Source organism: Rhinoderma darwinii, chromosome 1 (genome assembly GCF_050947455.1).
Source record: "Rhinoderma darwinii isolate aRhiDar2 chromosome 1, aRhiDar2.hap1, whole genome shotgun sequence".
Classification (NCBI taxonomy): Eukaryota; Metazoa; Chordata; class Amphibia; order Anura; family Rhinodermatidae; genus Rhinoderma; species Rhinoderma darwinii.
Window position 1 is genome coordinate 667,170,430 of NC_134687.1, and position 117,784 is coordinate 667,288,213.

At 45.6% G+C, this 117,784-nt stretch overlaps 1 protein-coding gene across 1 annotated transcript; it reads right to left on the bottom strand.

The window, feature by feature from the left end:
* Positions 1-34,233: 34,233 nt before the first annotated feature.
* Positions 34,234-94,841, bottom strand: LOC142664852 (uncharacterized). The gene is made up of 11 exons (XM_075844249.1): positions 94,610-94,841; positions 67,298-67,452; positions 65,975-66,154; positions 65,769-65,892; positions 60,592-60,689; positions 60,426-60,504; positions 60,211-60,308; positions 60,006-60,126; positions 57,684-57,754; positions 57,478-57,598; positions 34,234-35,994 (listed from the first exon to the last, which is right to left on the bottom strand). The coding sequence occupies exons 2-11, from the start codon at positions 67,418-67,420 to the stop codon at positions 34,430-34,432; spliced, it is 2,580 nt and encodes an 859-aa protein (XP_075700364.1). The 5' UTR covers positions 67,421-67,452; positions 94,610-94,841; the 3' UTR covers positions 34,234-34,429.
* Positions 94,842-117,784: the final 22,943 nt, after the last annotated feature.

The window sequence follows — 117,784 nt, forward strand, 5'->3', positions numbered from 1 at the left end:
TCTGATATCACATAATAACAGCATGGACATGCTGGGAGTTGTAGTCCTCTCTCCTTATATCTCCTGTAATGTCCTCTGATATCACATAATAACAGCCTGGACATGCTGGGAGTTGTAGTTCTCTCCTCTTATATCTTCTCCTGTAATGTCCTCTGATATCCCATAATAACAGCTTTGACATGTTGGGAGTTGTAGTTCTCTCCTCTTATACCTCCTCCTGTAATGTCCTCGTATATCCCATAATAACAGTCTGGACATGCTGGGAGTTGTAGTTCTCTCTTATATCTCCTCCTGTAATGTCCTCAGATATCCCATAATAACAGTCTGGACATGCTGGGAGTTGTAGTTCTCTCCTCTTATACCTCCTTCTGTAATGTCCTCTGATATCACATAATAACAGCCTGGACATGCTGGGAGTTGTAGTTCTCTCCTTTTATATCTCCTCCCTGTAATGTCCTTTGATATCACATAATAACAGCCTGGACATGCTGGGAGTTGTAGTTCTCTCCTCTTATATCTCCTCCTGTAATGTCCTCTGATATCCCATAGTAACAACCTGGACATGCTGGGAGTTGTAGTCCTCTCCTCTTATATCTCCTCCCTGTAATGTCCTCTGATATCACATAATAACAGTCTGGACATGCTGGGAGTTGTAGTCCTCTCCTCTTATATCTCCTCCTGTAATGTCATCTGATATCATATAATAACAGTCTGGACATGCTGGGAGTTGTAGTCCTCTCCTCTTATACCTCCTCTTGTAATGTCCTCTGATATCACATAATAACAGTCTGGACATGCTGGGAGTTGTAGTTCTCTCCTCTTATATTCTCCTCCTGTAATGTCCTCTGATATCACATAATAACAGTCTGGACATGCTTGGAGTTGTAGTTCTCTCCTCTTATATCTCCTCCTGTAATGTCCTCTGATATCACATAATAACAGTCGGCACATGTTGGGAGTTGTAGTTCTCTCCTCTTATATCTCCTCCTGTAATGTCCTCTGATATCCCATAATAACAGCCTGGACATGCTGGGAGTTGTAGTTCTCTCCTCTTATATCTCCTCCTGTAATGTCCTCTGATATCACATAATAACAGTCTGGACATGCTGGGAGTTGTAGTCCTCTCCTCTTATATCTCCTCCTGTAATGTCATCTGATATATAATAACAGTCTGGACATGCTAGGAGTTGTAGTCCTCTCCTCTTATACCTCCTCTTGTAATGTCCTCTGATATCACATAATAACAGTCTGGACATGCTGGGAGTTGTAGTTCTCTCCTCTTATATCTCCTCCTGTAATGTCCTCTGATATCACATAATAACAGTCTGGACATGCTTGGAGTTGTAGTTCTCTCCTCTTATATCTCCTCCTGTAATGTCCTCTGATATCACATAATAACAGTCGGCACATGTTGGGAGTTGTAGTTCTCTCCTCTTATATCCCTCCTGTAATGTCCTCTGATATCCCATAATAACAGCCTGGACATGCTGGGAGTTGTAGTTCTCTCCTCTTATATCTCCTCCTGTAATGTCCTCTGATATCACATAATAATAGTCTGGACATGCTGGGAGATGTAGTCCTCTCCTCTTATACCTCCTCCTGTAATGTCCTCTGATATCACATAATAACAGTCGGCACATGTTGGAGTTGTAGTCCTCTCCTCTTATATCTCCTCCTGTAATGTCCTCTGATATCACATAATAACACCCTGGACATGCTGGGAGTTGTAGTTCTCTCCTCTTATATCTCCTCCTGTAATGTCCTCTGATATCACATAATAACAGTCTGGACATGCTGGGAGTTGTAGTTCTCTCCTCTTATACCTCCCCCTGTAATGTCCTCTAATAGCACATAATAACAGTCTGGACATGCTGGGAGTTGTAGTCCTCTCCTCTTATACCTCCTCCTGTAATGTCCTCTGATATCACATAATAACAGTCTGGACATGCTGGGAGTTGTAGTCCTCTCATCTTATATCTCCTCCTGTAATGTCCTCTGATATCACATAATAACAGCCTGGACATGCTGGGAGTTGTAGTCCTCTCCTCTCATATCTCCTCCTGTAATGTCCTCTGATATCACATAATAACAGTCTGGACATGCTGGGAGTTGTAGTCCTCTCCTCTCATATCTCCTCCTGTAATGTCCTCTGATATCACATAATAACAGTCTGGACATGCTGGGAGTTGTAGTTCTCTCCTCTTATACCTCCCCCTGTAATGTCCTCTAATAGCACATAATAACAGTCTGGACATGCTGGGAGTTGTAGTCCTCTCCTCTTATACCTCCTCCTGTAATGTCCTCTGATATCACATAATAACAGTCTGGACATGCTGGGAGTTGTAGTCCTCTCATCTTATATCTCCTCCTGTAATGTCCTCTGATATCACATAATAACAGTCTGGACATGCTGGGAGTTGTAGTCCTCTCCTCTCATATCTCCTCCTGTAATGTCCTCTGATATCACATAATAACAGTCTGGACATGCTGGGAGTTGTAGTCCTCTCCTCTCATATCTCCTCCTGTAATGTCCTCTGATATCACATAATAACAGTCTGGACATGCTGGGAGTTGTAGTCCTCTCCTCTCATATCTCCTCCTGTAATGTCCTCTGATATCACATAATAACAGTCTGGACATGCTGGGAGTTGTAGTTCTCTCCTCTTATATCTCCTCCAGTATTGTCCTCCTATATCACATAATAAAAGTCTGGACATGCTGGGAGTTGTAGTTCTCTCCTCTTATATCTCCTGTAATGTCCTCTGATATCACATAATAACAGTCTGGACCGCTGGGAGTTGTAGTTCTCTCCTCTTATATCTCCTCCTGTAATGTCCTCTGATATCACATAATAATAGTCTGGACATGCTGGTAGTTGTAGTTCTCTCCTCTTATTTCTCCTCCTGTAATGTCCTCTGATATCACATAATAACAGCCTCGACATGCTGGGAGTTGTAGTTCTCGCCTTTTATACCTCCTCCTGTAATGTCCTCTGATATCACATAATAACAGTCTGGACATGCTGGGAGTTGTAGTCCTCTCCTCTTATATCTCCTCCTGTAATGTCCTCTGATATCACATAATAACAGTCTGGACATGCTGGGAGTTGTAGTTCTCTCCTCTTATACCTCCTCCTGTAATGTCCTCTGATATCACATAATAACAGTCTGGACATGCTGGGAGTTGTAGTCCTCTCCTCTTATATATCCTGTAATGTCCTCTGATATCACATAATAACAGGCTGGACATGCTGAGAGTTGTAGTTCTCTCCTCTTATGTCTCCTCCCTGTAATGTCCTCTTATATCACATAATAACCGCATGGACATGCTGGGAGTTGTAGTTCTCTCCTCTTATACCTCCTCCTGTAATGTCCTTTGATATCACATAACAACAGTCTGGACATGCTTAGAGTTGTAGTTCTCTCCTCTTATATCTCCTCCTGTAATGTCCTCTGATATCACATAATAACAATCTGGGATATGCTGGGAGTTGTAGTCCTCTTCTCTTATATCTCCTCCTGTAATGTCCTCTGATATCACATAATAACAGTCTGGACATGCTGGGAGTTGTAGTTCTCTCCTCTTATACCTCCTCCTGTAATGTCCTCTGATATCACATAATAACAGCCTGGACATGCTGGTAGTTGTAGTTCTCTCCTCTTATGTCTCCTCCCTGTAATGTCCTCTTATATCACATAATAACAGCATGGACATGCTGGGAGTTGTAGTTCTCTCCTCTTATACCTCCTCCTGTAATGTCCTTTGATATCACATAATAACAGTCTGGACATGCTGGGAGTTGTAGTCTCCTCTTAAATATCCTCCTGTAATGTCCTCTGATATCACATAATAACAGTCCGGACATGCTGGGAGTTTTAGTCCTCTCCTCTTATATCTCCTCCTGTAATGTCCTCTGATATCACATAATAACAGTCTGGACATGCTGGGAGTTGTAGTTCTCTCCTCTTATATCTCCTCCTGTAATGTCCTCTGATATCACATAATAACAGCCTGGTCATGCTGGGAGTTGTAGTCCTCTCCTCTTATATCTCCTCCTGTAATGTCCTCTGATATCACATAATATCAGCCTGGACATGCTGGGAGTTGTAGTCCTCTCCTCTTATACCTCCTGTAATGTCCTTTGAAATCACATAATAACAGTCTGGACATGCTGGGGAGTTGTAGTTCTCTCCTCTTATATCTCCTCCTGTAATGTCCTCTGATATCCCATAATAACAGTCTGGACATGCTGGGAGTTGTAGTTCTCTCCTCTTATACCTCCTCCTGTAATGTCCTCTGATATCACATAATAACAGCCTCGACATGCTGGGAGTTGTAGTCCTCTCCTCTTATATCTCCTTCTGTAATGTCATCTGATATCACATAATAACAGTCTGGACATGCTGGGAATTGTAGTCCTCTCCTCTTATACCTCCTCCTGTAATGTCCTCTGATATCACATAATAACAGCCTCGACATGCTGGGAGTTGTAGTCCTCTCCTCTTATATCTCCTCCTGTAATGTCATCTGATATCACATAATAACAGTCTGGACATGCTGGGAGTTGTAGTCCTCTCCTCTTATACCTCCTCTTGTAATGTCCTCTGATATCACATAATAACAGTCTGGACATGCTGGGAGTTGTAGTCTTCTCCTTTTAAATCTCCTGTAATGTCCTCTGATATCACATAATAACAGTCTGGACATGCTAGGAGTTGTAGTCCTCTCCTCTTATATCTCCTCCAGTAATGTCCTCTGATATCACATAATAACAGTCTGGACATGCTGGGAGTTGTAGTTCTCTCCTCTTATATCTCCTCCTGTAATGTCCTCTGATATCACATAAAAACAGTCTGGACATGCTGGGAGTTGTAGTCCTCTCCTCTTATATCTCCTCCTGTAATGTCCTCTGATATCACATAATAACAGCATGGACATGCTGGGAGTTGTAGTCCTCTCTCCTTATATCTCCTGTAATGTCCTCTGATATCACATAATAACAGCCTGGACATGCTGGGAGTTGTAGTTCTCTCCTCTTATATCTTCTCCTGTAATGTCCTCTGATATCCCATAATAACAGCTTTGACATGTTGGGAGTTGTAGTTCTCTCCTCTTATACCTCCTCCTGTAATGTCCTCGTATATCCCATAATAACAGTCTGGACATGCTGGGAGTTGTAGTTCTCTCTTATATCTCCTCCTGTAATGTCCTCAGATATCCCATAATAACAGTCTGGACATGCTGGGAGTTGTAGTTCTCTCCTCTTATACCTCCTTCTGTAATGTCCTCTGATATCACATAATAACAGCCTGGACATGCTGGGAGTTGTAGTTCTCTCCTTTTATATTCCTCGCTGTAATGTCCTTTGATATCACATAATAACAGCCTGGACATGCTGGGAGTTGTAGTTCTCTCCTCTTATATCTCCTCCTGTAATGTCCTCTGATATCCCATAGTAACAACCTGGACATGCTGGGAGTTGTAGTCCTCTCCTCTTATATCTCCTCCCTGTAATGTCCTCTGATATCACATAATAACAGTCTGGACATGCTGGGAGTTGTAGTCCTCTCCTCTTATATCTCCTCCTGTAATGTCATCTGATATCATATAATAACAGTCTGGACATGCTGGGAGTTGTAGTCCTCTCCTCTTATACCTCCTCTTGTAATGTCCTCTGATATCACATAATAACAGTCTGGACATGCTGGGAGTTGTAGTTCTCTCCTCTTATATCTCCTCCTGTAATGTCCTCTGATATCACATAATAACAGTCTGGACATGCTTGGAGTTGTAGTTCTCTCCTCTTATATCTCCTCCTGTAATGTCCTCTGATATCACATAATAACAGTCGGCACATGTTGGGAGTTGTAGTTCTCTCCTCTTATATCTCCTCCTGTAATGTCCTCTGATATCCCATAATAACAGCCTGGACATGCTGGGAGTTGTAGTTCTCTCCTCTTATATCTCCTCCTGTAATGTCCTCTGATATCACATAATAACAGTCTGGACATGCTGGGAGTTGTAGTCCTCTCCTCTTATATCTCCTCCTGTAATGTCATCTGATATATAATAACAGTCTGGACATGCTAGGAGTTGTAGTCCTCTCCTCTTATACCTCCTCTTGTAATGTCCTCTGATATCACATAATAACAGTCTGGACATGCTGGGAGTTGTAGTTCTCTCCTCTTATATCTCCTCCTGTAATGTCCTCTGATATCACATAATAACAGTCTGGACATGCTTGGAGTTGTAGTTCTCTCCTCTTATATCTCCTCCTGTAATGTCCTCTGATATCACATAATAACAGTCGGCACATGTTGGGAGTTGTAGTTCTCTCCTCTTATATCTCCTCCTGTAATGTCCTCTGATATCCCATAATAACAGCCTGGACATGCTGGGAGTTGTAGTTCTCTCCTCTTATATCTCCTCCTGTAATGTCCTCTGATATCACATAATAATAGTCTGGACATGCTGGGAGATGTAGTCCTCTCCTCTTATACCTCCTCCTGTAATGTCCTCTGATATCACATAATAACAGTCGGCACATGTTGGGAGTTGTAGTCCTCTCCTCTTATATCTCCTCCTGTAATGTCCTCTGATATCACATAATAACACCCTGGACATGCTGGGAGTTGTAGTTCTCTCCTCTTATATCTCCTCCTGTAATGTCCTCTGATATCACATAATAACAGTCTGGACATGCTGGGAGTTGTAGTTCTCTCCTCTTATACCTCCCCCTGTAATGTCCTCTAATAGCACATAATAAACAGTCTGGACATGCTGGGAGTTGTAGTCCTCTCCTCTTATACCTCCTCCTGTAATGTCCTCTGATATCACATAATAACAGTCTGGACATGCTGGGAGTTGTAGTCCTCTCATCTTATATCTCCTCCTGTAATGTCCTCTGATATCACATAATAACAGCCTGGACATGCTGGGAGTTGTAGTCCTCTCCTCTCATATCTCCTCCTGTAATGTCCTCTGATATCACATAATAACAGTCTGGACATGCTGGGAGTTGTAGTCCTCTCCTCTCATATCTCCTCCTGTAATGTCCTCTGATATCACATAATAACAGTCTGGACATGCTGGGAGTTGTAGTCCTCTCCTCTCATATCTCTCCTGTAATGTCCTCTGATATCACATAATAACAGTCTGGACATGCTGGGAGTTGTAGTCCTCTCCTCTCATATCTCCTCCTGTAATGTCCTCTGATATCACATAATAACAGTCTGGACATGCTGGGAGTTGTAGTTCTCTCCTCTTATATCTCCTCCAGTATTGTCCTCCTATATCACATAATAAAAGTCTGGACATGCTGGGAGTTGTAGTTCTCTCCTCTTATATCTCCTGTAATGTCCTCTGATATTCCATAATAACAGTCTGGACATGCTGGGAGTTGTAGTCCTCTCTTCTTATATCTCCTCCTGTAATGTCCTCTGATATCACATAATAACAGTCTGGACATGCTGGGAGTTGTAGTTCTCTCCTCTTATATCTCCTCCTGTAATGTCCTCTGATATCACATAATAATAGTCTGGACATGCTGGTAGTTGTAGTTCTCTCCTCTTATTTCTCCTCCTGTAATGTCCTCTGATATCACATAATAACAGCCTCGACATGCTGGGAGTTGTAGTTCTCGCCTTTTATACCTCCTCCTGTAATGTCCTCTGATATCACATAATAACAGTCTGGACATGCTGGGAGTTGTAGTCCTCTCCTCTTATATCTCCTCCTGTAATGTCCTCTGATATCACATAATAACAGTCTGGACATGCTGGGAGTTGTAGTTCTCTCCTCTTATACCTCCTCCTGTAATGTCCTCTGATATCACATAATAACAGTCTGGACATGCTGGGAGTTGTAGGTCCTCTCCTCTTATATATCCTGTAATGTCCTCTGATATCACATAATAACAGGCTGGACATGCTGAGAGTTGTAGTTCTCTCCTCTTATGTCTCCTCCCTGTAATGTCCTCTTATATCACATAATAACCGCATGGACATGCTGGGAGTTGTAGTTCTCTCCTCTTATACCTCCTCCTGTAATGTCCTTTGATATCACATAACAACAGTCTGGACATGCTTAGAGTTGTAGTTCTCTCCTCTTATATCTCCTCCTGTAATGTCCTCTGATATTCACATAATAACAATCTGGATATGCTGGGAGTTGTAGTCCTCTTCTCTTATATCTCCTCCTGTAATGTCCTCTGATATCACATAATAACAGTCTGGACATGCTGGGAGTTGTAGTCCTCTCCTCTTATGTCTCCTCCCTGTAATGTCCTCTTATATCACATAATAACAGCATGGACATGCTGGGAGTTGTAGTTCTCTCCTCTTATACCTCCTCCTGTAATGTCCTTTGATATCACATAATAACAGTCTGGATATGCTGGGAGTTGTAGTCCTCTCCTCTTATATCTCCTCCTGTAATGTCCTCTGATATCACATAATAACAGTCTGGACATGCTGGGAGTTGTAGTCCTCTCCTCTTATATATCCTGTAATGTCCTCTGATATCACATAATAACAGGCTGGACATGCTGAGAGTTGTAGTTCTCTCCTCTTATGTCTCCTCCCTGTAATGTCCTCTTATATCACATAATAACAGCATGGACATGCTGGGAGTTGTAGTTCTCTCCTCTTATACCTCCTCCTGTAATGTCCTTTGATATCACATAACAACAGTCTGGACATGCTTAGAGTTGTAGTTCTCTCCTCTTATATCTTCCTGTAATGTCCTCTGATATCACATAATAACAGTCTGGACATGCTGGGAGTTGTAGTTCTCTCCTCTTATACCTCCTCCTGTAATGTCCTCTAAAATACCATAATAACAGTCTTGACATGCTGGGAGTTGTAGTTCTCTCCTCTTATACCTCCTCCTGTAATGTCCTCTGATATCACATAATAACAGTCTGGACATGCTGGGAGTTGTAGTTCTCTCCTCTTATACCTCCTACCGTAATGTCCTCTGATATACCATAATAACAGTCTGGACATGCTGGGAGTTGTAGTCCTCTCCTCTTATATCTCCTCCTGTAATGTCCTCTGATATCACATAATAACAGTCTTGACATGCTGGGAGTTGTAGTCTCCTCTTAAATATCCTCCTGTAAATGTCCTCTGATATCACATAATAACAGTCCGGACATGCTGGGAGTTGTAGTTCTCTCCTCTTATACCTCCTCCTGTAATGTCCTCTGATATCACATAATAACAGCCTGGTCATGCTGGGAGTTGTAGTCCTCTACTCTTATATCTCCTCCTGTTATCTCCTCCTGTAATGTCCTCTGATATCACATAATAACAGTCTGGACATGCTGGGAGTTGTAGTTCTCTCCTCTTATATCTCCTCCTGTAATGTCCTCTGATATCACATAATAACAGTCTGGACATGCTGGGAGTTGTATTTCTCTCCTCTTATATCACCTCCTGTAATGTCCTCTGATATCACACAATAACAGTCTGGACATGCTGGGAGTTGTAGTTCTCTCATATCTCCTCCTGTAATGTCCTCTGATATCACATAATAACAGTCTGGACATGCTGGGAGTTGTAGTACTCTCCTCTTATATCTCCTCTTGTAATATCCTCTGATATCCCATAATAACAGCCTGGACATGCTGGGAGTTGTAGTTCTCTCCTCTTATATCTCCTCCTGTAATGTCCTCTGATATCACATAATAACAGTCTGGACATGCTGGGAGTTGTAGTTCTCTCCTCTTATACCTCCTCGTGTAATGTCCTCTGATATCACATAATAACAGCCTCGACATGCTGGGAGTTGTAGTCCTCTCCTCTTATATCTCATCCTGTAATGTCATCTGATATCACATAATAACAGTCTGGACATGCTGGGAATTGTAGTTCTCTCCTCTTATACCTCCTCCTGTAATGTCCTCTGATATCACATAATAACAGCCTGGACATGCTGGGAGTTGTAGTTCTCTCCTCTTATACCTCCTCCTGTAATGTCCTCTGATATCACATAATAACAGCCTCGACATGCTGGGAGTTGTAGTCCTCTCCTCTTATATCTCCTCCTGTAATGTCATCTGATATCACATAATAACAGTCTGGACATGCTGGGAGTTGTAGTCCTCTCCTCTTATATCTCCTCCTGTAATGTCCTCTGATATCACATAATAACAGTCTGGACATGCTGGGAGTTGTAGTCTTTTCCTCTTAAATCTCCTGTAATGTCCTCTGATATCACATAATAACAGTCTGGACATGCTGGGAGTTGTAGTCTTTTCCTCTTAAATCTCCTGTAATGTCCTCTGATATCACATAATAACAGCCTGGACATGCTGGGAGTTGTAGTTCTCTCCTCTTATATCTTCTCCTGTAATGTCCTCTGATATCCCATAATAACAGCTTTGACATGTTGGGAGTTGTAGTTCTCTCCTCTTATATCTCCTCCTGTAATGTCCTCTGATATCCATAATAACAGTCTGGACATGCTGGGAGTTGTAGTTCTCTCCTCTTATATCTCCTCCTGTAATGTCCTCTGATATCCATAATAACAGTCTGGACATGCTGGGAGTTGTAGTTCTCTCCTCTTATACCTCCTCCTGTAATGTCCTCGTATATCCCATAATAACAGTCTGGACATGCTGGGAGTTGTAGTCCTCTCCTCTTATACCTCCTCCTGTAATGTCCTCGTATATCCCATAATAACAGCCTGGACATGCTGGGAGTTGTAGTTCTCTCTTATATCTCCTCCTGTAATGTCCTCTGAAATCACATAATAACAGCCTGGACATGCTGGGAGTTGTAGTTCTCTCCTCTTATACCTCCTTCTGTAATGTCCTCTGATATCCCATAATAACAGTCTGGACATGCTGGGAGTTGTAGTTCTCTCCTCTTATACCTCCTTCTGTAATGTCCTCTGATATCACATAATAACAGTCTTCACATGCTGGGAGTTGTAGTTCTCTCCTCTTATATCTCCTCCTGTAATGTCCTCTGATATCACATAATAACAGTCTGGACATGCTGGGAGTTGTAGTTCTCTCCTCTTATACCTCCCCCTGTAATGTCCTCTAATAGCACATAATAACAGTCTGGACATGCTGGGAGTTGTAGTCCTCTCCTCTTATACCTCCTCCTGTAATGTCCTCTGATATCACATAATAACAGTCTGGACATGCTGGGAGTTGTAGTCCTCTCATCTTATATCTCCTCCTGTAATGTCCTCTGATATCACATAATAACAGCCTGGACATGCTGGGAGTTGTAGTCCTCTCCTCTCATATCTCCTCCTGTAATGTCCTCTGATATCACATAATAACAGTCTGGACATGCTGGGAGTTGTAGTCCTCTCCTCTCATATCTCCTCCTGTAATGTCCTCTGATATCACATAATAACAGTCTGGACATGCTGGGAGTTGTAGTCCTCTCCTCTTATATCTCCTCCTGTAATGTCCTCTGATATCACATAATAACAGTCTGGACATGCTGGGAGTTGTAGTCTTCTCTTAAATATCCTCCTGTAATGTCCTCTGATATCACATAATAACAGCCTGGACATGCTGGGAGTTGTAGTTCTCTACTCTTATATCTCCTCCTGTAATGTCCTCTGATATCACATAATATCAGCCTGGACATGCTGGGAGTTGTAGTCCTCTCATCTTATACCTCCTGTAATGTCCTCTGATATTACATAATAACAGCCTGGACATGCTGGGAGTTGTAGTTCTCTCCTCTTATATCTCCTCCTGTAATGTCCTCTGATATCCCATAATAACCGTCTGGACATGCTGGGAGTTGTAGTCCTCTCCTCTTATATCTCCTCCTGTAATGTCCTCTGATATCACATAATAACAGCCTCGACATGCTGGGAGTTGTAGTCCTCTCCTCTTATACCTCCTCTTGTAATGTCCTCTGATATCACATAATAACAGTCTGGACATGCTGGGAGTTGTAGTCTTCTCCTCTTAAATCTCCTGTAATGTCCTCTGATATCACATAATAACAGTCTGGACATGCTGGGAGTTGTAGTTCTCTCCTCTTATATCTCCTCCAGTATTGTCCTCCTATATCACATAATAAAAGTCTGGACATGCTGGGAGTTGTAGTTCTCTCCTCTTATATCTCCTGTAATGTCCTCTGATATCACATAATAACAGTCTGGACATGCTGGGAGTTGTAGTTCTCTCCTCTTATATCTCCTCCTGTAATGTCCTCTGATATCACATAATAATAGTCTGGACATGCTGGTAGTTGTAGTTCTCGCCTTTTATACCTCCTCCTGTAATGTCCTCTGATATCACATAATAACAGTCTGGACATACTGGGAGTTGTAGTCCTCTCCTCTTATATCTCCTCCTGTAATGTCCTCTGATATCACATAATAACAGTCTGGACATGCTGGGAGTTGTAGTCTTCTCTTCTTATATCTCCTCCTGTAATGTCCTCTGATATCACATAATAGCAGTCTGGACATGCTGGGAGTTGTAGTTCTCTCCTCTTATTTCTCCTCCTGTAATGTCCTCTGATGTCACATAATAACAGTCTGGACATGCTGGGAGTTGTAGTCCTCTCCTCTTATATCTCCTCCTGTAATGTCCTCTGATATCACATAATAACAGTCTGGACATGCTGGGAGTTGTAGTTCTCTCCTCTTATATCTCCTCCTGTAATGTCCTCTGTTATCCCATAATAACAGTCTGGACATGCTGGGAGTTGTAGTCCTCTCCTCTTATATCTCCTCCTGTAATGTCCTCTGATATCACATAATAACAGTCTGGACATGCTGGGAGTTGTAGTCCTCTCCTCTTATATATCCTGTAATGTCCTCTGATATCACATAATAACAGGCTGGACATGCTGAGAGTTGTAGTTCTCTCCTCTTATGTCTCCTCCCTGTAATGTCCTCTTATATCACATAATAACAGCATGGACATGCTGGGAGTTGTAGTTCTCTCCTCTTATACCTCCTCCTGTAATGTCCTTTGATATCACATAACAACAGTCTGGACATGCTTAGAGTTGTAGTTCTCTCCTCTTATATCTCCTCCTGTAATGTCCTCTGATATCACATAATAACAGTCTGGACATGCTGGGAGTTGCAGTTCTCTCCTCATATCTCCTCCTGTAATGTCCTCTGATATCACATAATAACAGTCTGGATATGCTGGGAGTTGTAGTTCTCTCCTCTTATATCTCCTCCTGTAATGTCCTCTGATATCACATAATAACAGCCTGGACATGCTGGGAGTTGTAGTTCTCTCCTCTTATATCTTCCTGTAATGTCCTCTGATATCACATAATAACAGTCTGGACATGCTGGGAGTTGTAGTCCTCTCCTCTTATATCTCCTCCTGTAATGTCCTCTGATATACCATAATAACAGTCTTGACATGCTGGGAGTTGTAGTTCTCTCCTCTTATACCTCCTCCTGTAATGTCCTCTGATATCACATAATAACAGTCTGGACATGCTGGGAGTTGTAGTTCTCTCCTCTTATACCTCCTCCTGTAATGTCCTCTGATATCCCATAATAACAGTCTGGACATGCTGGGAGTTGTAGTCCTCTCCTCTTATATCTCCTCCTGTAATGTCCTCTTATATCACATAATAACAGTCTTGACATGCTGGGAGTTGTAGTCTCCTCTTAAATATCCTCCTGTAATGCCCTCTGATATCACATAATAACAGTCCGGACATGCTGGGAGTTGTAGTTCTCTCCTCTTATACCTCCTCCTGTAATGTCCTCTGATATCACATAATAACAGCCTGGTCATGCTGGGAGTTGTAGTCCTCTACTCTTATATCTCCTCCTGTTATCTCCACCTGTAATGTCCTCTTATATCACATAATATCAGCCTGGACATGCTGGGAGTTGTAGTCCTCTCCTCTTATACCTCCTGTAATGTCCTTTGAAATCACATAATAACAGTCTGGACATGCTGGGAGTTGTAGTTCTCTCCTATTATATCTCCTCCTGTAATGTCCTCTGATATCACATAATAACAGTCTGGACATGCTGGGAGTTGTAGTTCTCTCCTCTTATATCACCTCCTGTGATGTCCTCTGATATCACACAATAACAGTCTGGACATGCTGGGAGTTGTAGTTCTCTCATATCTCCTCCTGTAATATCCTCTGATATCACATAATAACAGTCTGGACATGCTGGGAGTTGTAGTACTCTCCTCTTATATCTCCTCTTGTAATATCCTGATATCCCATAATAACAGCCTGGACATGCTGGGAGTTGTAGTTCTCTCCTCTTATATCTCCTCCTGTAATGTCCTCTGATATCGCATAATAACAGTCGGCACATGTTGGGAGTTGTAGTTCTCTCCTCTTATACCTCCTCGTGTAATGTCCTCTGATATCACATAATAACAGCCTCGACATGCTGGGAGTTGTAGTCCTCTCCTCTTATATCTCATCCTGTAATGTCATCTGATATCACATAATAACAGTCTGGACATGCTGGGAATTGTAGTTCTCTCCTCTTATACCTCCTCCTGTAATGTCCTCTGATATCACATAATAACAGCCTGGACATGCTGGGAGTTGTAGTTCTCTCCTCTTATACCTCCTCCTGTAATGTCCTCTGATATCACATAATAACAGCCTCGACATGCTGGGAGTTGTAGTCCTCTCCTCTTATATCTCCTCCTGTAATGTCATCTGATATCACATAATAACAGTCTGGACATGCTGGGAGTTGTAGTCCTCTCCTCTTATACCTCCTCTTGTAATGTCCTCTGATATCACATAATAACAGTCTGGACATGCTGGGAGTTGTAGTCTTTTCCTCTTAAATCTCCTGTAATGTCCTCTGATATCACATAATAACAGCCTGGACATGCTGGGAGTTGTAGTTCTCTCCTCTTATATCTTCTCCTGTAATGTCCTCTGATATCCCATAATAACAGCTTTGACATGTTGGGAGTTGTAGTTCTCTCCTCTTATATCTCCTCCTGTAATGTCCTCTGATATCCATAATAACAGTCTGGACATGCAGGGAGTTGTAGTCCTCTCCTCTTATACCTCCTCCTGTAATGTCCTCGTATATCCCATAATAACAGCCTGGACATGCTGGGAGTTGTATTTCTCTCTTATATCTCCTCCTGTAATGTCCTCTGAAATCACATAATAACAGCCTGGACATGCTGGGAGTTGTAGTTCTCTCCTCTTATACCTCCTTCTGTAATGTCCTCTGATATCACATAATAACAGTCTGGACATGCTGGGAGTTGTAGTCCTCTCCTCTTATATCTCCTCCTGTAATGTCCTCTGATATCACATAATAACAGTCTGGACATGCTGGGAGTTGTAGTTCTCTCCTCTTATACCTCCCCCTGTAATGTCCTCTAATAGCACATAATAACAGTCTGGACATGCTGGGAGTTGTAGTCCTCTCCTCTTATACCTCCTCCTGTAATGTCCTCTGATATCACATAATAACAGTCTGGACATGCTGGGAGTTGTAGTCCTCTCATCTTATATCTCCTCCTGTAATGTCCTCTGATATCACATAATAACAGCCTGGACATGCTGGGAGTTGTAGTCCTCTCCTCTCATATCTCCTCCTGTAATGTCCTCTGATATCACATAATAACAGTCTGGACATGCTGGGAGTTGTAGTCCTCTCCTCTCATATCTCCTCCTGTAATGTCCTCTGATATCACATAATAACAGTCTGGACATGCTGGGAGTTGTAGTCCTCTCCTCTTATATCTCCTCCTGTAATGTCCTCTGATATCACATAATAACAGTCTGGACATGCTGGGAGTTGTAGTCTTCTCTTAAATATCCTCCTGTAATGTCCTCTGATATCACATAATAACAGTCCGGACATGCTGGGAGTTGTAGTTCTCTCCTCTTATACCTCCTCCTGTAATGTCCTCTGATATAACATAATAACAGCCTGGACATGCTGGGAGTTGTAGTTCTCTACTCTTATATCTCCTCCTGTAATGTCCTCTGATATCACATAATATCAGCCTGGACATGCTGGGAGTTGTAGTCCTCTCATCTTATACCTCCTGTAATGTCCTCTGATATTACATAATAACAGTCTGGACATGCTGGGAGTTGTAGTTCTCTCCTCTTATATCTCCTCCTGTAATGTCCTCTGATATCCCATAATAACCGTCTGGACATGCTGGGAGTTGTAGTCCTCTCCTCTTATATCTCCTCCTGTAATGTCCTCTGATATCACATAATAACAGCCTCGACATGCTGGGAGTTGTAGTCCTCTCCTCTTATATCTCCTCCTGTAATGTCCTCTGATATCACATAATAACAGTCTGGACATGCTGGGAGTTGTAGTTCTCTCCTCTTATATCTCCTCCTTAATGTCCTCTGATATCACATAATAACAGCCTGGACATGCTGGGAGTTGTAGTCCTCTCTCCTTATATCTCCTGTAATGTCCTCTGATATCACATAATAACAGCCTGGACATGCTGGGAGTTGTAGTTCTCTCCTCTTATATCTTCTCCTGTAATGTCCTCTGATATCCCATAATAACAGCCTGGACATGTTGGGAGTTGTAGTTCTCTCATCTTATATCTCCTCCTGTAATGTCCTCTGATATCACATAATAACAGCCTGGACATGCTGGGAGTTGTAGTTCTCTCCTCTTATACCTCCTCCTGTAATGTCCTCTGATATCCATAATAACAGTCTGGACATGCTGGGAGTTATAGTTCCCTCCTCTTATACCTCCTCCTGTAATGTCCTCGTATATATCCCATAATAACAGTCTGGACATGCTGGGAGTTGTAGTTCTCTCTTATATCTCCTCCTGTAATGTCCTCTGAAATCACATAATAACAGCCTGGACATGCTGGGAGTTGTAGTTCTCTCCTCTTATACCTCCTTCTGTAATGTCCTCTGATATCACATAATAACAGCCTGGACATGCTGGGAGTTGTAGTTCTCGCCTCTTATATCTCCTCCTGTAATGTCCTCTGATATCACATAACAGTCTGGACATGCTGGGAGTTGTAGTCCTCTCCTCTTATATCTCCTCCCTGTAATGTCCTTTGATATCACATAATAACAGTCTGGACATGCTGGGAGTTGTAGTCCTCTCCTCATATATCTCCTCCTGTAATGTCATCTGATATCATATAATAACAGTCTGGACATGCTGGGAGTTGTAGTCCTCTCCTCTTATACCTCCTCTTGTAATGTCCTCTGATATCACATAATAACAGTCTGGACATGCTGGGAGTTGTAGTCTTCTCCTCTTATATCTCCTCCTGTAATGTCCTCTGATATCACATAATAACAGTCTGGACATGCTGGGAGTTGTAGTTCTCTCCTCTTATATCTCCTCCTGTAATGTCCTCTGATATCACATAATAACAGTCTGGACATGCTTGGAGTTGTAGTTCTCTCCTCTTATATCTCCTCCTGTAATGTCCTCTGATATCGCATAATAACAGTCGGCACATGTTGGGAGTTGTAGTTCTCTCCTCTTATATCTCCTCCTGTAATGTCCTCTGATATCCCATAATAACAGCCTGGACATGCTGGGAGTTGTAGTTCTCTCCTCTTATATCTCCTCCTGTAATGTCCTCTGATATCACATAATAACAGTCTGGACATGCTGGAAGTTGTAGTTCTCTCCTCTTATATCTCCTCCTGCAATGTCCTCTGATATCCCATAATAACAGTCTGGACATGCTGGGAGTTGTAGTTCTCCTCTTATATCTCCTGTAATGTCCTCTGATATCACATAATAACAATATGGACATGATGGGTGTTGTAGTACTCTACTCTTATATCTCCTCCTGTAATGTCCTCTGATATCCCATAATAACAGCCTGGACATGCTGAGAGTTGTAGTTCTCTCCTCTTATATCTCCCCTTGTAATGTCATCTGATATCACATAATAACAGTCTGGACATGCTGGGAGTTGTAGTTCTCTCCTCTTATATCTCCTCCTGTAATGTCCTCTGATATCACATAATAACTGTCTGGACATGCTGGGAGTTGTAGTTCTCTCCTCTTATACCTCATCCCTGTAATGTCCTCTAATATCACATAATAACAGCCTGGACATGTAGGGAGTTGTAGTTCTCTCCTCTTATATCTCCTCCTGTAATGTCCTCTGATATCACATAATAACAGTCTGGACATGCTGGGAGTTGTAGTTCTCTCCTCTTATATCTCCTCCAGTATTGTCCTCCTATATCACATAATAAAAGTCTGGACATGCTGGGAGTTGTAGTTCTCTCCTCTTATATCTCCTGTAATGTCCTCTGATATCACATAATAACAGTCTGGACATGCTGGGAGTTGTAGTTCTCTCCTCTTATATCTCCTCCTGTAATGTCCTCTGATATCACATAATAACAGTCTGGACATGCTGGTAGTTGTAGTTCTCTCCTCTTATTTCTCCTCCTGTAATGTCCTCTGATATCACATAATAACAGCCTGGACATGCTGGGAGTTGTAGTTCTCGCCTTTTATACCTCCTCCTGTAATGTCCTCTGATATCACATAATAACAGTCTGGACATGCTGGGAGTTGTAGTCCTCTCCTCTTATATATCCTGTAATGTCCTCTGATATCACATAATAACAGGCTGGACATGCTGGGAGTTGTAGTTCTCTCCTCTTATGTCTCCTCCCTGTAATGTCCTCTTATATCACATAATAACAGCATGGACATGCTGGGAGTTGTAGTTCTCTCCTCTTATACCTCCTCCTGTAATGTCCTTTGATATCACATAACAACAGTCTGGACATGCTTAGAGTTGTAGTTCTCTCCTCTTATATCTCCTCCTGTAATGTTCTCTGATATCACATAATAACAGTCTGGACATGCTGGGAGTTGTAGTTCTCTCCTCTTATATCTCCTCCTGTAATGTCCTCTGATATCACATAATAACAGTCTGGACATGCTGGGACTTGTAGTTCTCTCCTCTTATATCTTCCTGTAATGTCCTCTGATATCCCATAATAACAGTCTGGACATGCTGGGAGTTGTAGTCCTCTCATTTTATACCTCCTCCTGTAATGTCCTCTGATATCACATAATAACAGTCTGGACATGCTGCGAGTTGTAGTTCTCTCCTCTTATATCTCCTCCTGTAATGTCCTCTGATATCACATAATAACAGTCTGGACATGCTGGGAGTTGTAGTTCTCTCCTCTTATACCTCCTCCTGTAATGTCCTGATATCACATAATAACAGCCTGGACATGCTGGGAGTTGTAGTTCTCTCCTCTTATATCTCCTCCTGTAATGTCCTCTGATATACCATAATAACAGTCTTGACATGCTGGGAGTTTTAGTTCTCTCCTCTTATATCTCCCTGTATTGTCCTCTGATATCACATAATAACAGTCTGGACATGCTGGGAGTTGTAGTCCTCTCCTCTTATATCTCCTCCTGTAATGTCCTCTGATATCACATAATAACAGTCTGGACATGCTGGGAGTTGTAGTTCTCTCCTCTTATATCTCCTCCTGTAATGTCCTCTGATATCACATAATAACAGTCTGGACATGCTGGGAGTTGTAGTCTCCTCTTAAATATCCTCCTGTAATGTCCTCTGATATCACATAATAACAGTCCGGACATGCTGGGAGTTTTAGTCCTCTCCTCTTATATCTCCTCCTGTAATGTCCTCTGATATCACATAATAACAGTCTGGACATGCTGGGAGTTGTAGTTCTCTCCTCTTATATCTCCTCCTGTAATGTCCTCTGATATCACATAATAACAGCCTGGTCATGCTGGGAGTTGTAGTCCTCTCCTCTTATATCTCCTCCTGTAATGTCCTCTGATATCACATAATATCAGCCTGGACATGCTGGGAGTTGTAGTCCTCTCCTCTTATACCTCCTGTAATGTCCTTTGAAATCACATAATAACAGTCTGGACATGCTGGGAGTTGTAGTTCTCTCCTCTTATATCTCCTCCTGTAATGTCCTCTGATATCCCATAATAACAGTCTGGACATGCTGGGAGTTGTAGTTCTCTCCTCTTATACCTCCTCCTGTAATGTCCTCTGATATCACATAATAACAGCCTCGACATGCTGGGAGTTGTAGTCCTCTCCTCTTATATCTCCTTCTGTAATGTCATCTGATATCACATAATAACAGTCTGGACATGCTGGGAATTGTAGTCCTCTCCTCTTATACCTCCTCCTGTAATGTCCTCTGATATCACATAATAACAGCCTCGACATGCTGGGAGTTGTAGTCCTCTCCTCTTATATCTCCTCCTGTAATGTCATCTGATATCACATAATAACAGTCTGGACATGCTGGGAGTTGTAGTCCTCTCCTCTTATACCTCCTCTTGTAATGTCCTCTGATATCACATAATAACAGTCTGGACATGCTGGGAGTTGTAGTCTTCTCCTTTTAAATCTCCTGTAATGTCCTCTGATATCACATAATAACAGTCTGGACATGCTAGGAGTTGTAGTCCTCTCCTCTTATATCTCCTCCTGTAATGTCCTCTGATATCACATAATAACAGTCTGGACATGCTGGGAGTTGTAGTTCTCTCCTCTTATATCTCCTCCTGTAATGTCCTCTGATATCACATAAAAACAGTCTGGACATGCTGGGAGTTGTAGTCCTCTCCTCTTATATCTCCTCCTGTAATGTCCTCTGATATCACATAATAACAGCATGGACATGCTGGGAGTTGTAGTCCTCTCTCCTTATATCTCCTGTAATGTCCTCTGATATCACATAATAACAGCCTGGACATGCTGGGAGTTGTAGTTCTCTCCTCTTATATCTTCTCCTGTAATGTCCTCTGATATCCCATAATAACAGCTTTGACATGTTGGGAGTTGTAGTTCTCTCCTCTTATACCTCCTCCTGTAATGTCCTCGTATATCCCATAATAACAGTCTGGACATGCTGGGAGTTGTAGTTCTCTCTTATATCTCCTCCTGTAATGTCCTCAGATATCCCATAATAACAGTCTGGACATGCTGGGAGTTGTAGTTCTCTCCTCTTATACCTCCTTCTGTAATGTCCTCTGATATCACATAATAACAGCCTGGACATGCTGGGAGTTGTAGTTCTCTCCTTTTATATCTCCTCCCTGTAATGTCCTTTGATATCACATAATAACAGCCTGGACATGCTGGGAGTTGTAGTTCTCTCCTCTTATATCTCCTCCTGTAATGTCCTCTGATATCCCATAGTAACAACCTGGACATGCTGGGAGTTGTAGTCCTCTCCTCTTATATCTCCTCCCTGTAATGTCCTCTGATATCACATAATAACAGTCTGGACATGCTGGGAGTTGTAGTCCTCTCCTCTTATATCTCCTCCTGTAATGTCATCTGATATCATATAATAACAGTCTGGACATGCTGGGAGTTGTAGTCCTCTCCTCTTATACCTCCTCTTGTAATGTCCTCTGATATCACATAATAACAGTCTGGACATGCTGGGAGTTGTAGTTCTCTCCTCTTATATCTCCTCCTGTAATGTCCTCTGATATCACATAATAACAGTCTGGACATGCTTGGAGTTGTAGTTCTCTCCTCTTATATCTCCTCCTGTAATGTCCTCTGATATCACATAATAACAGTCGGCACATGTTGGGAGTTGTAGTTCTCTCCTCTTATATCTCCTCCTGTAATGTCCTCTGATATCCCATAATAACAGCCTGGACATGCTGGGAGTTGTAGTTCTCTCCTCTTATATCTCCTCCTGTAATGTCCTCTGATATCACATAATAACAGTCTGGACATGCTGGGAGTTGTAGTCCTCTCCTCTTATATCTCCTCCTGTAATGTCATCTGATATATAATAACAGTCTGGACATGCTAGGAGTTGTAGTCCTCTCCTCTTATACCTCCTCTTGTAATGTCCTCTGATATCACATAATAACAGTCTGGACATGCTGGGAGTTGTAGTTCTCTCCTCTTATATCTCCTCCTGTAATGTCCTCTGATATCACATAATAACAGTCTGGACATGCTTGGAGTTGTAGTTCTCTCCTCTTATATCTCCTCCTGTAATGTCCTCTGATATCACATAATAACAGTCGGCACATGTTGGGAGTTGTAGTTCTCTCCTCTTATATCTCCTCCTGTAATGTCCTCTGATATCCCATAATAACAGCCTGGACATGCTGGGAGTTGTAGTTCTCTCCTCTTATATCTCCTCCTGTAATGTCCTCTGATATCACATAATAATAGTCTGGACATGCTGGGAGATGTAGTCCTCTCCTCTTATACCTCCTCCTGTAATGTCCTCTGATATCACATAATAACAGTCGGCACATGTTGGGAGTTGTAGTCCTCTCCTCTTATATCTCCTCCTGTAATGTCCTCTGATATCACATAATAACACCCTGGACATGCTGGGAGTTGTAGTCCTCTCCTCTTATATATCCTCCTGTAATGTCCTCTGATATCACATAATAACACCCTGGACATGCTGGGAGTTGTAGTCCTCTCCTCTTATATCTCCTCCTGTAATGTCCTCTGATATCACATAATAACAGTCTGGACATGCTGGGAGTTGTAGTTCTCTCCTCTTATATCTCCTCCTGTAATGTCCTCTGATATCACATAACATTCTGGACATGCTGGGAGTTGTAGTTCTCTCCTCTTATACCTCCTCCCTGTAATGTCCTCTGATATCACATAATAACAGTCTGGACATGCTGGGAGTTGTAGTTCTCTCCTCTTATATCTCCTCCTGTAACGTCCTCTGATATCACATAATAACAGTCTGGACATGCTGGGAGTTGTAGTCCTCTCCTCTTATATCTCCTCCTGTAATGTCCTCTGATATCACATAATAACAGCCTGGACATTCTGGGAGTTGTATTCCTCTCCTCTTATATTTCCTTCCTGTAGATAATGACACTCCCTCCACCAGGACGCTCCCTCCACCATGACGCTCCCTCCACCATGACGCTCCCTCCATCATGACGCTCCCTCCACTATGACGCTCCCCCCACCATGACGCTCCTCCCATCATGACGCTCCCTCTACCATGACGCTCCAACCTCCATGACGATCTCTTAACCTTGACGCTCCATCCTACATGACGCTCCCTCCACCATGACGCACAATCCACCATGATTTCCCACCATGCTCCCCCCACCATGACGCTCCCCCCACCATGACGCTCCCCCCACCATGAAACACCCTCCACAAAGACACTCCCTCCACCATGATGCTCCGTCCTCCATGACGCTCCCTCCACCATGATTCCCCACCATGCTCCCCCCACCATGACGCTCCCCCAAGCTGCTCCCTCCACCATGACGCCCCCTACACCATAACGCTCCATCCACAATGACGCCCCCTCCACCATGACGCCCCCTCCACCATGACGCTCCCTCCACCATGGCGCTCCCTCCACCATTTTCCATCAATGATCTCCAGGCGTCCAGACCATGAGGTATCAATGCAGACCCAAACCATAAGGTTCCCTCCACCATGACACTCCCCCCCACCATGAACATCCCTCCACCATGACGCTCCAGCCACGATGATGCTCCCCCTACCATGACGCTCCCTCCACCATGACATTGCCTCCACAATTCTCCCTCCACCATGACACTGCCTCCACCATTCTCCCTCCACCATGAGGCTCCCCCCACCATGACACTGCCTCCACTATTCTCCTTCCACCATGACGCTCCATCCACCATGATGCCCCCTCCACAATGACGCTCCATCCACCATGACCCTCCCTCCACCATGACGCTCCATCCACCATGCTCCCTCCACCATGGGGCTCCCCCACCACGACCCTCTGTCCATCATGAAGCTACCCTCCACCATGACGCTCCCTCCACCATGACGCTCCCTCCACCATGATGCCCCCACCATGATTCCCCCCATCAATCCTGAGTAGATTACTTGTGTGCTTTATAGCATTGTCTTGCAGCATCACCCAATGTCTCTTCAGCCTGAGGTCATGGACTGCCCCTCTAATATGTTTAGTTACAAGTAAGAAACCATTTTCCATCAATGATCTCCAGGCGTCCAGACCATGAGGTATCAAAGCAGCCCCAAACAATAAGGTTCCCTCCACCATGACACTCCCCCCCACCATGAACATCCCTCCACCATGACGCTCCAGCCACCATGATGCTCCCCCCCACCATGACGCTCCCTCCACCATGACACTGTCTCCACCATTCTTCCTCCACCATGACACTGCCTCCACAATTCTCCCTCCACCATGACACTGCCTCCACCATGAGGCTCCCCCCACCATGACACTGCCTTCACCATTCCCCTTCCACCATGACGCTCCATCCACCATAATGCTCCCTCCACAATGACGCTCCATCCACTATGACGCTACCTCCACCATGCCCCCTCTACCATGACCCTCCCTCCACCATGACGCTCCCTCCACCATGACCCTCCTTCCACCATGACGCTCCCTCCACCATGCTCCCTCCACCATGAGGCTCCCCCACCATGACCCTCTGTCCATCATGAAGCTACTTTCCACCATGACGCTCCCTCCACCATGACGCTCCCTCCACCATGACGCTCCCTCCAGCATGACGCCCCCCACCATGATTCCCCCCATCATTCCTGAGTAGATTACTTGTGTGCTTTAAAGCATTGTCTTGTAGAATCCGCTCTTATATGTTTAGTTACAAGTAAGAAACCATTTTTCATCAATAATCTTCAAGCGTCCAGACCCTGACGCATCAAAGCAACCCCAAACCATGACGCTCCCCCCATCATGACCCTCTCCCCACTATGCCGCTGCCTCCCCCATGCCGCTCCCTCCACCATGACGTCCCTCCACCATGACGCTCCCTCCACCATGCTCCCTCCACCATGACGTCCATCCACCATGATGCTACCTCCACCATGCTCCCTTCATCATGACGCTCCATCCACCATGACGCTCTCGCCACCATTGTCGAGTAGTTTACTTGTGTGCATTGTTTTGTAGCATCACCCAATGTCTCTTCAGCCTGAGGTCATGGACTGCCCCTCTTATATGTTTAGTTAAGTGTAAGAAAACATTTTTCATCAATGATCTCCAGCCATCCAGACCCTGAGGTATCAAAGCAGCCCCAAACCATGACGTTCCCTCCACCATGACGCTCCATCCACCATGACGCTCCCCCCATGACGTTCCCTCCACCATGATGCTTTATCTACCATGACGTGCCCCACCATGACGCTCCCTTCACTCACACTCCCTCCCCTCCACCCTGACACTCTCTCTTCCATTGTCCTGTGGCATCACCCAATGTCTCTTCAGCCTAAGGTCATGGACTGCCCCTCTTATATCTTTAGTTACAAGTAAGAAACCATTTTTCATAAATGATCTCCAGACATCCAGATCCAGAGGCATCAAAGCAGCCCAAAACTTTGACGCTCCCTCCACCATGACGCTCCCTCCACTATGATGCTCCCTCTACCATTTTGCTGTCTCAACCATGTCTCTGTCTCCACCATGACAGTCCCTCCACCATTGTCCTGTGGCATCACCCAATGTCTCTTCAGCCTGAGGTCATGGACTGCCCCTCTTATCTGTTTAGTTACAAGTAAGAGACCATTTTTCATCAATGATTGGAAGGGTTTTCCCAGTGGAGAATATTTCTGCGATCTGCAATACGGACGAAGGTCTTCCCAGGAGGAATATCTCTAATTTGCAAAGGATTGCTGGGAATAACACTGGAAGGGTCTATCTTATATCGAGGGATCTCTTCAGAGTCTTTGTAATGACAGGGTAGGGAGACAGACAGGTGAGCCCTAATCTACCCGCCACTCAGTCCCTGCCTACTTGCAACGACCCGTCCTAAGCGACGGGGTACAACTGGGCGACGGTCCCTACGCTCAGTAAGTGCAAGACAGACAAACAGGCAAGGGTACACAAAAGCTAGGGAAAAGGGGCAGCTGCCCATGGAGACACAGTGAGCAACAAGAGTAGTGAACGAGCTGAGTCAAACCAGGAGAGAACGAGGTACAAAACTCTGAGCAGGAGAGTGGTCAGAAAGCCAAGGTCAATAACAAGCAGAGGATGAGTAGTACAAGCAGCAGCAGCAAGCCAGGAAACAAGCATAGAAGAATCACAGGCAAAGGAGGAACAGGAAAGGCAGGTATAAATAGACAGTGGGCGGGAGCTAGCTCCGTCTGGCCAGACTGTGATAGGCTCTCCCACTCCTAAGCCTGCCATCCTGAGTGGTGGAAGATGGAGTCAGTCTCACAGACATAGGAGCAGGTGCAGACTGATTGCCCACGGGCGTCGACACAGAAGCTGTGTCTGGCAAATCCTTTACAGTAGGATAGGACGAACCTGTGGCAAGCAGCGGTGGAGAGACTTGGAGGTTGTGATGGTGCATTACGTGTGGATTATTGTGAGCCCTCAGCAGAGAGGAATGATTCTGTAATCAGGTACCACAGGTCGTGTCTCCAGCCTATTGACAATCAGATGAGTCAGAGGTGCAGCCCACAAGACATAAAGTGTTCTCATTGTCCAGTCTCCACAGGGGATCATCAGGAGACACCACAGTTATATTCAGCTCAGGTGCAGACCAGCAAACCAAACAGATCCAATTATCCCCCCCCCCCCCCTGTGTCTTCATCTTGGCTGTGGCAATACACATAGTAGTACAAAGGACCACAACTCACAGACAGTAGAACTACAAACTAAAGTCATTATAATGATGGTGACTAGAAACTGCCAAGATGTTCCTCCCCCCTTGAGGGGTATATAAGGGCTTGTCCTGGGGAGGATGGGAGTTATGGATTTAGACCTTCAGGAGAGTTGAAGCTGAGGCCGGCACTCTGAGGATGTTCCTGTGATTACCTTATTTTGGTTACTGTGCGCTGTTCCTACAGTGAAGGCTACTTTTTCTGTCAGCATTGGATGCAATAAATTGTGTTGGAGCTTCCCTGTCATCACTGGCTCTGTTGATCATGTATTAACTTAAAGAAACCACATGACAGAGCCCAATTGGAGGACCTCTGTGGAACTCCAGTTGAGAACCATGTAAACAAAGCCAAGGCAGGCTCAGCAAAATAGGATTGACTGCAATCGGCAGGACAAAGAAGACAATTTGTTCCACATGGAGGATTCTGACTTGAAGACTCAGCGGATAAGTCCTGAAGAATATAGGATCGAGCAGGGACCACCAAGGCAACAATCAGGGGTCCCTCTAGAAGAACCATGGGAAATTGAAGACGATCTACTAGATCCTGTTGAATGAAGTTTGCAGCGGATCCGGTGTCCAGGTAGGCAGAGACATTATGCGTTTTTTTCATGACAAAATGGTAATAGGAATGGACAGTTTGGGAGAAGATTTGGCAACCGGCATTGTTCCACCTACGATTTTCTCTCCAACCAACCCTAGGCGCTTGAGTTTCCTGGCTTCTGAGGACATTGACGCACAAAATGGCCTCCCAGGCCTCAATACAAAGTCCAGACGTTCATCTACACTGTTTTTCCTGAACGGACAATTTGAGTCGGTCCACTTGCAGGAGCTCTTCAGGTGGAAAAACAGTAGAGGGTAGCAGGGGTCACTGAAACATTGGTGCCAGTTTAGGGTACTTTCTGTCTCAATGATCTTACTGGACCCGTTCCTGGATTCTCATGTCAATCCGGGTTGCTAACAAAATGAGGGCATCCAGGGTGGATGGAAGATCACAGACAGCAAGCTCATCTTTTATTTGCGACGACAGTCCTTGCCAAAAGGTCGCAATTAAGGCATCATTGTTCCAGGCCAGTTCTGCTGCCAGGATGCGGAACTGGATTGCATATTCTCCAACCGTGGCCCCACCTTGATGGAGGGTAAGAAGGGATGCAGCTGGGGAAAATGACCTACCAGGTTCCTTGAAAACAGCGCGGAATGTCTGTAGGAACAATTGCAAGTTGGAAATTTCAGGACCCTCACATTCCCAAATAGGCGGCTTTTACTTTGAAACTCCACCCCAATTAGTACAATTAACATCACCTCAATCAAGTCTATATATACACACACATTATTTTTAAGGAAATACCTTTTTAACTGCCTGACGAAGACGCCAGTCCGGCGTTGAAACGCGTTGCAGCTCTCCCCTATCCACCTTCCAATCCTTTTTATGTTCATTTTTACAAGCTGTCACTGATGTGATGTGAAAAATCAAATAAAAATATTTTTTACAAAAAAACGGGTCTGGAGTGAACAATAATTCTGCTACACGGAAGCGCCCAAAGAAAGGAGTCTTTTTGCCACATTTTGCACTACTATTGAAAAGACCACGCAGAGGAGACTCCAGGTTTGGAGATATCCACCGTGGGTCGACTTCTGAGGCTGGCACAGTGTACCGGAAAGTCTTCCAGATGAGCAACTAAGTCAAGTTGTGCTGATGATCCTGCACAACGGAACCAGGTGAGTTGAAAATCAATTCACGATACAAAGCTATTTCAAAATTCAATACAGTATCACCCGAGAGGAGCGCCTTCTTCTTTTTTTATATACCCTTTTCCAAGCTATTCCCAAATAGGATTAGCCCATGCCAGGACCTTGCCACTCAGGAGAGAGATGATAAAAGCTATCTTGGGTTCATCAGAGGGAATCAACCATGCGTGCAGCCTGAAGTGGATCTGGCATTGATTAATAAATCCTATGCAAGTCTTCCCGTCATAGCGAGGTGGTAGCGGCAGGGAGATTCTGGAGTCAGCTTTGATAGAAGCAGCAGGAGCGATTGCAGCAGGAGCATCCAATCTAAGCGAGATGGAGTTCACTACCTGTATGAGCTGATCCTGCCGTGACCGAAGGTCTCACATGTCCGCTTGGAATGCCGTCGTGGTCTTGGGCTGACCAGCAGGGTCCATGTCCTGAGCGTACTGTCCTGGCTCTGGGGTATGTGGACCCACTAGACTGCTCTGTAGCGGAGAAGCAGCTGACCAAACAATAGTGAATAACAGTCTCTCGGACAAGAGTACCTGGGAGGACATTCATGCAGATGCTCGGAGTACCAGACATGTGGCACAGGTAATCCTTGGCATGGCAGATGGCACCAGACGTGGCAGATGATACACACACGACTCCAACAATAGGCTTAGGAACAGGAACGAAACACAGCAACAGGATACTGAATATGGCAAGCAGGAAACGGGAACACTAGGAGCAGGATACAACTAAGGGACCATTTGCAAAGATGAACACAGGAAGACTAACAATGCGCAGGCAAGGCGAGGAAGGGCAGAGCCCATTTTTAAAGTCCAGGGTGTTACTGGGTTGATTGGGAAACTTTAGACAGCTGAGCGCCCTGGCCCTTTAAGGCTGGAAGTGAGCGCGCGTGCGCACCCAACAGGACACAGGAGAGCACTGCAGCCGTGTCAGCGTCTCTGAGGAGGGAGACGCCAACATAAAGATAGAGTCCTGCGGCAGTGGCTGCCGGTAAGTGGGATCTCCTGGGAAAATTTTTGTTCGTCCTATTGACAGGAAGAAAATTCTCATCTGGGGTCATAATTCCAAGCTGGTAGGACTTTATCTCTAGCCACTTATGGTGGCCTACATTGCCCAAAGATGTTTTGGACTATGTCTCGTGTATCCTCTGCCTAAAGCAAACCACTCATTCCAAGCCTGCGGGTCTACTCCAACCTCTGCCGGTTCCCGATAGTCCCTGGCAGCATATTGCCATGGATTGTATTACAGATCTTCCATCCCCCACTGTCTGGGTCATGGTGGATCATTTTTTCAAGATGGCACATTTCGTTTCTTTTGGGAGTTGTCTTCAGATCTGGCAGCAAACCCAGTCTGCGATCGTGCAGTCGGTGAATTGCATGAAAAAGTATGCCGATAAGAAGAGAAGACTTCCTCCCTGGTGTTAAGGTCTGATTAGCTTCTAAAAATATTCACCTGAAAATTCCCTCCTACAAATTTTCTCCTAGATTTCTTGGTCCCTTTGAAGTCCTGCAACGGATAAATCCTGTGTCATACAAGCTACATCTACCTCCTACTGTCAAAGTTCCCAATTCCTTCCATGTGTCCCTCCTGAGGTCCTCAACTGGTACAGTAAGTCTCCTGGTCCTTCTACTGCTCCCAGAGGTTCTGCTGATGTGTTTGAAGTCAAAGAGATCCTGGATTTCAAGTAGGTTGTAGGGAGGACCTTTTATTTGGTGGACTGTAGGGGTTTTGGTCCTGAAGAGGGGCCCTGGGAACTAGAGAAGAATATTGATGCTCCCGCTCTCATCAGAAGTTTTCTTCTACGTTCGGAACCTAAGGAGTCGAGGCAAATGAGCATTCCCCATTACCGGCGGCATTACCCTTACTGGCAGCCGCGACCGCAGGACTGTGTATCTCAGCCAGCGTCTTCTTCCCCAGGGATGCCGGTGCACTCTACTCTCTGTCTCCTCCAAACTGTGAATATTTTTAAAGGGCCAGCGCCTGCACCAGTAAAATGTCCCCTGCCTTTTCCTGGACACCCTGTACTATTTAACCCCTTAATGACCAACCTATTTTAGACCTTAATGACCGAGGCATTTTTTAAGTTTTTCCATCGTTCCATTCAAAGAGCTATAACTCTTTTATTTTTGCGTCTACATAGCTGTATAAGGTCTTGTGTTTTGCGAGACAAGTTGTAATTTTTTGTAGAACCATTTTGGGGTACATAGAATTTATTGATTAACTTTTATAAACTTTTTTGGGGGGGAATAGAAAAAAAACTGCAATTTCGCCACACTTTTTTGCGTCCTAAATTTACGCCGTTTACCGTGTGGTATAAATAATACAATAACTTTATTCAGTGAGTTGTTGTTACATAGTTACATAGTTAGTACGGCTGAAAAAAGACATGTCCATCAAGTTCAACCAAGGGACGGGAAAAGGGATGGAAAAAATTTCTACACATAGCAGCTAATATTTTTTTGTTCTAGGAAATTATCTAACCCTTTTTTAAAGCCATCTACTGTCCCTGCTGTGACAGCTCCTGCGGTGTCTCCTGTCCCTGCTGTGACGGCTCCTGCGGTAGGCTATTCCATAGATTCACAGTTCTCACAGTAAAGAAGCCTTGTCGCCTCTGCAGCTTGAACCTTTTTTTCTCCAGACGGAGGGAGTGCCCCCTTGTTTTTTGAGGGGGTTTTACAAGGAACAGGATTTCACCATATTTTTTGTATGTGCCATTAATATATTTATATAAGTTAATCATGTCCCCCCTTAGTCGTCTTTTCTCAAGGCTAAATAGGTTTAATTCTTTCAATCTTTCCTCATAACTTAAATTCTCCAAGCCCCAAGCCCCAAGCCCCTGTGATTGCAACGATACCAAATTTGTATCGTTTTTGTATGTTTTACTACTTTTACACAGTGGAAACACCTTTTTTTCAAAATGATTTGTTTTTGTGTCTCCATATTTGAAGAGCCGTAACGTTTTTATTTTTTTGCCGATGCAATTGTAGGAGAGCTTTTTTTTTGCGGGACCACTTGTAGTTTTTATCGGTAGCATTTTGGAGTAGATGCGACTTTTTGATCACTTTTTATCAAATTTTTTTTAAGGCTGGATTAAAAGAAAACTGTTTATTTTATTTTTTACGACGTTCACCGTACGGGTTAAATGATGTAATAAGTTTATAGTTGGGGCCGTTACGGACGCGGCGATACCAAATATCGTAACTTTTTTACTTTATTTTGTTTGTTAATAATAGAGCAGTTTGTAAGGGGGAAAAGTGTGGTTTTTTTTTCACTTTTTCTTAAACTTTTTTTTTACTTTTTTACTAGTCCCACTAGGGGACTTCACTATGCGATTATACGATCGCATTTATAATACACTGCAATACTTCTGTATTGCAGTGTATTATGCCTGTCCGTGTAAAATGGACAGGCATCTGCTAGGTCATGCCAGAGGCATGACCTAGCAGGCATTCACTACAGGCAGATCTGAGGCACATCAGAGACACAGACACTCAGTTATCTTATCACCGGGTGTCGGTGGGATGAGAGGCAGCTCCCTCTCTCTGTCCAAAACCACTCAGATGCGGCGCTCGCTATTGAGCGCCTCATCTGAGGGGTTAAACAGGTGAGATCGATACTAAATATCGATCTCACACGTTCAAGCAGGGACGCCCCCAGCCCTCAAACACCTCTGGCTGCTGAGAGCAGGTGGATTTGACAGCACCCTGCTGTTTATATATTCCGATGCAGTGACGTAAAAAGTCTATTGCATCGGAATAAAGCCCATTAGTGACCGACGTAAAAACACTATGGGCAGTCCCTAATGGGTTAAGGAACTCTGCCCATTAGTCCAGTGCCTGAGTAATGTTGTTGCTAACCTTGAGTTAGTCTGCAAAGGTTCCATAGTCTGTTCACGTATCCAGCATCCGTGACGACGTCCGTGTCAAGTCCAGTGTCCGTTATGACTATAGGATCCGTGTCTGCATCAAGTCCAGTTTCCGTGACGACTTCAGTATTCGTGACAAGTGCAATAATCCAGCATAAGGCAGCTTCTGATAATCCGGCACAAACCAGGTAATCTCAAGTGCGGACACTTTATTGTTTCAGCTGTAATTTCAGAAGGCACCCGCTGGCCCCCAATACTTGGTGCTGTATGGCTGCCTCCCGAAGAACAAAGTTTCAGCTCGAGAAAAGCTAGAGTCGAAATAAAGAGGACCATTGAAAAGAAGTGCCGTCTTACTCGCTTTCTATATTTTGGAGACTAAGGCCAGATTCACACGAGCATGTTCGGTCCGTATGTCAGCAGTACTTCCCAGACTGAACACACTTCAGGGAGCCGGGCTGCTAGCATCAGAGTTATGTATAACGCGAGGAGTCCCTGCCTTTTTGCTAGTAGACAGTAAGGTCTCATTCACATGTGTATTTTGGTCAGTATCAAGTCTCCATATTTGTAAGCCAAAACTGGTCGTAAAACGGACAGAAAAATGGAGAATGGAAAGATTTGCACGTCTTCCGTCTTTTCGAGCTACTCCTTGGCTTACAAATACTGATGTCAAATATTGACCAAAATACACAGGTGTGTATGAAGCCTTACAATAAACGCCTGCTGCAGGTTGTTTATGCCAAAGAGGCATTACCAGGTATTCGAGCCACAGAAAGAAACGGCAGATCTGGAAATTTTTTTGTATAACAGATTATCGTGAATTCAATTTTTTGTTGTTTTTTTTCTTCAACTCCATCACATTTATTTTTATATACTGTATGAATGAAGATTAAATATTGACAGGTCAATATAATAAAAGTTTAGATAGGACGTCCTTCACTGGGTCATTCTAGATTAATACAATAATAAGTAAAGGTTCATGCTGACAATTTGGCTTCACTGCTTTGGAAGGTTCTTCTTTATATCCACAAGACTTTTCCTCCAATAATCCTGGACACAGTTCACAAGTAAATTAGAATTTGGGTGTTTGGCAGATCCAGACTAGTCTCACCCAAAAAACAAAGACTATTAGTGACTGTTTAAAGGGAGTCTGTCACCAGGTTAATGCTGCCCTATCATAAAGTAATGCCGGAGACCCGGATTCCAGCGCTGGGTCACTTACTTTACAGTAATCAGTCGTTTTCATAAAATCTGAGTTATACTCCTGCAGTGCGTAATCACGAGCTGCAGCTCACCAACCGCCATACATAGGGAAGACGCTGCCAATCAGCAGCGGAGGGCGAATGAGCCGCAGATCATGAATGCAGCAGAATAATTGAGATTTTATGAAAAATACTAATTACTGCTAAATATTTCACCCAGCGCTGGAATCAGGGTCTCCGGTACCACTTTATGTTGCCCTCGGAAAGGGCAGCATTAACTTGGTGACCGTCTCTCTTCAATGTTTGATAATAACCTGATGTGTTCAAAATATTTTTTTGCTGTTATTCCATTTTGCACATTTCAAACAAGAATATAGTTCAGACTCTATGTAAAATCTTTGATGAGTTTTAACAATAGATTTTATTGTAAAACATTTTCCACATATAGAACATGATTACGGCTTCTCCCCGTGTGACTTCTCTGATGAACCCGAAGTTTGACATTAGTAATAAAACATTTCCCACATACTGAACTTGAATATGGTTCCTCTCCTGTGTGAATTCTTTCATGTGTAACAAGGCGTGATTTATCAGTAAAACATTTCCCACATTCTGAACATGAATACGACTTCTCCCATGGGTGACTTCTATCGTATGTGTAACAAGATGTGCTTCATCTATAAAACATTTCCCACATTCTGAACATGAATATGGCCTCTTCCCTGTTTGACTTTTCTCGTATGTATAACAAGACTTGCGTTTAATGTAAAACATTTTCCACATTCTGAACATAAATATGACATCTCTCCTGTGTGAATAGGACAATAACCTGGAGACAGTCTCTCTTTAATGTCAGTTAATAACCAGACGTGTTAAAACAAATCTATTTTTTTTTTGCTCTTATACAATTTCCAACATTTCAAACAAGAATATGGTTTTCTTCTATGTGAAATCTTTGAGGTGTTTTAGCATTAGATTTTATTGTAAAACATTTTCAACATATGGAACATTAAAATGGCTTCTCCCCTGTGTGACTTCTCTGATGAGTCTTAAGGTTGGCGTTAGTAATAAAGCATTTCCCACATTCTGAACAGGCGTATGGCTTCTCCCCTGTGTGACATCTCTCATGTATAACAAGATAAGATTTCAGTGTAAAATATTTCCCACACTCTAAACATGGATATGGCTTCTCTCCTGTGTGACTTCTCTTGTGTTTAATAAGATCTGATATATTTGTAAAGCATTTCCCACATTCTGAACAGGAATATGGTTTCTCTCCTGTGTGACTTCTCTTATGTATAACCAGATCTGATTTATTTGTAAAACATTTCTCACAATCTGAACATGCATACGGCTTCTCTCCTGTGTGACTGCGTTTATGTGTAACAAGATTTGATAGATCTGCAAAACATTTCCCACATACTGTACATGAATACGGCTTCTCCCCTGTGTGACTTCTCTCATGTGTAACAAGACTACATTTTTTTGTAAAACATTTCCCACATTCTGAACATGAATATGGTTTCTCTCCGGTGTGAATCTTCTCATGTGTAACAAGATGTGATTTATCTGTAAAACATTTCCCACATAGTAAACATGAAAATGGCTTCTTCCCTGTGTGAATCTTCTCATGCTTAACAAGATTTGATTTATTTGGAAAACATTTTTCACATACTGGACATGAATATGGTTTCTCCCCTGTGTGAGTTCTCTGATGAACCCGAAGTTTGTCTTTAGTAATAAAACATTTCCCACATTCTGAACATGAATGTGGCTTCTCTCCTGTGTGACTTCGCTCGTGTGTAACAAGACTTGAGTTTGATGTAAAACATTTCCCACATAGTGAACATGGATATGGCTTCTCCCCTGTGTGACTTCTCTCATGTTTAACAAGATCGGATTTATTTGTAAAACATTTCACACATAGTGAACATGGAAACGGCTTCTCTCCCGTGTGACTTCTTTGATGTGTCACAAGATTTGATTTTGATATATAACATTTCCCACATTCTGAACAGGGAAACGGCTTCTCCCCTGTGTGACTTCTCTGATGTCTAATAAGATCTGATTTCATCATAAAACCTTTCCCACAATCCAAACATAAATACGGCTTCTCCCCTGTGTGACTTTTCTCATGTGTAAGAAGATGTGACCTACGAGTAAAACATTTTCCACATTCTGAACAGGAGTATGGTCTCTCTCCTGTGTGATTTTTCTCATGTTGATTAAGACCTGATTTATTGGTAAAACATTTCCCACATACTGAACAGGGGTATGGCTTGTGAATTCTGTGTGTAAAAAGACCTGAGCTTTTTGTAAACTGTTTTCCATAATCACTACCTGGAAACCCTTTACCCCCTTTCGGACCTGTACTTGTGGTAACAATTTGTGTTTGGTCAGCAGAAGGTTCCGCATGATTAGGGGGATTATATGATAGATCTGTGCTGTGAAGTCCTGGATGTACATTAAGGGTAAGGATGTTTTCTCCTGAAGACTGCTGCATGAGATCTTCATCTTCTACGTTATAATTTAGCGATAACATGAAGTTTCCCCCGGAGTCCTTACTGGGCTTTCCTGTAAGGATTAAAAATATGAGTAATTCCAGCTTTATAAATCTTTGTATAACACTTTACACAGTAATAATGACCAGGATTCTGGTCTACACTCAGAGACCACATGTATTATATAAGCCTAGACTCGATAAAATTATAAAATCTGAACAGCACAACCTTGTCTGGCAATCACACCTGTCCCTTGCCCACAGATTTGGCCCTCCACTACCCATTGGGCATTACTTTAATACAACATTTTCATATTATTATGGAAAATCTCATGATCATCGCAGTCTACCTTATACAAGACAATGTGCCATGGGACAAAGCTCACATCTCAGGATGAATTCATGGACATGACAATGGAGGTCTGTATAACCTAATGGCTGCCCCATCACCAAATCTCAATTTTATAAAAGTATCTTAAGACTACAGTGAATAGAGTAAGGTTATCAATCAGAATCTGCAGTGAATAGAGTAAGGTTATCAATCAGAATCTGCAGTGAAAAGAGTAATGTTATCAATCAAAATCTGCAGTGAATAGAGAAAGGTTATCCATCAGAATCTGCAGTGAATAGATTAATGTTATCAATCAGAATCTGTAGTAAAGATTTCCAATACTTCGTGACATTCATTCCACTAAGAATTCAGGCTGTTCTAAGGGAGAGAGGATCCTACCAAGTAGTAAGAAGTTGGACGTAACGCAGTGACCTCTGAGTGCAAGTGTAATGATGGGGGTAGGGAAACAGACAAGTGAGCCCTAATCTACCCGCCACTCAGTCCCTGCCTACTTGCAACGACCCGCCCTAGGCGACGGGATACAACTGGGCGGCAGTCCCTACGCTCCATAAGTGCATGACGGACAAACAGACAAGGGTACACAGAAGCTAAGGAAAATGGGGCAGTTGCCCACGGCAACACCGTAAGCAACAAGAGTGGTGAACGAGCCGAGTCAAACCAGGAGTGTACGAGGTACCAAACACAGAGCAGGAGAGTAGTGTACAAGCCGAGTCAAACCAGGAGTGTACGAGGTACCAAACGCAGAGCAGGAGAGTAGTCAGTAAGCCAGGGTCAGTATGAAGCAGGGACAAATAGTTCAAGAAGCTGCAGCAGGGCCAGGAAACCAAACGAGAAGAATCACAAGCAAGGAGGAACAGGAAAGGCAGGTATAAATAGACAGAGGGCGGGAGCTAGCTCCGTCTGGCCAGGCTGTGATAGGCTCTCCCACTCCTAAGCCTGCCATCCTGAGTGGTGGAAGATGGAGTCAGTCTCACAGACATAGAAGCAGGTGCAGACTGATTACCTATGGGCGTTGACACAGAAGCTGTGCCTGGCAGATCCTTTACAGCAAGTGATCATCACCGAAACCCTTTTACACAATAATTAAATGTGAAATAGCGGCTTCCTAATAATCATGGAGCGGGAGATTAGATGACCCCCTTCAGTGTAATAATAATAATAATAATAATCTTTATTTATATAGCGCCAACATATTACGCAGCACTTTACAATTTAGAGGGAACATGAAACAAACAATATCAGACATTACATAGTGACAAAGTTAATTTACAATTCAAACCTGGGGAGTGAGGACCCTGCTCGCAAGAGCTTACAATCTATGAGGACATAAGGGAGACACAGAGTGTAATAGTGTTTGTTCTGTACAATGGTCCGGCCATTTTTATACACATGCGGTGGTAACATAAAGCTGCATGAGCCGGTCACCAGCCAGTATCCGTGTATGACGGACATGAAGAGAAGGAGTGTGAGGGAATCTTATTCTGATGACTAATCTAAATGGAGGGCCATGGAAAGGAGTCAGATTAGGGAATGTTATAGGCCTGTCTAAAAAGATGTGTTTTCAGGGCACGTTTAAAACTGTGGATATTGGGAATTAATCTGATTGTCTGGGGTAGCGCATTCCAGAGGACGGGTGCAGCACGAGAAAAATCCTGGAGACGGGAGTGGGAGGTTCGGATTATGGAGGATTTTAATCTAAGGTCGTTGGCAGAACGTAGAGCCCGAGTAGGGTGGTAGACAGAGATGAGGGAGGAGATGTAAGGAGGTGCAGCACTGTGGAGAGCTTTGTGGGTGAGAGTAATAAGTTTGAACTTTATTCGGAAGGGGATGGGCAACCAGTGCAGTGACTGGCACAGAGTAGAGGCGTTGGTGTAGCGGTTGGTCATAAAGATGAGCCTGGCTGCTGCATTGAGGATAGATTGGAGAGGGGAGAGTTTAGTGAGGGGAAGACCGACTAGTAATGAGTTACAGTAGTCAAGACGAGAGTGAATCAGAGCAACAATGAGAGTTTTGGCAGTTTCCTCCGTAAGAAAAGAGCGGATTCTGGAGATGTTTTTGAGGTGAAAATGACAGGAGCGTGAAAGTGATTGTATGTGAGGAGTAAAGGAAAGATCTGAGTCAAAAATAACCCAGAGACAGCGGGCGTGCTGCTTAGGAGTTATGATAGTGATAGAGACAGCGGGCGTGCTGCTTAGGAGTGATGACAGTGATAGACAGCGGGCGAGCTGCCTAGGAGTGATGGTAGTGATAGAGACAGCGGGCGTGTGGCTTAGGAGTTATGATAGTGATAGAGACAGCGGGCATGCTGCTTAGGAGTGATGGTAGTGATAGAGGCAGCGGGCGTGCTGCCTAGGAGTGATGGTAGTGATAGAGACAGCGGGCGTGTGGCTTAGGAGTGATGGTAGTGATAGAGGCAGCGGGCGTGCTGCTTAGGAGTGATGACAGTGATAGACAGCGGGCGAGCTGCCTAGGAGTGATGGTAGTTATAGAGACAGCGGGCGTGTGGCTTAGGAGTGATGGTAGTGATAGAGACAGCGGGCGTGCTGCTTAGGAGTGATGATAGAGACAGCGGGCGTGCTGCTTAGGAGTTATGATAGTGATAGAGACAGCGGGCGTGCTGCTTAGGAGTGATGATAGTGCCACACACAGAGATGGAGACATCAGGTTTAGGGAGGTTAGTAGATGGTGGGAACACAAGGGGCTCAGTTTTAGAAAGATTCAGTTTCAGATAGAGAGAGGACATGATGTTAGAGACAGCGGACAGACAATCACTGGTGTTCTGTATTAGAGCAGGGGTGATGTCACGGGAAGAGGTATATAATTGGGTGTCATCAGCGTAGAGATGGTACTGGAAGCCAAATCTGCTGATGGTTTGTCCAATAGGAGCTGTGTAGAGAGAAAAGAGGAGCGGACCTAGGACTGATCCCTGAGGAACCCCGATATCAAGGGGAAGAGGAGAAGAAGTGGAACCAGCAAATGACACACTGAATGAGCGGTCAGAGAGATAGGAGGAAAACCAAGAGAGAGCCGCGTCCTGGAGGCCAATAGAGTGGAGCATGTTAAGTAGGAGTTTGTGGTCTACAGTGTCAAAGGCTGCAGAGAGATCCAAAAGAATCAGGAGAGAGGATTTACCGTCCGATTTAGCTGCCAAGAGATCATTTGAGACTTTAGTAAATCATTTACTAAATAAATTTAGTAAATTTAGTGTATCAAGTATTCCCTTTGGGAGCAGTATTAGTAATTCTGGATTCTATTACTAGAGATATTCTCTGGCATGGTAAAAACCCCACATCAGTCTTGATGCATTGAGAGCTCATCCAAGGTTCGGTGGGCAGTCAGATTATAGAAACTACTCTATTGCCTCCCAGCTTCAACAGCTGATTGAGTCAGATATTTCCATCCTTATATACTCATATCTCATCTAGAATCCCAATTTCGGTGCTTACTATAATTTTTCAGCTTTATAGTCTATGGGCAGTCCGGAAGAGGTTAAAGAAACTTCAAAAGCTTCGAAAGACTCATAACCTTTTCCGCTCCATGACATAATAGTACGTCACGGCGAGTGGGTCATTTCTGTGAACTGACTAACCGTTATATAATGCAAGAATCCCCGACCAGAGCATTCATCATCGACACATTGGCCGGGGATTCTGCTGCTAGAGGGAGTCCCTGTCCATATATGGACAGTGACGTTACGGGCTATGAGATGATGGAGTCCCCAGCCAATGCTCAGGCCGGGAAAACCGCTATTAGAGGGAGCCCCTAGTATACCTATCTATAGGGGGCGTGAGGCGCTATCTACATCTGAGCCGTAATTTATCACAGTTTCAAAAAATTTCAAAAGCCTTTGTTTTGTTTTTTGTTAGGGACCGAACTGGTCCCTAACGAAAAAAAAACAAAGGCTTTTGAAATTTTGAGAGCTGCTTCAGATGTGAACTACATCGGAAGCAGCTCTCATTGGCCGATAAATTAGAAATTTCCCCATAAATCACACCATTTTAAAAACGACACCCCTCAAAGTATACAAAACAGTATTTAGAAAGTTTCTTCTCCTTTTAGGCATTTCACAGGAATTCAAGCCAAGTAGAGGTGAAATTTACAAATTAAATTTTTCTTGTAGAAATTCCATTTTAATCCATTTTTCTCTGTAACCCCATTTTGGAAACTACACCCTTCAAAGAATTCATCTGTGGGTGTTAACCATTTTGACCCCACCGTTTTTTCAGAGAACGTATTCTAATTGGGCAGTGAAATAAAAAAATGAATTTTTTTTCAAATTTTTGTTTTTGCTCAACATTTCTTTTTTTCACATGGAATAAAAAAAACCATTTTGTTGCACAATTTCTCTTGAGTGCGGCAACACCCCATTTGTGGTGATAACCTGCTGTTTGGGCCCATGGGAGGGCTCAGAAGAGAAGGAGCACTGTGTGTTCTCTATGTCATTCCCATACGTTGTTGTTCTTCCAACCTCCGGGACACGCAACGTTGAGCAGTGCTGACATCTCGGCCGAGGCGCGCAGCGATCTGCTGAAGTGATAAACCAAGGACTCGGCTCAAGATTCGGTCCCTCGCAGTTTGTGACAAGTGGCGATAACTGAAATGTCAACGAACAGGAGGCATCGCACAATCCTTCCACACCCCTCGATTTGATTATTGAGGTTTCTTGTGCCTAAAAAACCTCACTTTTAATCCGGCTTTTATGCCCCCCACATGCCACAGATTGGAGCTTGTTGGACTTCACGGCTTGTCCTTCTTGTTGTTGCAATTCATTGTTGTGGAGGGTATATGCCAATTCAGTGACCGATATATTGTGCCCAGAATGTGCCACTGGAGACATACACCCCATATGTTATCTGCTGCCTGGCAGGGCTCAGAAGGAAATGACCACCATTTGGTCTACTGGAGCTTTTCTGGTGCCAAGTCATGTATGCAGAAGCACCTGAGGTACAGTTGAAGCCCCCGAAGTGACCCCATTTTAAAGACTACACCCCTGGGCGTGGCCGGATGAGCATGGAGTAAGACGTGTTTGCCTTAGCTCCGTTACACCAGGCATCAAAGCGGCTCTAATTTACACTTTCCAGGACGATATTTTAGTCCAGGAGTAGTGCAAGCTTTGCAGGATCAAAGTTTATAATGAGGAAGGCAAAGAAGAAAGAGAGCTCAGCGAGACTCACTGAGTTCTTCCCGTCCACGAGGTCACAAGATGGCGCCGGCACCAGACGAGACACAGAGTCAGGAGACAGATTTACTCCGTTGCCTGCATCTTCACTGACCAGTGCACCTGGCTGCAATCAATCTCCCCACATGTCCTCCTCCACGCTTGGCAGAGAGACTTTCAGTAGCAATGTGAGTAACTGTGTGAGGATTCTTCATATGTCTCCCACGCTGCAGTTAGATAACGGGACGCCATGTGCTTCACAGTCCCTGCTTCTCGGCCGTTTCAGCCTGTTACAGAAGACATGCTCAAAGGTATGTTGGAAAGCCTGAGATCTTCTTTGCAGAAGGACATACAGTCAGCTTTTTTGAATATTCAAGCTGAATTTAATGCATTGGGGGAACGTACGTCCCACATGGAGACAAAAATGGCAGAATTTTCTGGCGCCCATAATGAGTTGGTAGACCTTAACTCCTCCCTGGAAGAAGAAGTGGGGCTCATGCGGTTAAAAATCGCGGATATGGAAGATCGTTCTAGGCGCAACAACGTTAGGTTCAGAGGTATTCCTGAATCTATTAAACCTGAACAGTTGGGGGAGTTTCTCACTGACTTCTTCGTTGTTTTACTGCCTGATTCACCTGCACCGGATCTACTTCTTGATAGAGTTCACCGTATTCCCAAACCTAAAGAGCTTTCTGCCGCCATTCCCAGAGATGTGATAGCTCGGCTGCACTTTTTTCACTTTAAAGAAAAGATGATGCAAGCTGCCAGAAATCCAGTGGATTTACCTGAAAGATTTCAAGAGGTGTCAGTTTTCACTGACCTATCTGCAGTAACTTTGGCTAAAAGAAAGGAATTTCAAGAAGTTGCAAAGATCCTGAGAATGGACAATGTCCACTATAAATGGGGATTTCCGGTAAAACTGGTGATCGCGAAAGATGGAAGGAAAGTGATTGCAAATTCGCCAGGAAAAGTGATGCAATTACTTAAAGAATGGCAGTTACTCCCGTCTGCTTCTTCAAGTTCTTCTCCGAGACAGAAATCGACACCTCGGCTGGAAGAAGAGTGGGTAACTAAATCTTCACATTGACTGAACTGTGATGGCTCTGCTGCAAAGATATGATGGCATAGGGTCTGCTTGGCAGGCCTTGGAAGTTATGTCATGTTCCTGGACTACTTCTGTTGTTTATTTCTGAAGATGGAGCTACATGTGTATGCCTTGGTACGGTTCATGCTGAAACACTGCAAGTGATGTGTTTCTTTTTCCCCCCTTTGCATCCTGTAGATGGATGTGAAGTTTCACTGGTTTGTAACTTGTTCACTGACTGTTTGTCAGCTGTAATTTCTGTTCTGTTTTTTCGTCTATATCAGGCATATCTACATTGCTATGTATTTCATATTGTCATGGCTTTTCATTTGTCAGTGGGATGTCTAACTGTTGGGAAGTTAGCGGGCAGTAACTGTGACCTAAGATGGTGATACAATTAGTTTCCATTAATGTGAAGGGTCTTAACAGTCCCTTTAAAAGATCTATGCTGTGGAGAGAAGCCCATAGGTCTCATGCGGATATTATCTGTGTTCAAGAAGCGCATTTAAATCAGGCGGATATTTTTTCGATTACATCACAAGCAATTTCCACATATCTTTGTCTTTCCTGCCCTGAATAAGAAGAGTGGAGTGGCTATTGCAATTAAAAAAAATCGGTGGCCTTCACCCGACGATCGTCTCATATAGATCCGTATGGGCGCTATGTTATTCTGATCTGCGATATTAATAATGTTACTTATACTTTGGTGTCCATTTATGCTCCGAACCAGAAGCAGACCAAATTTTTCCAGTCCATTTTTAAAATCATTACCAAACATAAACTGGGCTCAGTATTAATTCTAGGGGATTTTAACTAAGTGATGTGGTCCTCGTTGGATACTACGGGTCCTGGTGGGGCCGATAGACCCTCTGAGCTATTTAACCTTACTCATAAGGAGGCCTTAGTGGATGTATGGAGGTTGCAACACCCATCAGAACGAGATTATACTTTCTTCTCCCATCCACACAAGACTTACTCTCGTATAGATTTGATCCTTACTGATGCTGTGTTGTTCCAACGTGTTTTGTCATCTGGTATTGGAAATATAGATTGGTCCGATCACGCTCCAATATGTATTTCTATAGCGAAACAATATAATTCTACGCCAACATCCTTGTGGCGTCTAAATAATTATTTCTTACAGTCCACTAAACATGGAGATAGCCTGGAAAAGTTATTACATACCTTTTATTCGGAGAATAACACTGGGGATGTCACTCATAATACATTGTGGTGTGCGCATAAAGCGTATATGAGAGGTCACTTTATTAAGATTGCATCCAGGGATAAGAGACAGAGGGCTGAGATGCGTTTTCATTTATCCTCTACCATTACTCAACTCAGTGGGGATAATAGACGGGTTTATTGTCCTTTGAGGGCAGATATGATTAAGAACTTGCAGCATCAGTTACATCAACTGGATTTATACAAATATGAACTAACCTTGAGGAAGGTTAGAGCGAGATACTATGGCTATAATAATAAAGCTAGTGCGTTGTTAGCATCACACCTTAAACAGCGTTCCTCCAAATCCAGAATCCCTTTTTTGTATAACACTAAAAATGAGAGAGTTTTTAATCCCTAAAATATAGCTAATGTGATGGCGGACTATTATGCTGATTTATACAATCCTAAAAATAATCTGGGTACTCCGCAACCTATGCTCCCTGATATATCCTCCTTCTTGGAACATGTATATCTGCCCTCAGCTTCATCTATGCAGTTAGAGGATTTGTCTGCCCCTATTTCTGAGTCTGAGATATTGCAAGCCATTAAGGCCTTGAAGCCGAACAAAGCTCCGGGGCCAGACGGTTTCACGACTGACTATTATAAGAAATTCAGTTCTATTCTTGTGCCTTTTCTGTCAGAGGTATTCAACTTGGTCCAGGGTGGAGGGACCTTTCCTAAAGAAATGCTGGAAGCCACGGTAGTTATTCTGCCAAAAGGGGAGAAATCCCCAGATAGACCAGGTAATTTTAGACCCATATCACTCTTAAATACAGATCTTAAACTGTACTCAAAAATTATTGCGGAGCGCCTGGCTAAAGTATTGCCTGACCTCATACACCAAGATCAAGTGGGGTTCGTTAAAGGCAGGCTGTCCTCGGATGGCACTAGGAGACTCGTGAACTTATTGTGTTCAATTGAGGGGGATCGGACGCCTTCTCTGCTTCTTTCCCTTGATGCAGAGAAGGCTTTCGACAGGGTTCATTGGGGTTATTTGGGTGAAATCTTAACTAAATTCGGTATTACTGGGATGGCTCATCATAGTATTATGGCCCTATACACTTTTCCATCAGCAATGGTATATACGTCTGGATTCTCATCTATGCGTTTTGGGATTACAAATGGAACTAGGCAGGGGTGTCCCCTATCCCCACTTATCTTTACTTTAGTCATGGAACCCCTAGCAGCCTTAATTCGTTCCTGTCCAGAGATCAGTGGTATTAGAGTTGGGAACACGGAACACAAGATTGGTTTATTCGCGGACGATGTGATTATTGCGATGTCTAATCCCACGGTCTCAGTATCTGCAGTTGCTAAGATTTTGGAACAGTTTAGTCAGGTTTCCTATTACAAGCTGAATGTGAGTAAGTCTGTAATACTAGGTATGAATCTATCACATGATCTTAAGACGTCTTTGCAAAACGCATATTCCTTTGTATGGGCAGTTGACTCTATTCCATACTTGGGTATACAGCTGACTTATCCTACTTCCCTTTTCAATAAATATAATTACCTTCCACTATTACAACAGGTTGAGACAGAATTAGCTACTTATTTAAAATACGAGGCATCCTGGGTTGGCAGGATCTCGACTATTAAAATGATGGTGTTACCTAAAATATTATATGTGTTTCGTAACTTGCCGATCTACCTGTCCAGAACCTATCTTAAAAAACTTCAGAGTATAGTTAACAGGTATGTCTGGAAAAATTCTCGACCTCGAATTTCAGCCGAAGTTTTATATAGACCTATTTATAAAGGAGGTTTGGGCCTTCCGCAGATGTCTCACTACTATTATGCTGCCATCTTAGATCAGGTTCGGTTCTGGCATATCAAACATCCTACAAAACATTGGATGTGTATGGAAAAAGGGCTGCGGGCTAATATTCCAGTTGATGCCCAATTGTGGTTACTTTCTACAGGGGGTAAATTGCCTAGGTCGCAATTCTTAACGCTAGATGAACACAAAATTTTGTGGGAAGGATCCTATTTTCCCGTTGAGATATCCTGATATTCCTCTTTGCCTTATTCCCTTTCTAATTCCTAATTTAGTGATCCATAACTGGATGGATGCGGGTATTGAAACTATTTCTGATCTCATGGAAAATAATCACTTGAAGACGTTAGCTGATATATGTCACAAGTTTGCATTATCCAAGAATGATTTTTTTAAATACTTGAGGGTGAGACATCTGCTGAACTCCTTTCCTGCTTATACTGATGTTCCTAGATCTGTTGAGGAAGTAGCATTCAAAAATCTGAATAGAACATCGAAGGGTATCTCTAGAATTTATGCGGTGTTATGTGGGTTAGTATCTAAATCAAAAATGGTCTGTCTATCTCGGTGGGAAAGGGATTTGGACTTATCTATTACTTTAGAAGATTGGGAATCTACTTTTCAGCTGGCCGCTTCTCTTTCAAAATGTGCTACACACCTAGAGGCTTCCCGAAAAATCTTGTATAGATGGTACTATACCCCGAATCGTCTATCTCTAATATAGCCTTCGTCATCTGATCAATGCTGGAGATGTTCAATGTCTAGAGGTACTATTCTTCATATTTTTTGGGAATGTCAGCATATTAAAATCTTTTGGTCGCGTATTGCACAAATTTTAGAATCTGTTTTAGGAGCTCCGGTTACACTATCTCCAGTCCTTGCCTTGTTACATGTGGGAATAGTTGACTACGCTTATCACGATAGACTTATACTTTTTCATATGCTGGTATCAGCCAAAATATTAATAGCCAAATATTGGAAGTCTACTAACATTCCCCACATCTCGGAGCTCATGCATTATGTGAATAATAATTGTATGATGGAGTGCTCGTTGGTTTCCATTCAAGGTGTGTACAGAAGGGCTTCCTATTGGGATAAATGGAAAAATTCTAATTGTCATAGCATTGTGTTGTAATAATAATGGCTAACAATACTGTATGTGTCTATGTAGACCGAGTTCTTGTTTTTCTTCTTATGTTCTTCTTTTGTTTCCTTGAAGTTCGTTGTTTCTCTTCTCTGAAAAACTTGTGAACCAACAATTGGATATAAATGTGTAATATGTCTCGAATCCTGTGGATTCATATGTTGTAAAGAGTATTGGTTCAATAAAAACTTTTATTATTATAAAGACTACACCCCTTAAGGCATTCATCTAGAGGTGTAGTGAGCATTTTGAGCCCACAGGTATGGTGTAAAGGGTACCACACAGCAGATGGTGCAGAGTGAGGTTTGAAATTTTCTATATATACATATGCCAAGTTAGTGTCCGATATATTGTGCCCAGCATGTGCCACCGAAGACATACATACACCCCACCCATAAACTGTAATGTATGCCTGTAATACCCTACATGTGGCTGTTATCTGCTGCCTGGGCACACGACAGGGCTCAGAATGGAATGAGGGTAAATTAAAAATCAAGGAAAGTATCAAAAATTAAAACATTTTAAAACCGGGCACTGGCTTTTCGGGTCACGTGGCACATTAGTAAATTGTGGGAATTTCTCTTCCACCACTTTCTTTAAGCATTGTTGACCTAAGGGCTTAACGTGGGATGAGGGCAATGTCTTTTTTAGAAAACACCACACACTGTTCTTCGGCTTGTGATTAGCCTTTCTAGGCGATCCTTACATTCTTACCATAGACATCATTTAATCAAACGATTTAGCATATATTTAACCCCTTAAGGACGCAGCCTAGTTTGGGCCTTAAGGCTCAGAGCCCATTTTTCAAATCTGACATATTTCACTTTATGTGGTAATAACGTCGGAATGCTTAAATCTATCCAAGCGATTCTGAGATTGTTTTCTCGTGACACATTGGGCTTTATGTTAGTGGTGAAATTTGGACCATATATTCAGTGTTTATTGGTGAAAAATTGCAAAATGCAGAGAAAATTTATAAAAATTAGCATTTTTCTGAATTTAAATGCATCTGCTTGTAAAACAGACTGTTATACCACCCAGAATAGTTACTAGTTCACATTTCCCATATGTCTACTTTAGATTGCCATCGTTTTTTGAACATTCTTTTGTTTTTCTTGGACGTTACAAACCTTAGAACATAAACAGCAATTTCTCATATTTCTAATAAAATTTCAAAAGCCTTTTTTTTAAGGTACCTCTTGAGTTCTGAAGTGGCTTTGAGGGGCCTATGTATTAGAAACCCTGATAAAACACCCCATTTTAAAAACTAGACCCCTCAAAGTATTCAAAACAGCATTTAGAAAGTTTATTTAACCCTTTAGGCATTTCAAAGGAATTAAAGCAAAGTGGAGGTGACATTTTCAAATTTCATTTTTCTTGCTGAATTTCAATTGTATTAATTTTTTTCTGTAACACAGAAGGTTTTACCAGAGAAACACGACTAAATATGTATTGTCCAGGTTCTGCAGTTTTTAGAAATGTACCACATGTGTCTCTAGTGGCTCGTGGAATAAAACACAAGCCCTAGAAGCAATGAAGCACCTAGTGGATTTTGAGGTCTCTTTTTTTTTAGAATATATTTTAGGCAGCATGCCAGGTTTAAAGAGGTGTTGAGGTGCCAAAACAGTAGGAATCTCCCAATAGTGACCCTATTTCGGAAACTGCACCCCTCAAGGAATTCATTTATGGTTGCTGTTATCATTTTTACCCCACAGTATTTACAGGGCACCTATTTGAATTGGGCTGTGAAATGTAAAAAAATGACATTTTTTCCAATAAAATGTCATTTTTCATCAAAATTTCTTATTTTCACAGGGAACAAAATACCCCATTTTGTTTCCCAATTTCTCCTGAATGTAGCAATACCCTATTTGTGGCGATAAACTGCTGTTTGGGCCTATGGGAGGTCTCAGAAGGGAAGGAGCGCTGTGTGTTCTTTGGAGTGCAGATTTTGCTGGATTGGTTTTTGGGTGCCATGTCACATTTGCAGAGCCCCAGAGGTATCAAAGCAATGGAAGCCCAGCAGAAGTGACCCCATTTTGAAAACTACACCCCTCAAGGAATTCATTTATGGGTAATGTGACCGTTTAGACCCCATAGTTTCTTCACATAACTTATTTGAATTGGGCTGGGAATTAAAATATTTTTTTTTTTTCCAATAATATGTAGTTTTAGCTCAAAATGTCTTGTTTTCACAAGAAATAAAGTACTCCATTTTGTTGCCCAATTTGTCCTGAGTGCAGCAATACCCCATTTGTGGTGATAAACTGCCGTTTGGGCCCATGGGAGGGCTCAGAAGGAAAGGAGCGCTATTTGTTCTTTGGAGTGTCTGTGTTTTGTGTTTACTTCCTGAGCCTATCCCACTTCTCGGTCTTCTTCCGGTCAGGTGTGGAGGGGGGGGGGGCGTATACCTGGCCTCCTCCCGCTTTCTTTGCGTGGGAATTTTTCTCCTTTGTTCTTTGGCGTTGTGAATGGAAGTGTATGATGCTGACGAATCAGCATCATCCACTTCTCTTCGCACAGACACACAGCGTGTCCTCGCTCATCCGACGCGATGAAGTTACTGTGGGAGGAAGTGAGTGACGTCACAGCATGATCTCGCGAGGACACGCTGTGTGTCTGAACTGCCAGAAGCTGGGTGGTAACGAAGAGAAGTGGATGATGCTGATTTGTCAGCATCATACACTTCTATTCACAACGCCCAGCTAGTAAAACAAGTAAAAACGCCCTGATGTAACACACAATACACGCCCACTTGGACATAACATTAAACACGCCCAGTGGTACTTAAGAAAGGCTCATTTGCATAAATATAAAAATGGTCATAACTTGGCCAAAAATGCTCGTTTTTGAAAAAACCAAAACGTTACTGTTCTCTACATTGCAGCGCCGATCTGCTGCAATAGGAGATAGGGGTTTGAAAATCTGGTGACAGAGCCTCTTTAATATAACCCATGGCTTGTCTCTCCGGAGCAGAAAGATTATAAATCCGCCCCTTGGGCAGCTTGGCATTAGAGAGAAGTATAATGGGACAGGTATACGGCCTCTGAGGAGGGTGAGATTCACAACCAATTTCAGAAAAGACATCCTCAATCTTGAATACAGTCCGGCTTGTTTTTGAAAGAAAAAAAAAACGTTACGGTTATCTACATTGCAGCGCCGATCTGCTGCAATAGGAGATAGGGGTTTGAAAATCTGGTGACAGAGCCTCTTTAAAGACATTCTCAGTAAGGGTCATATTCGTCCGTCTACTTCTCCGGTGGGTGCAGGCTATTTCTTTGTTGAAAAGAAAGATGGCGGCTTAAGACGCTGTATCGACTACCGTGAATTATATAAGATTACCGTTAAGAATAAGTACCGTCCCCGACTCACCCCGGACCTGTTTAATCAGATCTCAGGAGCCAAGTGGTTCTCTAAACTGGATTTACGCGGGGCCTACAATTTGATTTGAGTCCACAGAGGGGATGAGTGAAGACAGCGTTTAATACTCCAGACTTATGAGAATTTAGTCTTGCCTTTTGGTTTAAGTAATGCTCCAGCGGTTTTTCAGAACCTGGTTAATGATATTTTCAGAAATTTTATCAGACAATTTGTATCTCATGTTTAACATTTAAGGTCCGTCCTTCAGGTACGGAGGGAAAATTGTCTTTACACGAAACGTGAAAAATGTCTTGTTCTGTCTCCTCATGATTTTCGGATGGACTCCGCTAAGGTTCAAGCAATTCGGGATGGGTCCAAACCATTTCACTATAAGGCCCTGTTCACACGGAGTTTTTTGACACGTTTTTTGACGCGGAAAACGCGTCGGAAAACGCACCAAAAACGACCCAAAATGAGTCCCATTGATTTCAATGGGAGACGGAGGCGTTTTTTTACCGCGAGTAAAAAAACCGCCTCGCGGCAAAAAGAAGGGACATGACCCTTCTTGATGCGGTTTCCGCATCCAAAACCGCATTGAAATCAATGGGGACACGTCAAAAAACACCTCGAACTAGTGAGGTGTTTTCTGACGAGTATATTGCCGTGTTTTGGAGGAGTTTCTTGCAGGAGTCGTCTCCTGCTGCTAGTCCAGCCCAGAAAGGGGCTGTCATTTCCTGTCTGCTCGTGGAGGCTGAAGAACATCGTGGACAGAACTCAGGGATACAGAAAACCGAAGTCCTGCATCCAAATCGAATACAAGTAAGTGCAATTGCTCCTATTGCTATACATGTATGGAGCTGTGCATTTTTTATTTTTTTTTTAATTATTTTTTTTTTATTTATTTTTTTCAAATTTTTTTTTTCAATTTTTTAATTTTGTTATGCAGTTGTTCATGTATGTCATCTCTTTTTTTTTTTTTTTTTTTTTAACATTTCAGGAACAGAAATGACGACAGCAGAGGTGTACCACCGAATGGACATTGATGTTGGGAAATTGATTCAAGAAGTAAGTACCGTATACTTTTTTTTTTTTTAATGTGGGCCTGTTCACATCAGCGTGGTTTCCGCTGAGAGGTTCCGTCGGTGCTTTCAGTCAGGGGAACCCCTCAACGGAAAGGCAAGTGTGAAGTGGTGACAGATCCGTTGCTAATGGTTTCTGTTTGTCCCCGTTGTGCAAAGGGTTCTGTCGTTTCGACGGAACCAATACCGCAGTGTAGGGAATCCCATTAGCAACGGATCCATCAGCATTGAAGTCAATGATGATGCAAACAGAAAACAATGTTTTTTTTAATGTGGGCCTGTTCACATCAGCGTGGTTTCTGCTGTGGGGTTCCGTCGGTGCTTTCAGTCAGGGGAACCCCTCAACGGAAATGCAAGTGTGAAGTAAGTTCCGTTTGCATCACCATTCATTTCAATGGTGACAAATCCGTTGACAGAAGGATGTCAGGCTGGGTTCACAAGACCATGTTACGTCCGTAATGTACGGAACGTATTTCGGCCGGAAGACCCGGACCGAAGACAGTGCAGGGAGCCGGGCTCCTAGCATCATAGTGATGTACGATGCTAGGAGTCCCTGCCTCGCTGCAGGACAACTGTCCCGTACTGTAATCATGATTACAGTACGGGACAGTAGTTCCACGCAGAGGCAGGGACTCCTAGCATCGTACATAACTCCCGGCTCCCTGCACTGGCTTCGGTCCGGGACTTCCAGCCGAAATACGTTCCGTACATTATGGACGTAACATGGTTGTGTGAACCCAGCCTCAGGCTGGGTTCACACGACCTATTTTCAGACGTAAACGAGGCGTATTATGCCTCGTTTTACGTCTGAAAATGGGGCTACAATACGTCGGCAAACATCTGCCCATTCATTTCAATGGGTTTGCCGACGTATTGTGCAGATGACCTGTCATTTACTCGTCGTCGTTTGACAGCTGTCAAACGACGACGCGTAAATTGACTGCCTCGGCAAAGAAGTGCAGGGCACTTCTTTGCCACGTAATTTGAGCCGTTCTTCATTGAAATCAATGAAGGACAGCTCAAGGTTTACGAGCGTCTCAGACGCCTCGTAAATTACGAGGAGGAGCATTTACGTGTGACACGAGGCAGCTGTTAAGGGTATGTTCACACGGCCAAATTTCAGACGTATACGAGGCGTATTATGCCTCGTTTTACGTCTGAAAATAGGGCTAGAATACGTCGGCAAACATCTGCCCATTCATTTGAATGGGTTTGCCGACGTACTGTGCAGACGACCTGTTATTTACGCATCGTCGTTTGACAGCTGTCAAACGACGACGCGTAAAAATACAGCCTCGTCAAAAGAAGTGCAGGACACTTCTTTGGACGTTTTTGGAGCTGTTTTCTCATAGACTCCAATGAAAACAGCTCCAAAAACGGACATAAAAAACGCCGGGAAAACGGCGCGAAAAATGCGAGTTGGTAAAAAAACGTCTGAAAAGCAGGGTCTGTTTTCCCTTGAAAACCGCTCTGGATTTTCAGACGTTTTTGTTGACTACGTGTGAACATACCCTAACAGTCTGTCTTTTCACACGTAACTGCCTCTCAGCGTGTGAACATACCCCCATGCATGTGAAAACCTCTGCAAAAACAGCCTGGAAAACCGCCTCAAAAACCACGTCAAAAACCACTTCAAAAACCACATCAAACATGAAAACCTCCAGGGTCAGTTTTTACAGGAGGAATTTTCCTCCTGCAAAAAACTCAGTGTGAACAAGCCCGTGCACAGGTTCTTGGGTTTTGCTAATTATTATCGAAAATGGATTTCTCCATTGCCAAACCTTTGACAGATCTTACCATAGTGGCTTCTGATCTTGTAAATTGGAAACCTGGTGCGGTCTCCGCCTCTGAAACCTTAAAACAGTGTTTTCTAAAAGCGCCTGCACTTGTACAACCTGATCTTTCTATACCCTTTATTGTTGAAGTTGATGCCTCAGAAATACACTACCGTTCAAAAGTTTGGGGTCACCCAGACAATTTTGTGTTTTCCATGAAAACTCACACTTATATTTATCAAATGTATTCCAAACTGATCAGAAAATATAGTCCAGACATTGACAAGGTTAGAAATAATGATTTTTATGTGAAATAATGATTTTCTCCTTCAGACTTTGCTTTGGTCGCTCCATTTGCAGCAATTCCAGCATTGCAGACCTTTGGCATTCGAGCTGTTAATTTGCTGAGGTCATCGGGAGACATTTCCCCCCCCCCCCATGCTTCCAGAAGCCCCTCCCACAAGTTGGATTGGCTTGATGGGCACTTCTTGCGTACCATACGGTCAAGCTCCTCCCACAACAGCTCTATGGGCTGAGATCTGGTGACTGCGCTGGCCACTCCATTACAGATAGAATACCGGCTGCCGGCTTCTTCCCTAAATAGTTCTTGCATCATTTGGAGGTGCTTTGGGTCATTGTCCTGTTGTAGGATGAAATTGGCTCCAATCAAGCGCTGTCCACAGGGTATGGCATGGCGTTGCGGAGTGATAGCCTTCCTTATTCACAATCCCTTTTACCTTGTACAAATCTCCCACTTTACCCCAGACCATCACATGACCTCCACCATGCTTGACAGATGGCGTCAGGAACTCTTCCAGCATCTTTTCAGTTGTTCTGCGTCTCACAAATGTTCTTCTGTGTGATCCAAACACCTCAAACTTCCATTCGTCCGTCCATAACACTTTTTTCCAATCTTCCTCTGTCCAATGTCTGAGCTTTTGCCCATAGTAATCTTTTCCTTTTATTAGCCAGTCTCAGATATGGCTTTTTCTTTTGCCACTCTGCCTTGAAGGCCGGCATCCCGGAGTCGCCTCTTCACTGTAGACGTTGACACTGGCATTTTGCGGGTACTATTTAATGAAGCTGCCAGTTGAGGACCTGTGAGGCGTTTATTTCTCAAACTAGAGACTCTGATGTACTTGTCTTGTTGCTCAATTGTGCAGCGGGGCCTCCCACTTCTCTTTCTACTCTGGTTAGAGCCTGTGTGTGCTGTCCTCTGAAGGGAGTCGTACACACCGTTGTAGGAAATCTTCAGTTTCTTGGCAATTTCTCGCATGGAATAGCCTTTATTTCTAAGAACAAGAATAGACTGTCGAGTTTCACATGAAAGCTCTCTTTTTCTAGCCATTTGGAGAGTTTAATCGAACCCACAAATGTAATGCTCCAGATTCTCAACTAGCTCAAAGGAAGGTCAGTTTTATAGCTCCTCTAAACAGCAAAACTGTTTACAGTGGTGCGAACATAATTGCACAAGGGTTTTCAAGTGTTTTCTAATCATCCATTAGCCTTCTAACACAGTTATCAAACACAATGTACCATTAGAACACTGGAGTGATGGTTGCTGGAAATGGGCCTCTATACACCTATGTAGATATTGCAGTAAAAACCAGACATTTGCAGTTAGAATAGTCGTTTAGCACATTAACAATGTAAAGAGTGTATTTCTGATTAATTTAATGTTATCTTCATTGAAAAAAACTGTGCTTTTCTTTAAAAAATAAGGAAATTTCTAAGTGACCCTAAACTTTTGAACGGTAGTGTAGGTGGGGGGCCCGGTTATTTCAAGGGTCTTCTGTATTTACTAATCTGCGTCCTTGTGCTTTTTTTCCCTCGCGAGTTTTCTTCCACTGAGAAGAACTATGATGTAGGTAATCGCGAGCTTCTTGCTATTAAGTGGGCGTTTGAAGAGTGGCGCCACTTTCTAGAGGGGGCCAGACATCAAATTATTGTACTGACTGACCATAAAAACCTGACTTTTTTAGAATCATCTAGGAGACTCATCCCCAGACCGGCTCGGTGGGCCTTGTTCTTTACCAGATTTGACTTTATTGTAAACCACAGACCCGGGTCTAAAAATGTCAGGGCCGACGCCTTATCTCGAAGTTTCTGTTCCTCTCAGGTCCTCGACATTCATCCTGAACCTATTTTATCTGAGGGGATAGTGGTTTCTGCAATATGACCCGACCTTGTAACGGAGATTAAAGAATGTCAACAGCTCGCTCCGCAAACCATTCCTGCTGGGAGATTGTTTGTCCGTCCTCAGTTCAGATTTTGTTTGCTCAATGAGTTACAGGATTCTGTTTTGAGTGGTCATCCAGGGATAATTGGGACTAAAAGATTAGTCTCGCGGCTCTACTGGTGCCCGTCCTTGTCTCGTGATGCGAGTTCCTACGTCTCGGCTTGCGAGGTCTGCGCTCACGCTAAGACTCCTCAAGTTCATCCTATTGGTGAACTGTTGCCACGGTCTGTTCCGCAGAAACCTTGGTCTCATCTGTCCATGGATTTTATCACCGATTTGCCTCCCTCTGAAGGGAAAACGGTCATTTGGGTATTGGACGGTTCAGTAAAATGTGTCATTTAATTCCTTTGCCTCAACTCCCTGATTCAGAAACTCTGTCTAAACTATTTATTGATCAGGTGGTTCGTCTGCATGGTATTCCGGAAAATATTGTCTCGGATAGAGGTGGACAATTTGTGGCTGACTTCAGGGGAGCTTTGTGTAAGGTGCTTGGGGTACAGTTACCGTTCCCTTCTGCATTTCACCGAGACTAATGGACAAAACGAGCGCTTTAATGAAGCCTTGGACCAATATCTTAGCTGTTATATTGCTGATAATCCGGCTGAATGGGTCTCGTTTCTTCTATTAGCGGAATATGCCATAAATAAATCGCCACCAATGTGTCTCTTGATACCTCGCCGTTTTTCTGTAATTATGGTCTTTCACTCTCGTTTTGGTTGATTTTCCGCCTCTTCTAGTGAAAACCCAGAGGTATAAGTTGAACTAAATAAACTGTGCACGGTTGGGACTCAGGTTCAATTGAACCTGAAGAACTCCCAAGTTACTCATAAGAAAAACGCTGAAAAAAACGTACGGTGGGTCCCGTGTTTGGTGTGGGGCAAAGGGTGCGGCTTTCTACTAAAAATCTCAGACTGAAAGTGCCATCTCACGAGTTTGCTCCTAGGCTTATTGGTCCATATGAAATTGTTGAAGTTATTAATCCAGTGTCTTTCCGCCTGGCTCTTCCTCCGTCTTTTAAGATTCACCATGTTTTTCACAAATCTCTCCTTGAAATTTGTTTTCCACCATCTAATCCACTCAAGAAACCTCCTCCTCCAGTTCAGGTAGAAGGAGATTTGGAGTTTGAGGTTCAGAGGATTGTGCATTCTAGAAGGGTGAGTGGTACTCTCCAGTACTTGGTGCACTGGAAGGGGTATAGGCCAGAGGAACGAAATTGGCTTCCGGCCTATTCTTTACATGCTAGTCGTCTTGTTAAAAGTTTTCATTTAAAGTGCATTTTGAAACCTAGGCCGAAGTTTAAGAGTCCGGTGGCCCCTCATAGAAAGAGGGCTAGTGTTAGGAAGAGTCTGTCTTTAAGATGACCATGACTACTGATCTAGCTTCTGGGCGGTACGGTTTACTTCCTGAGCCTCTCCCACTTCTTGGTCTTCTTCCTGTCAGGTGTAGGGTGGGGTATTTATACCTTGCCTCCTCCCGCTTTCTTTGCTTGTGAATTTTTTCCTTTCTTAGGTGTTGTGATCAAGCTGTCACTTAACCTGTGCCCCAGACTCCTGGGAAACTGGCCTCGGCTTGTCTCACGTAACCCCTTGTTTACCGATTTGGATGATCTGCTCCCGGCTGGTTTTGACCTCTGCTGTACCTGATTTCCACTCGCTCTATTTTGGACTCTGTTACCCTCTGGCTGTCTGGTTACCTGTTCAGGTATCGCCTGCAGTACCCCCCCCCCCCCCCTTATCCAACACTGAACTCTGTTAGAGCAACCTGGGTTCTGTGCAGCCAAAACCATCCTGCCTTGCGATGGGCTCTGGCGAATACCTCGGAGTAGCCTTAGAGTCTGTCGATCAGAGTTGTGACGAATTTGGGATTGCAGTTTTATTTCCACTCTTATTCCCGACAGTCTCCAGCAGCCTTATGGGAATGGCACAACCAGTGATTCCATAACAGATAGCCGTCAGATAGCGTTTCTGTTAGTTTCTCTTTTCTGTACTTATTTTTTTAATGTTACAATAAAAAACCTCTAAATCCACAAACTGTCTTTCATGCAGATGACCCCAAAAGAAAAAAAAAGTACACAGAATGCAGGTTATAGTGTGTAGTGTAGTCAGCAGATACAGCACTTATACTTATTAATCCCCAGCATGGCTCCCCTCTCATTCCTAGTGCCCAGCATTGCTCCCCTCAGGCTTACACACTACACTAGTATATACCCCATCATTCTTATACACTACACTAGTTTGTTCTCTCTCTCTCTACCACAGATTTCAGCCGATCGCTTTGTGATCTGCTTATTGTCACAGGACCCTTCTAACAAGTAGAGATTGTCTAACCTCTGAAGTCACTTTATACATCCATTATCACTTACCTGTGGTAACATCTCCTGGAATTTCCTCCTTCACGTCACTCATACACGGTTCATCGCCCCTCATCCACTCTTCATCTGCTTCATCTACAACTTCAACCTTAATACCAATCAGATTGTCCCCCTAAACAGACAAGAAAAATATATAGAATGGTCTATGGTACAATTATTTTATAGTCATATTTTGGTGAGACTTTAGCGGCATCTACCTGATGATTATCGGGAACATTGTAATATTCCTCTGGACAGTCCTGGAGATACAGAGGACGGGGACATCTCTCTGTAGGAGACACACAGGGAGAGAATACATTACTACTGTATATCAGTCTATAGATCAGACACTTCTGTCATAGGTTTATTTATCAGGACCTACATAACAATGATGTGTCCTCACCGACTTTCTGATTAAACACCGAGCTAATGTGTCAGACCCACAGTGAAATACCAGGAGGGATACAGAGACTCCACTTTCATTACTCGTGGGAATAGTGACACACACACACACACACTGTAAATAGTGCCACACACACAGCCTGTAAATAGTGCCACACACACACACACACACACACACACACACACAGCCTGTAAATAGTGCCACACACACACACACACACACACTGTAAATAGTGACACACACACACACACACACACACACACTGTAAATAGTGCCACACACACAGCCTGTAAATAGTGCCACACACACACAGCCTGTAAATATTGCCCCACACACAGCCTGTAAACAGTGCCATACACACGCAGCCTGTATATAGTGCCACACACACAGCCTGTAAATAGTTCCACACACACAGCCTGTAAACAGTGCCACACACCCGCAGCCTGTAAATAGTGCCACACACACACACACACACACACACACACACACACCCTGTAAATAGTGCCACACACAGCCTGTAAATAGTGCCACACACACACAGCCTGTAAATAGTGCCACACACACAGCCTGTAAATATTGCCACACACACAGCCTGTAAATAGTGCCACACACACGCAGCCTGTATATAGTGTGACACACACGCAGCCTGTAAATAGTGCCACACACACGCAGCCTGTATATAGTGCCACACACACGCAGCCTGTATATAGTTCCACACACACAGCCTGTAAACAGTGCCACACACACAGCCTGTAAACAGTGCCACACACACAGCCTGTAAACAGTGCCACACACACAGCCTGTAAACAGTGCCACACACCCGCAGCCTGTAAACAGTGCCACACACCCGCAGCCTGTACACCGTGCCACACACCCGCAGCCTGTACACCGTGCCACACACCCGCAGCCTGTAAACAGTGCCACACACCCGCAGCCTGTAAACAGTGCCACACACCCGCAGCCTGTAAACAGTGCCACACACCCGCAGCCTGTAAACAGTGCCACACACCCGCAGCCTGTAAACAGTGCCACACAACCGCAGCCTGTAAACAGTGGCACACACCCGCAGCCTGTAAACAGTGGCACACACCCGCAGCCTGTAAACAGTGCCACACAACCGCAGCCTGTAAACAGCCTATAAACAATGCCACACACCCGCAGCCTGTAAACAATGCCACACACCCGCAGCCCGTAAACAATACCAGATCGGAGTCTGCTTATAGAGGGAATTTACAATAAATTATAATGTGGTGAAAAAAATAATAATCTGGAACAGAAGAATTGGGTCTCAAAAGTGTACTCTTCTGGGGAGGTTTTACTGTATTTTTAATCTGTTTATAAATGTTCCTTACTGACACAAAAATGTTAGTTTACAGTAATGTAGTTTTATAAAACTCACAGCGGTCTGTTAAGACATAACTAAGGTATAACAGGCATTACTACATACATGGCCCTGTTAAGCCATCAGTGGTCAGTAAAAACCATCAGCATTGGGACCCCCATCGGTCTAACACATAAGTGTTTAATTGCTCGGTGTCTCGCTGCTGGAACACCGACCAATCATGTGAATGGGGGTCCAGAGTCCCCTAAATGTATGGAGTAGTGGTCAGGCGTATGTTCTGCTGCTCCATTAATCCTCGATGGGACTGCCAGAGGTAGCGGAGTATAGCGCTCGGCTGACAGAATTCATCGACCATCCTGGAGAGAATGTGCATTCACAACTCCTGCACCACGTATAACACAACTTTACCTGATGGGTTATTTAATGTAGCACGAAGGTTGAATCTGTCCAGTAAAGAAAACCCAGTTTTATACACCCTATTAGGGAATTATGAGTTATTAGAGGGGGGTCCTCTGCTCAGGATCACAGTAGAGAATGATTACATAGAGCGTCCCTCTCTCTCTCTGGAGGACCTATCCAGTCCTGAATTACAGAGACAACTTATTGATTTGAATGGACACTTGTGTAATACATCTTTTCTCCTGTGGTAGAACTGCTGCGAAACTGAACACTTGCAGCCAGGATTCACCAGATTTCAGCTGATCACTTTGTGATCGGCTTATTGTCACAGGACCCTTCTAACAAGTAGAGATTGTCTAACCTCTGAAGTCACTTTATACATCCATTATCACTTACCCGTGGTAACATCTCCTGGAATTTCCTCCTTCACGTCACTCATACACGGTTCATCGCCCCTCATCCACTCTTCACCTGCTTCATCTACAACTTCAACCTTAATATCAATCAGATTTTCCCCCTAAACAGAAAACATAATAAGTAAATTGGTTTTTGGTACAATTATTTTATGGTCATATTTTGGTGAGACTTTAGCGCCATCTACCGGATGATTATCGGGAACATTGTAATATTCCTCTGGACAGTCCTGGGAATACAGAGGATGGGGACATCTCTCTGGTGGATTTCTCCTACTGGATCCATCTGTAGGAAACACACAGTGATGGAATGGATTGTTTACATGTGATGATCAGATGATGGATGTAGTATCTGGGTGACCCTCACAACCTGTTAACCAATAAATATCTTCCCCCTCCTTACACGGCTGATCAGCCCTTAAATCCGTCTCTTCTTCTACTTCATCTTTAACTTCAACCTTATTATCAATCAGATTTTCCCCCTAAACAGACAAGAAAAAAATATACAAATTGGTTTTTGGTACAATTATTTTATGGTCATATTTTGGTGAGACTTTAGCGCCATCTACCGGATGATTATCGGGAACATTGTAATATTCCTCTGGACAGTCCTGGGAATACAGAGGACGGGGACATCTCTCTGGCGGATTTCTCCTACTGGATTCATCTGTAGGAAACACACAGGGAGAGAATACATTACTACTGTATATCCGTGTATAGATCAGACACGTCTCTCATAGGTTTATTTATCAGGACCTACATAACAATGATGTCTCCTCACCGACTTTCTGATAAAACACCGAGCTAATGTGTCAGACCCACAGTGAAACACTAGGAGGGATACAGAGACTCCACTTTCATTACTCGGGTGAATCCATTTTCAGCAGGTGGAGGAGACTCACACATTTATGTATTTATAAGGGTCGTCTGGTGTGGAAAACCTATTGACAAATACCTTATAAGGGAATTCTACACAATGCGACAACCCACGGTCGAGATTCTCGTCTTTTATCAGATCGACAAAGTACCCGTAGTAAGGAGAACTACTCCAAGTTTGCTCTACATTCACCAGGGATGGGAGATCACTGAGGTGTTGGAGAAAGCTCTATATTTGTAAACCCCTACGTGTCCTTTCCCTGGGAAGACAATTCCTCTCTTCGGAGGTGCCGGTTACGGTGAATGGGAGAAAAAAAACAACTATATAGGATTACATTTATCAGTGATTGGTTTTCCGGGAGCCCATGACATCAACATAAGAGAGAGAACCTGTCTCCATTCTGGACAAGGAACAGGAACCTCTGAGGTCACTTTATAGATGGGACACCCCCAGCCTCCTCTGAAGCAAGACTTGTACTTCAATACTACTGGGCTTTAGATATTAGCTCTTTGGCTCGAACGCTGTAAAATGTGTAAATGTGTGATGTCACCTTCTTTCTGCTACCTAGTAGAAATCACCTGACAATCCCTTTCTACTCAAGACCTGCCGCTCAAATTCCAAGATGTGAGGTGAAGAGACCTCTAACAGGGTCTGGGATAGCTTCACTGTAACCTCCAAGACTAAGAAGATGTGTCCACCACGGTTGGAAAATCCTCGGGATTCAGGAAAAAGAATCGTGCCATTTTTTGTTTGACCTGGTGTCCTAAAGGCGAGATATCTGGTTGAAGACCTTTGGTTATCGGATCAGGTAATCTGCATTTACATTATCCGATCCCATCGGATGGACCCCCAGACCGGGACAAGATGTGAGGCTCCGCAAGTCTCAGAAGCTGGTCTTCCCTGGTCTGTTCTTAGTTGGAGATTGCGCGTTTTGAGCCTTGGAAACAAGGTCTTGTATATATAGAGGTCAGAGAGGACCCGTCTTTTATAAAGGGTTAAGAAATACTGCTCAGTGAGAACTTCTTACGTATGATCAATTATGAAGTATTTCGCCCAGACTAACGAGAAGTCAGAGAGAGAGCTTGGTAAAATACAGATTAATATCTTCAGCTATAGCAAAAGTTACAAAAAGTCCTAGATCTCTATAAACTTTCCATAAAGGTACGCGAGCACCCCAAATATCTGCGGGATCGGACTGATTTTCAGGCAGGATCTGTTGACACAAGGATGACTAGACCTGCAATCCACACATGCTTTCTCTACAGACACCTGGTACTGAGGACACTACTCACAATCCTCCGATACAAACAAAGAGCAAAAAATACACAGTTTCCAGTCCTGAGACCGTTAACAAAACTGCCAATAATCCATACAACATACAGAGGGGAATTTATTAAGACTACCGTTTCATACACAATTGTGACGCAACAACCGTGGCCGAGCATCGTCCAATCCGCGCCCGTTGCCCATAAAAAACAAACATTCACTTCTCCGCTCCTCTTCCCTCAGACTCCGTTACCATTGTAGCGCTGGTCGTACAAGGTCCTGGTGCAGGGCAGCGTCAGGACCTGATAAGGTCATCAGTGCAACGGCGCTGCCTAGTGTCATTACGTTATATGAACAGCACTGGAGCGATGAGGGAGCCGAAAGGTAGAAGAGGAGCTGAGAAGTATCATTTTTACTCAAATTTTACAATGGAGGGGCGCGGGGGAAGGTAGGTGCTCAACAGCGGCCTCTGCTTTGCTGCGCCCTGTAGAGTGAAATCAACATCAGCTAGGAGATGGCGTAGATTTTCACCGTACCCATAATGGAGGCGTAAATAGGCCAAAAGTCGAAATGTAAAATTTTATTGGCCCTGGTGAGACTTTTCTACACCAGAAAACTGGCGTAGAAACGTTAATACATTGTACGGAATTGCTGTATAATGTCCTTCATGCTGCTTCCAGTAAGTGCTCTCTCTCACCCCAGTGCTGGGAGTCACAGCTACACTGCTCATTACTGCTGTATGATGTCCTCCATGCTGCTTGCAGTAACTGCTCTCTCACCCCAGTGCTGGAAGTCACAGCTACACTGCTCATCACTGCTGTATAATGTCCTCCATGCGGCTTGCAGTAACTGCTCTCTCACCCCAGTGCTGGAAGTCACAGCTACACTGCTCATTACTGCTGTATAATGTCCTCCATGTTGCTTCCAGTAAGTGCTCTCTCTCACCCCAGTGCTGGGAGTCACAACTACACTGCTCATGACTGCTGTATAATGTCCTCCATGCTGCTTCCAGTAAGTGCTCTCTCGCTCACCCCAGTGCTGGGAGTCACAGCTACACTGCTCATCCCTGCTGTATAATGTCAAACATGCTACTTCCAGTAACTGCTCTCTCTCACCCCAGTGCTGGAAGTCACAGCTACACTGCTAATCACTGCTGTATAATGTCCTCCATGCTGCTGCCAGTAAGTGTTCTCTCTCACCCCAGTACTGGGAGTGACAGCTACACTGCTCATCTCTGCTGTATAATGTCCTCCATGCTGCTTCCAGTAAGAGTTCTCTCTCACCCCAGTGCTGGTTGTCACAGCTACACTGCTCATCACTGCTGTATAATGTTGTAAAGGATCTGCCAGACACAGCTTCTGTGTCGACGCCCGTGGTTAGTCAGTCTGCACCTGCTCCTAAGTCTGATCGAGTGACCCCTCCTTCTACCAATCAGGATGGGAGGCTGAGGAGTGGGAGAGCCTATCACAGCCTGGCCAGACGGAGCTAGCTCCCGCCCTCTGTCTATTTATACCTTCACTTCCTGCTCCTCCTTTGCCTGTGATTCTCCTGTTTCCTGGCTCTGCTGCTGCTGCTTGAACTATTTGTCCCTGCTTCATATTGACCCTGGCTTACCGACTACTCTCCTGCTCTGCGTTTGGTACCTCGTACACTCCTGCTTTGACTCGGCTCGTTCACTTCTCTTGTTGCTCACGGTGTTGCCGTGGGCAACTGCCACATTTCCCTTAGCTTCTGTGTACCCATGTCTGTTTGTCTGTCGTGCACTTATTGAGCGTAGGGACCGTCGCCCAGTTGTACGCCGTCGCCTAGGACGGGCCATTGCAAGTAGGCAGGGACTGAGTGGCGGGTAGATTAGGGCTCACCTGTCGGTCTCCCTTCCCCGTCATTACAAATGTCCTCCATGCTGCTTCCAGTAAGTGTTCTCTCTCCCCCCAGTGCTGGGAGTCACAGCTACACTGCTCATCACTGCTGTATAATGTCCTCCATGCTGCTTCCAGTAAGTGCTCTCTCTCACCCCAGTGCTGGGAGTCGCAGCTACACTGCTCATAACTAAAGTATAATGTCCTCCATGCTGCTTCCAGTAAGTGCTCTCTCTCACCCCAGTGCTCGGAGTCACAGCTACACTGCTCATGACTGCTGTATAATGTCCTCCATGCTGCTTCCAGTAAGTGCTCTCATACCCCAGTGCTGGGAGTCACAGCTACACTGCTCATCACTGCTGTATAATGTCCTCCATGCTGCTTCCAGTAAGTGTTCTCTCTCATCCCAGTGCTGGGAGTTACAGCTACACTGCTGTATAATGTCATCCATGCTCCTTCCAGTAAGTGCACTCTCTCACCTCAGTGTTGGGAGACACAGCTACACTGCTCATCATTGCTGTATAATGTCTTCCATGCTGCTTCCAGTAACTGCTATCTCACCCCAGTGCTGGAAGACACAGCTACACTGCTCTTCACTGCTGTATAATGTCCTTCGTGCTGCTTCCAGTAAGTGTTCTCACCCCAGTGCTGGGAGTCATAGCTACACTGCTCATCACTGCTGTATAATGTCCTCCATGCTGCTTCCAGTAAGTGCTCTCTCACCCCAGTGCTGGGAGTCACAGCTACACTGCTCAGTACTGCTGTATAATGTCCTCCATGCTGCTTCCAGTAAGTGTTCTCTCTCATCCCAGGGCTGGGAGTCACAGCTACACTGCTCATCACTGCTGTATAATGTCCTTCATGCTACTTCCAGTAAGTGATCTCTCTCACCCAAGTGATGGGAGTAACAGCTACTCTGCTCAGTACTGCTGTATAATGTCCTCTATGCTGCTTCCAGTAAGTGCTCTCTCACCCCAGTGCTGGGAGTAACAGCTACACTGCTCATCACTGCTGTATAATGTCCTCCATGCTGTTTCCAGTAAGTGTTCTCTCTCACCCCAGTGCTAGGAGTCACCCCAGTGCTGGGAGTCACAGCTACACTGCTCATCACTGCTGTATAATGTCCTTCATGCTACTTCCAGTAAGTGATCTCTCTCACCCGTGATGGGAGTAACAGCTACTCTGCTCAGTACTGCTGTATAATGTCCTCTATGCTGCTTCCAGTAAGTGCTCTCTCACCCCAGTGCTGGGAGTCACAGCTACACTGCTCATCACTGCTGTAGAATGTCCTCCATGCTGCTTCCACTAAGTGTTCTCTCTCACCCCCCTGCTGAGAGTCACAGCTACACTGCTCATCACTGCTGTATAATGTCCTTCATGCTGCTTCCAGTAAGTATTCTCTCTCACCCCAGTGCTGGGAGTCACAGCTACACTGCTCATCACTGCTGTATAATGCCTTCCATGCGGTTTTGCTTCTGAGGGTCTGCTATTGAGAGATACAGGAGCAGGATCTCCCTTTCCATGTATGTGCTGTGTAAGGGAGAGATCATAGCAGCAAGTGAGCGCCCCCTCTTGAGATCAAGGACAAATGACAATTAGATATAGAGCCTGCAGAGGAGAAAACTGATAAATGAATTACAGAAGTCATACAACGGCCAGAAATAGTGTTATTACTCATGTACACACACATAGTAGATTATTCTGAGATGTCACCTGAAATGACAGATATTATATATTGTTTTACCTTGCGATGTGAGGGGCCGGTGGTCCTCCATCATGACCTCCTTGTACAGAGCCTTGTGTTCTTCTACATACTCCCACTCCTCCATGGAGAAATAGACAGCGACGTCCTGACTCCTTATAGGAACCTGACACACACAATGATAGTCATTACCCAGACTCCTCCAGTGCTGATACTGTATAATTTCCCAGCATTCCCAGCAGTGTCACCTCTCCAGTCAGCAGCTCAGTCATCTTGTGGAGAAGTTCTAGGATCTTCTGCATATTGTTCTTCTCATGTATCCGGGAGTGAGGAGGGGGCTCTGTGATGGGGCTCCGGCTCCGCCCTCCTGACTCATGACTGCTGGGGGCCACACAGTCACCCCATGTTTTCTTCACTATTGTGTATTCCTGTGTATGGGGAAAAAAGAAAGTAAGAAAGAGAGAACCTTAAAAAGGAAAATGGGACGTGATAAAGGTTTCCATATGTTACAGGAGGAAAGAAACTACAACACAAGAACACGAGGGAACAATCTGACATTAATGTGGGGGGAAGACCAGAAACTTGCCCGGTGTAATCCTAGATCTATCCTAAGAGAAATTTAAGAAGGAAATAATATAAATGTCAACTAGATGGACCATGTGATTCTCCTCCTGCCGTCATCTTCTATGTGTCTATATAGAGGTCAGACTAGTGGTAGAAATCCTCATCTCCAGGACAGACTCCGGCCATGTGATTCTCCTCCTGCCGTCATCTTCTATGTTTCTATATAGAGGTCTGACTAGTGGTAGAAATCCTCATCTCCAGGACAGACTCCGGCCATGTGATTCTCCTCCTGCCGCCATCTTCTGTGTTTCTATATAGATGTCAGACTAGTGGTAGAAATCCTCATCTCCAGGACAGACTCCGGCCATGTGATTCTCCTGGTTCCTGCCGTCATCTTCTATGTTTCTATATAGAGGTCAGCCTAGTGGTAGAAATCCTCATCTCCAGGACAGACTCCAGTCATGTGATTCTCCTCCTGCCGCCATCTTCTGTGTTTCTATATAGATGTCAGACTAGTGGTAGAAATCCTCATCTCAGGACAGACTCCGGCCATGTGATTCTCCTGGTCCCTGCGGTCCTTCTCCTCCTGGTCCCTGCGGTCCTTCTCCTCCTGGTCCCTGCGGTCCTTCTCCTCCTGGTCCCTGCGGTCCTTCTCCTCCTGGTCCCTGCGGTCCTTCTCCTCCTGGTCCCTGCGGTCCTTCTCCTCCTGGTCCCTGTGGGCCTTCTCCTCCTGGTCCCTGTGCTCCTTCTCCTCCTGGTCCCTGTGCTCCTTCTCCTCCTGGTCCCTGTGCTCCTTCTCCTCCTGGTTACAACGTGACTACTTACTATTCTCATTACCCTACATTACTATTACCATGACACATAACGGACCATATTGCTGGCTGATCTTCACTTCTTCCCGTCACTTGGAAGGTCTCGTAGATGGTATACAGGACACTGGCTTCTTCCTCTTATGTGTGACTTGTTACATAATACAATAAAGAACATAGAAATATAGAAACGCTTACCTCTCCGCTCAGCAGGTAGATGATCTCCAGGGTGAAGTTTAATATTCTTGTGGTCACCTCATTGCTGTCCTTGTCCATCATTGGTGGGTCATTCAGGAGAAGGAACGTTCTGGATGAGAACATGGATCCACTGGAGGTTGTAGTACTGCAGGCGTCTTTATGAGAAGAGGAGAGAATCATTCAGGGGACGACATCATGTGTGAAATACAGAACCTCACTTATTGAGAGAAACCGGTTCTCCGAGCCTCCACCACATGGAAGGGGCATGACCAGTACAGACAATTATCTACAGAATATATCATAAATGTCTGATTGATGATAGGTACGGGTCCCAAAGGGGTGACCGGTACCTATGTGGACGAGGGGGGGGGGACCCGTACCTATGTGGACGAGGGGGACCCGTACCTATGTGGACGAGGGGGACCCGTACCTATGTGGACGAGGGGGGGGACCCGTACCTATGTGGACGAGGGGGGGGGGGGACCCGTACCTATGTGGACGAGGGGGGGGGGGACCCGTGCGTAGGTGGACGCGGGGGCTGCTGGTGAATGATCCAGACAGAGAATGAAAAAAGAGGTGGTCACACATGTATGACTTGTTCTATTCACTTCTAGGTGTGTAATGTAAACAGACGAGCGTGGCCATCTCACCAGGCGGGTCAGGGACTTCTCTTCTCTACATAGGGGTGGTTCCCATAGGAGGGACCTGCATCTATCAGACATTTATGGAATATCCTGTTAATATGTTATAAAATGTGATGAAAATACCGCTCTACAACTGTGGTGAAAAAAAAAAGGTCCTCTCCCTGATCTAGTAAGTGACATTGGACGTCAAAATTTATGCCAATAACAAATTTAATCAGTGAAATTAGGCACAAACCAGTGTCATTAGTGAATTTTTTATTATGATTTTTTTTTCTCCCTCAAAATAGAAGGGGAAAAAGAAGAGAGAAAGCGACTACTTTGTGGCGTCGGCTGACGCAGCTGGTCCACCTGACGGCCTGCTACAGGGAAGGAGGGTTGGTTTAAGTTGGCCTTTGGGCAGAATGCCTTTTCTCCTATGTTTTGTGTGGAACGTGCTCATCGCATCTCATCTCGGGCCCCTTCACCTGGTGCACCTCCACGCACTTTCACAGCTAAGATGCTCAACTATAAAGGATAGAGACACACTATTGGAATTCACAGGGAAACAAGGCCATCAGAGGCATGCCAAGCACGATGTGCGAGTCTTTCCCGACTATTCTCTAAGAGCAAAAGCAACGACAGAAATTTAAGAGGCCAAAAAATGTTTGAGGGTTAAACAAATTCCATACTCTATAGTCTACCCTGCGAAACACAGGATGGTGCACAACGGCTCAAAAATATTCCTGGGAAAAATGTCAACCTGGATAGAACGTGTAACCCCTCTGTGACTGATGTGTCTTGTATGATCTTATATCGTATATATAGTGGAGAACTATCATCACATCTCACTCATGTCCTCCGCTCTGTACTGGATGAGAGGACACGTCTCTGAAAAGCCGGAAGATGTCATCACCTGGATGGAACGTTTGACCCCTCTGTGACTGATGTGTCTTGTATCTTCTTATACTGTATATATAGTGGAGAACTATCATCACATCTCACTCATGTCTTCCGCTCTGTACTGGATGAGAGGACATTACTCGGACAAGCCAGAAGATGTCATCACCTGGATGGAACATCTGACCCCTCTGTGACTGATGTGTCTTGTATCTTCTTATACCGTGTATATATAGTGGAGAACTATCGTCACATCTCCAGACAGATGGTCCAGACAGTGGCCGCAGCTCAGGTACAGATGGAGAAGGGCGCAGCAGGTAACGCCAAATGTGGCGGATGACACAGGAGTGGCAGGTTGCGCCACACGTGGCGAGTTCCTCCGGACGTGGCAGATGACACAGGACGTGTCACGACTCCGACTCTAATAGGCACAGGAACAGCACGGGATACAGGAACAGGTAACAAGGCACGGGTAACAACTGGTACGGGAAACACTAAGGGACCATTAGCAAGACAGACTGGGAAAACTAACAACACTCAGGCAAGGATGAGAAGGGCTGGGGCCTTCTTATAAACCAGGAAATCATGGCAGTTGATGAGGATTTCCTGATGTGCGTGCGCTGGCCCTTTAAGGACGGGTACGAGCGTGCGTGCGCGCGCACTCTGCGGGACACAGCAGACCGGAGCGGAAGTGAGCGCTGGCGTCTCCTAGGAAGGAGATGGGGACCAGCGCTCACGGATCCTGGGATGCGGGCGTCGGGAGGTGAGTAAACCCGAGGCCCGTGGCCATGGACGCTACAGTATCCCCCCTCTTACGCCCCCTCTCCTCGGTGCCGGAGCGAGAGAGGAAGTTTTTAATAAGAGCAGGAGCACTGAGGTTCTTTACTGGCTCCCAGGACCTCTCCTCAGGACCGAACCTTCTCAAGTCCACCAAATAGAAAGTCCTTCCTCCTACCCTATTGCAGTCCAGGATCTCCCTCACCTCGAACACATCAGAAGAACCGCTGAGAGCAACTGTGGAACCAGAAGTCTTGCTGTAGCGGTTCAGGACCACGGGTTGGGGATTCTGAGGGTAGGAGACAGCCACAGCTTATAGGAGACAGGGTTTATCTATTGCAAAATCTCGAAAGGTCCGAGAAACCTGGGAGCAAACTTGTATGAGGGTACCTTCAAACGAATGTTCCGAGAGGACAGCCACACTTTAGTCCCCGGAAGATACTGAGGCGGCTCTCTTCTCTTTGTATCCGCTCTTCGCTTCATGCGATCGACTGCAAGCAAAATAGAAGACCGGGTCTGTTGCCAGATTTGCAGGAAGTCCCCATATGCAGAGTCAGCAGCGGGTACCTGAGATAAAGTCGACACATGAAGAGGGACTCTGGGATGTTGACTGTACACAATGTGAAAAGGAGTGGAGATGGTGGACTCACTTGTATGAGAACTCGGCCCATGGTAGAAGCTGTACCGTTATCGTGCTGTGAATAGATGAAGTGGCGGAGATAATTCTCCATGATCTGGTTGATCCTCTCGACTTGCCCATTAAACTGGGGGTGATAGGCTGAGGAAAAGTCCAATCTCACGTCCAGGAGATTACAGAGGGCTCTCCAGAACTTTGAAGTAAACTGAACCCCCCTGGTAAGACACAATGTGTAGAGGCAAGCTATGCAAGCGGAAGATGTGCTGAATGAAGAGATTCGCCAGTCGGGGAGCAGAAGGTAGGCCGGTCAGTGGGATAAAATGTGCCATCTTAGTGAACCACTCCCCCACCACCCAGATGGTGTTGCATCCTGCTGAGAGGGGAAGGTCTGTGACAAAGTCCATCGCAATGTGCTGTCAAAGGGCATTGGGTACAGGCAGAGGTTGAAGTAGGCCGGCGGGCTTGGAGTGAGTAACTTTGTTAGAGGCACACACCGTGTAATAAGAGACAAAGTCCAGAACATCTTTAGGTAGCGTGGACCACCAGAAGTGACGAGCAATAAGGTCTCGGGTTTTACGGACACCAGCGTGCCCAGCCAGTTTAGTACTGTGTCCCCAGCGAAGAATTCTTCTCCTGTCTGCCAACCGAACAAACGTTCTCCCCGGAGGGATGTCTCTAATCTGCAGAGGATTAGCAGTGACAATGCAGGACGGGTCTACGATGGTCTGAAGGGACTCCACCGTGTCTTCCGTCTCAAATGATCTGGACAGGGCATCGGCCCTCACATTCTTGTCCGCGCGACATTAGTGGAGCAGAAACTGGAAACGGGTGAAGAACAGCGACCACCTGGCTTGACGAGGATTCAGTTATTGTGCAGACTGAAGGTAGGTGAGGTTCTTGTGGTCGGTGTAGATCCAGATTGGGTGAGCTGCGCCTTCTAGAAGATGTCTCCACTCCTCCAGAGCCAATTTGATGGCCAGCAGCTCCCGATCTCCAATGGAGTAATTGCGCTCAGCAGAGGAAAAAAGTCTTGAGTAGTCGCCACATACTACTGCCTTTCCTTTGGAGCTCCTCTGGAACAAAAGCGCACCTGCAGCAGCAGAGGAAGCGTCCACTTCCAGTGAGAACTGCCGAGATACGTCAGGATGATGGAGGATCGAAGCTGAAGTGAAGGTCCTCTTGAAGCTAAAGAATGCGGACTCTGCCTCTGGAGTCTACACCTTGGCGTTCACACCCTTTTTGGTAAGGGTAGAGATGGGAGCCATCAGAGATTAGAAGTTAGGAATAGAAATTGGCGAATCCCAGGAACCGCTGTATGGCCCTTAAACCTTGAGGACGTGGCCACTGCAGGACAGCTTTCACTTTCTCAGGATCCATCTTGAGGCCTTGATCCAAGATGATGTAGCCCAGGAAGGGCAGAGAACTCTTCTCAAAGACGCACTTCTCCAGCTTTGCGTATAAATGATTCTCCCTTAATCGTAGAAGAACCTGACGGACATGCCTCCGATGAGTCGTTGGATCTGGGGAGAAAATCAAAATATCAATCGAGATAAACAACACAGACAGAGTAGTTCTCGGAAAATATCATTAACGAACTCCTGAAACACTGCGGGAGCATTACACAGTCTGAAGGGCATCACTAGGTATTCGTAGTGCCCGTCCCAGGTGTTAAATGCCGTCTTCCATTCATCACCACGGCGAATCCGGACTAGATTATAAGCACCCCGCAGGTCTAGGTTAGAAAAAATGAAACAGCTCGGATATAAGTGACAACGGGTATTTGTTCTTGACAGTGATCTGGTGGAGACCCCGGTACTCAATGCAGGGTCGAAGGCATCCGTCCTTTTTAACGAAGAGGAATCCACCCCCGGCTGGGTAGGAAGACTTTCATATGAAACCCCTCTCCAGATTCTCCTTTTAATCGGCAGACATGGATAGAGACCGTGGCAAGGAGAGAGGATATACTCGGCCACAGTGGAGAGAAGCATTAGGAACCAGTTTAATGGGGCAGTCATAAATCCGATGTGGAGGCAGAATCTCAGCCTCCCTTTTGCTGAAAACATCTGCAAACTGACCAAACTGGGGGGGGGGGGGGGGGCAGTCCCGCCAATGACTGACAGGATGGCTCTGCAACAGACGACCAAGGCAGAATTCCAGTCCAGGATTGGGGCATGCAGTCGAAGCCAAGGCGGGCCCAGCAGAACAGGATTGATGGCCTTGGGCAAAACAAGGAAAGAAATCAGTTCAAAACGAAGGACTCCAACCTGGAGCTTCAGCGGCTTGGTTTTAGAAACGATGGGATCAGGCAGAGGCAGGCCATTAACTGAGGCAACAGCCAAAGACGTCTCTAGGGGAACTTTGGGCAACTGAATATGATCCACAAGCTCTTTCTGGATGAAGTTAGCAGCAGAACCAGAGTCAAGATAGGCAGAAACTTGATGCGTCCTCTCGCCGGATACTAGGGTCACAGGAATAGTCAGATTGGAACAGAAGGGCTTATTAGGTACCGTTCCACCTAGGGTTGTCTCTCCAACAAATCCTAGGCAATGGGGTCTCTATGGCCTCCTAGGCCGCAATACAAACGAAGTCCAGAAACGCGTCTGCGTTGTTTCTCCTGGATAGACAATTTAAAATAGTTACTCCACCTCGGATCCACTGGTGGGACGACTGCGGAGTATTGCTGGAAAGTAGAATCCAGCCTAGGAAGTTCTCTCTCCCAGAGAACCTCTTGGGAACGCTCCCGGATCCTCATGTCAACCCGGGAGGCGAGTAGGATAAGATCAGCTAGGTTAAATGGCAGATCGCGAACGGCCAGCACATCCTTAAAGCAACAGTGTCACGAAAAAAAAAAACTTTTTTACATCAGTTTGATGTTAGTGTTGTATTAAAAAACTTTTATATTTATTTGTGTGTTTGTGTTTTACTTTTTTTTATTTTTGAACTTTTTCTTCCCTACGGGGGCTGCCATTTTTTTTTTCCATTTCTGTATGTGTCGATTAACGACACATACAGACATGGAATACGGCAGCCACAGTCCCATAGGGAATGCGAACGGGGCCCGTTCCATCCACTATGCTGTACGCCGTCTGTGTGGGAACGGCGCATGCGCTGCTCCCACACAGTCCAAGTTGAACTGTGCGCCGTACGGCGCCATTTTCCTGTAGACCGGAAGTCGCGGCCGGACAGAAAATTACTACCTCCGGTCGCGGCTTCCGGACTTGTGCACTTGGAGTGTCGGTAGCAGACGGAGCGGACGGAGCGGCGGAGACTCGAGCAGGTAAGTTATTTCTATGTATGTTCGTGTTTTACTGTGTGTTTACTAGTGTATGTAAACCTGCCACACTGTGTGTTAGCTCAAAAAATGGCGACACACAGTGTAGGAGGTTAGACCGTTCAATCCCCTCGTTTCTCCCGGCACTAGCCAGGATAAAGGAGGGGGGGATTCTGAGAGCTCACTAGAGCGAGTGAGTTTCCCCAAATTTTGCAGCATAAAGCAATGTGGTTGCTTTACCACATGCAATGCTGCAATTTTGGGAATTGCTCCATCTAGTGACCAGCACAGGGAAATGTTATAAATTAGAATCTAATTTATAATATTTCCTGACTCGTGAAAAAAATGAAAAAATTAGAACAATGTCTAATCACCTATACACTAATTGTTTAACTAAAAAAAACAAAACACTTTTTTTTCTAGCGTCACATTCCCTTTAATCCCTGAAGAAAGTCCCTGCCAAATGTGGCCACCAAAGCCTAATTGTTACAGATCAATTCAGTAGCCAGGATAGGGAACAGAATGGCATACTCGCCCAAGGAGAGGTCTCCCTGGTGTAGGGTCAGCAAGGATGCAGCAGCCGAAGAAACTCTCCCGGGTTCCTCAAAGATCGAGGGGAAGGTCTGTGAAAAGCACTGCAAGTCCCAGGTCTCTGATGTTCCCACAGAGGATTAGCCCATGCCAGGGCTTTCCCAGTAAGGAGAGAGAAGATGAAAGCGATCCTGACGTCATCCGAAGAGAAGGACCTGGCATGTAGTCTGAAGTGGATCAGGCACGGATTCAAAAATCCCCTGAAGGACCTCGGGTCTCCGTCATAGCGTGGAGGTAGCAGCAGGAAGCACAGGGGATCCGTACCGGTACACAGAAAGTGTAGCAGGAGGAACAGCAGGAACGGGTGCGTAGACGACTGTGGTTGGAGCAAGCAGCCGATGGGCTATGGCGTTCACCGACAGGAGGAGCTGATCTTGTCTTGACTGGAGATCCTCCATCTCTGTCAGCATGGCTTGTGTCATCAAGGTCTCAGGTTGACCAGTGGGGTCAATGGCCTGAGCGTTTTATGACTTAGAGGGTTAGTGGACCCACTAGGCCGTACCGCCGTAGCGGGGAGGCAGCAGGCCAAACAGAAGGAACCCCAGAATACAAAGTCCCTCACAAGTGTAACTGGATAGTCCAGTCAGTGGCCGCAGCTCAGGTACAGATGAGAAGGGCGCAGGGGGATGACACCGGTGTGGCAGGTTGCGCCAGACGTGGCGAGTTCCTCCGGACGTGGCAGATGACACCACACAGTATAATGTCCCTCTCTCCTCACATATAACACGTGTCACGTCACCGGCAGCCTCTCTCCTCACATATAAGACGTCACCAGCAGCCTCTCTCCTCACATATAACACGTCACCGGCAGCCTCTCTCCTCACATATAACACGTCACCAGCAACCTCTCTCCTCACATATAACACGTCACCGGCAGCCTCTCTCCTCACATATAACACGTCACCAGCAACCTCTCTCCTCACATATAACATATTACCGGCGGCCTCTCTCCTCACATATAACATGTCACCGGCAGCCTCTCTCCTCACATATAACACGTCACCGGCAGCCTCTCTCCTCACATGTAACACGTGTCATGTCACCGGCAGCCTCTCTCCTCACATATAACACGTCACCGGCAGCCTCTCTCCTCCCATATAACACGTCACCGGCAGCCTCTCTCCTCCCATATAACACGTCACCGGCAGCCTCTCTCCTCACATATAACACGTCACTGGCAGCCTCTCTCCTCACATGTAACACGTCACCGGCAGCCTCTCTCCTCACATATAACACGTCACCGGCAGCCTCTCTCCTCACATATAACATGTCACCGGCAGCCTCTCTCCTCACATATAACATGTCACCGGCAGCCTCTCTCCTCACATATAACATGTCACCGGCAGCCTCTCTCCTCACATATAAGACGTCACCAGCAGCCTCTCTCCTCACATATAACACGTCACCGGCAGCCTCTCTCCTCACATATAACACGTCACCGGCAGCCTCTCTCCTCACAAATAACACGTCACCAGCAACCTCTCTCCTCACATACAACATATTACCGGCGGCCTCTCTCCTCACATATAACATGTCACCGGCAGCCTCTCTCCTCACATATAACATGTCACCGGCAGCCTCTCTCCTCACATATAACACGTCACCGGCAGCCTCTCTCCTCCCATATAACACGTCACCGGCAGCCTCTCTCCTCACATATAACACGTCACCGGCAGCCTCTCTCCTCACATGTAACACGTCACCGGCAGCCTCTCTCCTCACATGTAACACGTCACCGGCAGCCTCTCTCCTCACATGTAACACGTGTCAAGTCACCGGCAGCCTCTCTCCTCACATATAACACGTCACCGGCAGCCTCTCTCCTCACATATAACACGTCACCGGCAGCCCCTCTCCTCACATATAAACACGTCACCGGCAGCCTCTCTCCTCACATATAACACGTCACCGGCAGCCTCTCTCCTCACATATAACACGTCACCGGCAGCCTCTCTCCTCACATATAACACGTCACCGGCAGCCTCTCTCCTCACATATAACACGTCACCGGCAGCCTCTCTCCTCACATATAACACGTCACCGGCAGCCTCTCTCCTCACATATAACACGTCACCGGCAGCCTCTCTCCTCACATATAACATGTCACCGGCAGCCTCTCTCCTCACATATAACACGTCACCGGCAGCCTCTCTCCTCACATATAACATGTCACCGGCAGCCACTCACCTCACATATAACCTGTCACCGGCAGCCTCTCTCCTCACATATAACACGTGTCATGTCACCGGCAGCCTCTCACCTCACATATAACATGTCACCGGCAGCCTCTCTCCTCACATATAACACGTCACCGGCAGCCTCTCTCCTCACATATAATATGTCACCGGCAGCCTCTCTCCTCACATATAACATGCCACCGGCAGCCTCTCTCCTCACATATAACACGTATCACGTCACCGGCAGCCTCTCTCCTCACATATAACATGTCACCGGCAGCCTCTCTCCTCACATATAACATGTCACCGGCAGCCTCTCTCCTGACATATAACACGTGTCATGTCACCGGCAGCCTCTCTCCTCACATATAACATGTCACCGGCGGCCTCTCTCCTCACATATAACACGTGTCACGTCACCGGCAGCCTCTCTCCTCACATTTAACACGTCACCGGCAGCCTCTCTCCTCACATTTAACACGTCACCGGCAGCCTTTCTCCTCACATATAACATGTCACCGGCAGCCTCTCTCCTCACATATAACACGTCACCGGCAGCCTCTCTCCTCACATACAACACGTCACCGGCAGCCTCTCTCCTCACATATAACATGTCACCGGCAGCCTCTCACCTCACATATAACATGTCACCGGCAGCCTCTCTCCTCACATATAACACGTCACCGGCAGCCTCTCTCCTCACATATAACACGTCACCGGCAGCCTCTCTCCTCACATATAACACGTCACCGGCAGCCTCTCTCCTCACATATAACATGCCACCGGCAGCCTCTCTCCTCACATATAACACGTATCACGTCACCGGCAGCCTCTCTCCTCACATATAACACGTCACCGGCAGCCTCTCACCTCACATATAACATGTCACCGGCAGCCTCTCCCCTCACATATAACACGTCACCGGCAGCCTCTCTCCTCACATATAACACGTCACCGGCAGCCTCTCTCCTCACATATAACGCGTCACCGGCAGCCTCTCTCCTCACATATAACGCGTCACCGGCAGCCTCTCTCCTCACATATAACGCGTCACCGGCAGCCTCTCTCCTCACATATAACGCGTCACCGGCAGCCTCTCTCCTCACATATAACACGTCACCGGCAGCCTCTCTCCTCACATATAACATGTCACCGGCAGCCTCTCTCCTCACATATAACACGTCACCGGCAGCCTCTCTCCTCACATATAACCCGTGTCATGTCACCGGCAGCCTCTCTCCTCACATATAACATGCCACCGCCAGCCTCTCTCCTCACATATAACATGCCACCGCCAGCCTCTCTCCTCACATATAACACGTGTCACGTCACCGGCAGCCTCTCTCCTCACATATAACACGTCACCGGCAGCCTCTCTCCACACATATAACCCGTGTCATGTCACCGGCAGCCTCTCTCCTCACATATAACATGTCACCGGCAGCCTCTCTCCTCACATATAACACGTCACCGGCAGCCTCTCTCCTCACATATAACACGTCACCGGCAGCCTCTCTCCTCACATATAACATGTCACCGGCAGCCTCTCTCCTCACATATAACACGTCACCGGCAGCCTCTCTCCTCACATATAACACGTGTCACGTCACCGGCAGCCTCTCTCCTCACATATAACACGTCACCGGCAGCCTCTCTCCTCACATATAACACGTCACCGGCAGCCTCTCTCCTCACATATAACACGTCACCGGCAGCCTCTCTCCTCACATATAACGCGTGTCACCGGAAGCCTCTCTCCTCACATATAACGCGTGTCACCGGCAGCCTCTCTCCTCACAGATAACACGTCACCGGCAGCCTCTCTCCTCACATATAACACGTCACCGGCAGCCTCTCTCCTCACATATAACATGTCACCGGCAGCCTCTCTTCACATATAACACGTGTCATGTCACCGGCAGCCTCTCTCCTCACATATAACACGTCACCGGCAGCCTCTCTCCTCAGATATAACATGTCACCGGCAGCCTCTCTCCTCACATATAACCCGTGTCACGTCACCGGCAGCCTCTCTCCTCACATTTAACACGTCACCGGCAGCCTCTCTCCTCACATATAACATGTCACCGGCAGCCTCTCTCCTCACATATAACACGTCACCGGCAGCCTCTCTCCTCACATATAACACGTGTCACGTCACCGGCAGCCTCTCTCCTCACATTTAACACGTCACCGGCAGCCTCTCTCCTCACATATAACACGTCACCGGCAGCCTCTCTCCTCACATATAACATGTCACCGGCAGCCTCTCTCCTCACATATAACACGTCACCGGCGGCCTCTCTCCTCACATATAACACGTGTCATGTCACCGGCAGTCTCTCACCTCACATATAACATGTCACCGGCAGCCTCTCTCCTCACATATAACACGTCACCGGCAGCCTCTCTCCTCACATATAACACGTCACCGGCAGCCTCTCTCCTCACATATAACACGTCACCGGCAGCCTCTCTCCTCACATATAACACGTCACCGGCAGCCTCTCTCCTCACATATAACACGTCACCGGCAGCCTCTCTCCTCACAAATAACATGTCACCGGCAGCCTCTCTTCACATATAACACGTGTCATGTCACCGGCAGCCTCTCTCCTCACATATAACACGTCACCGGCAGCCTCTCTCCTCACATATAACATGTCACCGGCAGCCTCTCTCCTCACATATAACATGTCACCGGCAGCCTCTCTCCTCACATATAACACGTCACCGGCAGCCTCTCTCCACACATATAACCCGTGTCATGTCACCGGCAGCCTCTCTCCTCACATATAACATGTCACCGGCAGCCTCTCTTCACATATAACACGTGTCATGTCACCGGCAGCCTCTCTCCTCACATATAACACGTCACCGGCAGCCTCTCTCCTCACATATAACATGTCACCGGCAGCCTCTCTCCTCACATATAACCCGTGTCACGTCACCGGCAGCCTCTCTCCTCACATTTAACACGTCACCGGCAGCCTCTCTCCTCACATATAACATGTCACCGGCAGCCTCTCTCCTCACATATAACATGTCACCGGCAGCCTCTCTCCTCACATATAACACGTCACCGGCAGCCTCTCTCCTCACATATAACACGTCACCGGCAGCCTCTCTCCTCACATATAACACGTGTCACGTCACCGGCAGCCTCTCTCCTCACATATAACATGTCACCGGCAGCCTCTCTCCTCACATATAACACGTCACCGGCAGCCTCTCTCCTCACATATAACACGTGTCACGTCACCGGCAGCCTCTCTCCTCACATATAACACGTCACCGGCAGCCTCTCTCCTCACATATAACATGTCACCGGCAGCCTCTCTCCTCAAATATAACATGTCACTGGCAGCCTCTCTCCTCACATATAACACGTCACCGGCGGCCTCTCTCCTCACATATAACACGTGTCATGTCACCGGCAGTCTCTCACCTCACATATAACATGTCACCGGCAGCCTCTCTCCTCACATATAACACGTCACCGGCAGCCTCTCTCCTCACATTTAACACGTCACCGGCAGCCTCTCTCCTCACATATAACACGTCACCGGCAGCCTCTCTCCTCACATATAACATGTCACCGGCAGCCTCTCTCCTCAAATATAACATGTCACTGGCAGCCTCTCTCCTCACATATAACACGTCACCGGCGGCCTCTCTCCTCACATATAACACGTGTCATGTCACCGGCAGTCTCTCACCTCACATATAACATGTCACCGGCAGCCTCTCTCCTCACATATAACACGTCACCGGCAGCCTCTCTCCTCACATACAACACGTCACCGGCAGCCTCTCTCCTCACATATAACACGTCACCGGCAGCCTCTCTCCTCACATATAACACGTCACCGGCAGCCTCTCTCCTCACATATAACACGTCACCGGCAGCCTCTCTCCTCACATATAACACGTCACCGGCAGCCTCTCTCCTCACATATAACACGTGTCATGTCACCGGCAGTCTCTCACCTCACATATAACATGTCACCGGCAGCCTCTCTCCTCACATATAACACGTCACCGGCAGCCTCTCTCCTCACATATAACACGTCACCGGCAGCCTCTCTCCTCACATATAACACGTCACCGGCAGCCTCTCTCCTCACATATAACACGTCACCGGCAGCCTCTCTCCTCACATATAACACGTCACCGGCAGCCTCTCTCCTCACAAATAACATGTCACCGGCAGCCTCTCTTCACATATAACACGTGTCATGTCACCGGCAGCCTCTCTCCTCACATATAACACGTCACCGGCAGCCTCTCTCCTCACATATAACATGTCACCGGCAGCCTCTCTCCTCACATATAACATGTCACCGGCAGCCTCTCTCCTCACATATAACACGTCACCGGCAGCCTCTCTCCACACATATAACCCGTGTCATGTCACCGGCAGCCTCTCTCCTCACATATAACATGTCACCGGCAGCCTCTCTTCACATATAACACGTGTCATGTCACCGGCAGCCTCTCTCCTCACATATAACACGTCACCGGCAGCCTCTCTCCTCACATATAACATGTCACCGGCAGCCTCTCTCCTCACATATAACCCGTGTCACGTCACCGGCAGCCTCTCTCCTCACATTTAACACGTCACCGGCAGCCTCTCTCCTCACATATAACATGTCACCGGCAGCCTCTCTCCTCACATATAACATGTCACCGGCAGCCTCTCTCCTCACATATAACACGTCACCGGCAGCCTCTCTCCTCACATATAACACGTCACCGGCAGCCTCTCTCCTCACATATAACACGTGTCACGTCACCGGCAGCCTCTCTCCTCACATATAACATGTCACCGGCAGCCTCTCTCCTCACATATAACACGTCACCGGCAGCCTCTCTCCTCACATATAACACGTGTCACGTCACCGGCAGCCTCTCTCCTCACATATAACACGTCACCGGCAGCCTCTCTCCTCACATATAACATGTCACCGGCAGCCTCTCTCCTCAAATATAACATGTCACTGGCAGCCTCTCTCCTCACATATAACACGTCACCGGCGGCCTCTCTCCTCACATATAACACGTGTCATGTCACCGGCAGTCTCTCACCTCACATATAACATGTCACCGGCAGCCTCTCTCCTCACATATAACACGTCACCGGCAGCCTCTCTCCTCACATTTAACACGTCACCGGCAGCCTCTCTCCTCACATATAACACGTCACCGGCAGCCTCTCTCCTCACATATAACATGTCACCGGCAGCCTCTCTCCTCAAATATAACATGTCACTGGCAGCCTCTCTCCTCACATATAACACGTCACCGGCGGCCTCTCTCCTCACATATAACACGTGTCATGTCACCGGCAGTCTCTCACCTCACATATAACATGTCACCGGCAGCCTCTCTCCTCACATATAACACGTCACCGGCAGCCTCTCTCCTCACATACAACACGTCACCGGCAGCCTCTCTCCTCACATATAACACGTCACCGGCAGCCTCTCTCCTCACATATAACACGTCACCGGCAGCCTCTCTCCTCACATATAACACGTCACCGGCAGCCTCTCTCCTCACATATAACCCGTGTCATGTCACCGGCAGCCTCTCTCCTCACATATAACATGCCACCGGCAGCCTCTCTCCTCATATATAACATGCCACCGCCAGCCTCTCTCCTCACATATAACATGCCACCGCCAGCCTTTCTCCTCACATATAACATGCAACCGCCAGCCTCTCTCCTCACATATAACACGTGTCACGTCACCGGCAGCCTCTCTCCTCACATTTAACACGTCACCGGCAGCCTCTCTCCTCACATATAACATGTCACCGGCAGCCTCTCTCCTCACATATAACATGTCACCGGCAGCCTCTCTCCTCACATATAACACGTCACCGGCAGCCTCTCTCCTCACATATAACACGTCACCGGCAGCCTCTCTCCTCACATATAACACGTCACCGCCAGCCTCTCTCCTCACATATAACAGGTCACCGGCAGCCTCTCTCCTCACATATAACACGTCACCGGCAGCCTCTCTCCTCACATATAACATGTCACCGGCAGCCTCTCTCCTCACATATAACATGTCACCGGCAGCCTCTCTCCTCACATATAACACGTCACCGGCAGCCTGTCTCCTCACATATAACACGTCACCGGCAGCCTCTCTCCTCACATATAACACGTCTCCGGCAGCCTCTCTCCTCACATATAACACGTCACCGGCAGCCTCTCTCCTCACATATAACATGTCACCGGCAGCCTCTCTCCTCACATATAACACGTCACCGGCAGCCTCTCTCCTCACATATAACCCGTGTCATGTCACCGGCAGCCTCTCTCCTCACATATAACATGCCACCGGCAGCCTCTCTCCTCACATATAACATGCCACCGCCAGCCTCTCTCCTCACATATAACATGCCACCGCCAGCCTCTCTCCTCACATATAACATGTCACCGGCAGCCTCTCTCCTCACATATAACACGTGTCACGTCACCGGCAGCCTCTCTCCTCACATATAACCCGTGTCATGTCACCGGCAGCCTCTCTCCTCACATATAACATGCCACCGCCAGCCTCTCTCCTCACATATAACATGCCACCGCCAGCCTCTCTCCTCACATATAACACGTGTCACGTCACCGGCAGCCTCTCTCCTCACATTTAACACGTCACCGGCAGCCTCTCTCCTCACATATAACATGTCACCGGCAGCCTCTCTCCTCACATATAACATGTCACCGGCAGCCTCTCTCCTCACATATAACACGTCACCGGCAGCCTCTCTCCTCACATATAACACGTCACCGGCAGCCTCTCTCCTCACATATAACACGTCACCGCCAGCCTCTCTCCTCACATATAACATGTCACCGGCAGCCTCTCTCCTCACATATAACACGTCACCGGCAGCCTCTCTCCTCACATATAACACGTGTCACGTCACCGGCAGCCTCTCTCCTCACATTTAACACGTCACCGGCAGCCTCTCTCCTCACATATAACACGTCACCGGCAGCCTCTCTCCTCACATATAACACGTCACCGGCAGCCTCTCTCCTCACATATAACATGTCACCGGCAGCCTCTCTCCTCACATATAACGCGTGTCACCGGAAGCCTCTCTCCTCACATATAACGCGTGTCACCGGCAGCCTCTCTCCTCACAGATAACACGTCACCGGCAGCCTCTCTCCTCACATATAACACGTCACCGGCAGCCTCTCTCCTCACATATAACATGTCAACGGCAGCCTCTCTTCACATATAACACGTGTCATGTCACCGGCAGCCTCTCTCCTCACATATAACACGTCACCGGCAGCCTCTCTCCTCACATATAACATGTCACCGGCAGCCTCTCTCCTCACATATAACCCGTGTCACGTCACCGGCAGCCTCTCTCCTCACATTTAACACGTCACCGGCAGCCTCTCTCCTCACATATAACATGTCACCGGCAGCCTCTCTCCTCACATATAACACGTCACCGGCAGCCTCTCTCCTCACATATAACACGTCACCGGCAGCCTCTCTCCTCACATATAACACGTCACCGCCAGCCTCTCTCCTCACATATAACATGTCACCGGCAGCCTCTCTCCTCACATATAACACGTCACCGGCAGCCTCTCTCCTCACATATAACACGTGTCACGTCACCGGCAGCCTCTCTCCTCACATTTAACACGTCACCGGCAGCCTCTCTCCTCACATATAACACGTCACCGGCAGCCTCTCTCCTCACATATAACATGTCACCGGCAGCCTCTCTCCTCACATATAACACGTCACCGGCGGCCTCACTCCTCACATATAACACGTGTCATGTCACCGGCAGTCTCTCACCTCACATATAACATGTCACCGGCAGCCTCTCTCCTCACATATAACACGTCACCGGCAGCCTCTCTCCTCACATATAACACGTCACCGGCAGCCTCTCTCCTCACATATAACACGTCACCGGCAGCCTCTCTCCTCACAAATAACATGTCACCGGCAGCCTCTCTTCACATATAACACGTGTCATGTCACCGGCAGCCTCTCTCCTCACATATAACATGTCACCGGCAGCCTCTCTCCTCACATATAACATGTCACCGGCAGCCTCTCTCCTCACATATAACACGTCACCGGCAGCCTCTCTCCTCACATATAACCCGTGTCATGTCACCGGCAGCCTCTCTCCTCACATATAACATGCCACCGCCAGCCTCTCTCCTCACATATAACATGCAACCGCCAGCCTCTCTCCTCACATATAACACGTGTCACGTCACCGGCAGCCTCTCTCCTCACATTTAACACGTCACCGGCAGCCTCTCTCCTCACATATAACATGTCACCGGCAGCCTCTCTCCTCACATATAACACGTCACCGGCAGCCTCTCTCCTCACATATAACACGTCACCGGCAGCCTCTCTCCTCACATATAACACGTCACCGGCAGCCTCTCTCCTCACATATAACACGTCACCGGCAGCCTCTCTCCTCACATATAACACGTCACCGGCAGCCTCTCTCCTCACATATAACATGTCACCGGCAGCCTCTCTCCTCACATATAACATGTCACCGGCAGCCTCTCTCCTCACATATAACATGTCACCGGCAGCCTCTCTCCTCACATATAACACGTCACCGGCAGCCTCTCTCCTCACATATAACACGTCACCGGCAGCCTCTCTCCTCACATATAACACGTCACCGGCAGCCTCTCTCCTCACATATAACACGTCACCGGCAGCCTCTCTCCTCACATATAACACGTCACCGGCAGCCTCTCTCCTCACATATAACACGTCACCGGCAGCCTCTCTCCTCACATATAACATGTCACCGGCAGCCTCTCTCCTCACATATAACATGTCACCGGCAGCCTCTCTCCTCACATATAACACGTCACCGGCAGCCTCTCTCCTCACATATAACACGTCACCGGCAGCCTCTCTCCTCACATATAACACGTCACCGGCAGCCTCTCTCCTCACATATAACACGTCACCGGCAGCCTCTCTCCTCACATATAACACGTGTCATGTCACCGGCAGCCTCTCTCCTCACATATAACATGTCACCGGCAGCCTCTCTCCTCACATATAACATGTCACCGGCAGCCTCTCTCCTCACATATAACACGTCACCGGCAGCCTCTCTCCTCACATATAACATGTCACCGGCAGCCTCTCTCCTCACATATAACACGTCACCGGCAGCCTCTCTCCTCACATATAACATGTCACCGGCAGCCTCTCTCCTCACATATAACATGTCACCGGCAGCCTCTCTCCTCACATATAACATGTCACCGGCAGCCGCTCTCCTCACATACAACACGTCACCGGCAGTGTCTCTCCTCACATATAACACGTGTCATGTCACCGGCAGCCTCTCTCCTCACATATAACATGTCACCGGCAGCCTCTCTCCTCACATATAACACGTCACCGGCAGCCTCTCTCCTCACATATAACACGTCACCGGCAGCCTCTCTCCACACATATAACATGTCACCGGCAGCCTCTCTCCTCACATATAACATGTCACCGGCAGCCTCTCTCCTCACATATAACACGTGTCACGTCACCGGCAGCCTCTCTCCTCACATATAACAGGTCACCGGCAGCCTCTCTCCTCACATATAACATGTCACCGGCAGCCTCTCTCCTCACATAGAACACGTCACCGGCAGCCTCTCTCCTCACATATAACATGTCACCGGCAGCCTCTCTCCTCACATATAACATGTCACCGGCAGCCTCTCCCCTCACATATAACATGTCACCGGCAGCCTCTCTCCTCACATATAACATGTCACCGGCAGCCTCTCTCCTCACATATAACACGTGTCACCGGCAGCCTCTCTCCTCACATATAACACGTCACCGGCAGCCTCTCTCCTCACATATAACACGTCACCGGCAGCCTCTCTCCTCACATATAACACGTCTCCGGCAGCCTCTCTCCTCACATATAACACGTCTCCGGCAGCCTCTCTCCTCACATATAACACGTCACAGGCAGCCTCTCTCCTCACATATAACATGTCACCGGCAGCCTCTCTCCTCACATATAACGCGTCACCGGCAGCCTCTCTCCTCACATATAACATGTCACCGGCAGCCTCTCTCCTCACATATAACATGTCACCGGCAGCCTCTCTCCTCACATATAACACGTGTCATGTCACCAGCAGCCTCTCTCCTCACATATAACACGTCACCGGCAGCCTCTCTCCTCAGATATAACACATCACCGGCAGCCTCTCTCCTCACATATAACACGTCACCGGCAGCCTCTCTCCTCACATATAACACGTGTCATGTCACCAGCAGCCTCTCTCCTCACATATAACGCGTCACCGGCAGCCTCTCTCCTCACATATAACGCGTCACCGGCAGCCTCTCTCCTCACATATAACGCGTCACCGGCAGCCTCTCTCCTCACATATAACGCGTCACCGGCAGCCTCTCTCCTCACATATAACGCGTCACCGGCAGCCTCTCTCCTCACATATAACGCGTCACCGGCAGCCTCTCTCCTCACATATAACGCGTCACCGGCAGCCTCTCTCCTCACATATAACGCGTCACCGGCAGCCTCTCTCCTCACATATAACACGTCACCGGCAGCCTCTCTCCTCACATATAACACGTGTCACGTCACCGGCAGCCTCTCTCCTCACATATAACACTTGTCACGTCACCGGCAGCTTCTCTCCTCACATATAACACGTCACCGGCAGCCTCTGTCCTCACATATAACACGTCACCGGCAGCCTCTGTCCTCACATAACACGTCACCGGCAGCCTCTCTCCTCACATATAACACGTGTCATGTCACCGGCAGCCTCTCTCCTCACATATAACACGTCACCGGCAGCCTCTCTCCTCACATATAACACGTCACCGGCAGCCTCTCTCCTCACATATAACACGTGTCACCGGCAGCCTCTCTCCTCACATATAACACGTCACCGGCAGCCTCTCACCTCACATATAACCCGTCACCGGCAGCCTCTCTACTCACATATAACACGTCACCGGCAGCCTCTCTCCTCACATATAACCTGTCACCGGCAGCCTCTCACCTCACATATAACACGTCACCGGCAGCCTCTCTCCTCACATATAACCTGTCACCGGCAGCCTCTCACCTCACATAGAACACGTCACCGGCAGCCTCTCTCCTCACATATAACACGTGTCATGTCACCGGCAGCCTCTCTCCTCACATGTAACGCGTCACCGGCAGCCTCTCTCCTCACATATAACACGTCACCACCAGCCTCTCTCCTCACATATAACACGTCACCGGCAGCCTCTCTCCTCACATATAACACGTCACCGGCAGCCTCTCACCTCACATATAACACGTCACCGGCAGCCTCTCTCCTCACATATAACCTGTCACCGGCAGCCTCTCACCTCACATAGAACACGTCACCGGCAGCCTCTCTCCTCACATATAACACGTGTCATGTCACCGGCAGCCTCTCTCCTCACATGTAACGCGTCACCGGCAGCCTCTCTCCTCACATATAACACGTCACCACCAGCCTCTCTCCTCACATATAACACGTCACCGGCAGCCTCTCTCCTCACATATAACACGTCACCGGCAGCCTCTCTCCTCACATATAACACGTCACCGGCAGCCTCTCTCCTCACATATAACACGTCACCGGCAGCCTCTCTCCTCACATATAACACGTCACCGGCAGCCTCTCTCCTCACATATAACACGTCACCGGCAGCCTCTCTCCTCACATATAACACGTCACCGGCAGCCTCTCTCCTCACATATAACGCGTGTCACCGGCAGCCTCTCTCCTCACATATAACGCGTGTCACCGGCAGCCTCTCTCCTCACATATAACACGTCACCGGCAGCCTCTCTCCTCACATATAACACGTCACCGGCAGCCTCTCTCCTCACATATAACACGTCACCGGCAGCCTCTCTCCTCACATATAACACGTCACCGGCAGCCTCTCTCCTCACATATAACACGTCACCGGCAGCCTCTCTCCTCACATATAACACGTCACCGGCAGCCTCTCTCCTCACATATAACACGTCACCGGCAGCCTCTCTCCTCACATATAACACGTCACCGGCAGCCTCTCTCCTCACATATAACACGTCACCGGCAGCCTCTCTCCTCACATATAACACGTCACCGGCAGCCTCTCTCCTCACATATAACCCGTGTCATGTCACCGGCAGCCTCTCTCCTTACATATAACATGTCACCGCCAACCTCTCTCCTCACATATAACACGCCACCGGCAGCCTCTCTCCTCACATATAACACGTCACCGGCAGCCTCTCTCCTCACATATAACACGTCACCGGCAGCCCCTCTCCTCACATATAACACGTCACCGGCAGCCCCTCTCCTCACATATAACACGTCACCGGCAGCCTCTCTCCTCACATATAACACGTCACCGGCAGCCGCTCTCCTCACATACAACACGTCACCGGCAGCCTCTCTCCTCACATATAACATGTCACCGGCAGCCTCTCTCCTCACATATAACATGTCACCGGCAGCCTCTCTCCTCACATATAACGCGTCACCGGCAGCCTCTCTCCTCACATATAACGCGTCACCGGCAGCCTCTCTCCTCACATATAACACGTGTCATGTCACCGGCAGCCTCTCACCTCACATATAACCCGTCACCGGCAGCCTCTCTACTCACATATAACACGTCACCGGCAGCCTCTCTCCTCACATATAACACGTGTCATGTCACCGGCAGCCTCTCTCCTCACATATAACATGTCACCGGCAGCCTCTCTCCTCACATATAACACGTCACCGGCAGCCTCTCTCCTCACATATAACACGTGTCATGTCACCGGCAGCCTCTCTCCTCACATATAACACGTCACCGGCAGCCTCTCTCCTCACATATAACACGTCACCGGCAGCCTCTCTCCTCACATATAACATGTCACCGGCAGCCTCTCTCCTCACATATAACACGTGTCATGTCACCGGCAGCCTCTCTCCTCACATATAACACGTGTCACCGGCAGCCTCTCTCCTCACATATAACACGTGTCACCGGCAGCCTCTCTCCTCACATATAACACGTGTCACCGGCAGCCTCTCTCCTCACATATAACACGTGTCACCGGCAGCCTCTCTCCTCACATATAACACGTCACCGGCAGCCTCTCTCCTCACATATAACACGTCACCGGCAGCCTCTCTCCTCACATATAACATGTCACCGGCAGCCTCTCTCCTCACATATAACATGTCACCGGCAGCCTCTCTCCTCACATATAACACGTCACCGGCAGCCTCTCTCCTCACATATAACACGTCACCGACAGCCTCTCTCCTCACATATAACATGTCACCGGCAGCCTCTCTCCTCACATATAACATGTCACCGGCAGCCTCTCTCCTCACATATAACATGTCACCGGCAGCCTCTCTCCTCACATATAACACGTCACCGGCAGCCTCTCTCCTCACATATAACACGTCACCGGCAGCCTCTCTCCTCACATATAACACGTGTCATGTCACCGGCTGCCTCTCTCCTCACATATAACACGTCACCGGCAGCCTCTCTCCTCACATATAACACGTCACCGGCAGCCTCTCTCCTCACATATAACACGTCACCGGCAGCCTCTCTCCTCACATATAACACGTCACCGGCAGCCTCTCTCCTCACATATAACATGTCACCGGCAGCCTCTCTCCTCACATATAACATGTCACCGGCAGCCTCTCTCCTCACATATAACATGTCACCGGCAGCCTCTCTCCTCACATATAACACGTGTCATGTCACCGGCAGCCTCTCTCCTCACATATAACACGTCAGCGGCAGCCTCTCTCCTCACATATAACACGTCACCGGCAGCCTCTCTCCTCACATATAACACGTGTCATGTCACCGGCAGCCTCTCTCCTCACATATAACACGTCACCGGCAGCCTCTCTCCTCACATATAACACGTGTCATGTCACCGGCAGCCTCTCTCCTCACATATAACACGTGTCACCGGCAGCCTCTCTCCTCACATATAACACGTGTCACCGGCAGCCTCTCTCCTCACATATAACACGTGTCACCGGCAGCCTCTCTCCTCACATATAACACGTGTCACCGGCAGCCTCTCTCCTCACATATAACACGTCACCGGCAGCCTCTCTCCTCACATATAACACGTCACCGGCAGCCTCTCTCCTCACATATAACATGTCACCGGCAGCCTCTCTCCTCACATATAACATGTCACCGGCAGCCTCTCTCCTCACATATAACACGTCACCGGCAGCCTCTCTCCTCACATATAACACGTCACCGACAGCCTCTCTCCTCACATATAACATGTCACCGGCAGCCTCTCTCCTCACATATAACATGTCACCGGCAGCCTCTCTCCTCACATATAACATGTCACCGGCAGCCTCTCTCCTCACATATAACACGTCACCGGCAGCCTCTCTCCTCACATATAACACGTCACCGGCAGCCTCTCTCCTCACATATAACACGTGTCATGTCACCGGCTGCCTCTCTCCTCACATATAACACGTCACCGGCAGCCTCTCTCCTCACATATAACACGTCACCGGCAGCCTCTCTCCTCACATATAACACGTCACCGGCAGCCTCTCTCCTCACATATAACACGTCACCGGCAGCCTCTCTCCTCACATATAACATGTCACCGGCAGCCTCTCTCCTCACATATAACACGTGTCATGTCACCGGCAGCCTCTCTCCTCACATATAACACGTCAGCGGCAGCCTCTCTCCTCACATATAACATGTCACCGGCAGCCTCTCTCCTCACATATAACACGTGTCATGTCACCGGCAGCCTCTCTCCTCACATATAACACGTCACCGGCAGCCTCTCTCCTCACATATAACACGTGTCACCGGCAGCCTCTCTCCTCACATATAACACGTGTCACCGGCAGCCTCTCTCCTCACATATAACACGTCACCGGCAGCCTCTCTCCTCACATATAACATGTCACCGGCAGCCTCTCTCCTCACATATAACATGTCACCGGCAGCCTCTCTCCTCACATATAACATGTCACCGGCAGCCTCTCTCCTCACATATAACACGTGTCATGTCACCGGCAGCCTCTCTCCTCACATATAACACGTCAGCGGCAGCCTCTCTCCTCACATATAACATGTCACCGGCAGCCTCTCTCCTCACATATAACACGTGTCATGTCACCGGCAGCCTCTCTCCTCACATATAACACGTCACCGGCAGCCTCTCTCCTCACATATAACACGTGTCATGTCACCGGCAGCCTCTCTCCTCACATATAACACGTGTCACCGGCAGCCTCTCTCCTCACATATAACACGTGTCACCGGCAGCCTCTCTCCTCACATATAACACGTGTCACCGGCAGCCTCTCTCCTCGCATATAACACGTCACCGGCAGCCTCTCTCCTCACATATAACACGTCACCGGCAGCCTCTCTCCTCACATATAACACGTCACCGGCAGCCTCTCTCCTCACATATAACACGTCACCGGCAGCCTCTCTCCTCACATATAACATGTCACCGGCAGCCTCTCTCCTCACATATAACACGTGTCACCGGCAGCCTCTCTCCTCACATATAACACGTCACCGGCAGCCTCTCTCCTCACATATAACACGTCACCGGCAGCCTCTCTCCTCACATATAACATGTCACCGGCAGCCTCTCTCCTCACATATAACACGTCACCGGCAGCCTCTCTCCTCACATATAACATGTCACCGGCAGCCTCTCTCCTCACATATAACACGTCACCGGCAGCCTCTCTCCTCACATATAACACGTCACCGGCAGCCTCTCTCCTCACATATAACACGTCACCGGCAGCCTCTCTCCTCACATATAACATGTCACCGGCAGCCTCTCTCCTCACATATAACATGTCACCGGCAGCCTCTCTCCTCACATATAACATGTCACCGGCAGCCTCTCTCCTCACATATAACACGTCACCGGCAGCCTCTCTCCTCACATATAACACGTCACCGGCAGCCTCTCTCCTCACATATAACACGTCACCGGCAGCCTCTCTCCTCACATATAACACGTCACCGGCAGCCTCTCTCCTCACATATAACATGTCACCGGCAGCCTCTCTCCTCACATATAACACGTCACCGGCAGCCTCTCTCCTCGCATATAACACGTCACCGGCAGCCTCTCTCCTCACATATAACACGTCACCGGCAGCCTCTCTCCTCACATATAACATGTCACCGGCAGCCTCTCTCCTCACATATAACACGTCACCGGCAGCCTCTCTCCTCACATATAACACGTCACCGGCAGCCTCTCTCCTCACATATAACACGTCACCGGCAGCCTCTCTCCTCACATATAACACGTCACCGGCAGCCTCTCTCCTCACATATAACACGTCACCGGCAGCCTCTCTCCTCACATATAACACGTCACCGGCAGCCTCTCTCCTCACATATAACACGTCACCGGCAGCCTCTCTCCTCACATATAACACGTCACCGGCAGCCTCTCTCCTCACATATAACACGTCACCGGCAGCCTCTCTCCTCACATATAACACGTCACCGGCAGCCTCTCTCCTCACATATAACACGTCACCGGCAGCCTCTCTCCTCACATATAACACGTCACCGGCAGCCTCTCTCCTCACATATAACACGTCACCGGCAGCCTCTCTCCTCACATATAACACGTCACCGGCAGCCTCTCTCCTCACATATAACACGTCACCGGCAGCCTCTCTCCTCACATATAACACGTCACCGGCAGCCTCTCTCCTCACATATAACACGTCACCGGCAGCCTCTCTCCTCACATATAACACGTCACCGGCAGCCTCTCTCCTCACATATAACACGTCACCGGCAGCCTCTCTCCTCACATATAACACGTCACCGGCAGCCTCTCTCCTCACATATAACATGTCACCGGCAGCCTCTCTCCTCACATATAACATGTCACCGGCGGCCTCTCTCCTCACATATAACATGTCACCGGCAGCCTCTCTCCTCACATATAACACGTCACCGGCAGCCTCTCTCCTCACATATAACACGTCACCGGCAGCCTCTCTCCTCACATATAACACGTCACCGGCAGCCTCTCTCCTCACATATAACACGTCACCGGCAGCCTCTCTCCTCACATATAACACGTCACCGGCAGCCTCTCTCCTCACATATAACACGTCACCGGCAGCCTCTCTCCTCACATATAACACGTCACCGGCAGCCTCTCTCCTCACACATAACACGTCACCGGCAGCCTCTCTCCTCACATATAACATGTCACCGGCAGCCTCTCTCCTCACATATAACATGTCACCGGCAGCCTCTCTCCTCACATATAACCTGTCACCGGCAGCCTCTCTCCTCACATATAACACGTCACCGGCAGCCTCTCTCCTCACATATAACACGTCACCGGCAGCCTCTCTCCTCACATATAACATGTCACCGGCAGCCTCTCTCCTCACATATAACATGTCACCGGCAGCCTCTCTCCTCACATATAACACGTCACCGGCAGCCTCTCTCCTCACATATAACACGTCACCGGCAGCCTCTCTCCTCACATATAACATGTCACCGGCAGCCTCTCTCCTCACATATAACACGTCACCGGCAGCCTCTCTCCTCACATATAACACGTCACCGGCAGCCTCTCTCCTCACATATAACACGTCACAGGCAGCCTCTCTCCTCACATATAACACGTCACCGGCAGCCTCTCTCCTCACATATAACATGTCACCGGCAGCCTCTCTCCTCACATATAACACGTCACCGGCAGCCTCTCTCCTCACATATAACATGTCACCGGCAGCCTCTCTCCTCACATATAACATGTCACCGGCAGCCTCTCTCCTCACATATAACACGTCACCGGCAGCCTCTCTCCTCACATATAACATGTCACCGGCAGCCTCTCTCCTCACATATAACACGTCACCGGCAGCCTCTCTCCTCACATATAACATGTCACCGGCAGCCTCTCTCCTCACATATAACACGTCACCGGCAGCCTCTCTCCTCACATATAACACGTCACCGGCAGCCTCTCTCCTCACATATAACATGTCACCGGCAGCCTCTCTCCTCACACATAACACGTCACCGGCAGCCTCTCTCCTCACATATAACATGTCACCGGCAGCCTCTCTCCTCACATATAACACGTCACCGGCAGCCTCTCTCCTCACATATAACACGTCACCGGCAGTCTCTCTCCTCACATATAACATGTCACCGGCAGCCTCTCTCCTCACATATAACGCGTGTGACGTCATCTTACCTTACACTGCAGTCACACGCCGCGTCTTCTTCTACTAATAATGTAAGACAGGGGAGAATGCAGCTTAGTAGCAGGTAATATATATATATCCTCTGTAGACACCGCTGTGAATCATGGGAAATCTTCTACTGACTGATAACAGAGAGAAGAACACAACAGCAGTGACGACCAATCCTCCACCGACCAGGACCTGCTACATATCTGTAATAGGACTATGTCTGAAGGACCTGTGATGACGTCACCATCATGTGATAGAAATCACGTGACATGAGGGGGCGGAGCTCAGATGTACAGCGGAGAAGTAGACAATGGGGGAGGCGAAGCTTATCTGTGCGGCGGAGAAATTGTAGATTAAGGACCTTTGATGACGTCTCTGCTGTTATTCCTACCTGAGGAAGCGGATCTAAACTGTGCAGCTAATAGGGGGCGGATGAAGGACCTGTCGTGGTGACGTCATCGTCATGTGATTAATTTCTAAAAGGGGCGGAGCTGAAACAATGCAGCGGAGAAGTAGACAAAGGAGCTGTGATGACGTCACTGTCATGTGATCAATACCTGAGGGGCGGAGCTCAATTGAGCTGTAAAGAGAGATGATTACGTGTTTGAGGGGCGGGGCTCTACAACAGTGTAAAGAGGAGCTAATGACCTAGATGATGGGCGGGGCTTTTCGAGGGGCGGAGCTACGAGACGATCTCAAGTGATGGATTGTTTTCTGTTCTATAGGTTGTCAGGAATTGTGTGAGAGGCGGAGCCAGAGGAATGCTGGGAGTTGTAGTTCTCTCCTCTTATCTCCTCCTGTAATGTCCTCTGATATAACATAATAACAGTCTGGACATGCTGGGAGTTGTAGTTCTCTCCTCTTATATCTCCTCCTGTAATGTCCTCTGATATCACATAATAACAGTCTGGACATGCTGGGAGTTGTAGTTCTCTCCTCTTATACCTCCTCCTGTAATGTCCTCTGATATCACATAATAACAGCCTGGACATGCTGGGAGTTGTAGTTCTCTCCTCTTATACCTCCTCCTGTAATGTCCTCTGATATCACATAATAACAGCCTGGACATGCTGGGAGTTGTAGTTCTCTCCTCTTATATCTCCTCCTGTAATGTCCTCTGATATCACATAATAACAGCCTGGACATGCTGGGAGTTGTAGTTCTCTCCTCTTATACCTCCTCCTGTAATGTCCTCTGATATCACATAATAACAGCCTGGACATGCTGGGAGTTGTAGTTCTCTCTTATATCTCCTCCTGTAATGTCCTCTGATATCACATAATAACAGTCTGGACATGCTGGGAGTTGTAGTTCTCTCCTCTTATATCTCCTCCTGTAATGTCCACTGATATCACATAATAACAGTCTGGACATGCTGGGAGTTGTAGTTCTCTCCTCTTATATCTCCTCCTGTAATGTCCTCTGATATCACATAATAACAGTCTGGACATGCTGAGAGTTGTGGTTCTCTCCTCTTATATCTTCTCCTGTAATGTCCTCTAATATCACATAATAACAGCCTGGACATGCTGGGAGTTGTAGTTCTCTCCTCTTATATCTCCTCCTGTAATGTCCTCTGATATCCCATAATAACAGTCTGGACATGCTGGGAGTTGTAGTTCTCTCCTCTTATATCTCCTCCTGTAATGTCCTCTGATATCACATAATAACAGTCTGGACATGCTGGGAGTTGTAGTTCTCTCCTCTTATATCTCCTCCTGTAATGTCCTCTGATATCACATAACAGTCTGGACATGCTGGGAGTTGTAGTCCTCTCTTATATCTCCTCCCTGTAATGTCCTCTGATATCACATAATAACAGGCTGGACATGCTGGGAGTTGTAGTCCTCTCCTCTTATATCTCCTCCTGTAATGTCCTCTGATATCACATAATAACAGTCTGGACATGCTGGGAGTTGTAGTTCTCTCCTCTTATATCTCCTCCTGTAATGTCCTCTGATATCACATAATAACAGGCTGGACATGCTGGGAGTTGTAGTCCTCTCCTCTTATACCTCCCCCTGTAATGTCCTCTGATATCACATAATAACAGTCTGGCCATGCTGGGAGTTGTAGTTCTCTCCTTTATATCTCCTGTAATGTCCTCTGATATCACATAATAACAGTCTGGACATGCTGGGAGTTGTAGTCCTCTCCTCTTATATCTCCCCCTGTAATGTCCTCTGATATCACATTATAACAATCTGGACATTCTGGGAGTTGTAGTTCTCTCCTCTTATATCTCCTGTAATGTCCTCTGATATACCATAATAACAGTCTGGACATGCTGGGAGTTGTAGTTCTCTCCTTATATCTCCTCCTGTAATGTTCTCTGATATCACATAATAACAGTCTGGACATGCTGGGAGTTGTAGTCCTCTCCTCTTATATCTCCTCCTGTAATGTCCTCTGATATCACATAATAACAGGCTGGACATGCTGGGAGTTGTAGTCCTCTCCTCTTATACCTCCCCCTGTAATGTCCTCTGATATCACATAATAACAGTCTGGCCATGCTGGGAGTTGTAGTTCTCTCCTTTATATCTCCTGTAATGTCCTCTGATATCACATAATAACAGTCTGGACATGCTGGGAGTTGTAGTCCTCTCCTCTTATATCTCCCCCTGTAATGTCCTCTGATATCACATTATAACAATCTGGACATTCTGGGAGTTGTAGTTCTCTCCTCTTATATCTCCTGTAATGTCCTCTGATATACCATAATAACAGTCTGGACATGCTGGGAGTTGTAGTTCTCTCCTTATATCTCCTCCTGTAATGTTCTCTGATATCACATAATAACAGTCTGGACATGCTGGGAGTTGTAGTCCTCTCCTCTTATACCTCCTCCCTGTAATGTCCTCTGATATCACATAATAACAGTCTGGACATGCTGGGAGTTGTAGTTTTCTCCTCTTATATCTCTTTCTGTAATGTCCTCTGATATCCCATAATAACAGTCTGGACATGCTGGGAGTTGTAGTTCTCTCCTCTTATATCTCCCCCTGTAATGTCCTCTGATATCACATAATAACAGTCTGGACATGCTGGGAGTTGTAGTCCTCTCCTCTCTTATATCTCCTCCTGTAATGTCCTCTGATATCACATAATAACAGTCTGGACATGCTGGGAGTTGTAGTCCTCTCCTCTCTTATATCTCCTCCTGTAATGTCCTCTGATATCACATAATAACAGTCTGGACATGCTGGGAGTTGTAGTCCTCTCCTCTCTTATATCTCCTCCTGTAATGTCCTCTGATATCACATAACAGTCTTGGCATGCTGGGAGTTGTAGTTCTCTCCACTTATACCTCCTCCTGTAATGTCCTCTGATATCAAATAATAACAGTCTGGACATGCTGGGAGTTGTAGTCCTCTCCTCTTATATCTCCTCCTGTAATGTCCCCTGATATAACATAATAACAGTCTGGACATGCTGGGAGTTGTAGTTCTCTCCTCTTATATCTCCTTTTGTAATGTCCTCTGATATCACATAATAACAGCCTGGACATGCTGGGAGTTGTAGTCTTCTCCTCTTATATCTCCTCCTGTAATGTCCTCTGATATCATATAATAACAGTCTGGACATGCTGGGAGTTGTAGTTCTCCTCTTATATCTCCTCCTGTAATGTCCTCTGATATCACATAATAACAGTCTGGACATGCTGGGAGTTGTAGTTCTCTTATACCTCCTCCTGTAATGTCCTCTGGTATCACATAATAACAGCCTGGACATGCTGGGAGTTGTAGTTCTCTCCTCTTATACGTCCTCCTGTAATGTCCTCTGATATCACATAATAACAGTCTGGACATGCTGGGAGTTGTAGTCCTCTCCTCTCTTATATCGCCTCCTGTAATGTCTTTTGATATCACATAATAACAGTCTGGACATGCTGGGAGTTGTAGTTCTCTCCTCTTATATCTCCTCCTGTAATGTCCTCTGATATCACATAATAACAGTCTGGACATGCTGGGAGTTGTAGTTCTCTCCTATTATATCTCCTCCTGTAATGTCCTCTGATATCACATAATAACAGCCTGGAAATGCTGGGAGTTGTAGTTCTCTCCTCTTATACGTCCTCCTGTAATGTCCTCTGATATCACATAATAACAGTCTCGACATGCTGGGAGTTGTAGTCCTCTCCTCTCTTATATCGCATCCTGTAATGTCCTCTGATATCACATAATAACAGTCTGGACATGCTGGGAGTTGTAGTCCTCTCCTCTCTTATATCTTCTCCTGTAATGTCTTCTGATATCACATAATAACAGCCTGGACATGCTGGGAGTTGTAGTTCTCTCCTTATATCTCCTCCTGTAATGTCCTCTGATATCACATAATAACAGTCTGGACATGCTGGTAGTTGTAGTTTTCTCCTCTTATATCTCCTCCTGTAATGTCCTCTGATATCCCATAATAACAGTCTGGACATGCTGGGAGTTGTAGTTCTCTCCTCTTATATCTCCCCCTGTAATGTCCTCTGATATCACATAATAACAGTCTGGACATGCTGGGAGTTGTAGTCCTCTCCTCTATATCTCCCCCTGTAATGTCCTCTGATATCACATAATAACAGTCTGGACATGCTGGGAGTTGTAGTTCTCTCCTCTTATACCTCCTCCTGTAATGTCCTCTGATATCACATAATAATAGTCTGGACATGCTGGGAGTTGTAGTTCTCTCCTCTTATATCTCCTCCTGTAATGTCCTCTGATATCACATAATAACAGCCTGGACATGCTGGGAGTTGTAGTTCTCTCCTCTTATATCTCCTCCTGTAATGTCCTCTGATATCACATAATAACAGTCTGGACATGCTGGGAGTTGTAGTTCTCTCCTCTTATATCTCCTGTAATGTCCTCTGATATCCCATAATAACAGCCTGGACATGCTGGTAGTTGTAGTTCTCTCCTCTTATACCTCCTCCTGTAATGTCCTCTGATATCACATAATAACAGTCTGGACATGCTGGGAGTTGTAGTTCTCTCCTCTTATATCTCCTCCTGTAATGTCCTCTGATATCACATAATAACAGTCTGGACATGCTGGGAGTTGTAGTTCTCTCCTCTTATATCTCCCCCTGTAATGTCCTCTGATATCACATAATAACAGTCTGGACATGCTGGGAGTTGTAGTCCTCTCCTCTTATATCTCCCCCTGTAATGTCCTCTGATATCACATAATAACAGTCTGGACATGCTGGGAGTTGTAGTTCTCTCCTTATATCTCCTCCTGTAATGTTCTCTGATATCACATAATAACAGTCTGGACATGCTGGGAGTTGTAGTTCTCTCCTCTTATATCTCCTCCTGTAATGTCCTCTGATATCACATAATAACAGTCTGGACATGCTGGGAGTTGTAGTTCTCTCCTCTTATATCTCCTCCTGTAATGTCCTCTGATATCACATAATAACAGTCTGGACATGCTGGGAGTTGTAGTCCTCTCCTCTCTTATATCTTCTCCTGTAATGTCCTCTGATATCACATAATAACAGTCTGGACATGCTGGGAGTTGTAGTCCTCTCCTCTCTTATATCTCCTCCTGTAATGTCCTCTGATATCACATAATAACAGTCTGGACATGCTGGGAGTTGTAGTCCTCTCCTCTTATATCTCCCCCTGTAATGTCCTCTGATATCACATAATAACAGTCTGGACATGCTGGGAGTTGTAGTTCTCTCCTTATATCTCCTCCTGTAATGTTCTCTGATATCACATAATAACAGTCTGGACATGCTGGGAGTTGTAGTCCTCTCGCTTATATCTCCTCCTGTAATGTCTTTTGATATCACATAATAACAGTCTGGACATGCTGGGAGTTGTAGTTCTCTCCTCTTATATCTCCTCCTGTAATGTCCTCTGATATCACATAATAACAGTCTGGACATGCTGGGAGTTGTAGTTCTCTCCTCTTATATCTCCTCCTGTAATGTCCTCTGATATCACATAATAACAGTCTGGACATGCTGGGAGTTGTAGTTCTCCTCTTATACCTCCTCCTGTAATGTCCTCTGACATCACATAATAACAGCCTGGACATGCTGGGAGTTGTAGTTCTCTCCTCTTATACGTCCTCCTGTAATGTCCTCTGATATCACATAATAACAGTCTGGACATGCTGGGAGTTGTAGTCCTCTCCTCTCTTATATCGCCTCCTGTAATGTCCTCTGATATCACATAATAACAGTCTGGACATGCTGGGAGTTGTAGTCCTCTCCTCTCTTATATCTCCTCCTGTAATGTCCTCTGATATCACATAATAACTGTCTGGACATGCTGGGAGTTGTAGTTTTCTCCTCTTATATCTCCTCCTGTAATGTCCTCTGATATCCCATAATAACAGTCTGGACATGCTGGGAGTTGTAGTTCTCTCTTATATCTCCCCCTGTAATGTCCTCTGATATCACATAATAACAGTCTGGACATGCTGGGAGTTGTAGTTCTCTCCTCTTATCTCCTCCTGTAATGTCCTCTGATATCACATAATAACAGTCTGGACATGCTGGGAGTTGTAGTCCTCTCCTCTTATATCTCCCCCTGTAATGTCCTCTAATATCACATAATAACAGTCTGGACATGCTGGGAGTTGTAGTTCTCTCCTCTTATATCTCTCCCTGTAATGTCCTCTGATATCACATAATAACAGTCTGGACATGCTGGGAGTTGTAGTTCTCTCCTTATATCTCCTCCTGTAATGTTCTCTGATATCACATAATAACAGTCTGGACATGCTGGGAGTTGTAGTTCTCTCCTCTTATATCTCCTCCTGTAATGTCCTCTGATATCACATAATAACAGTCTGGACATGCTGGGAGTTGTAGTTTTCTCCTCTTATATCTCCTCCTGTAATGTCCTCTGATATCCCATAATAACAGTCTGGACATGCTGGGAGTTGTAGTTCTCTCCTCTTATATCTCCCCCTGTAATGTCCTCTGATATCACATAATAACAGTCTGGACATGCTGGGAGTTGTAGTCCTCTCCTCTTATATCTCCCCCTGTAATGTCCTCTGATATCACATAATAACAGTCTGGACATGCTGGGAGTTGTAGTTCTCTCCTTATATCTCCTCCTGTAATGTTCTCTGATATCACATAATAACAGTCTGGACATGCTGGGAGTTGTAGTTCTCTCCTCTTATATCTCCTGTAATGTCCTCTGATATCACATAATAACAGTCTGGACATGCTGGGAGTTGTAGTTCTCTCCTCTTATATCTCCTCCTGTAATGTCCTCTGATATCACATAATAACAGTCTGGACATGCTGGGAGTTGTAGTTCTCTCCTCTTATATCTCCTCCTGTAATGTCCTCTGATATCACATAATAACAGTCTGGACATGCTGGGAGTTGTAGTTCTCTCCTCTTATACCTCCTCCTGTAATGTCCTCTGACATCACATAATAACAGCCTGGACATGCTGGGAGTTGTAGTTCTCTCCTCTTATACGTCCTCCTGTAATGTCCTCTGATATCACATAATAACAGTCTGGACATGCTGGGAGTTGTAGTCCTCTCCTCTCTTATATCGCCTCCTGTAATGTCCTCTGATATCACATAATAACAGTCTGGACATGCTGGGAGTTGTAGTCCTCTCCTCTCTTATATCTCCTCCTGTAATGTCCTCTGATATCACATAATAACTGTCTGGACATGCTGGGAGTTGTAGTTTTCTCCTCTTATATCTCCTCCTGTAATGTCCTCTGATATCCCATAATAACAGTCTGGACATGCTGGGAGTTGTAGTTCTCTCTTATATCTCCTCCAGTAATGTCCTCTGATATCACATAATAACAGTCTGGACATTCTGGGAGTTGTAGTCCTCTCCTCTTATATCTCCCCCTGTAATGTCCTCTAATATCACATAATAACAGTCTGGACATGCTGGGAGTTGTAGTTCTCTCCTCTTATATCTCTCCCTGTAATGTCCTCTGATATCACATAATAACAGTCTGGACATGCTGGGAGTTGTAGTTCTCTCCTTATATCTCCTCCTGTAATGTCCTCTGATATCACATAATAACAGCCTGGACATGCTGGGAGTTGTAGTTCTCTCCTCTTATATCTCCTCCTGTAATGTCCTCTGATATCACATAATAACAGTCTGGACATGCTGGGAGTTGTAGTTCTCTCCTCTTATATCTCCTGTAATGTCCTCTGATATCCCATAATAACAGCCTGGACATGCTGGTAGTTGTAGTTCTCTCCTCTTATACCTCCTCCTGTAATGTCCTCTGATATCACATAATAACAGTCTGGACATGCTGGGAGTTGTAGTTCTCTCCTCTTATATCTCCTCCTGTAATGTCCTCTGATATCACATAATAACAGTCTGGACATGCTGGGAGTTGTAGTTCTCTCCTCTTATATCTCCCCCTGTAATGTCCTCTGATATCACATAATAACAGTCTGGACATGCTGGGAGTTGTAGTCCTCTCCTCTTATATCTCCCCCTGTAATGTCCTCTGATATCACATAATAACAGTCTGGACATGCTGGGAGTTGTAGTTCTCTCCTTATATCTCCTCCTGTAATGTTCTCTGATATCACATAATAACAGTCTGGACATGCTGGGAGTTGTAGTTCTCTCCTCTTATATCTCCTCCTGTAATGTCCTCTGATATCACATAATAACAGTCTGGACATGCTGGGAGTTGTAGTTCTCTCCTCTTATATCTCCTCCTGTAATGTCCTCTGATATCACATAATAACAGTCTGGACATGCTGGGAGTTGTAGTCCTCTCCTCTCTTATATCTTCTCCTGTAATGTCCTCTGATATCACATAATAACAGTCTGGACATGCTGGGAGTTGTAGTCCTCTCCTCTCTTATATCTCCTCCTGTAATGTCCTCTGATATCACATAATAACAGTCTGGACATGCTGGGAGTTGTAGTCCTCTCCTCTTATATCTCCCCCTGTAATGTCCTCTGATATCACATAATAACAGTCTGGACATGCTGGGAGTTGTAGTTCTCTCCTTATATCTCCTCCTGTAATGTTCTCTGATATCACATAATAACAGTCTGGACATGCTGGGAGTTGTAGTCCTCTCGCTTATATCTCCTCCTGTAATGTCTTTTGATATCACATAATAACAGTCTGGACATGCTGGGAGTTGTAGTTCTCTCCTCTTATATCTCCTCCTGTAATGTCCTCTGATATCACATAATAACAGTCTGGACATGCTGGGAGTTGTAGTTCTCTCCTCTTATATCTCCTCCTGTAATGTCCTCTGATATCACATAATAACAGTCTGGACATGCTGGGAGTTGTAGTTCTCCTCTTATACCTCCTCCTGTAATGTCCTCTGACATCACATAATAACAGCCTGGACATGCTGGGAGTTGTAGTTCTCTCCTCTTATACGTCCTCCTGTAATGTCCTCTGATATCACATAATAACAGTCTGGACATGCTGGGAGTTGTAGTCCTCTCCTCTCTTATATCGCCTCCTGTAATGTCCTCTGATATCACATAATAACAGTCTGGACATGCTGGGAGTTGTAGTCCTCTCCTCTCTTATATCTCCTCCTGTAATGTCCTCTGATATCACATAATAACTGTCTGGACATGCTGGGAGTTGTAGTTTTCTCCTCTTATATCTCCTCCTGTAATGTCCTCTGATATCCCATAATAACAGTCTGGACATGCTGGGAGTTGTAGTTCTCTCTTATATCTCCCCCTGTAATGTCCTCTGATATCACATAATAACAGTCTGGACATGCTGGGAGTTGTAGTTCTCTCCTCTTATCTCCTCCTGTAATGTCCTCTGATATCACATAATAACAGTCTGGACATGCTGGGAGTTGTAGTCCTCTCCTCTTATATCTCCCCCTGTAATGTCCTCTAATATCACATAATAACAGTCTGGACATGCTGGGAGTTGTAGTTCTCTCCTCTTATATCTCTCCCTGTAATGTCCTCTGATATCACATAATAACAGTCTGGACATGCTGGGAGTTGTAGTTCTCTCCTTATATCTCCTCCTGTAATGTTCTCTGATATCACATAATAACAGTCTGGACATGCTGGGAGTTGTAGTTCTCTCCTCTTATATCTCCTCCTGTAATGTCCTCTGATATCACATAATAACAGTCTGGACATGCTGGGAGTTGTAGTTTTCTCCTCTTATATCTCCTCCTGTAATGTCCTCTGATATCCCATAATAACAGTCTGGACATGCTGGGAGTTGTAGTTCTCTCCTCTTATATCTCCCCCTGTAATGTCCTCTGATATCACATAATAACAGTCTGGACATGCTGGGAGTTGTAGTCCTCTCCTCTTATATCTCCCCCTGTAATGTCCTCTGATATCACATAATAACAGTCTGGACATGCTGGGAGTTGTAGTTCTCTCCTTATATCTCCTCCTGTAATGTTCTCTGATATCACATAATAACAGTCTGGACATGCTGGGAGTTGTAGTTCTCTCCTCTTATATCTCCTGTAATGTCCTCTGATATCACATAACAGTCTGGACATGCTGGGAGTTGTAGTTCTCTCCTCTTATATCTCCTCCTGTAATGTCCTCTGATATCACATAATAACAGTCTGGACATGCTGGGAGTTGTAGTTCTCTCCTCTTATATCTCCTCCTGTAATGTCCTCTGATATCACATAATAACAGTCTGGACATGCTGGGAGTTGTAGTTCTCTCCTCTTATACCTCCTCCTGTAATGTCCTCTGACATCACATAATAACAGCCTGGACATGCTGGGAGTTGTAGTTCTCTCCTCTTATACGTCCTCCTGTAATGTCCTCTGATATCACATAATAACAGTCTGGACATGCTGGGAGTTGTAGTCCTCTCCTCTCTTATATCGCCTCCTGTAATGTCCTCTGATATCACATAATAACAGTCTGGACATGCTGGGAGTTGTAGTCCTCTCCTCTCTTATATCTCCTCCTGTAATGTCCTCTGATATCACATAATAACTGTCTGGACATGCTGGGAGTTGTAGTTTTCTCCTCTTATATCTCCTCCTGTAATGTCCTCTGATATCCCATAATAACAGTCTGGACATGCTGGGAGTTGTAGTTCTCTCTTATATCTCCTCCAGTAATGTCCTCTGATATCACATAATAACAGTCTGGACATGCTGGGAGTTGTAGTCCTCTCCTCTTATATCTCCCCCTGTAATGTCCTCTAATATCACATAATAACAGTCTGGACATGCTGGGAGTTGTAGTTCTCTCCTCTTATATCTCTCCCTGTAATGTCCTCTGATATCACATAATAACAGTCTGGACATGCTGGGAGTTGTAGTTCTCTCCTTATATCTCCTCCTGTAATGTTCTCTGATATCACATAATAACAGTCTGGACATGCTGGGAGTTGTAGTTCTCTCCTCTTATATCTCCTCCTGTAATGTCCTCTGATATCACATAATAACAGTCTGGACATGCTGGGTGTTGTAGTTCTCTCCTCTTATATCTCCCTGTAATGTCCTCTGATATCACATAATAACAGTCTGGACATGCTGGGAGTTGTAGTTTTCTCCTCTTATATCTCCTCCTGTAATGTCCTCTGATATCCCATAATAACAGTCTGGACATGCTGGGAGTTGTAGTTCTCTCCTCTTATATCTCCCCCTGTAATGTCCTCTGATATCACATAATAACAGTCTGGACATGCTGGGAGTTGTAGTCCTCTCCTCTTATATCTCCCCCTGTAATGTCCTCTGATATCACATAATAACAGTCTGGACATGCTGGGAGTTGTAGTTCTCTCCTCTTATACCTCCTCCTGTAATGTCCTCTGATATAACATAATAATAGTCTGGACATGCTGGGAGTTGTAGTTCTCTCCTCTTATATCTCCTCCTGTAATGTCCTCTGATATCACATAATAACAGCCTGGACATGCTGGGAGTTGTAGTTCTCTCCTCTTATATCTCCCCCTGTAATGTCCTCTGATATCACATAATAACAGTCTGGACATGCTGGGAGTTGTAGTTCTCTCCTCTTATACCTCCTCCTGTAATGTCCTCTGATATAACATAATAATAGTCTGGACATGCTGGGAGTTGTAGTTCTCTCCTCTTATATCTCCTCCTGTAATGTCCTCTGATATCACATAATAACAGCCTGGACATGCTGGGAGTTGTAGTTCTCTCCTCTTATATCTCCCCCTGTAATGTCTTCTGATATCACATAATAACAGCCTGGACATGCTGGGAGTTGTAGTTCTCTCCTTATATCTCCTCCTGTAATGTCCTCTGATATCACATAATAACAGTCTGGACATGCTGGTAGTTGTAGTTTTCTCCTCTTATATCTCCTCCTGTAATGTCCTCTGATATCCCATAATAACAGTCTGGACATGCTGGGAGTTGTAGTTCTCTCCTCTTATATCTCCCCCTGTAATGTCCTCTGATATCACATAATAACAGTCTGGACATGCTGGGAGTTGTAGTCCTCTCCTCTATATCTCCCCCTGTAATGTCCTCTGATATCACATAATAACAGTCTGGACATGCTGGGAGTTGTAGTTCTCTCCTCTTATACCTCCTCCTGTAATGTCCTCTGATATCACATAATAATAGTCTGGACATGCTGGGAGTTGTAGTTCTCTCCTCTTATATCTCCTCCTGTAATGTCCTCTGATATCACATAATAACAGCCTGGACATGCTGGGAGTTGTAGTTCTCTCCTCTTATATCTCCTCCTGTAATGTCCTCTGATATCACATAATAACAGTCTGGACATGCTGGGAGTTGTAGTTCTCTCCTCTTATATCTCCTGTAATGTCCTCTGATATCCCATAATAACAGCCTGGACATGCTGGTAGTTGTAGTTCTCTCCTCTTATACCTCCTCCTGTAATGTCCTCTGATATCACATAATAACAGTCTGGACATGCTGGGAGTTGTAGTTCTCTCCTCTTATATCTCCTCCTGTAATGTCCTCTGATATCACATAATAACAGTCTGGACATGCTGGGAGTTGTAGTTCTCTCCTCTTATATCTCCCCCTGTAATGTCCTCTGATATCACATAATAACAGTCTGGACATGCTGGGAGTTGTAGTCCTCTCCTCTTATATCTCCCCCTGTAATGTCCTCTGATATCACATAATAACAGTCTGGACATGCTGGGAGTTGTAGTTCTCTCCTTATATCTCCTCCTGTAATGTTCTCTGATATCACATAATAACAGTCTGGACATGCTGGGAGTTGTAGTTCTCTCCTCTTATATCTCCTCCTGTAATGTCCTCTGATATCACATAATAACAGTCTGGACATGCTGGGAGTTGTAGTTCTCTCCTCTTATACGTCCTCCTGTAATGTCCTCTGATATCACATAATAACAGTCTGGACATGCTGGGAGTTGTAGTCCTCTCCTCTCTTATATCGCCTCCTGTAATGTCCTCTGATATCACATAATAACAGTCTGGACATGCTGGGAGTTGTAGTCCTCTCCTCTCTTATATCTCCTCCTGTAATGTCCTCTGATATCACATAATAACTGTCTGGACATGCTGGGAGTTGTAGTTTTCTCCTCTTATATCTCCTCCTGTAATGTCCTCTGATATCCCATAATAACAGTCTGGACATGCTGGGAGTTGTAGTTCTCTCTTATATCTCCCCCTGTAATGTCCTCTGATATCACATAATAACAGTCTGGACATGCTGGGAGTTGTAGTTCTCTCCTCTTATCTCCTCCTGTAATGTCCTCTGATATCACATAATAACAGTCTGGACATGCTGGGAGTTGTAGTCCTCTCCTCTTATATCTCCCCCTGTAATGTCCTCTAATATCACATAATAACAGTCTGGACATGCTGGGAGTTGTAGTTCTCTCCTCTTATATCTCTCCCTGTAATGTCCTCTGATATCACATAATAACAGTCTGGACATGCTGGGAGTTGTAGTTCTCTCCTTATATCTCCTCCTGTAATGTTCTCTGATATCACATAATAACAGTCTGGACATGCTGGGAGTTGTAGTTCTCTCCTCTTATATCTCCTCCTGTAATGTCCTCTGATATCACATAATAACAGTCTGGACATGCTGGGAGTTGTAGTTCTCTCCTTATATCTCCTCCTGTAATGTCTCTGATATCACATAATAACAGTCTGGACATGCTGGGAGTTGTAGTTCTCTCCTCTTATATCTCCCCCTGTAATGTCCTCTGATATCACATAATAACAGTCTGGACATGCTGGGAGTTGTAGTCCTCTCCTCTTATATCTCCCCCTGTAATGTCCTCTGATATCACATAATAACAGTCTGGACATGCTGGGAGTTGTAGTTCTCTCCTTATATCTCCTCCTGTAATGTTCTCTGATATCACATAATAACAGTCTGGACATGCTGGGAGTTGTAGTTCTCTCCTCTTATATCTCCTGTAATGTCCTCTGATATCACATAATAACAGTCTGGACATGCTGGGAGTTGTAGTTCTCTCCTCTTATATCTCCTCCTGTAATGTCCTCTGATATCACATAATAACAGTCTGGACATGCTGGGAGTTGTAGTTCTCTCCTCTTATATCTCCTCCTGTAATGTCCTCTGATATCACATAATAACAGTCTGGACATGCTGGGAGTTGTAGTTCTCTCCTCTTATACCTCCTCCTGTAATGTCCTCTGACATCACATAATAACAGCCTGGACATGCTGGGAGTTGTAGTTCTCTCCTCTTATACGTCCTCCTGTAATGTCCTCTGATATCACATAATAACAGTCTGGACATGCTGGGAGTTGTAGTCCTCTCCTCTCTTATATCGCCTCCTGTAATGTCCTCTGATATCACATAATAACAGTCTGGACATGCTGGGAGTTGTAGTCCTCTCCTCTCTTATATCTCCTCCTGTAATGTCCTCTGATATCACATAATAACTGTCTGGACATGCTGGGAGTTGTAGTCCTCTCCTCTCTTATATCTCCTCCTGTAATGTCCTCTGATATCACATAATAACAGTCTGGACATGCTGGGAGTTGTAGTTTTCTCCTCTTATATCTCCTCCTGTAATGTCCTCTGATATCCCATAATAACAGTCTGGACATGCTGGGAGTTGTAGTTCTCTCTTATATCTCCTCCAGTAATGTCCTCTGATATCACATAATAACAGTCTGGACATGCTGGGAGTTGTAGTCCTCTCCTCTTATATCTCCCCTGTAATGTCCTCTAATATCACATAATAACAGTCTGGACATGCTGGGAGTTGTAGTTCTCTCCTCTTATATCTCTCCCTGTAATGTCCTCTGATATCACATAATAACAGTCTGGACATGCTGGGAGTTGTAGTTCTCTCCTTATATCTCCTCCTGTAATGTTCTCTGATATCACATAATAACAGTCTGGACATGCTGGGAGTTGTAGTTCTCTCCTCTTATATCTCCTCCTGTAATGTCCTCTGATATCACATAATAACAGTCTGGACATGCTGGGTGTTGTAGTTCTCTCCTCTTATATCTCCCTGTAATGTCCTCTGATATCACATAATAACAGTCTGGACATGCTGGGAGTTGTAGTTTTCTCCTCTTATATCTCCTCCTGTAATGTCCTCTGATATCCCATAATAACAGTCTGGACATGCTGGGAGTTGTAGTTCTCTCCTCTTATATCTCCCCCTGTAATGTCCTCTGATATCACATAATAACAGTCTGGACATGCTGGGAGTTGTAGTCCTCTCCTCTTATATCTCCCCCTGTAATGTCCTCTGATATCACATAATAACAGTCTGGACATGCTGGGAGTTGTAGTTCTCTCCTCTTATACCTCCTCCTGTAATGTCCTCTGATATAACATAATAATAGTCTGGACATGCTGGAGTTGTAGTTCTCTCCTCTTATATCTCCTCCTGTAATGTCCTCTGATATCACATAATAACAGCCTGGACATGCTGGGAGTTGTAGTTCTCTCCTCTTATATCTCCCCCTGTAATGTCCTCTGATATCACATAATAACAGTCTGGACATGCTGGGAGTTGTAGTCCTCTCCTCTTATATCTCCCCCTGTAATGTCCTCTGATATCACATAATAACAGTCTGGACATGCTGGAGTTGTAGTTCTCTCCTTATATCTCCTCCTGTAATGTTCTCTGATATCACATAATAACAGTCTGGACATGCTGGGAGTTGTAGTTCTCTCCTCTTATATCTCCTCCTGTAATGTCCTCTGATATCACATAATAACAGTCTGGACATGCTGGGAGTTGTAGTCCTCTCCTCTCTTATATCTCCTCCTGTAATGTCCTCTGATATCACATAATACAGTCTGGACATGCTGGGAGTTGTAGTCCTCTCCTCTCTTATATCGCCTCCTGTAATGTCCTCTGATATCACATAATAACAGTCTGGACATGCTGGGAGTTGTAGTCCTCTCCTCTCTTATATCTCCTCCTGTAATGTCCTCTGATATCACATAATAACTGTCTGGACATGCTGGGAATTGTAGTTTTCTCCTCTTATATCTTCTCCTGTAATGTCCTCTGATATCCCATAATAACAGTCTGGACATGCTGGGAGTTGTAGTTCTCTCTTACATCTCCTCCTGTAATGTCCTCTGATATCACATAATAACAGTCTGGACATGCTGGGAGTTGTAGTCCTCTCCTTTTATATTCCCCCCTGTAATGTCCTCTAATATCACATAATAACAGTCTGGACATGCTGGGAGTTGTAGTTCTCTCCTCTTATACCTCCTCCTGTAATGTCCTCTGATATCACATAATAATAGTCTGGACATCCTGGGAGTTGTAGTTCTCTCCTCATATATCTTCTCCTGTAATGTCCTCTGATATCACATAATAATAGTCTGGACATGCTGGGAGTTGTAGTTCCTCCTCTTATACCTCCTCCTGTAATGTCCTCTGATATCACATAATAACAGCCTAAACATGCTGGTAGTTGTAGTTCTCTCCTCTTATATCTCTCCCTGTAAATGTCCTCTGATATCACATAATAACAGTCTGGACATGCTGGGAGTTGTAGTTCTCTCCTTATATCTCCTCCTGTAATGTTCTCTGATATCACATAATAACAGTCTGGACATGCTAGGAGTTGTAGTTCTCTCCTCTTATATCTCCTCCTGTAATGTCCTCTGATATCACATAATAACAGTCTGGACATGCTGGGAGTTGTAGTCCTCTCCTCTCTTATATCTCCTCCTGTAATGTCCTCTGATATCACATAATAACAGTCTGGACATGCTGGGAGTTGTAGTTCTCTCCTCTTATATATCCTCCTGTAATGTCCTCTGATATCACATAATAACAGTCTGGACATGCTGGGAGTTGTAGTCCTCTCCTCTCTTATATCTCCTCCTGTAATGTCCTCTGATATCACATAATAACAGCCTGGACATGCTGGGAGTTGTAGTTCTCTCCTCTTATACGTCCTCCTGTAATGTCCTCTGATATCACATAATAACAGTCTGGACATGCTGGGAGTTGTAGTCCTCTCCTCTCTTATATCGCCTCCTGTAATGTCCTCTGATATCACAAAATAACAGTCTGGACATGCTGGGAGTTGTAGTCCTCTCCTCTCTTATATCTCCTCCTGTCATGTCCTCTGATATCACATAATAACAGTCTGGACATGCTGGGAGTTGTAGTTCTCTCCTCTTATATCTCCTCCTGTAATGTCCTCTGATATCACATAATAACAGTCTGGACATGCTGGGAGTTGTAGTCCTCTCCTCTCTTATATCTCCTCCCTGTAATGTCCTCTGATATCACATAATAACAGTCTGGACATGCTGGGAGTTGTAGTTCTCTCTCTTATACCTCCTCCTGTAATGTCTCTGATATCACATAATAACAGTCTGAACATGCTGGGAGTTGTAGTCCTCTCTTATATCTCCTCCTGTAATGTCCTCTGAATATCACATAATAACAGCCTGGACATGCTGGGAGTTGTAGTCCTCTCCTCTTATACCTCCTCCCTGTAATGTCCTCTGATATCACATAATAACAGTCTGGACATGCTGGAGTTGTAGTTTTCTCCTCTTATATCTCCTCCTGTAATGTCCTCTGATATCCCATAATAACAGTCTGGACATGCTGGGAGTTGTAGTTCTCTCCTCTTATATCTCCCCCTGTAATGTCCTCTGATATCACATAATAACAGTCTGGACATGCTGGGAGTTGTAGTCCTCTCCTCTTATATCTCCCCCTGTAATGTCCTCTGATATCACATAATAACAGTCTGGACATGCTGGGAGTTGTAGTTCTCTCCTCTTATATCTCCTCCTGTAATGTCCTCTGATATCACATAATAACAGTCTGGACATGCTGGGAGTTGTAGTCCTCTCCTCTCTTATATCTCCTCCTGTAATGTCCTCTGATATCAATAATAACAGTCTGGACATGCTGGGAGTTGTAGTTCTCTCCTCTTATATCTCCTCCTGTAATGTCCTCTGATATCACATAATAACAGTCTGGACATGCTGGGAGTTGTAGTTCTCTCCTCTTATATCTCCTCCTGTAATGTCCTCTGATATCACATAATAACAGTCTGGACATGCTGGGAGTTGTAGTTCTCCTCTTATACCTCCTCCTGTAATGTCCTCTGATATCACATAATAACAGCCTGGAAATGCTGGGAGTTGTAGTTCTCTCCTCTTATACGTCCTCCTGTAATGTCCTCTGATATCACATAATAACAGTCTCGACATGCTGGGAGTTGTAGTCCTCTCCTCTCTTATATCGCATCCTGTAATGTCCTCTGATATCACATAATAACAGTCTGGACATGCTGGGAGTTGTAGTTTCTCTCCTCTTATATCTCCTCCTGTAATGTCCTCTGATATCACATAATAACAGTCTGGACATGCTGGGAGTTGTAGTCCTCTCCTCTCTCTATCTCCTCCTGTAATGTCCTCTGATATCACATAATAACAGTCTGGACATGCTGGGAGTTGTAGTTTTCTCCTCTTATATCTCCTCCTGTAATGTCCTCTGATATCCCATAATAACAGTCTGGACATGCTGGGAGTTGTAGTTCTCTCCTCTTATATCTCCCCCTGTAATGTCCTCTGATATCACATAATAACAGTCTGGACATGCTGGGAGTTGTAGTTCTCTCCTCTTATATCTCCCCCTGTAATGTCCTCTGATATCACATAATAACAGTCTGGACATGCTGGGAGTTGTAGTCCTCTCCTCTTATATCTCCCTGTAATGTCCTCTGATATCACATAATAGCAGTCTGGACATGCTGGGAGTTGTAGTTCTCTCCTTATATCTCCTCCTGTAATGTTCTCTGATATCACATAATAACAGTCTGGACATGCTGGGAGTTGTAGTTCTCTCTCTTATATCTCCTCCTGTAATGTCCTCTGATATCAATAATAACAGTCTGGACATGCTGGGAGTAGTAGTTCTCTCCTCTTATATCTCCCCTGTAATGTCCTCTGATATCACATAATAACAGTCTGGACATGCTGGGAGTTGTAGTCCTCTCCTCTTATATCTCCCCCGGTAATGTCCTCTGATATCACATTATAACAATCTGGACATTCTGGAGTTGTAGTTCTCTCCTCTTATATCTCCTGTAATGTCCTCTGATATCCCATAATAACAGTCTGGACATGCTGGGAGTTGTAGTTCTCTCCTCTCTTATATCTCCTCCTGTAATGTCCTCTGATATCACATAATAATAGTCTGGACATGCTGGGAGTTGTAGTTCTCCTCTTATATCTCCCCTGTAATGTCCTCTGATATCACATAATAACAGTCTGGACATGCTGGAGTTGTAGTTCTCTCCTCTTATATCTCCTCCTGTAAATGTCCTCTGATATCACATAATAACAGTCTGGACATGCTGGGAGTTGTAGTCCTCTCCTCTCTTATATCTCCTCCTGTAATGTCCTCTGATATCACATAATAACAGTCTGGACATGCTGGGAGTTGTAGTTTTCTCCTCTTATATCTCCTCCTGTAATGTCCTCTGATATCCCATATAACAGTCTGGACATGCTGGGAGTTGTAGTTCTCTCCTCTTATATCTCCCTGTAATGTCCTCTGATATCACATAATAACAGTCTGGACATGCTGGGAGTTGTAGTTCTCTCCTCTTATATCTCCCCCTGTAATGTCCTCTGATATCACATAATAACAGTCTGGACATGCTGGGAGTTGTAGTCCTCTCCTCTTATATCTCCCCTGTAATGTCCTCTGATATCACATAATAGCAGTCTGGACATGCTGGGAGTTGTAGTTCTCCTTATATCTCCTCCTGTAATGTTCTCTGATATCACATAATAACAGTCTGGACATGCTGGGAGTTTGTCTCTCTCTTATATGTTCCTCCTGTTAGTTTTGTTTCTGTTGATATGTTCTCAGTTTTTATAGTCTGGTTCTGGACATGCTTGGAGTTGTGTTTTTTTTTCTATATTTTAGTCTCTCTGTATTTTTTCTGTATTCTATTAATTTTAGTTTTTCAGTATTTTTTTATTCTTTTCTCTTTTTTTTTTAGTTGTTTAATTAGTTTAGTTTTTTTATTATTTTAGTTCTTTAGTTTGTTTTAGTTGTTTTTGTTTAGTTCTCTCCTCTTATATCTCCTCCTGTAATGTCCTCTGATATCACATAATAACAGTCTGGACATGCTGGGAGTAGTAGTTCTCTCCTCTTATATCTCCCCCTGTAATGTCCTCTGATATCACATAATAACAGTCTGGACATGCTGGGAGTTGTAGTCCTCTCCTCTTATATCTCCCCCGGTAATGTCCTCTGATATCACATTATAACAATCTGGACATTCTGGGAGTTGTAGTTCTCTCCTCTTATATCTCCTGTAATGTCCTCTGATATCCCATAATAACAGTCTGGACATGCTGGGAGTTGTAGTTCTCTCCTCTCTTATATCTCCTCCTGTATGTCCTCTGATATCACATAATAATAGTCTGGACATGCTGGGAGTTGTAGTTCTCCTCTTATATCTCCCCCTGTAATGTCCTCTGATATCACATAATAACAGTCTGGACATGCTGGGAGTTGTAGTTCTCTCCTTATATCTCCTCCTGTAATGTTCTCTGATTCACATAATAACAGTCTGGACATGCTGGGAGTTGTAGTCCTCTCCTGTTATACCTCCTCCTGTAATGTCCTCTGATATCACATAATAACAGTCTGGACATGCTGGGAGGTTGTAGTTCTCTCCTCTTATATCTCCTCCTGTAATGTCCTCTGGTATCACATAATAACAGTCTGGGACATGCTGGGAGTTGTAGTCCTCTCCTCTCTTATATCTCCTCCTGTAATGTCCTCTGATATCACATAATTCAGTCTGGACATGCTGGGAGTTGTAGTCCTCTCCCTCTCTTATATCTCCTCCTGTAATGTCCTCTGATATCACATAACAGTCTTGGCATGCTGGGAGTTGTAGTTCTCTCCACTTATACCTCCTCCTGTAATGTCCTCGGATATCAAATAATAACAGTCTGGAAATGCTGGGAGTTGTAGTCCTCTCCTCTTATATCTCCTCCTGTAATGTCCCCTGATATAACATAATAACAGTCTGGACATGCTGGGAGTTGTAGTTCTCTCCTCTTATATCTCCTTTTGTAATGTCCTCTGATATCACATAATAACAGCCTGGACATGCTGGGAGTTGTAGTCTTCTCCTCTTATATCTCCTCCTGTAATGTTCTCTGATATCATATAATAACAGTCTGGACATGCTGGGAGTTGTAGTTCTCCTCTTATATCTCCTCCTGTAATGTCCTCTGATATCACATAATAACAGTCTGGACATGCTGGGAGTTGTAGTTCTCTTATACCTCCTCCTGTAATGTCCTCTGATATCACATAATAACAGCCTGGACATTCTGGGAGTTGTAGTTCTCTCCTCTTATACGTCCTCCTGTAATGTCCTCTGATATCACATAATAACAGTCTGGACATGCTGGGAGTTGTAGTCCTCTCCTCTCTTATATCGCCTCCTGTAATGTCTTTTGATATCACATAATAACAGTCTGGACATGCTGGGAGTTGTAGTTCTCTCCTCTTATATCTCCTCCTGTAATGTCCTCTGATATCACATAATAACAGTCTGGACATGCTGGGAGTTGTAGTTCTCTCCTCTTATATCTCCTCCTGTAATGTCCTCTGATATCACATAATAACAGTCTGGACATGCTGGGAGTTGTAGTTCTCCTCTTATACCTCCTCCTGTAATGTCCTCTGATATCACATAATAACAGCCTGGAAATGCTGGGAGTTGTAGTTCTCTCCTCTTATACGTCCTCCTGTAATGTCCTCTGATATCACATAATAACAGTCTCGACATGCTGGGAGTTGTAGTCCTCTCCTCTCTTATATCGCATCCTGTAATGTCCTCTGATATCACATAATAACAGTCTGGACATGCTGGGAGTTGTAGTCCTCTCCTCTCTTATATCTTCTCCTGTAATGTCCTCTGATATCACATAATAACAGCCTGGACATGCTGGGAGTTGTAGTTCTCTCCTTATATCTCCTCCTGTAATGTCCTCTGATATCACATAATAACAGTCTGGACATGCTGGTAGTTGTAGTTTTCTCCTCTTATATCTCCTCCTGTAATGTCCTCTGATATCCCATAATAACAGTCTGGACATGCTGGGAGTTGTAGTTCTCTCCTCTTATATCTCCCCCTGTAATGTCCTCTGATATCACATAATAACAGTCTGGACATGCTGGGAGTTGTAGTCCTCTCCTCTTATATCTCCCCCTGTAATGTCCTCTGATATCACATAATAATAGTCTGGACATGCTGGGAGTTGTAGTTCTCTCCTCTTATACCACCTCCTGTAATGTCCCTTTGATATCACATAATAACAGTCTGGACATGCTGGGAGTTGTAGTTATCTCCTCCTATATCTCCTTCTGTAATGTCCTCTGATATCTCATAATAACAGTCTGGACATGCTGGGAGGTGTAGTTCTCTCCTCTTATATCTCCTCCTGTAATGTCCTCTGATATCACATAATAACAGCCTGGACATGCTGGGAGTTGTAGTTCTCTCCTCTTATATCTCCCCCTGTAATGTCCTCTGATATCACATAATAACAGTCTGGACATGCTGGGAGTTGTAGTCCTCTCCTCTTATATCTCCCCCTGTAATGTCCTCTGATATCACATAATAACAGTCTGGACATGCTGGGAGTTGTAGTTCTCTCCTTATATCTCCTCCTGTAATGTTCTCTGATATCACATAATAACAGTCTGGACATGCTGGGAGTTGTAGTC

Coding starts and splice junctions, on each gene's coding strand:
- LOC142664852 (XM_075844249.1), bottom strand. CDS start 67,420: ATGTTCTCATCCAGAACGTTCCTTCTCCTGAATGACCCACCAATGATG. Junction 66,155..67,297: donor TCTACCTGCTGAGCGGAGAG/GTAAGCGTTTCT, acceptor CCCCATACACAG/GAATACACAATAGTGAAGAA. Junction 60,690..65,768: donor CCGGCCCCTCACATCGCAAG/GTAAAACAATAT, acceptor TGTTTCCTACAG/ATGAATCCAGTAGGAGAAAT.